The sequence below is a fragment of the Phascolarctos cinereus genome, unplaced genomic scaffold (genome assembly GCF_003287225.1).
Source record: "Phascolarctos cinereus isolate Bilbo 61053 unplaced genomic scaffold, phaCin_HiC Scaffold_9;HRSCAF=440, whole genome shotgun sequence".
NCBI lineage: Eukaryota > Metazoa > Chordata > Mammalia > Diprotodontia > Phascolarctidae > Phascolarctos > Phascolarctos cinereus.
Window position 1 is genome coordinate 207,082,533 of NW_027556402.1, and position 136,142 is coordinate 207,218,674.

Sequence of the window (136,142 nt, forward strand, 5' to 3'; positions counted from 1 at the left end):
CTTCACAACTTAAAACATTAGGCTAAATCTAATGAAGGCCCAAATATGATAGGGATAAATGTAAAATCTTATACAGGTTCAAAAATCAACTTCACAAGTACAAAATAGGGGAGATACAGCTAGATTGTTATTTTTCTGAAAAACATGTGTGAGTTTCAGTGGACTGGAAGTATGATATGAGTTAATAGGATGATACAGCAGCCAAGAAAGCCAACATGGTCTTTGTTGTTTAGTCTATTAGTTGTTTCTAACTCTTTGTGACCCCATGTGGGTTTTCTTGGCAGAGATCCTGGAGTGGTTTACCAATTGCTTCTCCAGCTCATTTTACAGAAGAGGAACTGAGACAAATAGGGTTAAGTGACTTGTCCAGGGTCATATAGTAAGTGTCTGAAATTTCATTTGAACTCAGGTCCTCCTGACCCCAGGTCTAGCACTCTATCCACTGCACCACCTAGTTTCTCAATGCAGCTGCCCAATGTAGTCTTATGATTCATTAAAAGGCATAATGTCTGAGGATGACGACTAAGGTGGTAATAGCCCCACTCTACTCTGCCCTGCAAAAAACAAATCTGGAGTATTGTGTTTAGTTCTAGGAACATTTTTTATTTTAAAAATTTAATATTTTTTCCAATTACATGTAAAAACAATTTTAACTTTTTTTCCCCAGATTTTGAGTTCCAAATTCTCTCCCTCTCTCCCACCTCTCCTCCCCCATTGAGAAAGTAAGCAATTTGACATAGGTTATACATGTGTAGTCATGCAAAACACATTTCCATGTAAGTCATGCTGTGAAAGAAAACAGACCAAAAAAAAAAACAACCCCAAGAAAAATAAAGAAAAAGTATCTTTCAATCTGTATTCTGGCTCCACCAGTTCTTTCTCTGGAGATGGACAGAACTGTTCATCGTAAGTTCTAAGAACATTTTAGGAATGATATTGATAAGCTACCTAGAGCTTCCAGAGAAGAGCCAACCAACAAGCAAGGAATTGGGAACAGTTAGCATAGAAAAGTGAAGATTTAGTGGGGACACTATAGGTGTCTTTAAGCATTTGAAAGGATGTTATATAGAAAAAACTTGTTCTGCTTGGTTGCATAAAGCAGAACTAGCAGCAACGGGTGGCAGATGCAAGAAGTGAAATTTAGGCTTGGTGTAAGGAAAGCCTTTCTGATAATTAGAGCTATACCAAACTGAAATTGTCTGCCATGGAAAATAGTGGTTGCCCCTTCTTGGGAGATTTTTAAGCAAAGGGCAATAGATCTAGTAAGTGGTCATCTGGCCTTTGCTTACTTATTGTAATCCCAGCTGTATTTCTTAGTCTAACTGTCCTAACAGGAAGAGACTTATTAGCACAGGGTTCATTGGTAGCCTCAAAGGGTACCTCAAGGTTTGTGTTTTCTTGTACCCTTCAGGGTACTTATCCACTGACTTAGCCATAGAATGTACTTAATAAATGCTAATTGGATTGACTTTCCAGGTTGAGTCAGGAATTCTCTTTATAAAAACTGTTTGCTTGGGTGGCTAGAGTACCATACTTCAAAACTCAATAATTTCAAAGGTGTAGATGCGCATTCCACCAAAACGAGTTGAGGAGACCTCTCTCTGGGGTGGACCTGATGCTAAAAGCTTCCCAACACTTAAGTGCAGTCTTCCCCAAGTCCATACTTCAATTGTCCTTTAAATTTGTGTGGTAGAACTTCTCAGAGCTTGTGCCACAACTGCAAAGCCACTGATAAACCATGAGGCCACTGAGGGCAGTAGCAGAGGGTGAATATCATGCTTTATCGGATCATCCAATCCAACTCCCTCATTTTGCAGAAAGGGAAACTGAGACACAAAGCAGTGACCTGATTTGTCCAGAGAATAACCAGAGTGTACAACCTGGCTTTTACAGCACATGGGCAATGTGGTAATGGTGTTGCGCGGCTTCCTCTGGCTCTGTCTTCCTGGGCCTTGGAAGTACAGCCTCCATGTGTTTTAGTTTTCTCACTGGGAAAACTGGGCTAACTGATGGGGTATGGGCCCAAACCCAGACCTCTGCCCCTTTCTCCAAAAAGAATTTGGCTCCCATTTGTGTACGGGCCCCAGAAAACCCTCAAACTTTTCTTACTCTGGTCTCAAAGGGTTCCTTATCCACTCCCCTTATCTCCTTTTGAAAAGTCCTAGCCCCACCTTTTGATCTTACTCAGAAGCCTTTCCAACTTTTTCCTTCCAGTTCTCTTCATTATTTATTCAATCTCTCAGACCTTCCAATCGGGAATTCTCCTTACGTCCCCTAGACCCTTTTCCCAGCCCCTTCTCTGGTCACCCAAAAGTACTTGAGTGTATGAAAGATCCCCCTGGCCCCCATTTACACGCTGAGACCTTGCCCGCTCGTACTTACGGGCCTCACCGGGCCTATATGGTTATATACTTTTTCTCTGCCGGAAAGATTTGGGTTGAATTCATTCAGGCAGGGCCCTCGTGTTGCGATCTCGGGGTCCCAGCACCCCTAAACCTCCAGACCTCATCACAACAACGCCTGCACACACCCCCTCCCCCCACCGCCTCCCGCCGCACGAGGTCCAAGGACTGGAAGCGCAGGCTTTGGGGGCCGCTCCCCCGGTGTCCTCCCTGCCCTCCCCGAGAGGCCAGGCTTGTGGCCTATGGTCCGCGGCGTTGGGTGAGCCCGGAAAAGTCAGCTCCGGAACCAGAACAAGTGCCTACTCGAGCCGGTGGCCTCTAACCTCCCAACCCTTGGCCCCGGAAGTGACGTGAAAGAAACGGAAGGGCCCGCCCTGTTCGCCAACTTCCTGTTGATTAAAGGGGAGGCGGAGGCGGAGGAAGGCGAAGGGGGGGTGAGGAAGGCGGGGTGGCCGCGGCCGGGCTCGTCGATTGTGTTGGGCGGCCTGGCGCAGCGCCCGAGCGGCTGAGCTTGTGGGCCCGGGGGCGCGAGGTGGCCGTCATGGCGGTGCCGGAGAGCCAGCTGAAGAAAATGCTGAGCAAGGTGAGCCCTGGGACCGCCTCCCCCGGCCCCCCCACCAAATCCCCGAGGATACCGGGACAACGGCTCCTGACGAGCGCGCGCCTTCCCAGGCCTCCCAGGGTGGGTGCGGGGCCTCGGGCTACTGCCGCCTCCGTGAGCGTCGCGGCGGCCCCAGGCCCCGGCCCCTGCCGCCTCTGCCGTGCCCAAGGCCGGGCTCCTCACAGACTCCCGGTCCCGGGGTCCCTGCGTCCCCCGGCGGCTTTTCCGGGCTCTTGCCCCTGCCTCCGGGTCACGGAGGACGCGCTGTTCCGGGCGGGGGCGCTCTGGTGGCGGTGCCTCAGGACCCCCCGCCCGGAGCCTGCTGAGGTAAATCACCCCACTAATATCGTGGGGCCGAGCCAGGGCAGATTAACCTTTAAACTAAGCTAAGGTAAACCCCTGGTCGGGAACACTTGCTCGAAATTGAATTTTCCTATGGCAAGTACCTTCATTTATAAATCCTTTAATTCATCGCGCCCAGTTAATTCATGTTCAGGTTTTCCTTTTAGGGACATGTGCACAATTTAAAGCAGTTTTTTAGATTTTTTCTAATCAAATCAACTTTGTCGTTGTCAGAACACTGCAGATATACTTAGCAAAATGGAGTGAAGATTCTTGAGGAGGCAATAAGAAGTGAATAATTTCCAATTTGAGATGTTAACCAAGGCTTTTTGGGAATTGGGGAGAGAGAAGGATGCCGTGTATTGGAACAAAGGTCATTATAAAAAAAAACTTAGATTTTTTTTAATTTAAAAAAGAATCCGGTATTCTGGATAGTTTTTTCCCCCCAATAACCCAACCGTTTTTTTTTTTTTACGAAGCACTTAAAAAACCTTTTAAACTATTTTAGGATTAAATGGGAAGAAGGTTTTAAAATTAAGTGATAGTTTAATCAAATTTGGCCTCCAAATGAAGTTATTAAGCCAGTAAGCTATTCAATATACGGTTTAGAAAAGGAAACCAAGGGTCTTTTTTTTTTTTATTGCAATTTGTAGAAACTGGGAGACCCACTATCAGTTCCCACAGCATATGATAATTGTCTTTAATTTTATAAATCTGTAGAGAAGCCTTTGAGGGCTCCATTAGATTGGGACTATTTGTGAACCTCTTGTGACTTATCATAACTTGTTTTAAAAATTAAATGCTGCTTTTTTTGTTGTTTGGTCATATCTGATTCTTCCTGACCCCACTTGGGCTTTTCTGTGCAAAGATGCTGGAGCGGTTTGTCAATTCCTCCGCAGTTAATTTTACAGATGAAGAAACTCAGGCAAACAGAGTTAAATGACTTGCCCAGAGTCGCACAGCTAGGAAGTGCCTGAGGCAAGATCTGAACTTAGGAAGATGAGTCTTCCTGACTACAGGCCCAGGACTCTATCCATTGCATCACCTAGCCGGAAAAAGTTAGATGACTCCAAATCCAGTGCACTTCTTGTGATTCTTCCTGACTCCAGGGCCTCTCCATCCACTGCAACACCTAACTGCTCTAGATGCTTCCAACATTTGAATGCTGTGCAATTAGAACGCCTTATTCCTTGGTGCTATATTTTCATTTTAAGATGCTTTCAGTTATCAATATGTTACATATAGTTTACTAGAAACTGTTTTCCCCACAGAATCTGTTTTAAAGTTTAAAAGCTTGCATTTTTTCCAAAGTAAATATTGTTTTTTATCCTGTTTACTTCCAGTAGTACTGTTAATCTAATGTCTTTAGATACAACATAAATAAGAATTAATCGTTTGAAATTCTGTTACAACGAATATACATTTCTTGGGTTGATTCCATTCACTTGATATGAAACAAGTAGTCTCTGCTTTGAGTTTAGGATCTAGTTATGAGTGCATAACTATGTCCACCTTTACATCTCAAATATAAGGAAGGGGGAAACCCTTGCTTACCTAGTGCCACTTAATAGAGTAGGGAACAAACTGCAATTTAAAAAGTGCTTTTCAAGTTCAGTTGCAGAGTAATTTACTTTCACATTAAGTACTTCCTAGTTTCAAGTTATGCACATGCTTTTACAACTACAAAATTCTGAGTAAGGGAGAGAAAAATAAGCCGTAAGATTATAACTCTAGTGCTGAAAGAGACCTCAGGCCATTTAATTCAGCCTCATTTTATAGATGAGAAATGTCAGGTCAACAGACATTTATTATTAAGTGCCTACTATGTGCAAGCACTGAGGATGCAAAGAAAACCAAAAGACAGTCCCTGCTCTTAAGGAATTCACAGTCTAGTGGAGAAGATGAATTACAAACAACTAAGTGCACACAAGCTATAGATGGGATAAATTGGAGATAATCTTCGGGAAGCCTGTAGTATTAAGGAGGACTGGGGACTTGAATTGATACTTGAAGGAAGTCAGAAGGCTGGAAGCTGAAATGAGGAAGAAGAGAATTCCGGACAGGGGAGGCAGCCAGTAAAAAAGCTTAAAGTCAGAAGATGGAGTATCTTGTCTTAGAAACATCAAGGAAGGCAGTGTTACAATGTCAGATCAAAAAGTACGTGGAAGATCTAAGATAAGAAAGAGCCAGGGTATGAAAAACTTTAAAAGCCAAAGGATTTTATATTTGATCCTGGATGTATTAGGGGTACTCTCATGGTTACATCACATCATTTGATTGTCAGCTGAATCTAGGGTAAAATGCATTGGGAAGAGACTGATGGTTGGGGACCAGTCAGCAGACTGTTATGATAGTCAGGATTTGAGGTGATGAGGGCCTGGACCAGAGTCTTGATAATGCTAAAGGAGAAAAGGTGGTTTTACAAAGATAGGTTGTAAAGGTAGAGAAAACAGAATCAAAATTGATTGGATGGGGGAGGGGAAATGGTCCTGAGTAGTAGAGGATGATAATATGTAGGTTGTGGACCTAGGTTACTGGATGGAGGTGCCCTCAATAAGAAAACTGTGGCCCAGGGAATGTAAATGGATTACCCAAGGTTATACAGCTTGTGTCATGTTTGTACCTAGGTCCTCGTACTCCAGAGGCTGTTCTGTTTTATATGATGGGGAGTGGTAGGGTTATTTTCATTTTTAGCTATGTTGTTGCAATGACAAAAGAAATTAGGTTGGCAGAGCATTTCTACTGTGTAATGTTTACATGACAATTGGACTCGGATGTGGATTGTTTGAGTTGATAAACTTTGGTACCATTTTCTAGTACTTTTTTCTCTTCCTGAATAAAATACCATGATATGTTGCTTGCTGCAGCTTTGTTCTAGAGCTAAAAAGTACCCAGCTGAAGCCCCTTTGTTTGGTTCAGAGTTCCCCAGTAGTTGTTCTTCAAGGATAACCTAGATCAGTAGCTCATTGTTATCTGTTCATTCATTGTTTGTGCTTCAGTCTGGAAGAGGATTGCAACATCAGAAAGGTGATGCCATGACTTGCAAGTGAATTGGATTTAAGTGAGGGAAGGCTTTGCAAAGTCTCCAGCCTCACTCTCCTCCTGAGCAAATCTGGGTCCAGTGCAAGATATATAGATCAGGGCGACTGGAGATGGCCATTGATGCAGTGGGAGACCTTGGCCTTTTTAAGCTAAGGTCTTCCCACTTCTCAGTTTGACTGAGGCAACACCCATTCAGTGACTAAGGCTAGTAACGAGGCAAAGAATGGTCTCTTTTATCTAGTGTCTCCCCCTTATCCCCCCCCAGTCAATCTGGGGAAGACCCTCCCACCTAACCCCCCACCCCCTGGTTTCTGGCCAGAACAGAGACAATTGCTGTTTATACTCACTCTGAGCCATCAGAGCCCAAACAGTGACCAAGTGAGGCTTGGGCTGGGACCTATTTTTGGTCAATCTAGGAGAGCCAGAATGATTTGGTTTAAGGCAGGGTGGTCCTTAAAAGAAAGCTACTGTATTTCACTAAATAGTTGTTGCAGATTTTATGCCTTTTTTTTTTTGCAATAAAGTTGGGTGTTACCATTATGTGAAGTTTCCTTTCAAAATTATGTCAATATTCTTTAAAAATCATTTATTACTAAACTGTATTGCTGGCAGATGAACTGTACAGTTTAGCTGGTGTGGGAAGACTTACTCATGGCAGCTTTGCCTGTGCCCACTCCCCTTGGACCTACAGCTCTTCATTGGGTTGAGTGACAATACTGTTAGTGCTGCATCGCTGTAAACAGACCACTCAAGTCAAGTTTTGTGCATGTGCTGAGAATTCTAGGCTCATGGCTTGCAGTGCACAAGAGATAAATTGTATGCATATACCACTGGTGAATACATTGCTGCTCTGTTTATCTTTTAAGTGGCATGATGAACAGAATTATACCATGTGACAATTACACAATGAAAGGTTATTTTAAACCAATTTTTGGACTGAAAAACAGGGTGCGACAATTATGCGGTGAAATATGGGGTATTTCCATTAGCCTACCTCCAGATCAGGTTCATTTCCACTTAAGAGTTGTAAATTTATATAGCATTCTCATTCACTTTCTATTACCACATTACTTTCAGGCTCTTTTCACTCCAGAGAGTTAAAAGTACAAAATCACCCACAATTTTAAGGTGCTTTCTGTACCATGGGTGTCAACCTCAACAAAAACTGCCATATACCAAAGAGCCATTATGGGCCTTTACAGAGAGGCTGGGCCTCATCTACTGACTTCTTGTTGTTCAGTCCTTTCAGTCATGCTGACTCTTTGTGGACCCATCTGGGATTTTCTTGGCAAAGATTCCAGAGTGGTTTGCTATTTCCTTCTCCAGCTCATTTTACAGATGAGGAAACTGAGGCAAACCAGGGTTAAGTGACTTGCCCAGGGTCACACAGCTAGGAAGTGGCTGAGACCAGATTTGAATTCAGGAAGATTTAAGTCTTCCTGCCTCCAGGGACAGCATTCTGTCCACTGGGCCACTTAGCTACCCTACTCTTGACTCCAAAAACCACACATTAACCTTATGTTGTATTTTAAAAAAATTTTTAACATTTCCCAGTTGCATCTTAATCTGATTCTTGCCACACGGCTGCAAATTTGACCTCTAGTTATACACCCCATGTGTATAGCCAGAAATAAAAATAAATGTTGGTGATATTCCCAAACATTTCATAGTATTTTAAAATTTTTGTAAACTTTGCATATATGAAATAATAAAATCACCAAGGGAATGCTTCCAAAGAAGTGAGAGATGGAAAAGTTATGAATGACCTTGTTTTACATTTGGGGAGAGAGTATTGACAGTGTCAGAGGCGTTTAGGGTTAAGCAGGCACTCCAAAGAGCTAGAGCAGATGCATGAAAATTTAATGAATATTTAAATGACCATAAGAATAATTATGTCTCAAGGTAATACATGATTAATTGTTAAATAAGTAGTTATGGATAAATGTTGTGAGCTCCAGAGGGTGAGTGAGCTCTTTGTAGGCTGTGGAGTCTGATCTTGAAAGGCTTCATGGGAGAGGTAGGATTTGATTGGGCTTTGAAGGGTAGTTAAGAATTTGATTGGAAGAGAGGAGGTGTGGTAAGTGGAGAGCAGCAAAAGCAAAGCACAGGAGAGAGTGGTGAAAATTAGCAAATTAGTTTGATTGGAATGAATGGTTCCTGCTGGGAAGTAGGAGGTAGGGCTGGAAAGGTATATTTGCTGAGAAATTGGGAAAATCATAGGATCCTATTTTTCGAGTTGAAGGGGCTTTGCAGGTCATCTAGTCCAACCTCCTCATCTTACAGGTGAGCAAACTGGAGCCCAGACAGGTTGTATTAAATGACAGTATAATCCAGATTTATGAATTGTCGTGTTCATTTTCCATTTGGCTGCCCTCCTCTGAACTTTGCCATTATGCCCCCAAAACCTTTATCCTTCAAGATGCTAGATAAATGCTAGAATTCGTACCTAGTCAGTCACTGCTGTCCCCAAAGCCCTTCCCTCTCTCTGATTGGAGTGTGGAGAACTTAGAGCACCTTGCAGAACCTCCGGTTAAGGAGGGCTGTCTTTCATTTCCCACCTGACTGTACTCCTGGACTTCATGCTCTTCCCCCTCCCCACTTTACAGCTTCATTTTGTGTGTTGTCTTCCTGTGTTAGATTGTACACTTGTTGAAGGAAGGGATTGTTTTTTGCCTCTCTCTGTATCTGCAGGGCACAGGGCTGGCACATAGTAGTTGATTTTACTCCTGTCTGACCCCTCAGCCTATTAGTTGCTAAGTGTTGATTGTATTTCCTTTCACTTAGGTGGCTAGTTCTTATTCAAACTAAACTACCACCCTCATTCAGACTTTCTTCGCTTCTTATATTTCAGTATATAATTGGTTTCCTTCATAATCTTGGGCATTTTATTTTACACATTTAAAAACATTCTGAGAAGGGACCCAGAGGCTTCACCGGGCTTGCCAAAGGAATCTGACCCCCTAAAAGGTTGAGAACTCCTGCTATAGAATAAAACACAAATTCCTCTGTTTTTTTTATAAAGTACTTTTTTTAAAGGCAATTAGGGTTAAGTGACTTGCCCAGGGTCACACAGATAGTACTGTCAAGTGTTTGGTCTGAGGCTGGATTTGAACTTGGGTCCTCCTGACTTCAGGGTCAGTGCTATATCTACTGTGCCACCTAGCTGCCCTAATTCTTTTTTTTTTTTAAAGCTATTCACTGTCTGTCTTTACCCTACCTTTACAAACTAATTGCATATTATTTTCTTTAATATATTGTACCTTTTAGGTGAATTAGTCTGCTTGCTCTTTCCATGCTCTACAATTTCTCCTTTCTCTGTGCATTTGCACAAACTTATCCCTTATGTGTGAAATGTACTCCCTTTTCACTTCTGCTTTGTCAGTACCGCAATTCCTTTAATACTCGATGTTCAATGTCATCTCTTGAGGCATTCTGTCTGGTCTTATCCCTCATGTCCACCCCTTCTCCTCACCCTGATCCTGTTAGTGCTCTCCCCCTGGCAGTTGCTCCATGTGCATGTACGTGTATTTTGTAAAATTAATTTTCCATGCACATGTTGTTCTCCTTGTTTGTCTTTTTTTTTTTTCCATTGTGTTCCCAGCGGAGTAACTACATATTAGTCAAGCACGTAATATACCTGTGGAACTGAATTGTTGAACTCCTTAGGGTCACCCAGTCTTCTGCTTCCAAATCCAGATTTTACTGCATGGCACTCTTGCAGGCAATGCCAAGGAATTGAATTTTATCAGCATTTTGGATGGAAAAGTGGTGTCTTAAGGAAGACCTACAATAGGTATATATGGGCTACATTTTCACATTAAACTCTTATGTTATTTTTTTGTCTTCTAGTACAAGTATCGAGACCTAACTGTACGGGAAACTGTCAGTGTTATTACACTGTACAAAGATCTCAAACCTGTACTGGATTCTTATGGTGAGTTGTTTTTTTATTTTTTTATTTTTTTAAATTAAAAAATTTGTAATATACTGCAGTGTTACTGTTTGTTTATATGATTTCCTGTTTTCTATTTGTCAGGTTCAGTGTCTAAAATTTATCTTTTTTCCCTTGTAAAAGTAAAGGATGGTGACACAGTGTGCAATTCTTCTACATTCATTGGCTTGTGGTTAAGATTTAAAGGAGCTAATAATTTCACTTTTAAAAGTGAATTTTGAAAAAGTGTTTTCACATGGAACAACATTTTAGAGCTAGAAATGCACTTAAGACACATATCCAATCTAATTTATTTTACGGGTCAGGAAATTTACTTAACTGATCCTCAGGTGGATAGAATCAGAGATGAACGTACTTTCACTTTTGTTTAGTGAAAGTACAAGATACTTATTCTGTAGCAAGCCAGTTCTGATGAAGGTTTGACCCCCAATAATTGTTTGAGTCTACAGGGTATAAGGTTTGTGGGGCTGTGTGTAGTCATGCTATCACCAAATACCAGCGCACATTTATAGAGGGAGCCTAGAATGCTGGATTTGGAGGTAGCCAGCCTAGGTTTGATTCCAGACTCTGATTCTTGGTATTTCTATGAGCTTAAGCAAATCATTTAACTTCTCCCAGTCTTCAGTTTCATCTGCAAAATGTGGGAGTTGGAGTAGATGGCTTGTAAGATCCTTTTAGCTCTGGGTGTGTGATCTGGCTGCCTATCTGTCCTTTTGTACTTTTCTCCTTAAGTGCTATCTCTTGCTTTTGTGCTTTGGGACTTCTTAGTGTCTTAACTGCTTGAGATGGAGAAATCTTGCCCATGATTAGTTTCTTGGTCTTTTTTATACTTACATATAACACATTACCTGCATTGATGTTATAGAACACTTTATCTTTCTGTCTCTCTCACTCATATGTACAAAGGTCTACAGAATGAACTACTTTTCTTCCTTTTTTTTTTTAAAGGCAATTGAGGTTAAGTGACTTGCCTAGGGTCACACAGCTAGGAAGTATTAAGTGTCTGGTCTGAGACCCGATTTGAACTCAGGTCCTCCTGACTTCAGGGCCAGTGCTCTATCCATTGTGCCACCTAGCTGCCCCAACTACTTTTCTTTCATACACATATAACAACAGTACAGCATGGGGCCTCATTGGTAATATCCCTCACAAAATTTAGAAATATAAATATGTGTAAGTTTTGCTTTATAATTCATTTAATGTTATATACATATTTTACCTGGTGTTCTCCAAAACGGAGCTTGCATTTGGAGTCACATCCAAAGGTCTTCCAGTGTCCTGAATTCAACCTAACAGTCTTTTAATTAGGCCTTAATTTGACCATCCTAATATTTGGCTCTTTCTCGGTATCCTTTGTCTGGTTTATCATTTTCCTCTTACAAGAGCCTGGGGGGGGGGGAAGTGTAGTCGAGTAAAGGCAGCGACTCACCTGGGCTGTCCTCCAAAGCCCTCCAAATACCTTTAAAAAATGACTCTAAACAAATTCTAGAGCAGCAAAACCTACAAAAAGAGGAAAACAAATTTCCAGCCCAAGATGACTTAGAAAGTTGGCAGGAAAGGTCTGTCACATGTGGGTGAGAGTGTAGCACAGTCCAGAGCAGGCTGCACCAGCCTAGCCCCGACTTCAGCAAGCCAGGAGCAGGCCTTGGTTAGTGACTGAATTGGCGGTGGCTGTTTCTGGAACTCTCAGCCCATAGATGGTAAGGGTGGGGGAGTGAACAGCTGGTTAGAAGGAGATTACAGGGGTCTTTTTGCTAGTACTGAGGCAAGACTCTGTTGCTTTGCCATACCAGGTTACAGTCCTAGGTGGCAGCCAAGGGCAAGGACGGGCACTAGCACACCAGACCTTGTGGCCACAGTGAGGAGGGGACCCTCCTCAGTTCCAGGGCAGAAAAGAATGCTTGTGGTCACTCACAGACTAGAGCACAGGCCAGAAGAGTAGTAAACACCTCTCTTTAAATCATACCACCTTGGAAGAACTGAAAACTTAAGGTCTCTAGAAGTATATATCAGAACAGCTGCACAAAACTCCTAAAGCTTGGGACAGTGTGCCCTCCGCCCTGGAAGCAGAGCCCTACTTTAACAAAGAGGTAAAAGTCAAGTAATAAGCTGGGGAAATGAGTAAAAAACAAGGAAAAAACTTCTGTCTATAGAAAGTTCCTGTGGTGACAAGGAAAATCAAAACACACACTCAAAAGACAACAAAGTCAAAACTTGGCTTTGGCCTCCAAGAATAATATGAATTGGTCTCAGGCTGTAGAATAGCTCAAAAAGAATTTTAAAATCAAGTAAGAGAGGTAGAGGAAAAATTGTGAAGAGAAATGAGAGTGATGCAAGAAAATCATAGAAAACGAGTCAACAGCTTGCTAAGACGTCCAAAAAAAATGCTGAAGAAAATAACACCTTGAAAAAAAGAGTAGGCCAAATGGCAAAAGAGGTTCAAAAAGCCAATGAAGAGAAGAATGTCTTAGAAAGCAGAATTGACCAAATGGAAAAGGGAGGTCCAAAAGCTCACAGAAGAAAATAATTCCTTAAAAATTAGAGTGGAGCAAATGGAAGCTAATGACTTTCTGAGAAATCAAGAAACAATAAAACAAAATCAAATGGATGAAAAAATACAAGACATATGTGAAATACCTCATTGGAAAAATGACAGACCTGGAAAATAGATTCAGGAGAGATAATTTTAAAAAGCCATGATCATAAAAAAAAAATTAAAAACCTCTAGACATCGTTTTTCAAGAAATTATCAAGGAAAACTGCCCTGATATTTTGGAACCAAAGGGTAAAATAGAAATTTAAAGAATTCACCAATTACCTCCTGAAAGATCCTAAAATTAAAACTGCCAGGAATAGTATAGCCAAATTCCGGAGTTCCCAGGTCAAGGAGAAAATGTTGTAAACAGCCAGAAAGAAAAGTTAAGTATCATGGAGCCACAGTCAGGATAACACAGGATTTAGCAGTTTCCACATTAAAGGATTGGAGGACTTGGAATATGATACTGTGGAGGGCAAAGAATTACCTACCCAGCAAAACAGTCTAATCCATAAGGGGGGAAAATTGACATTCAATGAGAGAGGAATTTAATGCATTCTTGAGAAAAGACCCAGAGCAGAATAGAAAATTTGACTTTCAGATACAAGACTCAAGGAAAGCATGAAAAGGTAAACAGGAAAGGGAAATCACAAGGGACTTAATAAGGTTAAACTGTTTATATTCCTACATAGAAAGATATTTATAACTCATAAGACCTTTCTCATTAATAGCGTAGTTAGAAGAAGCATATGTAGACAGAAGGCACAAATGTGAGTTAAATATGAAGGGATGATACCTAAAAAAATAAAATTATGGGGTTAGAAATATACTGGGGGAAAGAAAGGAAGAGGTAGAATGGGGTATATTATCTCACATAAAAGAGGCAAGAAAAATCTTTTTCAGTGGAGGGGAAGAGGGGGGGGAGTGAGTGAACTTATTCATCAAAATTGGCTCAAAGAGGGGATAACACATACGCAACTGGGTATAGAAATCTATCTTACCCTATAGGAGAGTAGGAAGGGAAGGGGATAAGAGAAGGAGGAGCAGTGATAGAAGGCAAGGCAAATTCGGGGAGGGGGTAGTCAGAAGCAAAACATTTTTGAGAACAGGGTGAAAGGGAGAGAATAGAATAAATGGGATAGGATGGAAGGAAATACAGTTAGCAGTAGTAACTGAAAAAAATGTTGGAGCAAGTTTCTCTGATGAAGGCCTCATTTCTCAAACATAGAGAACAATCAGATTTATAAAAATAAGAGCCATTCCCCAATTGATAAATGATCAAAAGATACAATCAGTTTAGATTAAGTAATCAAAGGCTATCAGTAGCCATATGGAAAAATACTCTAGCTCACTATTGATTGAAGAAATGCAAATTAAAACAATTCTGAGGTACTACCTCATACTTATTAGATTGGCTAATAGGACAGAAAAGGTAAATGACAAATTTTGGAGGGGATGTGGGAAAAAGGAGATGTTAATGCACTGTTGGTGGAGTTGTGAGCTTATTCAACCATTCTTTAGAGCAATTTGGAACTATGCCTAAAGGACTATAAAACTATGCATATCCTTTGACCTGGCAATACCACTACTATGTCTGAATTGCAAAAGAGATTAAAAACACAAAGGAAAAAGACTTACATGTATAAAAATATTGATAGCAACTCTTTTCTGGGAGGCAAAGAACTAGCAGTTGAGGGGATGTCCAGCTATTGGGGAATGACTGAACAAGTTGTGGCGTGTGATTGTAATTGAATACTACTGTACTGTAAGAAATGATGATTAGGGTACTCTCAGAAAAACCTGGAAAGACTTGCATAGGCTGATGCAAAGTGAAACGTGTTGTGTGCAAAGTAACAGCAATACTGCAAGATGATCAGTGGTGAATGGCTTAGCTATTCTCAGCAATACAACAATCCAAGACAACTCTGAAGGACTTGTGATGAAAAATGCTATCTGTCTCCAGAGAAAGAATTGATGGTATCTGAATACAGACTGAAACATACTTTTTTTTGCCTTTATCTTTCTTGACTTTCTTTTGGTTCATGTTTTCTTTCACAACATCACAGTTCTGGATATGTTTTGCATGACTACACATGTATTGAATTGCTTGCCTTCTCAGTGAGGGTGGGTAGGTGGGGAGGGAGGAAAGGAGAGAATTTGTAACTGGAGATTTAAAAAAATGTAAAAAATTGTTTTTACATGTAACTGAGGAAAAATAAAATGCTAAATTAAAAAAAAAAAAAGAGGCTTGTGTGTCCTTGACCTTGGTTTCTCTTGGCTCTTGGTTTCTCTTCATTGTCTGCATTCAGTTCAAATTCTGCCTCATGCAGGAGGCTTTTCCTGGTCTGTCCATTTGGTATCCCTGACCTGTATATCCATATTACCTCCCCTTCCCCTCCCCCCCATCTTGTTCCTTCCCAATGAGATTATCTTCTGTTTACAAGATATGTATCTTGTATATAACTGTTTTTTGCATGTTCATTCTGTACTTTCCCCATTAGAATGTTAGCTGCTTGAGGGCATCCATTTTTTTTTTTACCCTTTCTATCTCCATTGCTCTTTACTAGATTATTACAGTAGCCTCCTAATTGGTCTGCATCCCTCAAGTCTTTTGCTATACTACTTTCAAGGTAATTTTCCTTAAGCTCAGATCTCAATGTGTGATATTCCTGTTCAGTCAATTCAGTGCCTTCTTTCTACATCTGGGATAAAATACAAACTCTAATGTCTAGATCTTAAAGCCATTCACAACCTGGTCTCAACTGTTTTTCCTTTCTCATTGGTTATTATCCCCTCTCCTGCACTCTTCATTCCACCTAAATTGACCTCTGTATATAACTCATATCCCATCTCCAATCTCTGTGCTTTTGCCCCCCCCAAGCTGCTGTTGCCCTCCTTCCTAAACTAACTTTAGTTTAACTACTCTGTACATATGTTGTCATTTGATATGTTTGTATTTTTCTGTCCCCCAGTTAGCGATGACCATTTACCTCGTACGTTAGATAGTATTTTGTTTTGTAACTCTCTAATATCTTATCTCCTTACTAAATTGTAAACTACCCCTTGTCCGGGACATATTCCTTTCTCATTTCTGCCTTTTAAATTCTTTTTCTTCCTTTAATATTCAGTTCAGGTACTCCTGCCCTAAGTTTTAAGCGTTCTCTTCCCCCTTAGATTTTCCTAATGTACTTTGTCTAGTTATTTTCTTATCCTCTTGCAGGGATTTTTAACTTAAAGGCCCTCGTGAGTTTGGATAGATTTTAAGGGATCAGTGGTTGGAAGAATACTTATCTCCATATAATTCCTTTCTAATCCTATTTATTTTGTTTTATGCATTTCGAAGTATTCCAAGGAGTCTATCTGCCTTCCCTTGCCAGTAGAATGTAACTTCTAGCTGGAAGAGTGTAGCAGAAACTAGGCATAGACCAAAATCTTACACCATATACCAAAATAAAGTGAAAATGGGTACATGATTTAGATATAAAGGCTGTTACTATAAGCAGACTGAGAGAGCAAGGAATAGTTTACCTGTCAAATTTATGGATAACAGAAGAATTTATGACCAAACAAAAGATAGAGAATAATTTTGATTACATTAAATTGAAAAGTTTTTGCACAATGCAACCAAGTTTAGGAGGGAAGCAGAAAACTGGGAAAGAATTTTTACAACCAGTGTCTCTGATAAGGTCCTCATTTCTAAAATATGTAGAGAACTAAGTCAAATTGATAAGAGCACAAGTCATTCCCCAATTGATAAATGGTCAAAGGATATGAACAGGCAGTTTTCAGAGGAAGAAATTAAAGATATCTATAGCCATAAGAAACAGTGCTCTAAATCACTATTGATTAGAGAAATGCAAATCAAAACAACTCTGAGGTACCACATCACACCTATCAGATTGACTAACGTGACAAAACAAGAAAATGATAATGTTGGAGAAGATGTGGGAAAATTGGAACGCTAATGCATTGTTGGTGGAGTTGTGAACTGATGTAACCATTCTGGAGAGCAATTTGGAACTATGCCCAAAGAGCTATAAAAATGTGCAAACCTTGACCCAGCAATAGCACTTCTAGGGCTGTATCCCAAAGAGATCATAAAATGGGGAAAGGACCCACATGTACAAAAATATTATAGTGGCTCTTTTTGTGGTGGCGGAGAATTGGAAATTGAGAGGATGCCCATCGACTGGGAAATGGCTGAACAAGTTGTGGTATATGAATGTAATGGAATACTATTGTGCTATGAGAAATGAGCAGGCAGACTTCAGAAAAACCTCAAAAGACTTGTATGAACTGATGCTTAGTGAAATGAGCAGAACCAGGACAACATTGTGCACAGTAATGGCCACATCGTGTGATGACTAACTTTGATAGTCTTAGCTCTTCTCAGCAATGCAAGGATGTAAGACATCTCCAAAAATCTCATGATGGAAAATGCTGTCCACATCTGGAGAAAGAACTGAATGCAGATCGAAGCACGTTCTTTGCTGGTTTTTTTTTCCTTCTGCTTTGTTTCTTCTTTCTTGTGGTTCCTTGTATTGGTTCTAATTCTTCTTTAGAACATGACTAACATGACAATATGTTTAATAGTGAGTATATATGTAGAGCCTATATCAGATTGTACACTGTCTTGGGGACAGAGACGGGGAGAGAGGAGGATAAATTTAAAACTCAAAAGCTTATGGAGGTGAATATTGAAAACTAAAAATAATTTTAAAAGAACGAAATTTTCTTGAAGACAATAATTATTGTTTTAAATTTTTCTGTACCTAGGCTTAGCATACACAGTGTTTTACTAATTATTTACTAATTCTTAATTGAAAGACAGTGAATTAATTTAATCAGTATTAAAATAGGACTTGTGTTTTACAGTAAAAGCAAGAAACATTTTTGTAATTTTCCAATACTTCATTTAGTGGCATGTTAGCAGCTCATTTTTAAAGAACTAGATATTATTGTGAATTGATTGTGAAGTTTATAGTAACAATTAGTCCTTAGACTATGCATATTGAAATGTTAAGTTCAGTGTGGTATTATTTTATTATAGTTATGTATAAGTACGGTATTTGACGAACCATATGTCAATCTTGTGTGACTAATAGATAAGCGTTCAGCATGTAATTCAGAAGCAGTTTTCTTCCGATGCGCATTTTCACAAGCAGATCTTATTGTGTGACTCAACAAATTATACTTTTGTTGGTGTGGCATGCTTTGTGAATAGTATCTTGTACATTTGAAAGATTTGTCAAAGACAGTATCAGTTTTAAACTACATTATCTGGAAGCACCTGTTAAAAAAAGTGCACATGATTAAAACCTTGTTTAATTTCTTTTAGTCTTTAATGATGGCAATTCTAGGGAGCTAATGAGCCTTACTGGAACAATTCCTGTGCCTTATAGAGGTGAGTATCACAAATTATGTTTCAGAATAGGAATGTACGTTGCCATACAACATAAGACTTTTGCTAAAAAATTGTGTGTAAATATACTTATACCTTACCATTAATTGATTGATACTTAATGATTCGTCTTCATTTACTAATGGGATCTCAGGATTTTGCTTGGTTTCTCTGCCTTTGTCAAGTTGTTAGTGATCTGTAAATATGAATTTAGGTGGATTTGGGGGGTCTGATTCCTGTAGTCCTATAACATAAGTGTTGGAAGGAGCCTCCTAGCCCCATGACTGAGCAGTACGCAGTGACATAGTGCTTGCTACTAAGTGGCAACTTATCTCTAAATCCAGTAAACATTTATTTTTAAAAATTGTTTAAATTTTAAATTGTCAAGAAGCATTTATTAAGTACATGCTGTTTGCCAGGCACTCTGCTAAGTGATAGGAATACAAAGATAAGCAAAAAGAAAGACAGTTCCTGCCCTCTTGGAATTTACATTCTTTTTTTTTTTTAAAGTTTATTTTTGGCATTCTTTTTGAATTCCAAATTTTCTCTCTACCTTTAGTCCTTCCCCCTCTCATTGAGAGGGCAAGCAATATGATAATTTATGTATGTGCAAAATGCAAAACATTTCCATATTAGCCATGTTGAAAAAAAAAGACAAGAAGAATGTAGAGAGTGGAAAAAATTATACTTCAGTCTGTACTCAGAGTTCACCTTCTCTCTCTGGAGGTGGATAGCATTTTTTATCATGGGTCCTTTGGAATTGTCTTGGATCATTATAAACATTTATTAAGCACTTAGTAAGTGCCAAGCACTGTGCGAAGTACTTGGGATACAATTAGTCAGAAGAAAGACAGTAATTTCACTCAAGGAGCTTACAGTCTGATGAGGGGAGACAACACAGAAAAGAGGCCAGAAAGTAAGGAGGGGACTGGAGGGACCCAGCGTGGGGACATCTTGTTCTGTGTAGTTGAAACCAAGCAGAGCAGCAGAAGCAAAGTGGAGTGAACTGAGTCCAGTTTCTGCCTTCTCTAGAGGAATGAATTGGGAGGAGTTTGATACTCTGTGTTCTAGTCAGGGCAGAGAGGAGGCTGAGGTGTCAGTTAAGGCTTGGGTTAGGATCTGGTGATTAGAAGTGGTAAGCTTCATACGGGAAGGACATCTTGTCCTGTGGAATTGAACCCAGGCAGAGCAGCAGAGTAAGCTGAACTTTAAATATTACATTTTCCAGTTTAAACATTCCCAGTTCCTATGACAGGCACCCCAGAGAATCTTCTTGAGCTTCAGCCCTTAAATAGCAATTGTCTTTTGGACTTCTGAGACTACATCTCATGTCCCCACTAGACTCATTCCCCTATATCTTCCTCTCAGACCATGTTTTCCTATAACTGTCAAGGACACCTCCCTCCTTCTCATATCACCTAAACTTACCACCTTGGTATCATCCTTATCTTCTCACACCACGTATCACATCTGTTGTTTCTTCCCTTCACAGCATCTCTCTTAGACATCTCTTTTCTTCTCAAATGGTCACTGCCCTAGTACAGCTTCTCATCACCTCTCAACTGGACTATCATGGTAGCCTTCTGGTTGGTCTGTTTATTTGCTCTGCTCATATACAGCTCCCCCATAACCATGCCTTTGCACACTACCTGTCCCCAATACCTGGAATGCTCTGTCAGTTCATCTCTGCCTCTTGGTTTTCCTGGCTACCTTCAGGACTCAGTTTAAATCTCAACTTTACAGCTTTTTCCTGCTCCTTCTTCTTACCTTCTGAGATATCTTCCCGTTTACACTGAACATATCCTATTGGTGCAGAGTTATTTGAATGTATTCTGCCTTTCTTTTATCCACAGTGTTTAGCACAGTATTTGGTACAAAGTAAGTGCTTAATAAATGCTTGAGTGACTGACATTATATTGTAACATCACCAATTTATTTTGTATATTTAATTTTCTTAGAGTACAGCTTACCTGTACTTGTTAATGGATTGTGATTTCCTGTCTGGGAAAGAAACATGAATTATTTAGACCTTAACCTATGAGGGATAGGACATTTAATTATGCATTCATACAGCTGTACTTGGAGTAGAATTTACTTGTTAGCTTATGTTCAATAAATTAATGCCATTGCATGCTTTAAAACATTTCTTTATGATCCACTAGGAGGGTAAGACTAATGATATGAGTAAAGTCAGGAAAACTTTAGTTCTTAATTCTGAATAACTTTAATGCTAGAAATGTCAGCAGCATTAAGATACTATTTATTACATGTCTTTGTAAGCAAGTAAAATATTTAATTGACAATTTCATTGAGATCCCATCTTGCTGTAGATTAGGCATTAGAAACTTACTGGTCATATGACTCAGACTCACTCTTGTGAATTGCTTTTCTTTGTTTTTAGGAGGCAGCATGGCCCAGTGGGAAGAGTGCTGGCTCTGAAGTCAGAGGAGCTGGATTCAAATCCTGCCTCCCATACTAGCTACGTGCCTTTGAGCAAGTCACTTAATATCTTTAGGCTTCAAATTTCTCATCTGTAAAGTGAGGAGGTTGTTCTCGATGGCTTCTGAGGTCCCTTTAAGTAGTAGAGCTGTCATCCCATATTATATTCCCCTCCCAGCTTCTGTACTGTTTTGGGGGGTTTTTTGGTAAGGCAATTGAGGTTAAGTGACTTGCCCAGAGTCACACAGCTAGTCCGTGTTATGTGTCTGAGGTCAGATTTGAACTCAGGTCCTCCTGACTTTAGGGTCTATCCACAGTACTAGCTGCTCCTCTGTACTGTTTTTAAAATCTGAAATGGCAAGAGTTGCATAACCAAGAATGGATTATATAAAAATGCATTCATCTCCCTTTTATCCTGTTGAACTGCTCTGCAAACTAAAAACTTGAGAAATAATTTTTCAGTGTAACTCTGAAACTGAGGAAGTATACTGATAAGAGGCAATATGGAGTAGTGGGAAGTACTCTAGGTTTGGACTCTTGAGTTCAAATCTTAGCTTTCCTACTTATTACCTCTGTGACCTTTTACAAATTACTTATGAGATCTTTAAGCCTTAGTTTCCTCTTTTAATGAAGGGATTGTAGTAGATGATCTGTAAAGATTGTACTATGTTCATATGTTTGTTGTAGTTTAGCTTAGTGCTAATTTATTGCAGTTATTTACCTGTTAGGGTATTGAAAGATCATAAAAGAACTAAAAATAGAATAATTGAAGTCTCACTTTTTCTTTTTAGGTAACATATACAATATCCCAATATGCCTGTGGCTTCTGGACACGTATCCGTATAATCCCCCCATCTGTTTTGTTAAGCCTACTAGTTCAATGACCATTAAAACAGGGAAGCATGTTGATGCAAATGGAAAGATCTATCTTCCTTATTTACATGAATGGAAACATGTAAGTATGTGACCTAAATTCTGATTCTAATTTTTGTTGGGTTCTAATTTTTTCCCTTCAGTAAGCAACACATATTTAATGAGCATCTGCTATGTTAGGGATACTTCAGAATATACGAAGAGGTATATGACAATAAAGAGGTATAAGACAATACTTGACCTTGAGAAGTTTGTAATCTACTTCAGTTAATAGCACACATGTACATTAAAGGACAACCTACAGTAAAAAATCATCTATGATAAACGCCACTGATAAGTGGTATGGATAGACTTTATTTTCTGAAACCCTGGTATTCATTGTAACTTGAGTAGAAGCTTTATGGATCTTTGATCTCATAGATCTGGAAATTTCTTCAGTAGTGCACATCTCAAACCAGGTGTGTTTTTTCAGCTTGTGCAGCTCTTTCCCATGACCTTTCATAATCACTCAGGGATCTACTAGGGGCCATTTTCCCTGTAATATTAATATTAATTTCATATGAAAAATTTATATAACAAGTATTATGTACAAAATATTTTGGAGCATGAAATAGAATTTTCTTAATTTTGCTCCAACTTTCTTTTTTATTCCAGGAGTGTTCCTTATTCCTTAGGTCTTACTCCCTCTACCACCTGCAGCATATTTTATACTTGAGTAGAGAGAAATCACTATGGGTTCAGGTGAATAGGGGAAAGCTTCCTAGAGGAAGTCAGATTTGTTCCAGACTTTTAAAGATGGGTAGTTTTCAGATAGTATAAAAGACTTTTTAGGCAGAAATTGCAAGGGATGAAGGCACAAAGGTGAGAATGTAAAATGTGTTTGGTAGATAGTTTTGCTGAGAGCAGAGAGATTATAGAGCGAAATGGTTGAAGCTAAGAATGATAAAATAGGTTGAGGGCCAGATTAGCAATGAGCCTTGGATGCTAGGTTAAGTAGCTTAGATTTTTGTCATATAGACAGTGAGGAACCATTGAAATTTTTAAGCAAAGGAGTGGGCGTGACGAAAGCAGGAGGATTAATCTGGTAGCTTCTATGTAGAAAGAGGTCAGTGGAAACTAGAGAGTAATTTTTTTTAAGCATTCTCATTTTTGAGTATGTAGGCTCTAAAATGAGAAAATTATGCCAAGTAACTTAAATCTGTTATTTTGTCCTTGAAACATTTTATCAGGTTAGAATCAAACTATCGTAGCATCATTGTATATCTAGCTATATTTGTATTGCAGCAAAACTTAAAAGTCAAATAGACAGATGTGGTCACTATCTAGAGCCATCATCTTGTGACAGCACGACCAGTGAGTAGAGAGCTGACGGTGGGGAAAGGAGCAACAGTCCCTCAGGAGTGAGGAGATATGAATCCAAGGGATAACAAGCAGGCAGTTTTCTTTGGCCAGCATTCCGTATGCTACACTTGGAACTGGAAAGTATATGGATAACTTCTTTAAGAGTGATTCTTGGTGGAAAACCCCCAAAAAGTGAGAATTCTACTGATCTAGATGCTGGAGGGAAAAAACAATTATTTTGTTTAAATTAAAACTGGATGAAGTGATAAATAACTACAATCCTCACTCTGATTTTCACTGCAGAAGCTGTAGGGTACAAAGGAAAAAATTAGCTTAACAGCATGGTGCTGCGGGTAGCCAGGACAATATCTAACCAAATACACGAAGGTTAATTTTTATGGTTAGAGTAATGACAGAACAAATGAATGAAAACAGAAGAATTTATGAGAGAGTTGTCTAAGGATGAGCTTCAGGCTGCTTTCATTGTTGTTTAGTCATGTCTGACTCTTTGTGACCCCATAGACCATAGTGTGCTAGGCCCTCCGATCTTCCACTGTCTGTCGAAGTCTGTCCAGGTTCATGTTCATTTTTTCATGATGCCATCTTTCTATTGCATCTTCTGCCATCCCCTTTTCCTTTTGCCTCTGATCTTTCCTAACACCAGGCTTTTCCAGTGAGTCCTGTCTTCTTATGTGGCTTTGGTATTTGACTTTCCAGTGAATAGCCTGAATTGTATTGACTGATTTGATCCCCTTGCTGTCCAAGGGACTCTCAGAAGTCTTCTCCAGCATCACAATTTGAAAGCGTTGATTCTGGAGCGCTCAGCTTTCCTTAGAGTTCAGCTCACAGCCATAAATGGCTACTGGAAAAACCATAGCTTTGACTAAATGGACCTTTTGGCAAGGTGATGTCCCTTTTTAGTATGCTGTCCAGATTTGCCGTAGCTTTCTTTCCAAGGAGCAAGTGTCTTTTGATTTCAGTGTTGCAGTCACTGTCTGCAGTGATCTTTAGCCCAAGAATATAAAATCTACATGGCTTCCATTTCTTAGTATTTGCTAACAGTTTTGCTTAATAATGCCATGAACACAGCTAAAATTACATATCAACTTAAGTGGCATTCTCTTTGTCATGAAAACTGGTACCCTCAAGCCATCTGTCACATTAGTGGGAATGGGCTCTTGGAAGAACTGGACTGGTTGGTTAGTGCAGCTCCAAATCCAGAAAAAAATAGTAAAGGTTCTTCCTCCTTTTTTCCCCCCCTCTACTTCTTCCTATTAGCCCTTCATTTTACTTTAATAGGACAAACCATAATACTACTTTGCTATTTGAGTGTGGAAGTTTTTTCTTCCCTCTTGTCAGAGTATGCATTGCACAGGGTTGTAAAGCACATATTACCATGCTCAAAAACAGGTTTCTCATTTAATGTAAATAGTTTTTGTTTCCATTAGGGCAACTTCTGTCATTTCTATGCAGGGTTACTCATTGTTCTTTGAAAAAAAAAATCCAACAACGTGCTGTTCAATATTGTGAAAGATACCTTAAGCACATTGATACTTGGGTTGCCAGGGGTTAACATATAGTAAGCATGAATACTATTCCTACTGGCTTGTGAGATCTGTGTTCAGATGCATTTTTTTCTTTCTTTTTCTGTCTTTTTTTTTTTTTTTTTGCAAGGCATTCAGGGTTAAGTGACTTGCCCAGGGTGACACAGCTAGTGAGTATCATGTGTCTGAGACTGGATTTGAACTCAGGTCCTCCTGACTGCAGGGCCAGTGCTCTATCTACTGTGCCACTTAGCTGCCCCTCAGATGCATTTTGGAGGTTGGATTTTAACTAGAACAAGTTTAAAAAATAAAACATTTGACTATCCAGAAAGCAGAAACATTACTTAATATAGGTTTTGTAGTGACAATTTTGCAAACAGAATTTTAAAATTTTTGTTATTTTTTTTGTTTCTGTGCCTGTCTGCAGATACAAAAGAGATAAAATCTCCTTGTATTTTGTAAGCATGATTACTAGTCAGTTAAAACAAATTTCTATATTGGCCATGTCCAAAAATTTTTTTCCATTTATACACATTAGTCCATCTCTTTATTGTGAGATGGATAGCATTCTTCATCATCAGTACTCTTGATCATGGTTGATCATTGTTCAGAGTTCTTAAGTCTTTCAGAATTGTTCATTTTCAAAACACTGATGTTACAGATTGTTCTGGTTCTGTTTACTTAACATCAGTGCATACAAGTCTTCTGAAGTTACTCTGAAACCTCCTGTTCTTTGCTTTTTGTAGTATTGCATTATATTCATGTACCATAACTTCTTTAGCTATTTCTTTTATCAGTTGGCACCCACTTAGTTTCTAGTTCTTTGCCACTGGAAAGAAAATTGTTAGAAATATTTAGGTACATGTAGAACCTTTTCCTTTCTTTAATTTCTTTGTGGTATGGACCTCGAAGTGGTATCATTGGGTCAAAAGGCATGCACAGTTAGAAACTTTTTGTGCGTAATTTCTTTCTCTTTTTTTTGGTGCATAATTTCATATAGCTTTCTAGAACAATTGGACAAATATGCATTAATGTCTCCTTCCATGTTTGTCAGTTTGTTTTCTTTTTTTTTTTGTCATCTTTGCCAATCTCATGGGTATGAAGGGGTACCTCAGAATTGTTTTACTTTGTATCTTTTTCATTTTAAGTGATTTGGAACATTTTTTAATATAACTGGAGATATCCTGGATTTATTCTCTTGAGAACCTTTTGCCTGTTGCATCCTTTTACCAATTACCAATCAATAAATGACTTCATAGAAATTGGAATTAGTTTCTTCTTTATCTTGGAAATGAGACCCTTATCTTTGTAACATAAAAACTTGTTGCAGAGGGTTTTTTCCCCTAGTTTTTCTTCTAATCTGAACTGTGTTCAATTTGTGCAAAAAACTTTTTAATCTTATATAGTCATAATTTTCCATATTATCTTGTGTGATCCTTTCTATACTTTGTTTGGTATGAACTCTTAGCTCCCTATATATCTGAAAGGTAATTTTTTCATCATTCCTCTAATTTGTTTATTATGTGACCTTTCATGTCTCTCTCTCTCTCTCTCTCTTTTTTTTTTTTTTTTTGCTTTTTGGTGGGACAGTCAGGGTTAAGTGACTTGCCCAGAGTCACACAACTAGTACAAGTGTCTGAGGCCAGATTTGAACTCGGGTCTCCTGACTCCAAGGCCAGAGCTCCACTTTGCTGCCTCTACTGTGCCACCTAGCTGCCCCAGACTTTCACATCTTTGACACGTTAATATCTTAAGCTTCTCTTGCCATGTGATATGAAATGTTGTCCAAATTTAATTTTTGCTAGATTGCTGTGCAGTTTTCCCATCCTTTTTTGAGGGAGGGGGGATATCAAACACTAGGTTACTAGGTTCGTTTTCTCCTTTTTGTTTATCTAAATCTGTTCCGCTGATAAAACTCTCAGTTTTTAAACCTGATACGAAATTGTTTTGATAATTACTGCAGTGTAGTGTAGTTTTAGATACAGTACTGTTGGGACTCTTTTAATTCCTTGAGATCCTTGACTTTTTTTTTTTGCCTCTAGATGAATTTTGTTATTTTTTTCCAGGGGTTTTTTTTTTTGGCTTTGTTTTGTTTTTGGTGACAGCAGTTGGGGTTAAGTGACACACAGCTAATGAGTGTTACGTGTCTGAGGCCAGACTCAGGTCCTTCTTACTCCAGGGCTGGTGCTCTATCCACTGCGCCACCTAGCTGCCCCTTTTTTTTAGTTCTATAAAATAATTCTTTAGTGTTTTAATAGGTATGACACTAAGTAAATTAATTTAGATATGGTCATTTTTGTTATATCAGTTTGGTGTGCTGATGAATAATTAATATTCTCAAGTTATTTAGGTCTGTATTTTCTGTCAATAATGTTTTGTAGGTGTATTCATGTAGTTCCTTTTTGTATCTTGGTAGATAGACATCTAAATATTTATACATTCTGTATTCGTTTCAAATAGAATTTTTCTGTCTTACCTGAAATAACAACTTGAATACTAGTCCATTTTAATAGTGTGCAGTTTTACTTTTGAAACTTGAGAAATCACAGTACAAATCAAACAAGTGATCAGTTTTGCATATTTAAAACAGTTCCATGCAATTCTGTCTTTGGATCTTTGTGTGTTTCAGAAAGCTTGTGCACACCTGAATATTTATTAGCCGGGGTAAAGCTTTGAGGTTTTGATTCAGAACAGGCTGCACATTGAAAGTAATAACTTCAATCATAAAGCATTTATAAATCTTGAACTTTTTCCTCTTACAGTTCAGGTCAGGCCATGATCAGTTGTCTGTCACACTTGAATAACTCTTAGGAAAAACATATTGAAGTCTGGTTATAAAATTGAGAAGAGTTTTTAGTCATAAGTTTGGGAAATAAAAATCTCAATTTAAATTTTAGTCAAGTATATAGTACTACTGTTTGAAACCACTCTAGAAATTTTTCAGCAGAGCATGCAGCCTTCATCAGCCTCAAAGCTTGGTTGAAGATATTTCGAAGATATGGGCAAGAACATTAGACATTCCACTGTTGTGTCTTAAGGTTTGAAAGAAAATAATTTAGTACAAAAGGATTAAGAATCATTCCATTCTAGAGGTATTCAGTCTCATTTTAGAATAGTGCCCTTTTGGTACCTGTTTGGAATGTCCTTTAATACCCCTAATACTAGGAAAAAGAAAAGTGAGGGGGAGGAGGAAATGTTACATCAAGTTTCTCTGCTAATGTCCTCATTTCTCAAATATATAGATAACTGAGTCAAATGTGTGAGAATACAAGTCATTCTCCAACTGATAGTCAAAGGAAGTGAACAGTTTTCACACAAAGAAATCAAAGCTATCTGTAGTCATATTAAAAATGCTCTAAATCACTATTGATTAAAGAAATGTGGATTGAAACTACTCTGATGTACCATCTCACACTTATCAGATTGGCTAATATGACACAAAAGGAAAATGACAAATGTTGGTGGAGATGGGGGGAAATTAGGTCACTAATGCACTGTTGGTGGAGTTGTAAACAGATCAAACCATTTTGGAGAGCAATTTGGAACTAAGCCCAAAAGGCTATAAAACTGTGCATATCCTTTATAACTAGGCAAAGAGCTTAAAAAAAAGAAAAGAACCTAAATGTACAAAAATATTTGTAGCGCCTCTTTTTGTGGTGGCGACAAATTGGAAGTTGAAGGGATGCCCATCAATTGGAGAATGTTTAAATAAGTTGTGTTATATGATTGTTATGGAATACTGTTGTGCTATAAGAAATGAGCAACGGGGCAGGTAGGTGGTGTGGTGGATAGAGTACTAGTCCTGGATAGAGTACCAGCCCTGGATTCAGGAGGACCTGAGTTCAAACCTGGCCTCAGACAAAACACTTAATAGCTGTGTGATCCTGAGTGAGTCACTTAACCCCATTGCCTAGCCAAAAAAGAAAGAAAGAAAGAAATGAGTAACAGGATGCTTTCAGAAAAACCTGGAAAGACTTATGTGAACTGATGAAAAGTAAAGTGAGCAGAACCAGGAGAACACTATACATACTAACAACAATATTGTACAGTGATCAACTGACTGATTTAGTTATTCTCAGCAATATAATGATCTAAGACAATTCCAAAGGACTCATGACGAAAAATGCTGTCCATCTCCAGAGAACTAATATAGGCTGAATGCAGAATGAAGCATACTTTAAAAAAACATTTTTTTAAATTAATTTATTTTGATTTATTAACAATCATTTCCATAAGCTTTTGAGTTTTAAATCCCCACACACACACACAATAGCTACAAATCTGATATAGGCTATATGTATACATTCCTATTAAACATATTTTCACATTAGTGATGTTGTACGGAAGAAGTAGAACCAGTAAGAGGACACATCAAAAAGAGAAAACAAAACAGAAGAAAAAACAATAGCAAATAGTGAAGCATGCTTTTTGGAAACTTTATTTTTCTTGGGGTTTTTTTGGTCTGTTTTCTTTTACAACATGACCAATAAGAACTGTAGTATTTCCGTGTTGAACTTTTTTGAATGTTTAAGTTAATTCTTTCCTTCTCTATTGGTACATCAAAATGACACATTAAAAAGAGTGGAATTTACAAGATTGGGGTAACGCAAATGAAACTGACATTTACCAGGAGAGAGGCAGTATGGTAAAAAGAGGGCCTAACTTGGTTTTGATAATTCTTAGCTTTATGACCATGGGTAGAATCTTATCTTCATTTCTTCCATATGTCTTATAGGGTTAACAGTTCTTGTCCTGATTGCCTTCTCTGGCTATCATAAAGAAAACACTTCTTGAACTTTAAAAAACTTCATAAATATGAACTATTTTTATTGTGATTGATGAAAAGCTGCTGAACTTTTGAGTATTAAATAAAGTAACATTTACGCATTTTCTCTTTAGCCACAGTCTGACTTATTGGGTCTGATTCAAGTAATGATTGTGGTGTTTGGAGAGGAGCCTCCAGTGTTTTCACGTCCTACTGTTTCAGCATCCTACCCACCGTACCAAGCAACAGGACCGCCAAATAGTAAGTTGAATCTGGGTTTAATTTTTTAATGTTGTGTTTTAATCTTTTTTCTGAGCTTTCATTTGCTTTAAAGCTTATTAAGTTAGTGAGTCTGTTGAAGCATTCTGAAGCCCCATTTTATATACAAATTCCCTTCCCACCTTCACTCTGAGGATGGGTAAAAATCTAAACATTGGTGTGTTGGCTTCTGAAAGGGAGGAAGCTGCAGCAGAGCTAGAATTTCTTTAATTATGCTTCTCTAGGGTGAGAGTGTGTAGGCTGCTCTTGCATCTGGATCACTAGAGTCCTAAGTAATTTTACAACATCAGGTAAACTATCCACATAGTAAAACACATAAGCTAGAAAAGCTAAATAAATACATTTAGATTATGTAAGTAGATGGAGAAAAAGTTTGTACTTTGCCTTAAATATAATTTTCAAAATTCCATCTAGATTTTGTACTGAGCTGCCAAATTGAAAGTATAGCATTGCAAATAGTATACTTTCATGTTTTAGTTTACTTTTGTAATTTTGTACTCTAAATATTCCCAAAAGGTCTTTGATAGATTAGAATGATAGGATGGATCTAATAAGATGAAATTTTCAATTAAATGATTTTCAGTTCAGTTAAAAAATTCAGTAAAAATGGACTTGGATTACATTTGGATTTTAAAAATTAGTAGTAAGTCCAGAGTAAGGATAAAAGTAGCTAGCCCTCAACTGATGTGGAAAAAAACCCAGGATTTTAGTGGTCAAGGAATTCTAAGTGAGTTAGTATTGTGATAGGACAGATTAAAAACAGCATTCTTAGTTGTATGAATAGAAACATCACGTCCAAAACCAGGAAAGTTCTGATCCAAATGTATTCCACAGTGGATGACAGGCATCATTCAAAGGATGGTGATGAGTTTGGTGGTAGGACTGGAAAGCATGCTATGTCAAGATGAGTCGAAGGCACTAGGAATTTATCTTGGAGACAAGAGGACCTGAGGGTGGAGGTGAAAGAGGGAGGAATTATTATTCCCAATTCTGGTTGAGAATTACAGAGAAAAATGTATATCTTCATGTGAGAGAAATACACTTCAATACTCTAGTAGATCTGTGCTCTCATTAATGTGGGTATAGCCTCTACCAATGTAGGTTGCAACTCTTCTGTGCCTTTTAGTCCTCTCTAATTTTTGTCTAGATTTTTTGTCATTGTCGTTGAATTACTGACCTTCGGGTAATAAACTTTTAAGTTACCTTTGACACTTGTCATCATTGATAACGTGCTATAATTTAGTTAGATCTGTCATACATTTCTGTTACCTTTTGTTTCACCTGCAAGGAGATTGGGTGCATGTCCCATGATTTGCAGCCATAGAACACCACTGAGAGAATAAGTGGATTTTTGTGTTGGGGAGCAACTGCAGCTGTTGAAAAAGCTGTGCAGTTTTCCAAGTGATCTTGTCTGCCCTTGATTTCCTGATCGGTTCTGGGCCCACCTCATCTGAGTACCTGCCCAGGATAGTTATACTGATGGCCTAATTAAATGAATTTAAGGAAATGATTTGGACAATGTCAACATTATTGGAATGAGTATATTTCCTCCCAAAGTAACTTTTTTAAAAGGTGAAAATACTCTGGGTTTATAAGGTTAAAGTAAATTGAGTTTTTTTTATGCTTATCTCTTTGATTTCTATTAGTCTTTTATGTGAAGTGTTCTCTTAATCCTATAGTGGGCATATGGTAATTTGTTGGTAGCACGCTCTGTACATCCTTAATATGTTAACCCAAATGACTTCTGAGATACTCTCTCTCTCTGTCTCTCTCTCTCTGTCTCTCTCTCTCTCTCTTTCTCTCTCTTTCTCTCTCCATGAGATGTAGAAAGTTATATACAAAGAAGATTTTAGGTTCACTTAAGAGTGACAGAAGACAGGGCAGCTAGGTGGTGCAGTGCCCTGAAGTCAGGAGGACCTGAGTTCAAATCCAGCCTCAGACCAAACACTTGACACTAGCTGTGTGACCCTGGGCAAGTCACTTAACCCCAATTGCGGCGCGCGCGTGCCCCCCCCCAAAAAAAAAAGAAAGAAAAAAAGAGTGACAGAAGAAAAAATGTATCCAACAGTCAATGAGAAATCCTTTATAATCTTTCATTGTGAAAGACAGTAGAAAGGAATTATTATGCTCAGTGACCATTTTGAAGCTTTGACTGCTTGGGAGCCTGGTCTTCTGTCAAGGAAGCAGCATGATAAAATGGAAAGAACAGGCCTGGAAGTTTGAGTCTTTCAACTTCCTTTCTAAAATTCAGTGATGCAGTAATTGCAGATTCACCAAGAATAGGCAGGAGATGAGTGGTTAAGAGGATGGACTTCTAATTTGGCATAATCTGCAACTTTGAGCAAAGTTCTTATTCTCTTGTCCTCATTCCTCTGGAGTTAGGTAAGATTGGTCATTGAATTGTTGGTCTGAGTTGTTATGTCTTGATTTTTTTGCCCAGATCAAGTGAGTTAACATTTTTATATACAGTGTTTTGCAACATTTACTAGCAATGTAAATATTAGCTGCTGTTGTTATTGTTTTAGCAAATCATTTAGTGCTCCCTTTCATGTTACTCTTATGGAAAAGATGGAATGCACTAGATAATAGAATAGCTAGATGATTTCAGAATTGATTGAATTGCTGGACCTGATGTCTGCCAGAAAGGAGGTCTTTTGTTTAATGGCATAGTGCCCTGTTCTTGGCCTTTTGTATTTAACATTTTTATAGATGACTTGTATAAATACATGTAGAGGGGCATTTGTATTCATAGAAACCTCTATAGACCAGAACATTAGGCTGAATTTAATAAAATGTAATTTAATGGGAATACATGTAAAATTCTGTAGTTGTATTCTTCAAAAATGCAAGCTGGGGAAGCCATAGTTAAATGGCAGGGTTGTTGTTGTTGTTGTTGTTGTTTTTGGCAGTTGGGGTTAAGTGACTTGCCCAAGGTCACACACCTAGTGTCAGGTGTTTTGTCTGAGACTGAATTTGAACTCAGGTCCTCCTGACTTCAGGGCCAGTGCTCTCTGCACTGCGTCACCTAGCTGCCCCTTAAATGGCAGTTTTGCTGCAAATAAAACAAGTATTTTAGTGAACTTAAAGATCCTAACAACCAGTAGTGTAACATAGCAGCCAGAAAATGGTTTTTTGATCTACGCTGCTGGTCCTTGTGTACTTTTTCAAGAATATTATATTCAGTACTAGGTATGACATTTTAGTGAGTTGGAAGGTAACCAAAGGAGGGTGAACAGTACGAGAAAGTGCCTTGAGTAATGCCATATGAAGACTGGTAGAAGGAGCTAGGAATTTTTAGCCTGAATCACTCAGTCAACAAGTATTTTTTAAGTACCTACTATGTACTACAATTATACTAGACAATAGGAATACAGATAAGAATGAACCGATCCTTACTCTCAAGGAGCTTACACTCTCTGGGGAAACTTCGAACAGATAGAGGCATATACTAGAACAACATACCGAATAAATAAAGGGTAATTAGTGAGGGAAGGCACTTAGTAGTTGAGAGGGGGACTAGGCAGGGTTTTGTGTAGAAGGTAGTAAGCCTTTGGATGGCTGTCCCATGGAAAAGGGCTATTAGACTCATTCTGTTTGACCCTAGAAGAATTAGGGGCAATGGGTAGAATTTGCAAAGAAGCAAATTTGGCCTTGAAGTAAGGATAAATTTGCTACCAATTAGAACTATTCAGAAGTGGAATGAGCTGCTTTAGAAAGGTAGTAGGTTCTCTGAGGTTCCAGCCAATATAGTAGAATAGCAGGAAGAGGCATAATGAGCTACACTCCCAAACTGCTTTCTCAAAACAAACAAAAAACTCCAAACAAATCTAGAAATGTACCCAACCAAGTACTGATGGGGGAATCAAAAAATCAAAGAACTACAAAATAGTCATTCCGTCCTAGATTGGCATAGGAAGTCAGAGAGGTCTGGGAACAGGTCTGGCCAGGAGTGGGTGGCATGGAGTGTTCCGGTGCAGGGAGAAATTGTTTACTGGAGCAAGAATAGATCCCAGACTCATGCTGGGGCACAGAGACCACATGCAAAGTGTGGGAAGCAGGCCCTAGGCAGAGGCAAATTCAGAAGTAAACATCAAGAGTATGTATGGCTCAGGCTTCAGGAGCAGAGTGTGGGGTCTCGGTTTGAGCTCTTACCTCCACAGGATCACCAAACTACCACAGCCCTCAGGTCTTGTCTTGTTTTTGTGTGACCCTAGCTAAGAATGTTTTTTTACTTTTTTTTTTAAGTGAAATTTTATTGTATTTAAAAGGGTACAAGTCATTCTGGAGTCCATGGATTTGGCCCTTAGTCCATGCTTTCCTACCCTTGTTCTAACCCATGTTAGAACATGTAACCCATGTACGTGTTCTGTACATGTGGCCTGCCAAAGGATTTTGAGTGGCCTGCGAAAAATGTAGAGGATGTAAAAGAAAGTAAAGGTGTAATGAGTGCTTTGTCTGTGCCCTGCTTAATTACCTTCCACTAGTCACTATTGTGCCCATCATGTAACTTGGCAGGTGGGTTGCCACTGTGTATTGTCTCTTGTTTGTCTTGTGACCTGCAGCAACCAACCATCATCATTCTGTCTCTAGTATGAGAGAAGTGAGAGTCGTATCTTTTTGCTCTGTTTCCTGTTGTAATTAAATGTAAACAGTAAGAAAACCTGAAAAATGTATTAAAACTTGTACTGCTTAGCAAAGTAATTTTTTTGATTATTGGGATTTCATGATAAGTAGAATCTTAAGTAATAAGTGTAATTAATTGGTGTTAATTGAAATTTCCTTTCTTTTTAATATGGTTTATTTGCAAAACAGTTTAATCATTAATTATACCTTTACTTGGAAAGTGAGCCACTAAAAACTTATCTATGGCCTGGAAAAGTTTAGCCTATTTTAATTTTGGCCCCTACCGACTGCCAAGTTGTGCAGGTCTGTTCTAACCTAATCTGAAACATGTGAAAAAATAACAAGGGGGTGATTTCCAGACCAAAGGGTAGCCTACAGTTCTGCCACTCTTAAACCAAAAGAGCTTTACTGCTGACTAATAATGGATGAATCCAGCAATAGTCTGCTGTTGCTCGCACCCAAACCCAGATCAGGAATTTGCAGAGCTCAGACCAGGGGGCATCAGCCATCAGACTTTGTCCTGCATCATACCATTTTGGGAGCCTAGTCTGAGCTGTCCCTGAGATCCTGAAGTAACATAGCTCTCAATACTCCAAGAATGCAACAGGACAAGGCCAGAAATTCCCTCTGTGCGCAGGCAAAGCCTGATCCTGATATCAAGTCTGAAGAAAGTAGGTTGAAAGAACAATCAAAGAAAGAATCTCACCATAAAAAGCTGTTGTAGTAACAGGGATGCACAAGACAGAAATCCAGAAGATAACAGTTCCAAAACATCTATAGGCAAAGCTTCAGAAAAAAATACAGCTTTGGCATAGATTCACACAGAATTACTAGAAGATATGAAGCAGGAGTTTTAAAATATTTTTATAAAGGAAAAGAAATTAAAGTTGTGAAAGGGAAAATTGGAAAGGCAATTAATAGGTTGGCAGAAGAGGTACAAAACCTTGCCAGAGCAACAAACTCCCTGAAAATTAGAATGGACAAATTAGAAGCAAATGACTCCATGAGACGAGAGATTAAAACAAAATCAAAATACTAGGGGGAAAATAGAAGGAAATGTAAGGTATATCATAGCGAAGACAACTGACCTGGAAAACAGATTGAGGAGGAAAAAAATGAAGAATCATTGGACTCTGTGAACACCATGAACAAAACAAGAGCCCAGACGTTAAATTTCAAAAGAATTTCTTAAAAGAAAACTGCCCAGATCTCTTAGAACCAAAGAGCAAAGTGAAAATAGAAAGAATCTGAAAAGAACCTCAAAATGGGAACTTACAGGAACATTTCATAGCCAAAATCCAAACCTTTCAGGTCAACAAGTGACCAGAAAGAAAAAAATTCAAATACAGAGGTACCATAATCAGGATAACATAAGATTTAGCTGTCACCATCTTAAAGGAGTAGAGAGTTTGGAATACTATGTTTGAGAAGGCAAATGATATTTAATATGGGCTTACAGTCAGAAATAAGTTATCTAGCAAAACTGAATATGATCCTACAAGAAGGAAAAGATATATATATATATATATATATATATATATTTATATTTTCAATTAGGATTAAGTGACTTGCCCAGGGTCACTGCTGGTAAGTGTCAAATGTTTAGTCTGAGGCTGGATTTGAATTCAGGGCCAATACTGTGGTACTGTATCCACTGCACCACCTAGTTGCCTCAGGAAAATAGATTTTTAATGAAATACAGGGTTTCCAAGCATTCCTGAAGGAAAGACCAGATCTCAGACTTTGAAGTTCAAACACAGGAGTTAAGAAAAGCATGAATTGGTAAACACAAACAGTCATGGGACTAAATAAGGGATAAACTGCTTACATTCTGACAGGGAAGTGTTACATGTGTCTCCACTGAACCCCATCATCGTGATCATCAGAGGTGAAAGAGGGGGTCTAGTTAGACACGTCCTGGGAGTGGTTCTGTTATGTCTTTATTAAAAGAATGGAAAGAGGGGGAAAGGAAAGTTAGGGGAAATTATCCCACATAATCTACAAGTTGATACCTGTAAAAAACAAGGAATTAGGGGAAGAATGGCTAAGTCTTAAGCCTCTCTCATACTTGAACTGGTCAAGGGCAGGGAGAGTGCACACATATACTCACAGGCATGGACATATATTTCACTCAACACAGGAAAAGGAAGAAAAGGGAGAATTTAGAGGTTGGGTAGGTTAGGGAGGGATTAGTCCTAAGCAAAACAAAGTTTAACCTAAGGAAATATTTATAGTTTTCTTTGAAGGTAGCAGAGAATGGGAATCTGAGGGAGTGTCTGTTAGTCGGGGAATGACTAAACAAGAATGGTATGTAAATGTCAGTCAGTCAATAAACATTAAACACCTACTGTTTGCTAGACACTGTGCTAAGCACTGGGGATACAAAGAAAGGCCAAAGACAGTCTCTGCTCTTAGGAAGCTCACAGGAAAGACTTTGCAGAAGATGGGACTAGAGGTAGAGACAGAGAGGAAGAATGTTCTGTGCATGGGAGATAGTCAGTGAAAATGCCCAGATTCAAAGAATGGATTGTCTTGTTGGAGGAATAGCAGGGAGAGAAGTGTCACTGGGATTTGGTTTGGTGGTTTGAGCAAAGGCTATGAAAGGCTTAGAAAGTTAGCCAAACTGAGGATTTTATATTTGACCCTTGAGGTGATCAAGAGACACCTGAAATTATTTGTGGCTAGTTGGGGGGGAGGGAGGTGATGACATGGGTAGACCTTCACTTTAAGATCACTTTGGCAACTTTGGAGGATGCACAGGAGTGGGAGATGCTTGTGGTAAAGAGAACAGCCTGAAGGCTTTGGGGGAAATGGTGAAAGAATATGGATTTCAGAGAAACCTGAGAAGACTTGCATTAACTGAGGAGTGAAGAACATGGAGAACTGTTTATATGCCACCAAGATTGTAAGGGCAAATAGCTTTGGAAGACTTAGGATCTCTTGATCAGCGTAATGGCAAGTCATGATAACCAAGGACTAATAATGAAACATGTTGCCTACCTCCTGATAAAGAAGTAAGAGTATGTATGTTCTTTTGGACATGATCAGTGTGGAAATTTGTTTTGTTTGATCAATGTATTTATAACAGGTTTTGTTTTTCTTTTGTTTTCAAATTAGGGGTAGGGAGGAAAGAAGGTAAATTTTTGCTGATGGAAAAAAAAAATAGGTGGATTCTGGGAAGGTGGCTGAATAAGGCAGTAAATTACATGACTCTCCCAAATTCCCTCCCAAAGTAGTTTAAAATAAAGTCTCAAAAATGAGTTAGAGAGGCAGAAATTATTAAAAGTGGAAGTAAAGCAGTTGTCTAGCCTAAGACAACTTGGAAGGATATTAGGAAAGATCTGACTTCCCAGGGTGGTGGTCTGACCTGATTGAAGTGCAGATATTGGAAAATCAACAAACAAGAAGCCCTGGGAGCAAGAGTGTAGGCAGCAGCCTCAGCTTCAGGCACTTTCACCCCATGGACAGTGTGGGGTTGTGATGGTAGATCAAGAGAAGGTTTCAGGACCGTCTGCTGGCACTGGATGCTGACTAGATATGGTCCAGGCTGTGTCTGGGCAGGGAGGGGTGAGTACATGCCCAGTGAGTGTGGTTGCAGAGGGATGAGGGCTCTGCTGGTTGTGATGACTCACAAGAGAATAGTCCCTGGTTTTGGTACATGGGTGAACAGAAGCTTGCAGCCTCTGGAGGGATGGTAGGAAGTAAGAGTGTTTGGGGTTAAAGCTTTATTAGGGGCCCTGGTCAAGGCTTGGGGGCAGAGAAGAGTAAGATGGAAATTGAAAAAATCCACTGATCGCTTCCTAAAAGAGATCCCAAGATGAAAACTCAGAGGAACGTTATAGCCAAATTTCAAAGACTCCCAGGTGAAGGAGAAAATGCTACAAGCAATTAAAAAGTATTTTAAATACTGTGGAGCTACAGTAAGGATAAGATTTAGCAGCTTCTACATTAAAAGACTGAAGAGTATTGAACATGATATTGTGAAGAGCAAAGAAGCTGGGTTTGCAGCCAAGAATAACTTAGCTGAGTGCAATCCTGCATGAAAAAAAAAAAAGAAAATGGATATTTAGTGAATTAAAGGACTTTCAGGTAAAGAAAAGAGGTTTAGCAGTACCAGATCTTAAACTGTGTTATAAGCCTGTAATTGTCAACTTTCTGGTATTTAAGAAATAGTAAGGTGGAGTAGTGGAACAGAGTAGATATACAATACGCAGTAGCAAATGATTATAATAACCTTTTGCTTGACAAATGTAAAAGATTTAAGCTTTTGGGATAAGAATTCACTATTTGGTCAAAATTGTTGGGAAAACCGAAAAAGAATGGTAGAAATTGAATATTGACCAATATCTTACACCATTTACCAAGATAAGGTCAAAGTGGATACAAGACCTAAATATATAGGGAGATACAAGAAAATTAGAACAACATGGAACATTACCTATTAGACTTACTTACGTAGGAGAAGAATTTATGAATAAACAAGAGATAGAGGACATTATAAGTTATCAAATGGAAAATTGTAATTGCATTAAATTAAGAAGGTTTTGGTGGCCAAGATTAGAAAGTAAACAGAAAATTGGGGGAAGGGAAGGGAATTTTATAGATGGTTTCCCAGATAAAGGTCTTATATCTCAAGTATATAAAGAACTTTGTCAAATTTGTAAGAATCACTCCCCAATTGATAAATGGTCAAAAGGTATGAACATGTAGTTTTTGGATGAAGAAATCAAAGCTATATGTAGTCATGTGGAAAAAATGGCTCTAAATCATCATTAATTAGAGAAATGTAAATTTAAACAATTTTAAGATGTCTCACACTTATCAAATTGGCTAAAATGACAAATGGCAGGACTGTGGAAAAATTAGGAAATTATAATACACTATTTGTGGAACTGTGAACCAATCCACCCATTTTGGAGAGCAGTCTGGAATTATGCCCAAAGAGTTATAAAACTACGTATATACCCTTTGACTCAGCAATACCACTATTAGGTCTGTTTCCCAAGGTGATCAGGGAAAAGGGAAAAGAACCTTTATGTTCTCAAATATTTGTAGCAGCTCTTTGTGATGGCCAAGAACTAGAAATTGAGGGGATACCCATCATTTGGGGAATAGCTAAATGAGTTATGGTATATGATTGTGATGGAATACTACTGTGCTGTAAGAAATGATGAGCAAGTTATTTTTAGAAAAACATGGAGGGGCAGCTGGGTGGGACGGTGGATAGAGCACCAGCCCTGAAGTTGGGAGGACCTGAGTTCAAATCCAGCCTCAGACCAAACACTTGATACTTACTAGCTGTGTGACCCTGGGCAAGTCACTTAACCCCAATTGCCTTTTAAAGAAAAAGAAAAACATGGAAAGGCTTGCGTGACGTAATGAAGAGTGAAATGAGTAGAGCCAAGAGAAGGTTGCAACATCGAAATTGTTCAAAGAAAAACTGAATAAATAAGTTATTTTTAGTATTATACTCAACTACAAAGAAACTATGAAGGAAGATGATATCTACTTCCAAAGAAAGAACTATGTATAGTATAGTTTTACATGTGTATCTATGTCAGATGATGGCCTTCTTTTTGTAGGGTAAGAAGGGAGGGAGACAAATTTTGCTGTCTGTGAACTAATAACGGTTTTTGCATTTTTAAATACAATAAAAGTATTTTAAAATGTGAAACAACATTCTGGGTAGTTTCTGTATTTCTGAGACTAGAGAGTTCTACTTTTTTGATGCCTGAAATTGATTTATTAGTGAGAAGAATTTTTAAAGTATAAACGCCTAGTTGGATATAAATAAAGTATAAATGCCTAGTTCAGTATAAATGTTTCAATTAAAGGCTAATCATTGAGTCGGTAAACTAGTATAGTAAACTATATATAGTAAATAGTATAGATTAAATAACTTACCTTTTTTATATGGTTCAGTGTTTTGATATGAAAAGGGAATGAAGAGAGCAAGAAAGTTTTGGACTTAATCTTGGGATGCTTACTTCTGAGCTTACTCTTCCTCATCTCTTGTGATAAGTATGCCTACCCAACCAAGACTGTTGTAAGTTAATGTATCTCAAGAATATATATAATAAGCTTACAGAGCTATAGCTTTTCTATATAGAACTAGTAAACTTACAGGGAGGCAGAGTGTGACTTAAGGTCAGAAAAATGACCTCAAAATCAGGATACCTAAGGTGAATGCTTCTTTTGCCCCTTGCTGACTGTGTGGTCCTGGACAAGTCACTTTATTTCTCAGAGTCGCAGACAGCTTTCTAAGACTATATAAGTTGTAGGGAAGATTGCCTCATCACTGGTAGAGGAAATTTTTCATGCTGATGAAATTACATATCCAGCCAGAAAAAAGGGGAGAATTATGGATATGAAAAGTTGTCAGTAATAATAATCCTGTGTTTCAATAGAGCAATGATCTCACTAATGTGAGAATTGTCCTCCCTTCAGGATCTCTTGTACATGTGTCTTGCCCAAGACAGCAATGGAGCACATGGTGTCGGTCAGTTATCCTTTCTTGTTAACTGTGTGTTCAGTCAGTCTTTTTTTGATCACACATTTTTTTGATAACATTATTTGTACTGTCTTGCATATACAGTATTCTTCTGGTAATTTAGTTCAACAATTATTTCTTAATGAAGGAATGAAAAAGCACTTGTTAAGCATTTACTATGTGCAAAGTACTGTGCTTGAGGATAGTGGTACAAATAGAAAAGTAAGATTTCTTGTTTTAGTGGAGGCAACACATATGGGAGGTTTCATTTGCAAGTCACATGGAAAGACCTTGATCATTAAGGTACTGTAGCAAAGCAGCACATGGTAATGTGTTTTCTTGAATGTTATTTGCACTTGTTATTCAGACATTTCAGTCATGTCTGACGCTTCATGACCCCATTTGGTGTTTTCTTGGCAAAGATACTGCAGTGATTTCCCATTTCTTCCTCCAGCTCCTATTACATATGAGGAAACTGAGGCAAAGTTAAGTGACTTGCCCAGGGCCAGATAGCTAGTAAGTGTCTGAGGCCAGATTTGAACTCAGGAAGATGAATTTTCCTGACTCCAAGCTTGTCATTCTATCCACTGTGCCACCTAGCTGTTTCATTATTTGCACTACTGAAACTTTATTCGTATCTGATGTTGAGGCATTTGACAGTTCTTAGGGTTTTTGGTGGCAAGACTTTTCTGGATTGTTAGTTGCTGAGATGACAGGGGCTATGGCCTCTGCAGAAGTAATTGTCAGGTCACAACTACACAAGGATTGATTGCCTGGATAATGGCTTCAGGGTCTGGGCTGAAAATAGGGCCAGTGGTTGGAAGGGGAGGGTGATGATAGGGTGATAATAACACTGTTTCCTGGATAGTTGCCTTTAGGGTCTGAAGGCGGGTAATGGTGACCCAGGTGGTGGTAGGTGGTCTGATTTGCGTGGCGTTTGCCACCTCTCATCTCTCCTTCATGATGGTGTTTCTTCAGATGGCTGCATCAACTTTTGCCCTTGTGTAGTGGCAGTTGGTGAACAATTGATGAAGATGCCTGCAGAAACTGGGGGTAATGCTAATAACCATGATAATGCTGGGGATATAAATGCAAAAACAAAACTTACCTGCCTTAAAGGAGCTTACAATCTGAATTCAATTGGAAGGGCATTATGTACAGAGATAAGAAATTTGTATTATATGCAGATTATTGGGGGCACTGCTAGTAAGTGGGAGAATCTGGAAAGGCCTCTTAAGGAATTAAAGAAGTTAACCATTGAGCTGAATCTTAAATACAGCAAGGGATTCTGGGGGAGAAGAAGAAAGGGAAGGAGAGAGCATTCTAGGAATGGAGTATAACCTGTTCAAATACTGGGAGGTAGGGGATGGAATGTTGTATACAGAGGATATCAAGTAGTCTAGTTTGCCTGAACAGTCATTTTTTGGGCCTTTTCCTTCAGGTATCCAAAGTGGTTCCCCTTAATTCAGCAAACTTCATAAAGTTTTCTAGGCTCTCATTTCTGTATAGCCCTGTTGCAGTCTGAGAGGTTGTGACTCCTCAAAGACTAAAGTACATGAGGGGGTCGTCTGGAGTGAATTCACAGACTCAAGCATTCTTTAAGTCAAGGTGGCAAAAAGTTTATTGTTACACTTTTCAGCAGGCAAGGATTCCTAAGGAACCTGCAACCTTAGAGGGTTACAGTTAAAAGTTGATATAGGATAAAATATAATTAAACATGTGCCAAATATGCTACCTAGGTGATTCAGGGTGGGATTAGGGAGTGGCTAAGGAGTGGTCAGTTCTTAAAGGAACATGTACTTCTTGTACCTACTACGGTGGGCGTTTTACCCAGGGTTCACTAGGAAAAGCCCACAAGGGGGCCCACATGTTGGTGTGGTTTTAGGCCTGCTCCGTCACTAAATTAACTAGAGTTCAGGGGTAACTGAGAGTTGTCCAGTCTGCCACCAGTCAATGTCTTGTTTGACAAGATGGATGTAGGGAGTACACATATGTCTTAAGTCTAGAATATAGATAATGAAGAGTCCAGGATGTAGATAATGAGGTAGGACGGTAGTATAGATAGTACAGTGAGTAAGAATATCTTTATGGCCCAGTGCAAAGCCAGTTTAAACTAATAATTACTTCAGGTGCTGTAACTGTACCAGGGAAAGGGATAAGGGTCTTGCTGGGGCCCACTCATGAGTAATTGCTAGGCACGGTGTCCTAGGGGAGAAATTGTCAGAGACAGTGTTTCTGAGGCTAGGGAGAAATTGAGGTCCAGGTACAAGGACCCAAATACAAGCATCCAAGCACCCCATCAGCCCCCTCTTGAGAGAGGTCCAAGTGTCCCAACTCTCCAGAATGAAGATTGTAGCTATATTCTTGAAAGTCACCCATTCCTGGATCGTCCTGGCTGTCACAAACACAGGAGCCACCCTGTCTTCACTGTTTTCTTGTTGAAGAGTACAGTCCTCAAAAGGCAAAACTCTTATGTTGTACAGTTCTCATTCTGCCTCAGTCTCAGTTTTTTCTGTTACTGAGAAATTTAAAACTTAACCTTCCTTCACCTCTTCCTTGTCATCTCTTCATTTGTATTTAGTATTCAAATAAAGGTAATATCTAATCTTTATGGACAGTGCTGATCACAACCCCATCGATGCCTCCCCATACATTTTTTCTTTCATAAATTTACTATAGGGGATCCATCCAATGTGGTAGGGGCCTTCTTTACTTTTCCTTTGTGTGTTAAGGCTGCCATTGTAGCATATGGGCATCCCATCAGTTATCCCTTGCCTTTGCCATATGACTAGCCCATCTGTATCATTTATGCATTTCAGTGACAAATTTACTCCTGGATAAGGTCTGTAATTATTCAGTAGAGTTTGGCTTAAACATCCACAGAGGAAAAACCAAGCTGATGAAGAATATCCAGATATGACATTCATTTTTATCAGACAGCCTACAAAGCTTGCTTGTCACCATCTTGGTTAGATATTCCATATGCCTATGTTGAACCCAGAATTAAACAAGAAGAGAGTGGTCTGAACTGGTTTTGAGAAGTTTCAGAGCTCCTTTAATGACAATAAGCTTTTCCCTGAAACAAATTCTCTCTTCTCTTTGTTCCGCTTTCCCTATCCCCCTTCCCTGATTACCCATATTCTACTAAAGTGTTGTGTGGCTGTGAGTAGTAGAAGACTACAGTCTCCAAAAAATTTACAGTGTCTATCCAGGGACACTGAACAAATGAATGGTGACTTTAATCAGGTTGTAAAATGGAACAGGTAGGAAGCTGCAAGGAGGAACCAAAGTCAGGATATATTTAATAGTATTTTTTTCCTCATTATTTATCATTCAACTGATGGCAGATTTAAAACTGACCATTTAAAGCTATAGTGAAAGTTATCTTCAGAACTTTCTTGGAGACTATAAAAATAATTGTTTATCACTAAACTTTTCTCTAAAAACACCATGATAGGCCTTTATCTTGCTTAAGTGAAATCCTCATTATGACATCTGGCTCACTGAATTACCAGTATTTTCTGTAAGCAGGTTTCACAGTATTTTTAGCCTTTACTCTAAGTCAGGAAAATCATCAAAATTATGAAAAGACAGTTGATTGGGGAAAAAAAAATCCAGAAGCTTATGGAAAAAAATTACTCCTTAAAAAGTTAGAATTGGGCAAGGGGAAGCTAATTATGTTATAAGGTACCAAGAAATAAGACAAAATCTAAAGATGAAAAAAATAGAAGAGAACGTGAAACATTCATTAGAAAAACAACTGAACTTACTAGCTGTGTGACCCTGTGTGGGCAAGTCACTTAAAAAAAAAGGAAAAGAAGAACAACTGACCTGGAAAACAGATGGAGGAGAGGTAGTATAAGAATTTGTGGACTACCTGAACGATATGATCAAAAAAAGCGCAGACACTATAATTCAAGAAATTATTAAGGAAAATTGTCCTGAAGTTTTAGAACTAGACAGTAAACTAGAAATTTTTAAAATCCATAGATCACCACCTGAAGGAGATGCCAAGATGAAAATTCACAGGAAGATTATAGCCAAATTTTGAAGCTCCCAGGTCAAAGAAAAAAACACTACAAGCAGCTAAAAACAAACAGTTTAAATACTGTGAAGCTGTAGTCAGGATTACACAAGATTTAGCAGCTTCTGCCTTGAAAGACTTTGAAATAGCACTTCTAGGGCTGTAGCCCCAAAGAGATCATACAAATGGGAAAAGGACCCACGTGTACAAAAATATTTATAGCAGCTTGTTTTGTGGTGGCAAAGAATTGGAAATTGAGAGGATGCCCATCAATTGGGGAATGGCTGAGCAAGTTGTGGTAAATGAATGTAATGGAATACTATTGTGCTATGCTAAATGATGAACAGGCTGACTGCAGAAAAACCTGGAAAGACCTGTATGGTCTGATGCTGAGTGAAGTGAGCAGAACCAGGAGAACGTTGTACACATTAACAGCCACATTGTGCGATGACTAATATTGATAGACTTAGCCCTTCTCAGCAATACAAGGATCTAAGACATCTCTAAAGGCCACATGATGGAAAATGCTAACCGCATCCAATGAAAGAACTGTGGAGTTTAAATGCAGATCGAAGCAAACTATTTGCTATTTTTTTTTCTTCTGTTGTGTTTTGTTTCCTTTCTTTTGGTTCTTCCTGTTGGTTCTAATTCTTACTTACAACATCACTAATGTGAAAATATGTTTAATAGCAATGTATTCGTATGTGATATATATATGTGTGCAGATTGCGCACCATCTTGGGGAGGGAGGGGGAGAAGGAGGGGGAGAAAAATTTAAAACTCCAAAGCTTATGGAAGTGATTGTTGATAAAGCAAAATAAATCAATTTTAAAAAGTGGAAAAAACAAAAAAAATAAAAAGAGAGAACTGAAGGGGAAAACAAAGACTTTGAAGGGCATGGAACATTATATTCTGAAGAGCAGAGGAGCTGCGTTTGCAACCAAGAATAACTTACCCAGCAAAGCTGAATGCATCCTGCAAGGGGTAGGAGTGAGGGGGATATTTAATGAATTTAAAGGACTTTGAAGTATTCGTGAGGAAAAGACCAGAACAGAACAGAAAATTAGACCTACAAGAATCAGGAGAAACATAAGACAGTAAATGTGAAAGACTAATTATAAGGGATTTAATAAGATCAAACTATTTAATAGTTCTTATATGGGAAAACGTTATCTCTAACTTTTAATGTTATCATTACTAGCAGTTTGAAAGAACATTATTGGATAGAAGGCTTGGGGTTGAGTTGAGTATGATGGGATGATCCTAAAAATAAAAACTGGATAGGGAGAGGTAAAATGAAGCAGTTATCTCATATAAATGAAGAGTGAATGGAAGAATGTTAACAGTGAAGAGCAGGATGGAGTGGAGGGCTGGTAGTGCTAAAACCTTGTTCTCTTCAGAACTAGGTTCAAGAGGAAGTAACATATACGGCTAGAAGGGTATAAAAGTCTTAATTTACAAAGAAATAGGGCAAAGGGGTAGGATAAGGGAGGGACTCTTATAAGAGTGTGCAGATTAAGAAATAGAATAAGGGAAGAAAAGAGGGATTTTTCAAAGGGGTGCAGATTAAGGAGGCAGTAGTAAGTAAATTAGAGGTCTGAGGAGGGATAAGGAGGGATAAGGTAAAAAGAGGGAGAGCAATAAACTGAGAAAAAAATAGGATGAAGAGAAATATACAACTAGTAGTTATAATTTTGAATATGAACTCACTCATAAAATGGAAATTGGTAGGAGAATGGACTAAAAACCAGAATCTGATGATATGTTTACAAAAAACACATTTAAAAATGAGAGATACACATTGAGTAAAAGTAAAGAGCTGGAGTATAATTTATTTATGCAGGGATAGTAAACATGATCTCAAAGTTAAAGCTAAAGTAACTATAAGACAAACAGGGCAACTACATTATATGATAAAAGATACCATAGACATTGAAGAAATATCAATATTAAACCTCTATGTACCAAATGCTGTGGCATCTAAGTTTTTTCTTTTGGTTTTTTGGGTTTTGGTTTTTATTTTATTAATTTATTTTGATTTATCAGCAATCACTTCCGTATGCTTTTGAGTTTAAAATTTTTTCTTCCCCTTCTTCCCCACCACCCTCCACACCTTCCCCAAGACGGCACACAATCTGATATAGGCTATACATTTACATTCCTGTTAAACATATTTTCACATTAGTGAAGTTGTAAGTAAAAATTAAAACCAATAGGAGGAACCATCAGAAAGAGGAAACAAAACTCAACAGAAGAGAAAAAAATTGTGATTCAACTTTCACACTATCTATGTCTTTTTCTACATCCTTTTTTCCCCTGTTTATGCTTTTCTTTCTTTCTCCTTTCTCTCCCTCACTAGTGTTTTGCTTTTGACTACTGCCTCCTTCAGTCTCTCTTCCCCTTCTATTGTCCGTTTCCCTTTTCTTCCCCTTTGCCCTTACTGCTTCTTCCCTCCCTTCTGTCCCCCCTCCCTTTTCTTTCTCCTTTTCCCTCCTACTGCCTATTGGGCAAGTTAGATTTCTGTACCTAACTGATTATGTTATTCCCTTCTTGAGCCAAATCTGATGAGAGTAAGGTTCAAACAATGCTCACCCCTCTCCCTTCTTTCCCTCTGCTGTAATAGGATTTTCTGTCTTTTCCTGTAATGTAATTTACTCTTGTCTGCCTCCTCCTTTCTCAGTACATTTTCTAAGATCAGACTAATCCACTTACTTGGATCCATTTAACCCACTTGATTAGATTTTTTTTATCATTACATCAAAGTCAACTAATATCCACCCCCTTTGTGTATACCCTTTAACATGGTATAATAACAGTACATTTCAGGGGCAGCTAGGTGGTGCAGTGGATAGAGCACCGGCCCTGAAGTCAGGAGGACCTGAGTTCAAATCCGGCCTCAGACCAAACACTTGATGCGTACTAGCTGTGTGACCCTGGGCAAGTCACTTAACCCCAAATGCCTAAAAAGTAAAAAACAAAACGAAAAAACCCCCCCAATAACAATACATTTCTCAAGAGTTTGCAAGGGTCATCATCCCTTGTAGGGATGTAAACAGTCTGCCCTTATCAACAACATATTGTATCTTTCTGTCCCATTTACCTTTTATATCTTTCTTGAATCTTGTACTTGAAGCTCAAATGTTTTATTGAACTCTGGTCTTTTTATCAGGAAGGTTTGGAAGCCCCATATTTCATTAAATATCCATCTCCTCCCTTGAAAAATCATGCTCATTTTTGCAGGGTAGTTGATCGTTGGCTGCAGTCCAAGCTTCTTTGCCTTTTGGAATATCGTGTTCTACACCCTGGGGTCTTTTAATGTAGAAGTTGCAAGGCACTGTGTAATCCTGACTTTGGTTCCATGATATTTAAATTGTTTCTTTCTGGCTGTTTGCTGCACCTTCTCTTTCATCTGGTAATTTTGGAATTTTGCTGTTGTTGTTTAGCTATGTTCCTTGGTGTTGTCATTTTGGGATCTCTTTCAGGTGGTGAGTGGCATATTCTTTCTATGGTTATTTTACTTTCTGGTTCTAGGACTTCCAGGCAGTTTTCCTTTATGATTTCCTGAAAGATACTGTCTAGGCTCTTTTTTTCATCATGATTTTCAGGTAGTCCAATGATTTTTAAATTGTCTCCCCTGGATCAATTTTCCAGGTCAGTTGTTTTACTGATGAGGTATTTTATGTTTTCATCTATTTTTTCATTTTTTTGTTTCTGTTTGACTGATTCTTCCTCTCTCATAGAGTCTTTAGTTTCCATTTGTCCAATTCTAGTTTTTAACAGGTTGTTTTCTTTTGTTAGTTTTTGTATTTTCTTCTTCCATTGGCCAATTGTATTTTTAAGGGATTTGTTTTCTTCAGTGTACTTTTTTTCCAGTTGACCAATTGTGTTCTTTAAGGACTCTTCTGCCTCTTTCATTAGACTTTTAAATTCTTCTTGAGCTCTTCTAAGAAGGCTTTTTGGGCTTCAGACCAGTTCATATTCCCTTTTGATGTTGTAGATATGGGTTTGTTGACAGTGTTGTCCTCTTCAGAATTTCTGTCTTGATCTTCGCTCTTCTCATAATATGAATCTATGGTATGTTTCCTTTTACTCATGATTTCTTTATTTCCTGGCCTTTAAAGAGATTGAGCTCTCCTGCTGGGAAACAGAGGGCACTGACCCAAGCTTCTTGTGTTGGGAGCCTAAGTCTTGGTCACTGGCTTTGTGTGCTGGGGCCTTTTATGTTGGCAAATGGAGGCTGTAGGTTTCTGGCAGCTTACCTCGTGTTGAGCTGGAATCAGCAAGGCTGGAACTTTCAGGCAATTCTAGGTTGCCTGCTTTTCCTTTCCTTTAGCTTTATTCACCTCCTTTTAGATGGGTGCTAAAGGGTGTTTATCTGCCTGGGGCCACTTGCGGTGCTGCCTCTCTCTCCTTTCTACTAATGCACTGGGAGATTCCTTTGCAGTAGAGTGCTGAGGCACCTGGTGGTTTTCTGAGCTGGTTTCCACTGGTTCCCCCACCCTCACTGAGGCACTCGAAGGTCTAGGTGTTGGTGTTTACCTGCTCTACCACCTGGGCTTCAGGATCTCTTCCTGGTTGACAGTTAGAGGCTGTAGGGTTCCTGACAGCTTACCTGGTGTTGGGTTGGAATCAGCAAGGCTGGGACTTTAGGAAGACTCTAGGTTGCTTTCTTCAGCTCCTTTCAGATGAATGCTGCAGGGTGCTTATCAGCCTGGGGCCCTTTGTAGTGCTGCTTACTGTATGTATGTATGTATGTATGTATGTATGTATGTATGTATGTATGTTAGGCAATGGGGTTAAGTGACTTGCCCAGGGTCACACAGCTAGTAAGTGTTATGTGTCTGAGGCTGGATTTGAACTCAGGTCCTCCTGAATCCAGGGCCGGTGCTCTATCCACTGCGCTGCCCCGCTTACCTTATTTTTGCTGAGGCACTGGGAGACCTGTTTGCTGGGCTGCTGCACTGCTGTTCCCCATCTTTCTTCTAGTTCAGCTGTTCCAGGGTTGGGTTTTTTTTCCTGGGGTGTTATTTTCTGGGTTTTCAGAGGTTGATAGGGGAGGGTGAGAGCAACTACTTTTTTACTCCTCCATCTTGGCTCCTGGAAGCGGAAGTTATAGCATCTAAATTTTTAAAGGAAAAGCTAAATGAATTACAGGTGGAAATAGTGAAACTACAATGGTGGGGGGCTTCAACCTTCCCCTCTCAGAACTTGATAAATCTAACCAAAAAATAAATAAGAAAGACATCAAGGAGATGAATAGAATCTTAGATATGCTCAGTATGATAGAACTGGAGAGAATTGAGTGGGAATAGAAAGGAATATACCTTATTCTCAGTGGTATATGGTAGCTTTACAAAAATTGACCATATATAAGGACATAAAAACTTTATAGTTAAGTGCAGGAAAGCAGAAATATAAAATGCATTCTTTCCAAAGCATAATGTAATAAAAATTATATTTGATGAGGAATTGTGGAGACAAAAATTAAAAGTTAATTAGAGACTAATCTGTAGAATGAGTGGGTTAAAGAACAAGTCATAGAAACATATAATTAATTTGTTAAAGAGAATGATATTTATGAGACAACATACCAAAACTTATGGCACGTAGCAAAACAGTAATCAGAGAAAAATTTATCTTTAAACATTTAACATCAATAAAGTAGAGAAAGAGTAGAGCAATGAATTAGACATGCAGTTAAAAGAACAAATTAAAAATCCCCATTTAAATAATCAGACTGGAAATCCTGAAAATGAAAGGTGAGAATAATAAAATTAAATATAAGAAAAACATGGAATTGAAAAATAAAACTAGGAGTTGATTTTATGAAAAAGCCAATAAAATAGATAAACCATTGGTTAATATGATTTTTAAAAAGACAGAAGAAAACCAGATCACTAGTATCAAAAATGAAAACGGTAAGCATACCACTAATGAAGATGAACTCAAAGCAGTTATTAGGAGATATTTTGCCCAATTATATGTCAGTAAATTTAACAATTTAAGTGAAATGGAAAAATACAAAAATATAAACTGCCTAGATTAACAGAATGGAAAATAGAATATCTAAATAAACGTTTTTTAGAAAAAGAAATTGAACCGGCTGTAAATAAGCTTCCTAAGAAAAAAGAATTAAGATCACATGGATTTACAAGTGAATTCTACCAAACATTTAAAGATCAACTAATTCAATATTAATTAAATTATTTGGAATAATAAGCAGAGTCCTACCAAACTGCTTTTATGAAGCAAACATGGTACTGATACTAAAACAGGAAAAACAATAACCGAGAAAATTATAGACCAATTTCACTAATGGAAATGGATGTAAGAATCCTAAATAAAAAACTGTCTAGGAAACTTCAACAATATATCACAAAGATTATACATTGTGACCAAGTGTGATTTATACCAGGAATGGTTTAAAATAAGAAAAACTCCATAACAAAAGTAATAAAAACATATTATACCAACAGATGCAGAAAAGGCTTTTTGACAAACTATAACACTCGTTCTTATTAAAAAAAAACACTTGAAAGCATAGGTATAAACAGATTTTTCCTCAAAATAATAAGGTATATCTACCTAAAACCCCATCAGCAAGCATTGTTTGTAATGGGGATAAGCTAGAAGCTTTCCCAGTAAGATTTGGAGTGAAACAAGGATTCCCATTATTACCAATATTATATTAGACCAATGGAGTCTGAATGCAGATCGAAGCATACTATTTTCACTTTTTTTTGTTTTTTGTTTTTTCTTTCACATGATTTTTCCCTTGTATTTTGATTCTTCTTTATCACAGAATGACTAATATGGGAATATATTTAACCTGATCGTCCATGTATAACCTATATCAGATTGATTGCAGTCTTGGGGAGGGGAGGAACGGAGGGAGAAAAATTTGGAACTCAGAATGTTACAAAAATGAATGTTGAAAACTAGCTTTACTTGTAATTGGGGGGAAAATACTATTAAGAAGACAGGAAAAGAAGAGGAAAACAAGCAGGATGCTTTCAGATAAACCTGGGAAGACTTACATGAACTGATGCAAAGTAAAGTGAGCAGAACTAGGAGGAGAACATCGTACACAGCAATACAATGATCTGAGATAACTTTCAGAAGTCTTATGATGGAAAAGGCTATCCATCTTGAGAGAGAGAACTGATGGAATCTGAATGCAGATAAAAGCATACTTTTTAAATTTTGTTTATTTTTCTTTTGTTTTGTGTTACAACGTGACTAATATGGAAATGTTTTGCATGATTGCACATATGTATAATGTATAACAAATTGCTTGACTTCTGGGGGGGAGGGAGGGAGAGAGAGAATTTGGAATTCAAAAATTTTAAAAACATTAAAAATTGTCTTCACATGTAATTGAAGGGGGGAAAATTCTCACATTAACCATGTCCAAAATAAGCGTACATGTATGCCAGTGTGCACTCTGAGTCCATTAACTCTCTCAGGAAATGAATATCATGTTTCATAGTGAGTCTTCTGAAATTGTGGTTGGTCATTTTGTTGATCAAAGTTCTTAAATCTTTCAAAGGTTATTACGATCTTGTTTATAAATTGTTCTTCATACTTCATTTTGTTCATACCAGTCTTCCTACGTTTCTCTGAAACCATTGTGTTCATCCTTTTAAGTAGCATAATAGTGTTCTATCAAATTCATATACTGTAACTTGTTCAGCCATTCCCCAATTGACAGCCTCTCCCCTCCAGTTTCCTGTTCTTTGCAACCACAAACAGAGCTGCTATAAATATTTTTACACACATGGGCCCTTTGTACTTTCTTTGATGCATAAACCTAGTAGTGGTACTTCCGGTCAAAGGGTATGCACAGTTTAATAGCTTTTGGGGTGTAGTTCCAGATTGCCTTCCAGAATTCAGCTCTAGCAACGGTACATTATTTCTACCTGCTTTCCTACGGTTCTTCCAACATCTGTCATTTTCCTTTTCTGTCATGTTAGCCAATGTGAGATGTTGCCTTGGGGTTTTAATTTACATTTTTGTGACTATTAGCAATTTAGAGCATTTTTAAAAGACTTGATAACTTGGGGAGTTTTTTGGCTGTTTTTTGTGGGGGGGCTAGGCATTGGGCTTAAGTGACTTGCCCAGGGTCACACAGCTATTAAGTGTTATGTGTCTGAGGCCACATAACAGATTTGAACTCAGGTCCTTCTGAATCCAGGACCAGTGCTTTATCCACTGCTGCCCCTCATAGCTTGGATTTTTTAATCTGAAAATTGCCTCTTCATATTCTTTCACCATTTATGAATTGGAAATGGCTCTTATTCTTTACATTTTATTCAGTACCCTATATATCTTAGAAATAAAACAGTATTTAGAAAAATTTGCCTCAAACCTCTTCCTCAGTTTCCTGCTTCTCTTCTAATTTTAGGATGCATTGGTTTTATTTATGCATAGACTTTTAAATTTTATGTAATTGTTATTGTCTCATTTTTACTTCCTCTGAATCTTGATATCTTTTGTTTGGTCACGAACTGTTCCCCCATCCATAGATCCAACAGGTGATTTCTTTCATGTTCTTCTAATTTTTTTATGTCATCCTTTATATCTAAATCATGTACCCATTTATTGCTTCTCTTAGTATACCATATGAGATGTTGGTCCACACTTGGTTTATGCCAGACCACCTTCCACTTTTCCCCAGCAGTTTTTGGCAAATAATGAGCTCTTGCCCTAATAGCTGTGATTTGGGGGCTTATCAAACATTAGGCTACTGTGTTCTTTAGCTTCTCTGTATTGTGCATATAATGTATTCTAGTGTGTCTTACTCAGTACCAAATGGTTTTGACAGTTACTGCTTTGTTATATAGTTTGAAATCTGGTACTGCTAAGCTGCCTTTCTTTTCCACTTTTTCCTTTAATTTCTTTTATATTCTTTACCTTTTGTTTCTCTACATTAATTTTTTATTACTATTTTCTAGCTCTATAAAGTAATCCTTTGGTGGTTTAATTGGTTTGGCACTAAATAAGTAAATTAATTTAGGTAGTTTTGTCATTTTTATTACATTAACATAGCCTAGTTAGTTTTTGCATTGATTACTTAGAGTTCCCTAAGTAAACCATCATATCATCTACAAAAAGTAATAATTTTGTTACCCATTTGCCTATGCTTATTAATTTGTTTTTGTTTTATTGCTATAGCTAGTGTTTCTAGCACTGTATTAAGTACTAATGGTGATAATAGTAATGATCACCTAAGCTCCTTTGGATTTAGTTACCGTCTCTATGTCATGGTAGTCCTCAAATCTATATCCTTTCCAAATCTCTTCTCTGCCTCTAGTCTTGCATCTACAACTGTCTTTCAGATATCTCAGACTCCAAAACTGAACCCATTATCTTTCCCCTAACCCCTCTCTCCACCTCCTAACTTACATGTTCCTATCGAGGACAACACCATCCTCCCAGTCCCCATCCTTCCCCTCAGGTGTCATCCTCGACTTTTTACTCTTATTTCATTTTGCCGCATCTCTTGAATATGCCCCATTTCTCGTTTCTGATACTGCCACCACTTTGGTGCAGGTTCTCATGCTTGGATTATTGTAATAGACTGCTGGTGGGTCAGTCTGCTAGCCACCAAAGTGATTTTCCTAAAGTGCAATTCAGTAAACTCCAGTGGCTCCCTGTTTCTTCCAAAATCAAATAAAAAATCCTTAGTTTTTTTAATGTTTTAAAATTTTTTGTTTTCTTTTCCAATTTTTTTTCTCCCTCCTGCCCTTCCCCTATCCATTGACAAGGCAAGATATAATGATATCAGTTATACATATGAAAGCATATAAAACCTATTTCCACATTGACCAAGTTGTAAAAGGGGAAAAAAGCAAGAAAAATTAGGTGAGAGGACATTTATTTCATTCGTTCAGAGTCCCTCCTAATTAGCGCCCTCTCTAGTCTTCTTATGCCTTACTCCCCACCGTGAGCTGTTCAGTCCAGTAACATAAGCCTCTTGGGTGTTCCATGAATGAGATACTCCATCTCTCAAATCCGGGCTTTTTCCTCTGGCTGTCCCCCATGTCTAGAACATTCTACCTCCTAATCTCCTGTAGGCTTCCTTTAAGCCCCCACTAAAACCTCACCTTCTACAGAAAATCTTTTCCTGTCCTTAATTCTAGTGTCTTCCTTTTAATTATTTCCTTTTTAAGCTATATATAACTTGCTTATACATATTTGCTTGTTGTCTCCCCCATGAAATTGCTTCTTAAAGGCAGGGACAGTCTTTTACTTTTTGTATCTCCAGTTCATAGTATACTGCCTGATACATAGTAAATGATTATTGACTAATAATGAACATCTTTGCTTTACGCTTGATTTTATTGTGAAGGCCTTTAGCCTGTCCTCATTACAGATAATACTGGCTCTTGGTTTTAGATAGATAATTACTTATTATAAAGAAAGCTCTCTTTGTTTCTGTGCTTTCTAGTGTTTTTAGCAGGAATGGGTGTTGAATCTTCTTATAAGCTTTTTCTACACCTATTGATATGGTTTCTGTTGTTTTTGTTTCTTAGGTGATGTTATGTTTATAATTTTCACATTATTAAACCAACCCTGCATTCCTGGTATAAATCCAGCCTGGACACTGTGACCCTGAACAAGGCCTCTGACCTTTCTGTGCCTCAGTTTCCTTATCTATAGAATAAGGATAATATTTCTTTGCTTAATTCACATGTTTTATGAAAAAAGCACCAAGGAACACATTTATGTTTGTAAATCTTATAGTACTTTGTAAATTTGAACTATAATCAGTATTAAACAAAATTTTCTCTAAAACAGAATGATAAACCTTTATCTTTCTTAAGTTAAATCCCAATAATAGTGTTTACTTCACCAAATGGCCATGAAAAACCTAACTCTTGGAGGCAGCAAAGTATATTTACTGTAAACTTTGATTAAATACTGTTCTGATAATAAATGATGTATACTGGATTACTGCTCTCAGTCACTGACAGGATAGCCATTAAGTGATGAATTATTTGGCTATGGCAACATAAAAGAATATAAAGTGGCCCTTGGTTCTGTGCAACTCCCATCTGATTCCTTGGAGACAGTGGTAGCAAAGGAGAAGGGAGAAGACTGAGAATCAGTTTTTAGACTATACAAAAGTATTAGTTTCATATTAATTTCGTAAGTATGAAGTCTTAACTATTTAGTGTATACCCCAACCTATGAAGCATATACGTCACATCTATGTTGATATTAACATTATAAATAAAATTGTAGTTCATAAGGAAGTTAACAGTTAAATGGAAAGCCAGTGGATACATTCTCCTAGAAGTGAATAAAGAAGCTGATAATGTTGATTTCCCCCAAAGGCAACAAGAAACTTTTCTTAAGAAACTTAGCCACCTTACTATTCAGGGTCATATATTGCAGTACTCATCTTGGACAGAAGGAAGAAGACCACCATTAAAATAATTACAGCTTATGTACCAATATCTGTTGTGGAAGAAGGAGCAAAAAATTTTCAAAATACTTGACAGGATCTTCTAGTGTAAGGCATTATGACTTCATTGTGAAGGTGTCATCACAGGACATGAATTTATACATTTATACAATATGTTTCAAGATTAAGAAATGAAAGAGGCTAAAAACTTAAATCTTGCTCAGAAGACACGCCTGTATTTCATGTGTACTTAATTCAAGAAGAGGATAGGTACATGGTGGAAACAAGGAACATCACAAAAAATGGAATTTACTATATTTAAACATAGAGGAAATGACTAGTTACCAGTGTAAAATTCCTTTCAGAATCAGTTGTGTACATTCACTGGCTAAAGCAAAGTTCAAAAATCAAATTAGAGAAAGAAATAAGAAGACAGTATTTATTTAAAGCTTCAAAACAAATTGTTGATGCTTAAAAAAAAAAAGGAAAGAAATGGGTGAAAATTAGGATACTGGTGTCTTATCACCATCCTTTAGAGAGAAGTCCAAGCAGCATGAAGCAGTTAAAATGAGGAAATCTAAAGAACCCAGAAATAATAGCTAATGGTTCTTTTGCCTTTTAAGTTTACAATAGCTTTACACACATTATCTCATTTGATCCTTTGGTCTACCAAGAGCTACCTCTTCTTCCTACTTCTGTAACTACCCTCTTCTCAGGAGCTATTCCTCCAACTGTCTCCTCCTTTGTTCTATTATCAGAGAAAGATGGTCTTTCTTTCCAAGGCTGCTTATATCCCTGGACCTTTGATCTATCTTTTCTCCATATAATCTTGATTCTGCTCTGATACTTACAAACATACGCACATCTCCTCCATCTTCTAAAAGCAAATGCAAAAAGATCCTCCTTTGACACTATGATCCATTCCCATCAAGCCATTATTCCTGTATTTTGTTACATCCTACTCACTACTTATTCCCTAGCAGGTCTGACTTCTAGTCCTGTGATAGCTGAAACTGTTCTCCTTGTAGTTACTAGTGATGTTAAATCCAGTGGCTTTTTTCCCCCAGCCATTCTTGACCCTTCTAGCCCTTAACACTTATCTTGCCTTTCTAGATAACTTTCCTTTTTTTTTTCCCCTATTTATTTATTTAGTGAGGCAGTTGAGGTTAATTGACTTGCCCAGAGTCACACAACTAGTGAGTGTTATGTCTCTGAGGTCGGATTTGAACTCAGGTACTCCTGACTTCAGGGCCGGTACTCTATCCACTGTGCCACCTAGCTGCCCCTAGATAACTTTCTTTGAAGTTTTTGTGACCTTATTTTCTTCAAGTTCTGCTACCTGTCTGATCATTACTTCTCCTGTGGTGAATTACATCCTTCTCCCATTTCTTTTGCAAAGGTAGCTTGAAATTTTCTTCTTGCTCATCTCCATCTCCTGGCTTCTTCAAGTCCTAGTTAAAATCCTGCCTTCTACAAGAATTTTTTCCCTATCCTTCTTAATGCTATTGTCTTCCCTCTGTTTGTTATCTCCAATTTCTCTTCTCTATTTCCTATTCATACATGATTGTTTTCATACTTTTCTCACCTATTAAACTGAACTCCTTGTTACCTGACATACTGGTGTGCCTGTTATAAAGGATACTGATGGAAAACTATGAGCAGTATCACCTCACCAAAATTAAAAAGGGTAAATGAGAAAACAGATTTGGAAAATTTTGTGTGAGACTCAGTTAAAGCCAGATTATCCTGGAACCCTTTATAGATAAAACTGGAGGGAAAACAGCAAATAAACACAAAATAGAAAGGATTTTCCAACAGCACCACATTTAGAATCTAACACTTTAGTAAAACTGTGTCTTATGAGGAAAGATAAATGGCACATAAGAAGTTAAAGTTCAGAAGTGTCTGGGCCTGATCAAATTAGGTACCCCTCCCCCCAAAAAAAAACCATGATGGAAGCATTTCCTTTCAAAACAGGGTGAATCCCAAAAAAAGAATTAAAAATGTAAAGGACAATATCGTTATTCCCAAAGATAGCCATGAAGATACTGTCCACATATGATCAATGCTGAGATAAAGAAGACATGATGTCTATCACAGGGACCTTACAATTCTAGTAAGGAGCGTATTTGCTATTCACCTTCAAAACAGGGTGAATCCCAAAAAAAGAATTAAAAATGTAAAGGACAATATCGTTATTCCCAAAGATAGCCATGAAGATACTGTCCACATATGATCAGTGCTGAGATAAATAAGACATGATGTCTATCACAGTGACCTTACAATTCTAGTAAGGAGCGTATTTGCTATTCACCTGTGAATGGTGTGTATTTGCCGTATTTGACATCCTGAGGATAATGATAAAGGTATTAAGAGAGCTCAGTAGGGCTGTTGAAACTGAATTTTAAAAATGTGAAAATTGAACTCCCTGAAGTATAATTTCTAGGCTATACTGAGGCTGATCTGCCCCTTGCTTTAGGCTTATCATGTTCCAGAATTTTGTCAATGTAGATATGTCTTTAGAGCTTATAAAAGTATAATTTCAACTTGCTTTGTTTGTAATAACACACTTTCTTTAGTTGGTATGATAGAAGTAAATGATGGATATCATTTCTCTGTAGCATGATACACAAGTTATGTTAGTAATGAAAAACAGCTGTCTGTTTTACGTATTCCATAATTGTGTATACAAACATATGGTAGTGTATGTGAAAGTACTTTGTAGCTATATAATTTTACTAAAATAAGAGCTGCTATTATAAAATCAGGCCAATTTTTTTAATAGCTAACTGCTAACCAGAGGAGGGCAGTGCAGCTTTCCTTTAAACTGAGCCAGCTCCAGCTTCAGGTTTGGGTAGTCTTGAGAAGGGCAATTAAGAGTCTTTTGGAGTAAAGGCTAACTATAAAGTTGTGTGGCTCAGGACTTTTCTCTTGCATGGACTGGTAATAGTGATCTATAATAATATGAAAATTCATGATATGCTACAAATCACTTTTTAAATGTTTTATGCCATTTTTTTAGATGAGGTGACTATCAGAATTGGTTTCAATTTGTGAGTACTAACAGCTTGAATTCAAAGATTGATTTTTCTTTGTCATTATAGGAGTGTTTTGTTGTTGTTACCATATATGAAATTTTCTTTTGATTGGGGAGTAACATATATGTGTTTTTCAGATACTATTCAGTGTTTATTTTGATATTAAGAAGTGTTTAAATTGTGTTTAGCTTCCTATATGCCAGGTATGCCAAGTGGAATGACTTCATACCCGCCTGGACACCCTCCCAATCCCAGGTAATAAAAGATCAACATTTTGATTGGTGCTATTTGAAATTCCACTTCCATTTAAATTTTGTCAAAGTAATAATTACTAGTTAATGTGGGCTAAGTTAGTAAAGTCTGATATAGGCCTAAACCTAATTGACCAACTTAGATTAATTGTTGTATGATACCTAGCTTTTATTAAAGTGGAGCCTTTTCTCTCCCTGGAGAAATGCTGTGTTTCATAAAGGAAGACAGGCAAGATGGAGTAATGATTGTTGGGAAGAGACTCAGTCTGTTTTCCTATTAATGATGAATGGGAATAGTATACATTTAAACCTAGATCTATTGAACACAAGAATCTTCAGTCCCAGCTTACTCTTTCCACTTTTGTCTAAATTACTGGGCCATTGGCTCATCCTGTTAGGTTTTCTGACTTTTGATTTTTGATCCCATGGGTAATCCAGCTTTTGTTTATTATCCTTATTTGCTGACCCATCTTGCTTTTTTTCCCCTTCTACATTATAACTCTGTTCCATAGGGGTCATAGGATTTAGAGCTGGGAGAGACCAAGATCATCTAGTCCAACTCACTTTAAGCAGATTCCCTATGGTCACATAGGTAGGAAGTAACAGAATAAGGATTTAAACCCAGATCTACTTATAAATCCAGTACTTTTTTGTCTATAGCATGCTACCTGTTCACTTCCTGTCACCTCAACTTTCTGTGAGGTATCTCTTGTCACATGGTCCTGCAGACAGGTTTTGCACATTGTCCTGCGTTACTGTCAGTCACTGTTGATAAGTTGTCTTGGATAAATAAAATCCACAATTGATGCTTAGAATGAGGTTTTAGGATAACTCTCCTCTTGCATCAGTTCTTTACCAAAGATCAGTTTGGATCAGACTCCGACCTTCTCAGACTAATAGACAGCAAAACCATGGTTTGATAGTCCATAAGCAAAATAAACATTTTAAATTTGGTGTTAAAACATCTTAACCTGTATTTCCCAATGTTTTCTTCTCAGTGGAAATCTATAAAGGTCTTTGTGAAGATTATAGATCTGAAGAGAGTTTCCTCATTCTTTTTATTTCTCAGTATCATTACTCACTCTCCCTTCCTTCTTCTGAGGGAGAGGTATCTCTACTTGCTAGGGTGAATTCCTGCTAACTATGTCCTTGATCCTATTTCCGGTAAGACCTTGCTCTGTTATTCTGTTTTCGAACACAACTTTCTTTACTGTGCTTCATGTCTCGTCCCGTCCCCGTCCCCCCCCAAAAAAAAAAATCACGGTCTTCTCAATCCTAAAACATTTGGTGGATTAACCCTTATTCCATCTGGGTAACATGCCTTTTTTCTTTTTTTTTTTTTTTTAATAGCCAAATTTCTTGAACAGTTGTCCAAATGATTCAACAACCCCATTCTTTTTTTTTTTTGGCTAGGTAATGGGGTTAAGTGACTTGCCCAGGGTCACACAGCTGGTATGCGTCAAGTATCTTGAGGCCAGATTTGTACTCAGGACCTCCTGACTCCAGGCCTGGTGCTCTATCCACTGCGCCACCTAGCTGCCCCTGACCCCTTCTTTTTGACTAGTCATTATATAGTTTCTATCCCTACAACGGTAACTGAAATTATCTCTTAAATTCACATATAATTTCTTAATCAGTGATCTAGTGTAGTTTGTTGTCCCTCCTCATCTCCTTTAACCTCCTAACTAGAAAGTGTGCAAAAAACAGTTTTTTCCTGTAAGACCTGGGTTTGAATTTTGGATTTCTGCTGACTCCTTGTGTGATCTTAGGCAAGTTATGTCACTTCTATGAGCCTTGACTTCTCTATAAATTAAGAGGGTTGTACTGCAGGATCTCTCTCAGGGGCCTTTGTAGCTCTAACTCCTATACTTCTATGAGCCTTCCTCTGACTTCACTATTTTGGTCAATGATACCATTGTTTACTCAGTCTTCATTGCTTCTCATATCCTTTTATTACAATTCTTGATGATTCTTCCACAATATATCTTGTATTAGCCTCGTCTTCTATTCTCATTCCCCTCACCTAACAGATTTACCTTCATCTGGGCTGCGGCTGTACCCTCTGTATATATACAGATATTCCTATCTCCATTTCCTTCCCTCTCCTCTTCAGGTTATTTTCTAGTACTGCTTTTAGATGTATCTTTTTTTATTAGCCAACTTGGTCGTGTCATCCCTCTGTTCAGATCCTTTCAATGACTACCTGTGGCCTAGCAAATATAAAGTTCAAACTTCTTTTTCTACAATTCAAGACTTTCTGCAATCTAGAATCACTCTACTTTTCTAGTCTTATGTCATATTCTTCCCTTCCATATAAGCAAGATTAGACTTCTTTTGCTTGACCCTAGAGGTCAAAAGTAGTACCAGGGAATAGAAGTTATGGAGAGGGGAATGAAAGATTTAATAACAGGGATCCAAAGAATAGTTTGGCGTCCTTGAAGTAGTGAGTATCCATCTCTGAGGGGTTTTCAGATAGATGCTCATGACCACTTGTAGGGAATGTGAATGGAAAGGACATATTTCTGTTTCAGTTATGGGTTAGACTTGATAAATACCTGGAAACATTTGCTTCTGTGATTTTAAAGACAGGAGTGTTTTGTTGTTGATAATGATGATGTTATGGTTTTGGTCTTCATGGGCCAATTCATAATATGGCTAATTTTTAAAAATTTTAGTTGTAGTTTACATCAGCCTGTTCCTGGTTAAATGAAGTAGCAGCACTACTATGTACTCTGTGATGGTCAGATCACATCTTAAATAATATAGATTATCAACAGTGGCTAATTTACTGAGGAGTCTATAAACAATGTCATTAAAAGTTAATGACACTGAGGAAGCTGTGGAGATCAGAAATTATATGGAGAGAGGTGTTTTGTTTTTTAATGTATTTTATTATGGGCCTAATAAGAAGACTTAAGTGCAAACCTAGCTAAGTTCATAAAGGGTCTTTGTTAGCCTCTGTAACCATCATTGAAAAGAAAAGGTCCTTATTAGGAGGGGGCCCTACCTTCTCCATCACCACCAGCAACAGCTGCTGACCTGCTGCTACCAACAATCAGGTAGGCACAGCTGGGAGGTGGAAGCACCCAGTAGGCCACCATTGCTACTTCCTGCCCAGCCTTCAGTTATTATTCCAGAGAGGCAATTGTTACAGAGAAGGGCCTACCCATAACCATCATCTGCCCCAACGGAGAGCAGGCCAGCCAGCTTAACTGAAGTAGCAGGGCAGCTGGGGAGATAAAGGAGGGATCATAATCCCCTCAGAACCTGATGGAGACAGGAATCTGAACCCAAGAGCCTTGGAAATAATAATCCACAGCCATCATCCTGGGAAGTAGTCCCTGTGAAATGCAACCTGACAGTGGCTCCTGCAGGTGCTTCAGCCACAGCTGCTGAAGACGAAGAAAAGAAAATTTTTGCCTTCAAGAATTTAGCATTATCAGATGGTTCAGTATCAGAAACTGATACCATTTTATCAACAGAAACAATACTAAAGAGACATTACTGTCTGCTTGGCTGCTGCACCCTAAGAACCATTGGACATTTCCGTCTGACTCGAAGCTGAAATCTTCCATGTGTTTTGTCCTTTCGTTTTGATCGATAGAGAGCTCCTTGAGAGCAAGGACTGTATGGGTTTTCTATTTGTATCACTAACACTTAGCACAATCTGTTACCACATAGCAAACACTTAATAAATGCTTTAGATTCATTCACTCAGTCACAGGTTCCTAAAGAGCAAAAGTATTCATTTAGATACTGTTTGTTAAATGTTGAGATGTGAGAGGCATTGAGGGACACTAAAAGATAGCAAAGACAGCTCTTTCCTTTGTATGTCTTACAGTTGAATAGAAAAATATCTGAACTGTTGTGTTCAAGAGAGGTAGTAGATTTTTGTGTTGCAAAGAATATAACAATAAAGGATTGTTCTATCTCAGTTGTAAAAAGGGGATTTTTAACATTCCAGCAGTGGGATGAACAGCCTCATGAAGTAGTAGTTTCCCTGTCATGGGAAATATGCAAAGTAGAGTGTGGAAAATAATCTCTTAGGGGTGCTAGAGAAATAGGGTTCCTTCTTTGCAAAGGAGATTAGTTTAGATTAGTGTTGTCAAACATAAGGATCCCTGCCTGCTGCATGTTGACTCAGAAAAACACATATTAGCATTATCTTTGTTCTATTGTGTTATTTATTTTGTTAAATATTTCCTATTTATATTTGTTCAGGAGAGCATTGCCTTCTGTCCCTGTTTGAAACTTCTAGTTTAGATTTTTTTCTACCATCCTTTCTGATTGTAAGAGTGAATATATATGTCCACAAGCAATCTATTACTTTGTTCCAAGTGCTAAGCTAACTGCTGGGAATACAAAGGAAAAGGAAACAGTTCCTGCCCTAAAGGAGAGAGATTACATATACAAATAAAGGTGTATGCACGATACATATAAAATATATGCATGGTAACTTTAGAGAAGATTAGACACTAGTATCTGGGGGAACTAAAAAGGCAACCTATAGAAGGCAGAACGTTTAAAAATTTTTGTATGTTCTCAAACATTCTTTGAGAGGAGATAACTCATATATGTGTAATTATATAAAATAAAATGCAAAGTAGTTTAGGGAGGCCATTAGCATTTGGGGAGATTAGAAAAGACTTACTGCAGAATTTGGTGCTTGAACTGAGACTTGAAGGAAGAAAGGGATTCTGTGAGTTAGAAGTATCAACGCAAGTGCCATCCATTGCAGAGCCTAGGGGCATAAGATATATATGCCCCGAGGAGTGTGAGGAACAAAATAAGACCGGTTTGATTAGAGTTCAAGATAAAAAGGATATAATGGGGTTGGAAAGCTAGCTCAGGATTAGGTTGTAAAGGGCATTAAAGCCAAAAAGGCTTCATTCTAGAGGCATTAGGGAGCCACTGGAATTTGAGTAGAGGGATGACGTGGCAACTCTGTGGGAAATGGATCAGAATAGGGAGGGGCTTGAGGCATTTAGATCAGTTAGGAAACCATTGCAAAATGCTGAGGAACAGAAGGTAAGGGCCAGCCAGGAGAAGGGGATAATGAATTTGAGGCGCCTTATGGAAGTAGAATTGACAGTTTGGGACAGTTGTTTGGATATGTGGGTTAAAGGAAAGTTAAGAGTTGATGCTAACTCAGAGTGGAAAGATGAGAAGGGGCCAGGTTATGCAAGGGTTTTAAAAACCCAATATGATTTTATAGTTGATCTTACAGGCATTACACCACTTATGTGCCATAAAGTTCCTGGAGTTTGTTGATTGGGGTTGGGGGGGTGACATGAAGTGGGGAGTGATTTGAGGCAGGAAAACCAACCAGCAGGCTTTTTCAGTAGTCCTCGCACGAGGTAATGAGGCCCTGAAGCACTAGGGTGATGACAGTGTTAGAGGGGAAAAAAAACATGAGAGATATTAGAAAGATAGAGATGATAGATTTGGCAACTGATTGATATGTAGGGTGAGAGGCAGTGAAGATTCTAATGTGACATGTTGTTTGTGAGCCTGTGTGTCTCAGAGGATGGTGGTGCCCTTAATAAGTTCAGTTTTGGAAATGTTGAGTTTGAGATATCTAGTAGGCAGTTGGAAATTCAAGATTGAATCCTGGAGATCAGGAGAGACTTTTAGAGCAGATTAAGATTTTGCTTAAAACTTCTCCAGTGATTTTTTTTAAAGGAATTAAAAAAACAAACCTGGCGGCTCTTACCGGTTTTCTTTGAAAGTGAACCCAAAGTAGCCAGGAGCTAAATCTAATGGTTACTTAATGACCTAACTTAGGAATATAGCCAGCATGGAATTTATTTTCCTTTTTAAAAACATTTTATTGATGTTTTTGGTTTTAAAATCACACTCATTTTAAAATATATCATTCCTCTTTCCTTTATCCAGTAAACCCTCCCTTATAGCAAAGTTTGAAAAAGAGATAACAAAAAAGTAATTCTGCAAAATTAACCAATATATTTAGTCATGTCTATCAATATATGCTATATTCGACACCCATTTTATCCCATCTCTGTATTAAAAGGATTGAAGGCCAACATAGAATTTTCCTAAGATTGTGCAAATAGTGAAATAGAGTTTTACAGCTTTATAAGTTTACTCATTACTGAATTTAAACTGGAAAATTGATGTATGTGTATATAAGTTGCTAAAACTGTATGTTGTCATGATATTTACTTTTAACACTTTTTTCTTTTAAAGTGGTTTCCCAGGTTATCCTTTCCCACCACCAGGTGGACAGTACCCTCCAACCACAAGTTCACAATACCCTTCCCAGCCTCCTGTGACCACTGTTGGTAAGTAGCCTTGATGATCTTTGTTTTTGTTTTCTATTATAAATGGTAATTTCATGTATGGGTATGTCATGAGATAGATAGATAGATAGATAGATAGATAGATAGATAGATAGATAGATAGATAGGTAGATAGATAGATTTTTTTTTAAGCTATAGCTTTTTTAGTAGAAAGTTTCAGTGGTAAATGACATTTTTCCAAAATAATTTAATTCCATGTGGACCAACCCACTTTTAGTGCCTAAAGGAAATGTTACAAACATTCCCATTCTTTTTCATTTTGTATTAGATGTTTTGGGAACTCAGATTCTGATTTTGTTGGTAACAAGTATTACTAGTAAAGAAAGAGTACATTTAAGAATAAATGGTGGCATTGGTTAATGTGGGTGAGTCAGGTAAGAATTACTTAAACAGTAAGAGATTTTAGTGAACTTGTAGATTTTTTGCGTGGTATTTTTTTAAAAATCTATTTTATAAGCCTGCTATAATAAAAATTGCTTGCGACATAACTTTTCTTTCATTCAGAATACTAGTAAATGAGTTGTCATGCCATTGTAGCTTGTGAATGTTAGAACTGGTAAATATATCCGAACCTCTTCTTCTGTACTATTTATAATACAAATATGCTTTAGGCATTAAAACTCTAATGACTTGGTGTCTTTTTTTCCCTTTTAAATATGATCTTGGCCCTGCTTTACCTATTTGTTGTTTTGTAGCACAATTTAAAAGGATTGGTAGGAATTTTACAAGGTAAATGTGAATTCCAATTGTATCTTCACCACTGATTAATTGACCTTAGCAATACTCTTATCCTTTTTTCTGGATTCTCCTTCAGTACATCAAGGGCCTGTAATTTCTCTGTGTGAGTACTCTCTATCCCAACATAAGTCACAACCCTTCTGTAACTTAGTAGATGGTCTCTTGAGAGTTTTGGTGAACAGGCGATTTATCACCATGTAGCTAACCTGAAGATGAGTCTCTGTATACTTAAATGGACTGGTCCTCATAAAGCAGGCATACAGTCTGTCCCTAAGCACTTATTTGGAGCCTTTCTGGTTTATATTCTGATGAAATAGCCTTTGAGAACCCAGGGTTATCTGTGGCGTGATAAGTAATTAAATTTAGGCTGTTGATCAAAGGAATTGATATGAGTAGTAAAATGGTACTAACTAGTAATTAGTAAAATGTTGATAATTGCCATTCCTGTCTATTTTTGAGATATCAGTACAATATTATATTGTAGCCCTTGTCATTTGGGGAAGAAAATTTCTATGTAAACCAGAGGGCTGGTGATTAGGAGGCAAATTTGATTTGAGTGGAGCACTATTTCAGAAAAAGGCAAGAATTTTATTTTCTAAGGGCAGGAGTTAAGTATTTTTAAGGCTAAAACCAATTTAACCATTTTGTGAGAGTCAGGCATGGTGGCATAATATGTCTGTAAGTATGTCATAAATATGTCTGCTACTAGGAAGGATTGCTTCATTCAGGAGTACAGAGATGAAGTGGGGCAAAAGCTAATTGGCGTCTGTACTAAGGGCAGCACTAGTCTGGCCACCCCCAAGGGGCCACCAAGCTGCCTAAAGGAGGGGGAAACCCACCCAGGTCAAAGCTTCCATGCCAGTCAACAGTGGGGTCATGCCCATAAATTGCTGCTTGCACTCACTTTCAGGATGATTGAGATATGGAAACCCAATGTCACAAACAAACAAAACAGCACCTGTTTGGAAAGGAATTTAGGAAGTCTTATAATACATTTATTCTTTCCAGTTTTTTCCAGTGTTTACTTTGGAATTTTAGTAGTGGTATTTTTGTGATATGCTATGTAAAGCAAGTAATTATACTTTAACACTGATTGGAATAAGAAATAGCAGAACTGTGGAAGTATATTTTGAATATTAACATTCACAAATAGCTGATATGTTACTATATGTGCTTGATGCCATGAAAATTATCAGTCATTTTTAGTACTTGTTGAAGCTCAGCACAAGTCGAATTTGATGATATATAGATGGTGTGGTTGAAGATTCCAGAGGGCTTATCTGTTCTGGAAGGACCTTATTCTGAGGTGCCTATAGTTCTGATGAGGCTAGTGGTCTTGTATATATAAATTAGTGTTGCACTAAAGGATCTCTTCTTTTTAATGTGTAAGATCGAGCTGTTAATACGACTGCAGGGAATGCAGTCTGTTATCTGAGATAATGATGAAGTAGGCTTTCGGACTCAATGTTGAAGGTTCATTCTATGACCCTGTTCAGTGAAGTTTTTTAAAAAGCATTCATAGAAAACCAAGTGGTTATTTCGAGCATTTCCTTTAGTAGCTTTTACATTGCCTAAGCAATAATTTCCCACAAGTGAAATTCATACATTTACAGTACCAACTCTTGACTTTGTAGTACAAGTAAAGAGCTGGCTGGGCCATGAATGCAGATGTCTGGTAAAGGAAAGAGTTATCACCCTTGGTGTGATGAGCCTGACTGGGCAGTTGGAATAACACTTTAATAAATTTGTTTTGTTCTTTAGGGGATGGGGAAACTTATCATCTATGAATAATCTTTTGCCCCCAAAGCCATTGTAAGACCAAGTGTGTTTTAGGACATCATCCTTGCAGGTGACTACCAAAAATGTATTCCACTGGAAGATCAGCCATAAAGGATGTGGAACTTGGATTACTTTCCTTAGATTTTCTATCCAGTGCAGGCATTGTTTACCAGCAAAGGCATCTGAAGGAAGGTAAACTTTTCTTGATACCTGTGGATGAAACGTAAATAAAATTTAAGTTTATGCTTCTCCAGATTATGTAATGAATTTTTTTTTAACAAATGGGATTCTTTAAAAATAAAAAGGATTGGGAATACAGCTATGCCAAAATATAGAAGAAAATAAAATTATAAACTTAGTACTACTAGACCACGATCACATTAAAAAGATTTGAATTCAGGAGAAAACATTAATACTTGTTTGTGTTCTCTTAATAGCAGATGCCAGAAGAAAGCAGAAGCAGGTATGGATTTGTGGTCATTCGTATGTTTTCTGGGCAGAAAAACGGGCACTCAAGAGAAGCTTTGGTCCACAGCTGGGCATTCGAGTAGAGGATGCCAAACTCCACTGGCTAGGAAAGAGTGGCATGATGTGGGATCAGTTAATACCCACTTTGATTCATGCACGGCGGCATCTGCCAGATCCTGATGTGCTTGTGATACACCTGGGTGGCAATGATCTGGGAGCAATAAGATTGTTGGATATTATGATCCGAATTAAGAAAGATTTAGGATTTATCAAGCAGATGTTCAAGAACGTCATTTTAGTGTGGTCCAACATTGTACCCCGAAAAGCATGGAACCAAGAAAAACCTCAGAAGGTTATGTATAAATGTATGAAGAGGGTCAATCTAGAAATGAGCAACTTTATGAAGACCATCGGAGGATGCGTTATCAAGCATGACACCCTTGTACCAGCATCTCCAGGTTTATTCCATCTAGATGGTGTCCTTTTATCAGAGAGTGGTACCGATGTCTTCAACCTGGATTTGCTTAGTGTTTTGGAAACTCTGATTTAACTGAGGGAATTTGGGGGGGGGCGGTGAGGGGGAGGGAAAAAAGGCTACAAGGATCACTTCTGGCCTGGGAACCTGACCCAAAGTAGGAAAATGTTTGGACACTTCAGGAGGAATTCCCACTAAAACAAGGGTGACTTTTGCCCTTGGAGAGACTAGTATGCCTACATCATATCTAAAGGGACAGTTTTTTGGACTGATTTAATTCCCTGAAGGGATAGTGGTGCTTCTGGCCAAAATGGCAGAAAGCATTGATTTCTCCTTTGTTACAGTGGAATGCTATACCGAAATGGAAAGTTGTGTTTTCTAACAGGACCTGTTTGATATGATTTTTTAAAATTTTCTTTTCTTTTTGGTGTATGACGTAATGCTTGTAATTTATTTAAAGAGATACTGTCAAATAGGTTAGGCCTCGTATTTTTACATACAGATCTTTTTGGTATGTCCTAAGTTTACAAACAGCTACTGGGTGTTGGAAACCTATTTTGAGTGTCCTGAAACATATTGTCTACTTTTTATAATTTCTCTTTGACACTAAAAAAAAAGGTTTGTTTCTCTACCATTTTGTCCTCTTCCAGTTGCATAATCTCTTCCCACCTGTTTCTGACGTAACTTTAACTACTTTAGAGCTGGGTTTGGTTTGGTTTTGTTATTCACCAGTATAACAGTAATGGCTTTTAAGCTCTGGCAGTAGAGTGTTGAGTAGTCACATTTGTTTGCTGGATCAATCCTGTACCATTTGTGTCTCCCATAGTGATGTTTTTCATGTGTGTTACACACATTACATATGTAATTTCTCTAGTTAATAGGCCCACATTTTTGGTTTATTTTTTCAAGCTGCATTACACTACTGAAGACTTCTTGCATAGTGATCTTAATAACCAGTATTTTAATTTATGCTTTGCAAGAAAAATTTTTAGGGCCCAAATCAAATTTTACTTTCTGACTCTATTAAAATCATTTAATTTAGCCACAAGCGTTTAGTGCTGTGCTAAACAAAATCGTACTTGTGAAATGGATTGTATATTTTTTAATGTACTAAAAGGTTTAAACAAAATAAAACTAATTTTAAAAAGAATTTAGAGTATAGCCCTTGAAAACTCTTTCTATCGTCTAGATTTTATTGTAAAATATTTATTGTACTTTATTTGTTAATTTGCCCCTGTTCAGTGAATGGTGAAAAATGAATAAACTGCCTTCTTGGTTTAAGGAGTTAGAGTAGCATTACAGACAGTGCTGCCCTAATGTAATTGTTGATATGGTCAAACTTTTATGCAGAGTTCCTTCTGTTCCCTTCTTACTAAGGGAGTAAAAGAGGAAATAATTTGAACATAGATGTACATGTCTTTTATTTTTAACCACCTCATCTCTAAAAATGAGAGGCAACATGAGATAATAGAAAGGGCTCTGGATTTGGAGTCAAAAGACCTGGGTTCACGTCCTGGCTCTGCTAAATACTGCTTGTGTGGCCATAGGCAAACTCCTTTATAAGCCTCCCTGAGTTTCCATTTCCTTTTCTGTAAAACAAAGTGGTTGGAATAAATGATCTTTAAAGACACTTCCAGCTCCAGCAGTACGTCTTGTGATCGTATGAAGGGAAATTTTGTCTTGTGTGAAATCTGGTATATGAGAATAGAGGTCAAGTGTCAGAGAGTTTGGGAATTCATTGGTCCCATCTTAGTTGAAAGAATAGAAGTATTCTATCCTTAATCCTGGTCCAATTTCAGAAGGTTGTATAGATGACTACAATTAGTACATATTACTTCTACACTTCTCAGACTGTTGTAATAGCAGGTCTGTAATATGGATACAGTGTGATTTTTGTGGTGATGCTACTTGTTAGTAGTGAGAACATTGCAGTGGTATTTGTGTTTATGCTAAGTTTTTTGAGTACTCTTTTGGAGAATCCTAGGATTAGTAGTCATCTGGGGAAAGAAGTTTTTAGTAACATAATACTCAATTGGTGGCAGCTATGTTTAACACATGACAGGGTACTTTGGACACCCTGTACAAGGCACAGATGTGCCTTGGCAAAGTCCATATATAGTACCACATTTAGACATTTATGTGAAGCAGTGTTTGGATATAATTTGTATAATTGTAATCTCAAATTAAGAGCTGTGGCCTTTACAGTTTGGTTATTGTTTGTTGATACATACATGGCATGGAACAACATGGTGTCTGGACTTCTGCAGTAAGATGTTGTAAATGGGAACTCTAGCCCATTGAGGTGGACACTTGCAAAACTCCATTTTGAAAACATTTTCTAAATAATGTAATTTTCAGAAGTCGCTTATAAAAGCAAGTAAACTAGTAACTGTAGATGGATAATATTTACAAGAATTTGAGAAAGTGGTTTTTTCATGTTAAAACCTTACTTTAAAGTGTCAGAGTATGAAGGACTATAAATGTTATAGTTGAATACTTACTGAAGAGAAAACAAAGAAACTGAACATGTATAGAAATAATTGCTTGTTTTATTACCTTCTCTAGAGGATAACAGCTAGTAAACATTATACAGTTTTCTTGTCTTTGTTTTGTCGAATGGCTGTCCTTCCTTCTCCAACATTCTTGGATGTATGTAATGAGCTTGGCTTACAGAAACTGTCCTTCCGGGATATGCTACCCCACACATGCCGGGGTTACACTAGTGCACACACTCTGTGTGTGTGTGTGTGTGTATGTCTGTGAGCTTCTCTACAATCTTTCAGACTTCCTTTGGGAATACCTGCCTCATCATCAGGGTAAGTAGCACTTTCCTGTAATCTTGGGGAGTCAGTGATTCAAAAGGGAGTGGAGGTATAGATGCTGATAAGTTAGTTTTGTTTTAACAAAAATGCCAATTTTACAAAATGAAAGTGACTGCTGCATACTCAGTGCTTGAAGTGCCTTCCTTACAGTTTTATATTGTTTTCATATTCTTTTTCAGTAATGTAGGAAACATGGGGTATAATGTTGGTTCTGTCATTGAAATTAAGGTAGATGAGGCACCAGTCTCCAAGTATGATCGATTTATTGGTAAGACTAGGAGTTACCAAGAAAAGGGGTCTCTTTGCTCCCCAGCAAGCTGAAAGACCTCAAATGACAACTGGCAGATCATTTTTATAGACAAAAGGAGGAGCATCTAAAAATTAGAAATCAGCCTCATAGATGAGTAGAATGATATGATTGGTTATAAAGCCTGTAGCATCATAGATGGGGGAAAATATGATTGGTTACAGAGTCTGAAGTATCATAGACATAGGGGACAATATAATTGGATAGACATCAGGAATGCAGGGCAGGGCTAGCAACAACCCCTCCTTCCACCCTGTTGCTAGGAAATTGCTGATTGATTGAGCCCACTTGTAGCCTATAAGAATAACATTTCATTTAATTGTGCAAGGGTAATTAAAGGTCATAGAGAGATACCAGATGGTGCTGTAGAGATAACAGGTTTCTTTCCATTAAAATGTGACTTGTTGGTTAGCTAAAGAGTTAAACTTAGGAAAACTGGTTGTTATAGGAAAGCTGAACTTTTAAACTTCTGAACTTAAATTAAAGACAAAGGAATGTGACTTTAGGTAGTTATACAAAATGGTAATGATGATATAGAAGAGAATCAATTACAAAATGAAATCAGAATCAATTTGATTTTCCCAGTTCCTCATCATTATTTAAAATAGAAACACGCAATTGTTTCTGAATCATGAGGTAAATCATTGTTTCTTATTTCGTGGAAAAATTTATTTCTGTGAGAAGAGCCATTCCTAAAGACTGGAACCCTTTTTTAGAGGCACCTTTTCTTCACTAGAGTATATACATCTGCATTTTTCTACTTTGAGTGTTTTTTTTAATGCCACACTTGCCCAGTATCCCTGCACCTGTCTGACATGATCTTTTGTTGTTCCTTGTTTGCAAAGTTGTTAACTTGTTGCTTTAATTTGAATGTCTCAGATTTTGTCCATTATATATGTAGACTAAAATTTTTAATGCTTAAAGAATATAGCTTCAGGAGTATTCACAACTCTAAAAATCAGTACTTTGATTTCTTTGAGGGGATAGTTCATGTATATTCATGGGGTCCAGTAAATACTACTTTTCTTCAATGAAGAATCTGAGAAAATTTACCAGTCTTTAAAGGTTTAATTCTGAGCCCAAAAAAGTCCCTGGACAACTGTTACACTGTTGCCTTTACTTCACTTTTTTATCTTCCTCCCCAACCCCCCCCAATGAATAAAAAGGTGACCTTAATCCTGTTCCTAAGCAGACAGTAATTGCTTGCTCATTTGGGGTTATTTTTGGCTCCATAGATTGCTATTCAGTTTTGACACAAACTTAACAGTTGTGTTTTAAGTACTCACTTATTTTAAGGAAATAAGTAGATTGATTTCAGTTCAGGCGTTTTTATCAGTGCCTCCTTCTACTATGAGCCAGGCACTGGGCTAGGAGTTGGGAGTACAAAAATGAAAATAGTTGCTGTCTTCCAGGAGCTTAAGTAGTACACAGATAAGTTTGGCGTGTGGTTTTTTTTTAAGGTATACAAAATAATTTGATCAAAAAGAACATTAACAACTAGGAAAATAAGAGAAGCTTTTTGTGGCAGGCATATTTGAGGAAAGGTTTTTTTTATTATTTTCTTTTTTTCCCCCAATTATATGCTAAAACAATATTTTTTAACCACTTTTTAAAAAAAGTTTTGAGTTCTATATTCTATCCCTCCCTCTCTCCCTACTCTGATACAGGTAAGCAGTCTTGTAAAATATTTCCATACTAGTCATTTTGTACAGGAAGACTAGAATGAAAGAAAGAAAGTGAAAAATAGCATGCTTCAGTCTGTATTCAAACAATATAAGTTCTTTCTCTGGAAGCGGATAGTATGCTTCATCATTAGTCCTTTGGGATTGTCTTGAATCATTGTATTACTGAGAATAACTAAGTCATTCATAGTTCTTCATCGAGCAATATGGCTATTATTGTGTGCACTTTTATTAATGTGTCCTGTTCTGTTCACTTCATTATGCATCAGTTCATGTTAAGTCTTCCTAGGTTTTTCTGAAATCATCCTGCTTGTCATTTCTTATGCCACAATAATATTCCATTGCAATCATGTACCACAGCTTGTTCAGCCATTCTCCAGTTGATGGGCATCCCTTCAATTTCCAATTCTTAGCCACCGCAGAAAGAGCTGCTATAAGTATTTTTGTATAAATAGGTCCTTTCCCACTCCCCCCCCCTTTTTTTATGTCTTTGGAATATAGATCTAGCAGTGGCATTGCTGGATCAAAGGGTATGAAGTTTTATAGCTCTTTGGGCATAGTTCCAAATTGCTCTCTGGAATGATTGGATCAGTTCACAATGCCACCAAGAGGGCATTAGTGTCCCAGTTTTCCCACATCCACTCCAACATTTATTATCTTCCTTTTTTGCCATATTCGCCAATCTGATAGGTGTGAGATGGTACCTCAGAACTGTTTTAATTTGCATTTCTCTAATGGTGATTTTTTAGAGCATTTTTTCATATGACTGGATAGCTTTAATTTCTTTGTTTGAAACTGCCTGTTCATATCATTTAACCATTTGTCAATTGGAGGATGCTTATATTTTTATAAGTTAAGCTCGGTTATCTATATATTTGAGAAATGGAGGCCTTTATCAGAGATACTTAATGCAAAATGTTTTTCCCAGTTTTCTGCTTTCCTTATAATTTTGGTTGCTTTTGTTTGTTTTGTTTGTGTAAAAATGTCTTAATTTTATATAATCGGTTATCTATTTTATGTTTTGTAATACTGTCTCTTGTTTGGTTATAGATTCTTCCCTTATCCGTAGATCTGACAGATAAACTATTTTATGCTCTCTTAATTTGTTTATGGTATCTTCCTTTATGTGTAAATCCTGTACCCATTTTGACCTTATCTTGGTATGTTGGTCTGTATCTAGTTTTCCAGTTTTTGTAGCAGTTTTGAGGAAAGTCTTGAAGGGATCTAGAGGTTCCAAGAAGCAGAAGGGAAGAGAGAACTTTCTATTCCTGGCATAGGACAGGGTGCAAAGACAGGCAGGAAGAAGAAGGAACAGCATGCATGTAGGGAGACTCTCAATAGGCTGGTTTGGCAATCCATTGATGGATTTAGGGGTGTAAGGGGCAATCAGTCTGGAAAGATAGCTATGAGTCAGGTCTTGAGGGACTTTAAAATACCAAACAGAGGGGTTTGTATTTTATGCAAAAGCCCTTAAAGAACCACTGGATCTTCTTGAGCAGAGATGTGACATGGTGATACTGGGTTTTCAGAATGTCCATTTGGCAGCTGTATAAAAGTTGGGCTGATAAAGTGAGGGGCTCGGGGCAGGGAGACCAGTATGTTAGTCCAAGTGAGATGACCAGGGCTGTAACAGATGAGAGAAATAATGTGGTGAGAGGATAGGTAGGACTTGTCCCTGTTTGAACAAGGAAGGGGCAAGTGGAGGGTTCAGAATCAGTCAATAAGCATTTATTAAGCACCTACTGTATGCCCAGCAGCATGCTAGATACCAAAAAAATTTTTAAACTTCTGCCCTCAAGGAATTTATGTTCTATTGGGGAAGACAGTATATGCCTGTCGAGATACAAGTTGAACATAAGGTAATTTGGTGGGGGGAGGGGATGATGCTGGCAGCTGGGAAGGTCTGGCTGATGACTGTCATGTTGTGGACCCTTGAGTGTCACTGGGAGGAGGGGACAGTAGCCTTTTTACTTTTGTTAGGGAAAAGCAAGGGATTGGGAAGTTGCTGTGCAGTAATTCTGTATTTTCTTTTGGGGGCAATCATTTTGTGGATGCGGAGTTGTCTTTTTGATACAGGATCTTTCATTGTAGGTAATTATTAATTGGTGATTGTTGGTAAAAATGTTTGAGGTGCAGTGTTTCTGAAGTATGGCAGCATGGAGCAGATGCAGATACAGACGCATACATTCAGTCAGTGAGCATTTATTAAGCGCTGGGCGCTAGGGATACAAAGACAAACATGAAATAGTCCCTACCCTTCAGAAGCTCACATTCTACAGCACAAACAACACGTACACATTTGGTGAGAGTAAAAGTGGAGAGGCGATCAGAAACGATTTTGTGTAGGAGGGGTGCATTTGAGTTGAACTTTAAAGGAAACTAGAAATTCTGAGAGGCGGAGATGGGGAAGCAACATATTCCAGCCTGCTGTACAAAGGCAGAAAGATGAGATAATGGAGCATGGTGCATAAGACTGCAAAGGTGGATTGGAGCCAGGTTGCAACGGGCTTGAAGTGCCTGACAGGAGTTTTTATTTGATGCTAGAGGCGATAGGTATTTTTTGGAGTTGTTTGGCCTGGCAAGTGATGTGGTCAGATTTGTCCCTAAGAATATTACCAGGTAGGGGATTGATGAGAAAGTAGAGACTTGAGGCAAGGGGAGGGATTAGGCAACTATTGTCAGAAAAGCTGATTTGGACCTAAAAGAGGATATTGGCCACATGAATAGAGAGATGGTCAGATGCCAGGAATGTTACAGAGTTAGAATATACAGTGCTTGGCGACTAACTGAATGTATGGGCTGAGGGAACAAGAAAAAAATCTGGTGACTGGCAGGATGGTGAGCCCTCAACATTGCTAGACTAGTATCTTTTTTGATGGACATCACGAAAATTCCACATGACCTATCCTGTGGTAGTCAACAAATTTAAGTGGTTGGATCCTAGCTTGACCTTTAAGTGAAGTTTTGGTGCTAGACAAGTTTCTTACGGTCATCTGGCACAGTTTGTCTTTCTGATGGTTACTACTAAGAAGCTCACTTCTGAAACCAAATCCTGCAGGGGAAAAGGTCAGTCATTGCACTATGGCACTGTGCCACAATTCTTCTTAAAGTCAAACTAATTATGTCCATGGTGGTACATTTGAAAGGGTCTTTTCTTAAGTAAGATGAAATGTTTTACTGGATTGTTTTTCTTATCTGTGAATAATTTTTTTTTAATGGCAGGTTCTTATTTTAAACTCTCTGAACTATAGTTTTTCTTTGAGTGTTATTAGGGAGTTTTTCATATACATCTTACATGAATTTTTAATAATAATTTTAATGCCATAATATGAAGCTAACACAATAAAATGTCTGGTTTTGGTTTATCTATCTTTCTTTAATGAACCATGCCCTTGATGGGCTAAATGGCTGCTGCCTCCGCTTGGCTTACTATATTTCCTTCTAGTGGTATGACCATTCTGGTTTTGGATTGTTATGTTAGATATCAGCATGGTGCTAATAAAGTAGAATGTCAGTTACAATAAAAGAAATGGGCAAGTTTCAGGATTTGCATGTGAATTTTTATAAGTTAGTATAGATTATTTAGGAGCAAAAATTTTTGTAGGTCTGAACCAGGGGTTAGCCAACTACCAGGAGGGCCAAACCTGACCTGCCCACCTGTTTTTGCACAGTTGCAAACCAAAACTGATTTTTACATTTCAAATTCAATAAAAAATTATTTAAAAATGTAAATTCTTAGTTGCCTCACCCTAGTCTATAGTGTAGACTAACAGTGCTGCAGAGATCAGGTCAGAAACTAAAACCTTTATCTCTTATTTAGTAGTATAAGACTGTCAAGTGACTTTCTGAACGGGGGTTGGGGGGTCAGTCCTGTTGTGGGAGCATGATGGAGAGAGGTCAGAGAAGTCCCAAAGTAGTATAGCCAAGTAAGAAATGCAGAGATGTCCAAGCTGGGCTCTCTGCTTAAGTGGAGTTTTGGAGTTCATGGCTCCACCCTCTAATCAGAAAGGCAGAGGGGAATGATGAGGTGGAATTCCAAGGCTGGTGTGATCTTGTAGGCTGATGAGGTTATCCCAGTAATGAGCCTCCTGGGGCATGGTGACGGCTGAAAAGTCCCAAAGTGTAGTGTATCCAGGTAATCTGCATTTTACATTACTTCACTTTTTCCTAGGTAGAAAGAGCCAAATTAAAAATTCTTAGTTATGGAATCAGGAAATCTCCAGGTGGGGCAGTGGTAGGACCTTCATCTAGTCTAACCCATACTTGAAGCAGGAAGCTACCACACACCTGTCAAATACTCATATACTTCCTCCATCTCATTATATCCAGTAATGGAAGAACTTATCCATCCCACTGTTTTAGATAAGAAGTTACTCTTTTTATATTAAGTTGAAGTCTTCCTCTGTGAAACTTACACCCACTGCTTCTGTTTCTACCCTCTGGAGCCAAGTAAAAGAAATCTAAATCCCTCTTCATGTTGATTTGGTCTTTCATATAAGCAAAGACCAGAATCGTGTGTCATCTCAAGTTTTCGGGTAGCACAGTGTGGTGTAGAGAGAGTATAGGACAAGGAGTCAGGAGACCTGTATTCAAATCCTGACACCATTTGTGTGAACTTGTACAAACTCAGTTGGTTTCTTTGAGACTTAGTTCTCTCATTTGTAAAGTGGAGGTAATAATGTACTACCTATTTCTCTGAGTTGTGAGAAATAACTTTGTAAATGTGCTTTATAAATGTGGATGGTTATTATAACCAGTTCCCATTCCATCAGCCTATCTTACTACAGCATGATTTAACTATATTCAGTTACCTATCATATGAAGTATATGCTTCCTTAGGCATTCCAGGTTCTGTTGCTATTAAAAGGTACTCAGGATTAGACGCAGCCCTCCAGATGTGGGTTGACCAGGGCAGAATACGGCAGCACTGTTGCTTCCTACTGCCACCTTCTTCTTCTGTACGCTTTGTTTAGTGCAGCCTAAGACTGCATTTGCTGTTTTTAGCTGCTGTGATCCACTACAAGCACCAGATCAAAGAAGCACAGAATTTTGTTGGGATGAGACCTCAAGGCCATCTGAGTTCAACGTATCCCTTCTAAAACATCCCTGAGCCTTTTCTTAAACACTGCTAGTAAGGGGGACCCTACTCCCTAAGGAGGTCCAGGCCTTTTCCAATTAATTGTTGTCTAGCTGTGTCTCTCCCGTCATTTGTAAAATCTTTTTTTAAAAATTTTTTCATTTTTAGTTTCAGCATTCACTTCCATAAGATTTTGAGCTTTAAATTTTCTCCCCCTCCTTCCCCTCCCCCCGATGGCATGCAATCTGATATAGGCTCTACTTACACATTCATATTAAGCATATTTTCCCATTAGTCTTGTTGTAAAGAGCAATTAGAACTAATGGGAGGAACCACGAGAATCATAAAACAACAAAGGAAAACGAGAGCAAATAGTGTGCTTCCATCTGTATTCAGACTCCATAGTTTTTTCTGTGGATGTGGATAGCATTTTCCATCATGAGTCTTTTGGAGTTGTCTTTAAAGAGTCTTAAATATAGGACTTTACATGCATCGCTTTTAAGTTACATCTTATATTTGGACCTTTGCTCTTGGTTTTTAATATCTTTTTTCATTGCTGATTTTTTTCTAAGATGCTGTTGCTATCTCAAAATGTCACCTGCAGATTTCATTTTCATGCCATGTGTGTCATCTCACATCATTAGTGAAAATTTCATCGATGAAAAACTAGAGGCAGTGTAATACAAAGAAAAGTATACCAGATTTGAAAACAGTATCTGGGTTGAAATCTTAGCTCTGCCATTTACTATCTCACTTGAGTGACTTTGGGAAAATTTTTTTTTATCATTCTAGACCTCAGTTTTCTTAGCTATAAAAATAAGGGGGTTGGGCTGGATGACCCTTAAGATCCTTTCCAGCTTATAATCTACAGTGCTATTATGCTGTGGTCATTTATTGAATAGAATGTGGCCAAGAACAGATTCCTGGAGCATCTTGCCAAAGATTGCCCTCCAAGATGTCATCTATCTTCTTCCTTTGTGTATGGTCTTTAAATTATTTCACAATCCACCTGACTGTACCAGGTTGTCACCAGATCTTTCCGTAGAATCCACACGATAGAGTTTGTTGTTGTTGTTGTTGATGATGAGGTCTTAGATTTAGAGCTGGAAGGGGCCTTAGAGGTCATCAATTCCACTGGTCCCAAACTCAAGTAGAAAGGATCCCAGACATACATTGACTTAAAAAACCACAAATTTACATCATCTATGTTGTACTCTGTTTTTTCCCTATTTTGTTAAACATTTCCAAGTTACATTTTAATCCGATTGGGCAGTTTTGTTGGAAGAGGGTTTGGCACTTCTGGTCTTAGCTACCTCAGTTTATAGAGAAGAAAACTGAAATTGAGAACTATTAAGGTCACACAGGCAAGTGTCAGAGATACTAAGAACCCAGATTCTCTGATTCTAAATCTAGCATTTTCCCCACTGTTTGCAGAAGATCCTATCATTGACGCTTCTGGGATACATAAATTGATAAAGTGTCAGAGTGTATATCTTTTCTCATAAGCAGGAGTCCTACTCTTACGACTTTGATTTGTCTCATTGAATTCTATGATGAATATTGTGATGATAATAACTTACTTTCATAAATCACTTTAGATTTTATGAAGCACTTTTTGTGTGGAAAATGTTTCATTAAGTCTGTTAGTATCTGAATTTATGATAATATAACAGTCTTTGACTTCCTTGTTGACTTCCTTGGATTCCATAGAAACATTTTAATGAAATGAAAATCATGTGGCATATTTGAATGTGAAAAATATTTCCTTTTGAGGATTTTAGAAAGATTATGTGCTTTGATATTTTAAGTATTTTTCTTGCATATATTCTGTGGAAGAACTGAATTTTGATGAACCACTGACCAAGATAAAATGTTCTTCAGGTGAATTCTGAAGAATATTGTTATTATACCTTAAGGCCCTAAAAATGAAATTATAACGGAAGTCAATAAGGAAACGACAATACAAAATGTTCACTTTAAGCTTTCTTGAGAGTTATATAGAGTGAGTTCAGGCTATAATAGTAAATAAAATACGGAGCTACTTTTGTTGTATAGCTACTATTTATGGAACAGACATCCTAATGACAATTTCTTTTTTTTTTTTCCATCATTGGTCAGAATACTTTCCCATTATTAGAAATCTTCCTTTGAAGAAGAGCTGTTTGGGATCTCTTTGAATTACTAGATTATACCTGTGGTTCATAGAAAAATGTCTTCAATTAATGTAAGTTGTTTTAAAAGAGAGATTAGAGGCTTTAGAATCAGAAGAAGTGAAAGAGAAAGACTCTGTCTTGACTGTAAATAGGTTGGCATATTTATCCTACTTTAATGGTTGTGTGTAATACACTTTAATTTTTAACTTAACTCCTAAACCTGATTCCAGCCTTCCAACAAAATAACATTTCACACCTGATAGGAAATTCAAACAGAATAAAAGTGGGCAGGCATAAGCTGCTCGAGGTCAGGGACATTGTCTTTTTTTTTAAAGGCAATTGGGGTCAAATGACTTGGCCACACAGGTCCTCCTGGCTCCAGGACCAGTGCTTGCTGCCCCAAGGACATTATCTTTTGTCTCACTGTGGCCCCCACAGCCTCTAAACTGTGAACCTTATGTATATTAGGTGCTCAGAAAAAAAGTTTGTTGAATGGTAGAGGGGAAAAAAATGAGTAACTTCACTGGAAACCTCGTCCCTCTTCCCCAAGGTCCCTGTCAATTTAGATGTTTAGGTACTTTATAGCAGTTATTTAGGACCCATCCTACATTTGGTGAAAGCCCTCTATTGTTTGTCTTGAAGCTGTATACAAGGGAAGAAGCAAGTGTCATGAAAAGAACAGTTGCCTTAGAAAAAACCTGAGTTAAAATCCTGACAGTGACACTTAATAGTTTTGTGACCTTAGACAGGTATTTAATCTCTGAAACAGGTAAAAGAGATATAATATTTAAAATAGCTATCCCATGGAGTTATTGTGAAGAAAATGCTTTCAGATATAAATGTTGGTGGATTTTAAGTACACAGTTTTCAGCTGAAACTTATTTCAAAATGACGATCCTTCAGAATATAACTTTGAGGAAGAACCAGCTTTCTGCTCATGTACAAAATTCACCTTTCAACTCTACTGAATTCATTTATTAAAGGCCTAGAGTATGCAGAGAGCACTCTGTGAAGCACTGGGGAGAAGAAAATACAGAGCCCCTGCCCTTGAAGAGCTTACAGCCTAATTAGGGGACTATGATGTGTACAAATAAGTATGTTGCAAAGTAATATATGCTGCATGTAAGAGAAGTTCAGACAAAGTACTGTCCGATATCTCAGGAGGTAAAGGTCATTACTTTGTTGGGAGAGGGGGGAGACATAAGAAAATAGGAGTTCAGTAAACACTTACTAAGCACCTTCTATGTGCTAGGTGCTGGGAATGCAAAGACAAAAGTGAAACTGCTTCAACCCCCAAGGAACTTACTATCTTCTTCGAGAATACAACATGTAACCAGATAGTAAAAACAAGGGAATTTGAGAAAGGAGTAATAACAACTGGGGGAGAGATCAGGAAAGTCTGCAAGTGGGAGATGACACCTGAACTGAGTCTTGAAGGCAGCTAAAGATTCTGAGAGGCAACGATGAGGAGGGAGGACGTTCCAAGCATGGGGGAAGCCTGTTGTGCAAAGGCCCGGAGATGGGAGATGGCATGCTGAGTTTGAGGAACAGCTTATTGGATATGAAAGGTGAGAGGAGGGGGTAGTATAAAATAACACCAAGGTTCAAGGAGCATGACAAGATTGGGTAAGTGGTGGTACTACTGATAGAAATAGTAAAGTCAGTTAATGGTATTTATTAAGTGTTACTATGTGCCTAGTAAAGTCAGTTAATGGTATTTATTAAGTGTTACTATGTGCCTGGTGTTATGCTAAGTGCTGGTGATGCAACAAAAGGCAAAGTCAGAAAGCACATTTTGGCAGGGGAGGGGTCAGGGGAAGGCAGTGACATTCTCAGTTTCATACATGATAAATGTAAAGTATGAAATGGTCAGGTGATATTAGAACAATTTTGTTAGGGTTATGGGGATAAAAACCCAACTGTTTGGGGAAAGGAGGGGAGGGTTCAGGAAGTGAAGCATTGGAAGTAGACAGTTTTATTAAGTTTAGTGCAGATAATGAGAGATCAAGCAATAGCTAGGAGATATAAGAAAATCAAGGATAGATTAGGGAGACCTGAATCTTATTTACTAATAATTATTTTGTCTCACTATTATGTCTTGAAGCAGGGACTAAAACCATATTTTCCCATTTAGGACCACAGCCTCATTTTTAAAAATTAAAAAGCAATATGGAAATAGTAATGAACTAATATTTTCTTTTAGAGAGAGAGCACTTTTTTTTTTGGTAGAATTAAGCAGAGTGGGCTTTTTTTTTTTCATAGAATAACAAATGAAAGGTTTAGCTCAGTGGGATTTTTAAGAAGAGTAAAACTACTGAAGTAAAACAATCACTTTAAATCTACTCCAGTTCTCTTTTGGTGTTAAAGGATAAAGGTGGAAACAGAAGATAATGGGGTGGGACAGGAAGCACTAGAATGATGCAGTAGATTCTGAAGATTATTAAACTACTTGTCACACCCAGCAATTCTCTTGGTCACCCAAGTGAATGAAGGTGCTGTTGCTCCTTATTTAACTCATTTAGGCCTACTATAGTAATTTAGAGTCCTTATCATTGTCTTTTGACAAATTAATAGCTCTTCAATTAAAAGTATTCTTTACTTTCAGACTTTGGAAGTGGGAGACTTCCAGTCAAAAAATTAATAGAAGTTATTCTCTGAGTTATATTGAGTAATTTTATTCTTGACCAGACCTACCATACTTTTTCTAGATATAGTTAGGCCTTTTACTAGTATTATGTCCTTCAGTGTTTCAGCTGGTTCAACTAATATATGGTATAATATTGTGTAATTTATTTCCCTTCCCTCTGTTCATAGATATTCCACATTTATGTGCTTTTTGTGATTGATATATTTATATACTGTGGGCATTTTTATATATGTTTTATTTGTATGTAATCAAAAGAAAAGAAACTCATTATGGTCTAGATGACAGGCATTTCTTAAAGGTCATGGCTATTCAATTCAGCCCATATTTATTAAGTACCTACTCTTTTCGAAGAATTGGACTCTTGGCCCTATGGATACAACAAACAAAACTTTCTCTGAGTTAAAGGAGCTGATTCTGCTAGGGAGAGGAAGAGAGGGAATAGTGGATATGACAAAGTATAATAAATAGAAGAGGGAAAGGGAACATTTTAAGCTGAAATGAGCCTGAAGGAAGATTAGGAATCTGAAATACAGACTCTAAGGTGATAAAGGGGAGTGGGTAGAATGCTGCTGCCCTCAACAAGTAGGGGATTTTAGAAGGTCAAGTTTAATGAGGAAAATGATGAGTTCTGTCTTGGACCTGTTGAGGTGCATGCATGCAGGAATTCATCCAGATGGAAATATTCAGCAAGCAGTTGAAGATGTAGGAGAGATGAGGGCTAGATATACACTGGAAGTCATTTTCATAGTAGTCGTAATTGACTGTCTAGGATCTTTCCAGAATTCATTTAGTAACTAGTAGTTATAGATGGAATAGAAAAGTTGATGGCCCAGGCAGAAGACTAGAGAAAAAATAAAGTGAGATGATTCTGAGAGTAGGAGTTTTTTGCAGGTATGTTAGGTAATTTTCAAGGTGGTTGTCACATCTTTCCCCTCTACCCCCTGGTCTTTTTCAGCCTGGAGAAGAAGAGATTTGGCTGGGGAGCCTGGGGGGAGTAGGGGGAAGGTGTGAGGATGGGAGACTTGATAATATTTTGAAGTATTCAAAAGTTGCATGTAGAATTGGGTATCAGACCTGTTCTGATAATCTCTTCAACACCAGAAGAAGGAACAGTGGATAAGAGTTGAGGAAAAGGCAGATTGGCTTGATAAAAGGAAAACTTTACTAAAAATTAGAGTGGATTATACTGCCTTGGGAGATAGTGGATTCCCTTTAACTTGAGGTCTTAAAGCAAAGGCTGGTTGACCACTTGTCCATTGCAGAAGGAAGGATTTTTATTCTGGTATAGGTTGTACTAGGCCTTTGAGAGGCCTTCCAGCCCTGAGATTTCTCTTGTTTTATATATGGTTAATCAAAAAGCTTCCTGGAGGTGGTTAAGGTAAGGGGATTGGGATTTTCCTGGCAGGTAGAATTGGTCTTGGTCAAAGACTTGCTGATAGAAAAGTGAGATTGGATATAAAAAGAAGTAAACAGGTGACAAGACAAGGCTGGCTGGAGAGCCATTCAGCACCCATAGTCAGAAGAGTTGGATTTTAAAAGGGCTATGAGTTGCACACAGAATGTAAGAGATGTAATATCATATTTGGAATAAAATTTTAGTAGAAAGATGTAAACAGGGATAAAGAGCCACTTGAGAGTATTAAGTTGTAAATAGAAGCAGCTAGGTTTGAAGAGAAGGGGTGTGTGTGTGTGTAATGAATAAAGTACCAGATTTAGTGTCAGCACTACTCATAGGGTTTGAATCCTACCTATGACACTGACAGGTCTATATGACCTTGGACAAGTGCCTTAACTTCTCTGAGCCTCAATTTCTTTATCTGTAAAATGAAAGAGAAGTATAGTAGATGACCTCTTCGGTCTCACGTCTTAGTATGATGCATATTGTTTTAAAGAATGCCTAGAAATTTTGAAAGAGAAGTGGGTCTTGCCATGACATCACAAAAGGGGGAAAAATGGAGACAGAAGATTAAAAAGCATATTGTATGATGTATAATGATAAGAAATTAGATAAGGAAGGGACTGGGCCTTAATTATGACTGGGAATGAACTAGAAAAGCCTGTGGGTTCTAGTGGGAGAATTAAGGCATATGTGCCTGTTTGAAGAATTGGGCATGAGTCAGGCCAGAAGTTCAGTATGGTTCTGTAGGGGGATGGGTAGCTCTTGATTTGAGAGAAGATAATTTCATGGTAGAAGGAAAAGTAGCTCATGCTAATAGGCCTTTTTCAGAAATGTTAAAGATGTTTGATGGATGAATAGTTTGAAGAAATTTAAGGAAAGAATTGATGGTGCTAAAGAATATGTGTATTATGGACAGAAGAACCAATTAGAAATGTAATGGCATTGAAGCTGTTGTGGGAAATTCTTTTTCGTCTATAGCAAAGAATTGTGCATACTTGGGATAACTAGGTGGCTAAATTAGGTGTTTGATGGTAAACACAGAGAGAGTGTCAGAAAGGGTATCGACATGAAGTGGGTATTCAGCAAGAGAAAATAAATTAAGAATACAGTAGAGTTCCAGCAATATTTTTCAGAGAATAACTGAATGACTAAGTTGTTCTGACGCAAATCAACTACAGAGGTCCTATGAAAGAAGATGCTACCCACCTCCAGAGAAAGAACTGGTAAATAGAAGTATGCATAATGTTTTTCTGTGTGTGTGTGTGTGTGTGTGTATAAATAAAATTTTTTTTAGAGTCATATATGATATGGACCAGTGACTGGTGACAAAATCAGATAACTTTGGAAATTGAGGTAGTAAGAGAGATCTATTGAACTAAGAACAACAAGGCTGTAGTACTTAACCATAATTGTGGAGATTTAGATGCCCTCTATTAATTTTTTTTTATTTCTAGGCACAAGATGTCTAGCAAATTAAAAGTTGTAAAAAATTTATTAAGATGCTTTGGAAATACCTAAAATTAATCTACTTATATGTGTGTGTGTGATAATTAGATTCTGTAAACCTTCATACAGGATGATCATCAACAACAGGTATTAATTAACCAGCTGTGTGAGCCTCACAGGATGGATACAGTTCTGGCTTTCCCGAACACTGACATTTTTAGTGCTGGCACTGTTGGTTTTGCTATTTGCAAACAGGAATATGGTTGAAATAAGAACAAACTACAGGAAAAGTTGGACCACGTGTAAAACACTTTCTGCTCTTAGGGAGATTTTAGCAGCTAGAGCAGGAAGGTGAAAATCCAGAGCTCAGATGCCAAGAAACAAATGTACCATAAGAAATAATTCTTATTGTGGAGAAAATGTGAAACAAGGAGCCAGCATCTGCAGAGAATGAGCAAGACTGTAAATGCTTCTTTCTGCCCATGGTACATGTGAACCAAAAATCCTCCCATCATCATTTTTACAAAGTGCAGGAGAACCTGGCAGCCTGGGTAAGAACCAGCTTCTATGTGACAGTGACTTGGCTGATCCACAGACCTGAGAGAATGATGACAAAACCGGGATCTTATGATCAAAGTGGGGGCAATAAGGAACATGGATGGAGTTGGCTGAAATTACTTTGGATGACTTTAATCTCTCCTTAGAGAAGACATAAACTGATCCTTGGAAAATTTATACTTACAGGGGAAGTGTATAGTGAGAGTTTGGGTAATTTTTTCAGTTTGCACCAAAGTAGTCTTCCAGTTACGTAAAACTGAACATTATATATAGGTGATAAGAATTTTTTAATCAAAGTGAATATATTACATGTTAGTCTTCTGATGAATGTTCATGTCAATGTATTCATGTGTGGGCAGTAGCCTTTTTTCCATATGTAATCTATCAAACTTGATAAAATGCCATTTAGAAGCCAAGTTTTATATTACTGGCTTGTCTCAGTGAAGACAGTTGAAGAACATTGATGCTTATGAAAAGCTTTTGGTTCAGAGGAGGGAGGTGAAAATATTCTGGGAATTTTAAATGTTTTATTGCTCCAAAATACGCAACGAAATCTATTAAACATAACTCAATTTAAAAGAAGGGCTTATATGGACAGAGAACTCTGAAGACTCAGATTGGAAATAAACATAAATTTACCAGCTTTTCTTGGTTTCTTGGATGTCATTCTCTTTTGTTTAGCTATTCATTTCTTGTATTTATGTGTTGTTCAGCAAAGATCACCGCAGCTTAAGAGAAAAGAAGGTGGGGTCCTTGGTAGCCACAGAAACTACACTAAGCATATTGGGCCCTTGGAAATTTTATGTATTTTTGACATTCTAGCTTCTGTATCAGGTAGATTTGACCTCAAGTTTAGAATTAAGCATGCAAGTATGTCTAACTTGGTTTATTCAGTTTCGAAGTTTCTTGGAATGAAATCTGACTTTTACCAAAGATTGAAATGCATGAAATTAGTGAAATAGCTGTGTATCTTCTTTTATATTAAACGTTAACATATTATTATTGTTGTCAGCAATAAATCATAGTGTTTAGTGTAGGTATTTTGGAGTTACTGATGTTTATCATTTAAGATTTTTCATTGTTTCTGAAGAAGTTTAATACTTGCCTTGAATTATTTTATTCTTTTCCTCTCTTCAGAGTGCTGAGGTTCATATTCTGTCCTGAAAGGTTCCTAAGAAAAGAGTAGCTGGTGTGAGGAAATAAGCCAATAGTGTTCTCATTTTATCCTACAGGTCCCAGCAGGGACGGCACAATCAGTGAGGACACTATCCGAGCATCTCTCATTTCAGCAGTTAGTGACAAGCTGAGATGGCGAATGAAAGAGGAAATAGATCGTGCCCATGCAGAGCTCAATGCCTTAAAGCGCACAGAGGAGGATCTGAAGAAAGGTCACCAGAAACTGGAAGAGATGGTAACCCGCTTGGATCAGGAAGTGGTGAGCAGCTCTTGGCAGTAAAATGTTCTCTGGAAACCATGAAGGATGTCATTTCATGCCATATTTATGTACAGGTACTCTTGGGAATATAGGCAGAGGAGGAAACTGAGGCCCAGAGAGCTTATGTGACTTGCCCAAGGTCAGTCACATAGTGTTTTCAGTGAGATTGGATCTTTTTAAAGATCACAGGGAGGTTTTTGAGAATTGTTGCCTGGTTACTTACTTTCATGGTTCATCTTAGCATGATATGGTGAAAATGATACTCCCTTCAAAGTCAGTAGACTTAGTTTGTATGCTGCCACCTAATACCTTGAGCATACTCTACCCCTGAGGCTGAACCCCTAAAGATGCTTTTAATAACGTAGCTGAACTCGTTCTTCAGTAATTACCAAACTCTCATTCCAGTGGTTTTGAAATCTGTTGCTCTTCTGCTTCCAGTGCCTTCATCCTTATTCCCATCCCCCTCAACCCAATCCCTGCCAAGTTCCCACCTTTAAAACCACCTGCCTGTTTCATTGTGCTTTTTGGAAGACCTACTTCATCCTTAAATAATAAAGTTGTTTTCATCTTAAAACAGATTTTCCTTTCCCATTTCCTTCATCATCTTGCACTTGTTAAGACCTTTCTCCCTACTGATGGTGAGGCTTTCTTGGCTACCCTTTCTCACACTGTTTGTGCTTTTACTCATGCTCTATCTCACTGGTTGAAGTGGGGGAGTTAGAATATCCTTTGCTCCCCACTGCCTCTTTGAGGATTTCCCTCTGTATCACTCAGTAATTCCTTTGAGATTCATTCAGTCCATATTTGCAACTCAAACAAGGTTCTGGTAATTTACCTACTAACCTTTAGAACATTTTCTTCTTTGTTCAATGAGTTCAGTTCCTGGATCACAGTCTTTCCTCCCCTACTCTCTAATCTCCCAAATCACAAAACTTTCCTTTGTGGGTCCACTATAGATTTATGTTATATAATCTCAACTGGACCTTCATTGTGGCAAGACAGTCCTTTTACACCTCCCTAATCTATTTTCTTTTTCATTCACCACAGTAGCTTTTCTAAACCTTTTCATCCCTGGTCACACCTCAAGACCCCCTCCTCCCTTTTCAGCAAGGACCTTCCCTCATATTTCAGTGAAAAAATTGAGGCTATTCACTGAGAGTTCCTCCTCCTCCTCCCCCCTTATCTTCCTTTACTATCTCATCCTAGGCCCCCTTCTTTTTTTCCCTTTATATACTCCCCTTGGTTTAATGACCATCTCTATACGGATGAATCTCAGTTCTACTTATTACCTTATTACCATTACCTTTTTGTTGACCTTCAGTCTCACATGTGCAGATATCTCTTGAACATCCTGAATTGGATATGCTGTAATCAGCTTAATCTCACTTAACAAGTCTAAAATGGGAGTAACTCTCCCTCCCCTCCCCCCCAAAAAATCTCTCTTCCTAATGGAATTCCTTATGGTACCATCATTGTCCCAGTGTTACCCAAGCTTCCAGACTGTGTATCATCTTTAACTTCTAACGCATTCTTCTTCCACCTCCATGATCCAGTCATTTGCCAAGTCCTGTCATTTCAGAAAAGAGTCACCATAGGGACACACTGAAGAATCAATTCAGTCAGAGGAACATAGTTGCACAGCAACCTGATAAGCCCAGTAGGGTGAAGAACAGTGTGCATCTGGAGAAGAAAAGCACACTTGACAGGAAGCCCCTACAAGAAGGGCAGGCAAGATTCCATGCTTTTAGTATCCCAAGTGTTACAGATCACACTGCAGTCTTTTCAGCCAACAGAAAGGTGTAAAATCAGTGATGTTCTTGGAAGTAGAAATGCATTTACAGTTTCCTTCTTTAAAGTACTGTTTTAAAATCTGTCAAACATTTCACATACATAAAGACTGTCAATATTTTAAAAACCTGTTATATTGGCATAGGTCAGTGGGCTAGAAGCTCAGGAAGCAGCTGTCCCGTCCCCCCCCCACCTCGGGCCACGCTCTTGGGGAATGGAGCTGAAACCCCACCTTCCTGTCTAAGCACTGACAGAAACAGACTTTTCCCACTGACCTTCTAAGTTGTCTTTGGCATTCATGGATTGAGGAGTCTGGAAACCTCCACAGCTGCCCACGATTCAGTCCTCTGAGGCCTGCTCCAGGTTCGCTGCAGCCTGCGCGTCCACGCTGCGCTGCGCTCCCAGCCCGGTGCAATACACCTTTCTGATCAATCATCCAGGTTGTCTTGGGCTGCAAATTTGTTTCACTCTGTCTTTTTGTGGGTTCTGCTGCTTCAGAATTTGTTTAGAGCCATTTTCTATGAGTATTTGGAGGGGTTTGGAGGAGAGTTCAAGCAAGTCACTGCTTTCACTCTGCCATCTTGGCTCCGCCCCCCTACAACTCTCCCTTCTACGGGATTATGATACCTCTCTGAATTATTTTTATTATAGATAGATAGATAGCTTGCATTGCATATATTTCATGTCATCTCCCCCATTAGATTGTAAGCTCCTTGAGGGCAAGAACTGTCTTTTGCCTTTTTTTGTATCCTATGGGATTCGTACAGTGCCTAGCATTTAGCAGGCACTTAATGATTATTGATTGCTAGATTGACTGCCTCAAGAAAGTTTTTTTGAACCTGAGAAGACTTAAATGAACTGAATGAATCAGGAGAACATTGTAAACAGTAATAGCAACATTGTTCAATGACCACCTTTGATAGACAGCTCTTCTCAGCATGATCTAAGACAATTCTAAAAGACTCATGATGGAAAGTGCTTTTACCTACATTCAGAGAAAACTGTGGAGACTGAATGCAGATTGAAACATACTACTTCCACTTTTTTTGTTTTGATTTCTCATGGTCTATGTCTTGGTTCAGATTCTTTTTTCACAACATGACTTATGTGGAAATTTGTTTAACACGATTGTATGTGTATATCAGATTGCTTGTCTTCTTGGAGGGAAGGAAGAAAAAAATTGGAACTCAAAATCTTACAAAAGTAAATGTTGAAAACTTATCTTTACATGTAATTGGAAAAAATAAAATACTATTGGGGGGTGGGGGAGAAGGTTTTTTTGTCCTAGACCTGTTCCCCTACCTTCTTGAGAGGGCAAGTCTTAAAAGGGTTTTTTATTACTTAATATTTCTAGATACATAAATGTTAAAAGTTTTTAATATGCTTCCACAGTTGGAAAGGGGTAGAGTTATGAAGGCTTCAAATACCAGAGCATTTTATATTTGATCCTGGAAATATTGGGGAACCTCTATTGGAGAGGGAAATATTGTTTCAGATCTTTCCTTTAAGAAAACCTTTGGTAGCTGATCAGAAGATAAATTGAAGTGAGGAAAGACTTAAGGTCATGGCAGTAATCCAGGTGAGAGGTGATGAGAGCCTGTACTAATATTGCAGCTTCGTGACTACAGAAGGGAGATACGGGGAAGGTTAAAAAATCTTGGCAACAGGTTGGCTATGTGGAGTGAGTGAGAGAGTAGTGGAGAGAATAACACTAAGGTTGCAGCCCTGGGAGGTTCCTGGGAGGATGGTACCTTGGACGTTAATGGAGGAGTTTAGTAGAACCCAGGAGGGTTTTGGGGGAAAGATAAGGGGCTCTGTTTTGGACTTACTGAGTCTGAGATACCAGCTGGCCTTCTTGCAGTTCCTCAAACAAGATCTCTGGCTCCAGAATTGTCACTGGCTGTCTCTCATGTGTGAAATGCTCTCCCTCCTAACTTCACTGGCTTGTTTCAAGTCCCAGTTAAAATCTTACCTTCTACAGGAAATCTTTTCCAACTCCTCTGTTGAGTATTTCCTTTTTTTCCTGTATATACCTTATTTGTACGTAGTTGCTTAAATGTCTGCCGTGTTCGATGATGAACTCTTGGTGGGCAGGGACTGTCTCACCTTTCTTTGTATTCTCAGCCTTAGCACAGTACCTGGAACATAGTGGGAACTTAATAAATGCTTATTGACTGTTCCTGGCACTCAGGTTCCAGTTGAATAAGTAGATCATCAGCATAGAGATAATTGACTCCTTGGAAGCATATCAGATAACCAAGTGAGATAGATTCGTGGTACCCAATGGTTTGGGTTTTTGTTTCTTCCATGAACCCTTTCAACAAAAAAGAAGTATTACAAAACCACTGGAGTAATTTAATACACTAATAATATTCTTTTAGATTTATTAAGTTGAAATAACTGTAGTGATAATTTTTACCCAAAAAAAATCCATATTGAAATTTACCAATTACAAGTGTAAAACATAAAATTTCATTCTACCCATATTATGAAATTATGAAAACTCTAAATATAAAATTATAAAACTGGTTATAAAATAATTGGGTATATTTTGTTTGGGATATTCTAGAAGAATTTAAAGTTAATCCATCAAAACTTCATGCCTCAAATGCTACTTCAGCCACATACCAGCTTTCTGACCTGGACAAATCACTTAATGCCTCAGCCTCAGTTTCCTATCTGTAAAAACGGTGTTTGTAATACCACCTATACCTGTTAGGGTTGTGAGGATCAAATAAGATAACACGTAAAGTGCTTGACAAACCTTAAAATGTTATATAAATGTGATCACAGCCAAAGGCAATGATTTAATCTTTTACTGCATTGAGGGGTGTGTCCAGCATTTAGGTGGTGACGGTGCTCTGTTATCTTCTACCCTGTTTAGATTACATCTAGAATGTTGTGGTCTATTTTGGTCATCATGTTTTAGGAATTACACGGATAAGCTAGAGACTTTGTAGAGGGGGACCAGTGAAGGGCCTAGGGATGCTTTGTCTGGAAAAGAGACGGTGTAGTGGGTGATTTGATAGACGAATTCAAGTATTTGAAGAGATGTTGGAAAGGATTTTGTTCTGTTTTACTTCTTACAGTGGAATTGGGAGCAATTGGTAGAATTAAAGTAAGGGTAAAGGTTAGGGTAAGAGTTAGAGCTGTCCAAAAGTGAAAAGGGCTGCTTGAGGAGGTAATGAGGCTTCCCATTCACTTGAGGTCTTGCATCAAAGGTCATTTATTGAGTAAGTCATAGAGTAAATTCTTGTTCAGGTTTAGGTTGAAATAAGTGGCCTTTGGAAATCTCTTCTAAGATTCTGGGAGCTCAGCCTTCCAAGTTGCTGCCACTGCACCTTCTTCCAATGTATGCAGTGAGTTTATTTAAACAGTCTTCAGCTATTTTAAAAGTTCTTGTCATTTGCAGGCTCAGAATTATACTGAGATTGTAGTCAGAGCTGGAAAAATTAAAAGAAAATCAAGTCCAGCCACCAAAGAGGAATTCATACAGCTGAGTGTTCACTGTTACTTGCCACATTTGGGGACACTAGGCATTTAATCTTTTTAGAGTTGGAAAAGTTCTATATGTAGTCTGCATGGAAAGATCTCATTTTAGTGAAGAATTTTCCCATTTGTCACTTCCCAGTGGGAAAGTAGCTGCCAGTTACATAACCCTAAAATGATACACAGATGACTGTGTTATATCTCTGCTGTGATATAGAGCTAATAATTCTCACAGCCAGCCTTCCTATGTGAGACCATAAGTACTAGCTAAACTATTCACTGCACTTTTGGTTTACTCCTCTTACTTTGGCCGAGTTTATTCTAATGTTCATTTAACTCCTCATATTTGTTGTTTCACTGGGGTACTTTTCTTTTTTCTAATAAAATGCTATAATGTGTCCTCACATATTACACATTAGTACTGAGGGAATGTAATGACAGAGCCCCAGGAAAGGTTTCCCTAGCCAGATTCTTTGTTTGAGGGAGGGGACTCTTAAGTTGTTAACACCTAATTCTTCATAAAATGTTAAATACATTGGTACATAATTGTCATTGGTACATAATTGTCACATTTGGACTCATCTTGTTTACAGGCTGAAGTTGATAAAAACATTGAATTACTGAAAAAGAAGGATGAAGAGCTCAGTTCTGCTTTGGAGAAAATGGAAAATCAGTCTGAAAACAATGACATTGATGAAGTTATCATTCCCACAGCCCCACTCTACAGACAGATCCTGAACTTGTATGCAGAGGAAAATGCAATTGAAGACACCATCTTTTATCTGGGGGAAGCTTTAAGAAGGGGAGTGATAGACCTAGATGTCTTTCTGAAGGTAAGCTTTTTGAATGTTCTATGCCTAGATCTTGAATTGTCTTGACTAACAAGCACTAAAACTGAAGATTTTGACCCCTGGCAATTTTAGGATTTAACACTGAAAAGGGAAAAGATCCAGCCCAATTTTGGATAAACTGAGGTCTAGAGGGTTGTTTAATAATAATAGTTGACAGAACTTTAAGGTTTGCAGGTATACTGGATAGAGAGTTCAGGCTCCACCTCTTGACACATGTCTGTTAGTGTGACATGTCCAAGGTCCAGGGTCCTTTGTCCCAGTTCATAGGCCAATAAAATCACAGGTTCAAATAAAAATAATTTTTGCAAAGTATTTGGCACATGTCAACATTATTAAGTGCCCATAGGGTCATGTACACACATGGTAACTGTATGAGGCAGTATTTGATCCCAGGTTTTCATTATTCTAAAGGCAAGCATTGTGCCAACTGTCATACTAGCTCAGAGTAAGTGACTTGCCCTAGGTTGGAGCCTCAGACCCATCCTTTGAAGTTGGAGGGCTCAGTTCTCCAGCTGGTGACTGGGAAAATACTTAAATCTCCCTGGACTAATACTTAATCTCTTTCATCTGTAAAATCGTGGATAGAACTAGATCACCATGATCTTCAGTGGATCATTTCAGAGTTGTGTCTTCTGTCGTGGCTTCCAGAGCTGATGGAGAGCACAGACCATCAACTCTCCACTGCCCTGTGCATCTCCCCATCCATTCTTCGCTCCCTGGTCTTCCCAAACGCACAGGCGGCCTCCCATTCTGTGCTGTGCCTGATGTGTGATAAGGACCTTCCACCTCCCATATACACATCCCTGGTCCCTAAGGGTCAATCACATGACATAGTAAAAATCAGAGAGCTTCCACAACAAAAGTGCTGCTCTTGATGATGAAAAAATAGTTGTAGTGGACTGGTGAAAAGCTAAAGACAGTGCTGTTTGTTGCTAGGCTTTCTGTACAAATTTCCTCTGGGTCTTGGTTGCTTCAGATTTCACCACAGAGCCATCCATGACGTTTATGCCAGGCCACTAGTGAAAAGATTGCTGGGATCAGTAGAGATGCCTTCAAGATGGTCCCATTTCTGTAGAAAGGTTGTAACTGGACAGCATCTCGCTGCGCTCAGCCAGAGAGCGTCTTCACTTGGTGCTTGATGACTGAGTAACAGTATTGTTACCACATGTATTGCTTTTAGATCTTACCACAGAAACTTTTTTTTTCCCCCCACAGCATGTTCGACTTCTATCCCGGAAACAGTTTCAGCTAAGGGCATTAATGCAGAAAGCAAGAAAGACTGCAGGTCTCAGTGATCTCTACTGAATTCCTAGATATCAACTGGGGAATAATGAGCTTTCCCTATGACAAGTCTTGTCTTCTCTTCTCTTCTTGTCAGTAGGTGCCCAGAATAAGTTATTGCAGTATCACTCAAGTGTAAGATATTTTGAATCAATAATATATTTTCTGTTTTCTTTTAGTAAAAAGACTGGCTTTTATTAATAATGCACTTTCTATTCTCTGTAAACTTTTTGTGCTGAGTGTTGGGACTGATTATGCTGAATAAAATTTGTTGCATAATTTTTTTCTTCCTTCTTCTGGCATCAAGGAAAAGTGTGTCTTAATCCAGGAAAACTCATTAATATGGTCCAGCTTCCAGCCAATAAAACAACTACACCACCCACTGTGAGTTACTCTTAAGTTAGAGTTGTGCACAGGAATTTCCATTACAGCAGTTGATATTTCATGATGATAAACTACATAGTAATTGTAATTTAGCCAATTGTACCTTACTGCTTGTACAAAGGCTGCTGCCACTGCCTGTCTCTATACTGCTGAAAGCACCAGGCTAGTGACCCCTGAGACCATGCCCCTTGTAATCTAATACTATTCTAGTACAGCAGTGAGAATGGACCAAGTAGGGCCCCCATGATTATTTTATGCTATGTAGCGTCTCACAGATTCTAATACATGTTGGAGAAGTCTTCAGAGCTCAGGCAACTCATAGAATCACAAACAGTTAAGAGTTGGAAGGCACCTTAGATCAGATAATCTATTCCAAAACCATTTTAGAGATCAAAGGGGCTGTGTTCATTTCGGTCTGCGTATCCTCATTCAAAATGGCTAAAAGCTCTTTAGAAGCCTGCTTGGGTTCCTCATTCAAAATGCCACAGCATACTTGAAGACATTTAATGTCTTCATGCACTACCAAACTAGGATTAACAGTACAAACCTTATCAATTCTGGAAAGAAAACATGTCACAATTGTATTCTCAACACTCCTCCTCTCTTCCCCTAGCTCCACTCCAGCCTCATTCACCTATTACCAATCTCATTCTGCTGTGCCTTTTGGAAACTTTTTACATGATCAAAGTTTTCAACTCGTGTTCCTTCTTCCCCTCTCACTTTAATGGAAAATGAAGGACAAGATGTCCCTTGCATCTCCCTTCACTGGTGACTGAAATTTTCTTCTGCCTCGCAGTTAAGAGGAGGCATGAGCATGTGTTCGTCATGCTCCAACACAGCAGCTTCTACACCATTTAGGTAAACCTTTACTTTGATATTCCTTGCAATACCCTTATATGAGCTTCTCTCCAGCCTTGCTGCTGTGATCTATCTCGTTCTGTCTTCCTCTTTACCCTGTTCTCACCTGTCATCCTTAGGGAGTGTTAGGTATTCATAATGAATCTCAGTAACAACTTGCCTTCAGTTTACTTTTTCCCCTTTTTGGCCACTGAGTCACAAATCAGAATCTCGTCATCTCTTTAGAATTCCAGGAACTGGGACCTTGAAGTTATACTCTTCTTCTCTGCGCCCCCCACCCCCAGCTCCATGGAAGAATGTGGTTTCATTTATTTATTTTTAGTCTACAAGACTAAATTTTTTGCCATCTAATCTATTTTTAATCTACAAGATTTAGAGTTCCAAATTTTCTCCCCACCCCAAGACAGCATGCATTCTCTGCCCTCCCTTCTATCACCTCCCCTGCTTCTTTTATCTCCTTCCCCTTCTATTTTCCTGTAGGGCAGGATAGATTTGAAGTTATATTCTAAAATTCTAATGTCTTTTCCTGCTGCCTCTCCCACGCTCTACTCTCTGTGGTTATTGTAGCATTTGATCCCTTAATCCATTCCAGGTCTCACTTTGAGGCTCCTCGGCCCCTGGTTAACCACTTAAATACTTCATCACACTAGTGCTGTGTGATGTAAACTGCTCAGTTATTCTGAAAAGCAGTGTGGTGGAACTATGATCAAGTGACCTAACTATGCATGTCCTCTGACCCACTACTAGGCCTCTGACTCAAACAGAACAAAGAAAGAAGAAAAGGACCTATATGTACAAAAATATTTATAGCAACTCTTTCCACAGTAGCAAAAAACTGGAATATAATTTAAGCAAATCATGGTATATAAATGTAATGGAGTATTGCTAGGACATAAGAAATGACAAAATGCACAGTTTTAAGAGCAAACAAGAAGACCTTTGTGGACTAATAAAGAGTAGAATGAACAAATCAAGGAGAAAAAAGTGTTCAGTGACAACACTGTAGAGAAAAACACATTTAAAGACCTGAAGACTGAAGATGAAGTGCACCACATACCTCCTGCCAGAGCGATGATGAACTTTAAATAGAGAGAGACATCGTTTTGGACACAGCAAGATTAAGCATGAATTCTTTTAAGAGTTTTGCTTTTTTGTTCAGTGATGAGAGAACAGTGGAAGGGACAGATGATATCAATGCATATAAAAATGTATATTTTATCTCATAAGAGTCCCTTGACCATCAGTCTTTCTGCTGTTCCCTAGCAGCTCATAATCTTCCTTCCTGAGGAACTCCAGCCATTTGATTTACTGAACATTGCCAGAGGAGTCATAATGTCAGCCAGATTTTATGCCCTGTAAATCATGATTCATAATCTGAGTTCCCTTACTGACTTTCAACAGTTCTACTCTATCCTTCCTAATTCATCATTTCCCACAATGACTATTTAAGATCATTTATTCTCTCTTTTCTTAAACTACCCATTTTCCCATACTTAGAGCCCCTGATTTATTTAGTGGCTTGTTTCACTTTAGAAGATGGTTTCCCTCAAAATTTCATAACAACATGATAGTACCACACCTAATTTGGGAATTAGAAGGGATTCCCATTACCATCTGTCATCTAGCCTCTGCTTGAAACCTCCGTGGTCTGGGAGCTCACCATCTACAGAGGCAATCAATTCCACTTTTGGCTAGCTCTGATAGGAGACTGATCTTGATTATATAGCTTAAATTTGTAAAACTCTGTGCAATCTTCATTCATTTTTCTTGGTTCTGCTCTCTAAAGCCTAATCAAGCAAGTTTAATTGGGACAATTATGCCTCAATGTGTGTCTTTTTTATGCTAAACATCCCCAGTTCCTTCAGCTGATTTTTATATGTCATGAACTTGAGGCCCTTCACCATCCTGGTTTCCCTACTGGAACCAGGGATTCCCTTAAAAACTATTGTACTGATAATTACACAATAGTCCAGAAGAGGTCTAGTAAGAACAGAGTATAAATACACATACATGTCAAATCCTTATCACTAGAACTTATTCCATATGGACTACATTTAACTCTGGCTACAGTTGTACCTTGAATAATAAAATAACTGACATCTATATAGCACTTTAAAGTTTAGAAAGAGCTTTACATACATTTTCATTGGATTCTTGTGAAAATCATAAATAAGACTGTTTACAGGTGGGGAAACAGACTTCATTAGGTTGAAGTGATTTCCCTAAGATCACAGTGTCTGCCAGTGTTAAAGAAGGGATTAGAATTTAGCTTTCTTTTGACTCTTTAAGCCCAGTACCCTTTCTACTACATGATGCTGTACTCACTCCATCTCCAGCAAATCTTCCTTTGTCCTTCTAGTTGTTAATGGCCTTCCTTCTTAGAGCTCATTGTAACACTTTCTTAAAAAACTCATTTGTGTAATACTGTGTATTAATATCTGTATTTGTTTAAACCTCAACAAGACTATAAGCACCTTAACAACAGGGACTATATTTTATCTAAACTCCCAGTACTTCTGTACTCAACTGGCATTTAAGACATGTTTGCATTTTATTTTTTTAAAGCCACACTGAGAGTAAATTTGGTCCCAGGCACTTTCTACCAGTCATACTACTATATCCACATATCTACAAGGGGTGTATAACAAAGCGTTAACAATATTAGCATTAGGAAAATGGCTTTTTTCATTACAGTGATAATATTTATTGTCCCTTTTGGCTCCATGTAAGTGCTGAGGCTTTTTTTTTCCCGTGAGAATGCCATCTCCATTTTTTTCAACGGCAATCAATAGATAGCTTTTCAAGAAAACATTCTATAAATTAAAACACATTTGTTTCCCATAATGTGTAACATTGGTTTAAATAAGCTGTTGAGAAACCAGCATGAAGTAGAGGCAAGGCTTTTTTAAAATGTAAATTCAGATTAAAATATCCTCTATTGTACTTTGTGCACAATTCCCCAGGCTACTTTACTTTTTCTACTCTTAGTGAAGTAAGAAACAGCTACCATCAAGGTTCATAATCTTTACACTGAGGGTGCTTACTGGTACAGACAGAGAACAGAGGAGTACTTGATGGCTATCATTTATGTTTTCAAATCATCTTTCCATCGTTAGCTCTAACTTTTTATAGGTATTACAAATGGACACCATTTCCAGATGTGCTGAACCAAACTGGGTCAAAGTAGGAATAGTCGGGCCCTTCTTCACAGTTGTGTGTCTCTTCTGTTAGTATCTATAAAAGTCTACCTGTCTCTTTAAAGAGCTTAAGGGGTTTTGGTAACTCCTTATTCTACTAACTACAACAACTCTTAACTTTAAAGTTTAGTGTTTCATAAATTGAGCTATGTGAACCAACTGATTAACATTGGAAGAAGTTAAGGAACCTGTATTCAGGCTTTGTCTCTTAGAATTTGTATAAACATGCACTTAAAACTCAGTTGTAGGATGAACAGGACAGGTGACATGCTCTTAAAAATCTAAATGAGGCTAATGTGAATAAAACGTAGCATGGTCTATTGGACCAAGTCAAGAGGACTATACAGTGATGTACAAAATTGGCATTTTATTCTTCAATTTATGGAACACTAACATAACTCTTTGGGCAGCATAATTACATCTAAGAATATGATCTAGTCTTCACTGTGATATGGAAGGGACCTCTGGTTCTTAATGACTATGCCCTTGGGCAAACAGTTCTAGAGTATCCTAAGAGGTTGAAAAGTCTGTGAGCACAAGTTCCTGATGTCTAGGACCTCCCTAGTAGCTAAATTTGAAGAGGTTCTTTGCCAGGCAGACCATAAAATATTAATTTTCTGGGCAAGACAACTTGAGCTACCTTGGGGTTGTGATCTGTTCCAGTGAAAGGAGAGCTCATACCTCTCCCTCTTAAAAAAAAAACCAAAGAACTGAAGGAATAATAACCAAGATGATTAAGGAAAAGTGAGTTTTAAGAACTAATTCAACCCAGACTGATTACTCCTTCAGTTCTTCAGATAAATGAAACATATGATAAACCCCTCCCAATGGAAAGGATTAAGAAGATATGATACAAGTTAATTATTCCCCCAATCTAGTAAGGGAGTATGTTTTTCACCTTAAAGACAATTCACAAAATGTTAGCATACTGGAAAGGATCCTTAAAATTCATCTAATTCAGCCTTCCCATTTTACAGATGAAATCCAATTTGCCGCAGGTCATATGGCTAACAATTGGCAGCGGCTGGAATATCTGAACTCTAATAATTTGTCAGAGCTCCAGAGCTATTCATCGTTTATTTGGTATTGGTACTGGTTTCACATTTAGAAAAAGTGTTTGCATAAATTTAAGCATAAAAAACCCCACATGGTTCATGTATGTGAATAACCTCACTTGGATATACAGAACATTAAATCCTACAGACCAGAGGCAGAGGCAGTATAAGGGGGGGGGGGTGCGTGCACGCTAACACTTTAAACATAAAACATAAGGTTATCAATAGAGCTGATGGTTTGTGTCAAGGAACTAACCAGGAATTCTCTAACAAAAATAACAAATTCAGAGATCCTGGACCAAAGAGCAAATGCAGCACATACAAGGCAGGGAGTTGATTGAACCTCAAGTGCTTGATCTACTTGACTATACAATGATTATACAAGATAGCATCCAACATTAGTATGCAAACAACTGGGAGACTGGAGTTTCTTCATAGTTTTTATATTGCTGCTTTCTATTTGGTGCTTCCTCACAGATCAAGTAAAAGATTTAACTGCTACATATTAAAGGAGGTACAAGTCCTTTTCTCTAGTGAGAGGACATTAAACGACTTTACAACTTCAGTTCTTGCTGAGTCTCCCAGAGAGGATCTGCACTCTTTCTTAAAAGAGCCACCCCCTCAGTATTCAGAGTTACCTTCAAAACATCTAAGATACCATCCTTTCCCAAAACACAAGGAACACTAAGGAAGACCTTTTATTCTATACAAGCCCTGAAAAGGAAAAAGATTATTCTTTCTGCACATTAGAACCTGGGATCTTTAATAATCAGGAACTTGTCTGACATAAGCAGAAAAAGGTCACTTTAAAATACTGACAGTAGGGACTTTCAGCAAAGATAACAACACAAAAACTTCTAGCCAAACCACGCTCCTCTCAAAAAAGCCCCAGGCAAAGAGTATAAAAGGTGCCAGAAGAAGCAGTAATCCAACAGAACCAAAGAGAAAAACCAATAAACCTCCAACTAATCCAGTATTAGAAAAGAAGACCAGAAAAGTCCTGAGGAAACTGTGATCAGGAGTGCTTTGGGAAGCCTAATGCTAGTGAGATAGCAGATATCTGGTCAGGGATAGTGCAAGACACAAAGCAAACTTCCAGGTGACTACAAGGAGAAAGATGAGGTAAAGGTGCCCCATATAACCCAGGCAGAGCCCTCCTGTAAGCCTGAATCCTGCAGGATGGCAGATCTCTTTTTGGGGTCTGACAGGGCTGCAACAGGGAGTTCGCCACATCTAAGTATAGACGGGTTAAGGCCAGCACCCGTATTGGCCCAACAGGATATGGATACAGAAGCTAGGAAATAAGGCAGAAAGAGGACCTGGTCCAAGTCCCTGTCCCAAAGCAAAGTTGAAGAGTAAGGAAAGGAGGGAGACTAGGGTGATCCAGCCACCCCACTCAGAATTCCAGTAAAAGATGAATATCCAGATAAGAGAAGGGATAGATGGGGCAGCTTGGCTCTGGTCTTAAGTGTTGAACGAATGAAACAAAGCTTGACCTGGCACAAAATCCCAACATAGAAACTAAGGCTGCAGTAAGAAGAAGAAAACTTCTTACACGATGAAGAAATACTATAGGTCAAGAAAAGCCCTAAAGGTAACACCCTTTAGAAAAGAACAAGATAAGCATAAATACAGCCTTGGAAGAGGTAGGATTCCAAACATGGATAGAAGAAATGAAATGAAGCCTCTTACCAGGTAAATACACACATATATTGTACTGCTTTTAAAAAAAAAATCAGAAAAAAAATTTCTTAGAATAGGAGGTGGAAAATAGTAGACTTCTGAAAAACAGAATGGAACAACTAGAATTCAGTGAGGCAATAAAAAGACTGAAAAATTAGAAAGGCATGTGAGGTATCCATTATCAAGATCAATGACCTCAAAAATAGATACAAGAGACAGAACTTAAGAATCACAGGACTCCCTGAAAACCATGACCAAGCGAAAAAGCTGATACAAGGAATTGTATTCAAAGAAATTGCAAAAGGAAACCAGAGGGCAAAACAAAAATGGAAAGAAAACTAGTCACTATCCGGAATGTCTTAAGCCAAAATCCAAAGCTTCTAGGGCAAAGAAAAAATACTGCAAGTAGCCAGGAAAAAAATTCAAAATACTAGGGAATCACAAGATCACACAAGACCACGTTGCAACTACAATAAAGGAATAGAAATACTGGAATATGAAATAATAAGGTGCAAAAAAAAAATTTACAATCAACAATAATTTTTAACTGTGAATAAAAATGAGGAGGGGGTGGGAAGAATGGTGGACATTTTCCAGAATATAGGACTTAATATTTCTCTTAATAGAGATGTGCTAGAAGAGTATATAAGCATGGGGCAGCTAGGTGGCATGGTAGATAGAGTACCGGCCCTGAATTCAGGAGGACTCGAGTTCAAATCCAGCCTCAAACACATAACACTAGCTGTGTGACCCTAGGCAAGTCACTTAACCCCACTGCCTACCCCCCCCAAAAAAGTATATAAACATGGAAGGTTAGGATAAAAGGATAGACCATCTTATGAACTTCATATCTGAACCAATTAAAGAAGGTCTGAACACAAAGTTTGATGTACAAAATATATTAGATGCAACAGGAAAATAAGGACAGGCAGAAATGAGATTTAAGGAGGATAGAGTTAACAATTGTAAATAAATTATTTAAATAATAATAAAACCAATTTCAACTACAGAGGGCAAATTATAAAAGGAAAATTAAAATGAGGGAGAAAAGTATAAGAATCAGCCATTTGGATCTGAAATGAAAGGAGAATGAGAAAAGGAGGAAAATCAGATCATAGCTGAAAGAAGCTAAACAATGACATAATAAGCATTTATATAACACTACGGTTTGCAATGTGCTTTACAAATAATCTCATTTCTCACAAATAACTTGTAAGTAGGTACCCATTTCACAAATGAGGAAACTAATGCAGACAGGTTACATGACTGGCCCTAGGTCACACAGCTAGTCTGAGATGTGATTTGAACTCAGGTTCAGCATTCTCCATCATGTGCTAATCACGGAACTTAATGCTGGAGATACAAACTTGTTTGAATTGTGTCCAACTCCTTGTGACCCCTTTCTGGAGCTTTTTTTTTTCTGTGAGGCAATCGGGGTTAAGTGACTTGCCCAGAGTCACACAGCCATTAAATTTCAAAAAAAACATGCAAACAGCTGTGGTACAAATCCAGACTATAAAAACATGGAGGAAAAAGTGGAAATGGATTCACTCATGAGCCACACAAAGGAAGACTTATCACACAAACATAAACATGCACACGCATGCACCAATGTTGGTGTCAAAATACATTAATATCAGCAAGGATTCAAAAAGAAAAAGGGAAACTGGTTTAAGAAGGCAGAAAAAATACAGGGAAATTACAAGCAAAACAAACTTCAACTTTGGAAGATATGTCATGATTAAAAAGAGAAAAAAAGTACAAAAACCAAAGATCAGTCAGGGTTTTGTGAAAAGAGGAATGGCAGAAGAATATAGGAGACCACTCTAATTATACATTGCTAACATCCTTTTATTTTTCTCCACCACCTTCTTTGCAAAGAGAGGAAGTGGGGGCAAAGGGAAAAAAGGTATTACAGCACATGGAGGTCTCAAGAGAGGCAACACAGCACACTGGTTAGAGAATGGACCTCAGAACAGAAAACCAAGTTACATGACCCTGGACAAGTCATCCTATCTCAGCACTCCAAACAACTCAGAAAGAAAGACAGGTTGTAGAGAAGGTACCAATCTGAACTGATAAAGGGAGTTTCTTTATCCGGAGTGCCTTCAACCAGTGAAATCACATTTCATCTCTCTATCCCTTACAAGTAACACCCTTGATATATAGATACATAAAACTTCAATGAGTTAAACTGAGAGACTAGCACAAAACTTATTATGTTTCAAGCAAATTAAAAGCAGGGGGAACAAATAGCATCTCAAGGCAACAGTAAAAATAAATAATAGTTAAAGGAGTCATAAGCAGTGCTATCAAGCTGTGCACACCTCTTTACCCAGCAAGACTATAGGTCTGTGCCCCCAAAGGGATGAAAGAGAAAGTTCCCATATGTACAAAAATTTAGCACCTCTTTTGTGGTGGGAAAGAATTGGAAATTGAGGGGATGCCCCACTGAATGGGGAATATCTGAACAAGTTATAATTATGATGGAATAATATACTATAAAAAATAATGCAGGTGGAATGGTTTCAGAAAAACCTGGGAAGACATATCACCTGATGCAAAGTGAAGTCAGCAGAACCAAGAGACCACTGTACACAGTAAGAACACTATTATAATGATCAACTGTGAAAGGATTAGCTACTCTAATTAATATAATGATCCCTGCCAGTTCCAAAAAACTCTTGGTGAAAAATGCTCTCCACCTCCATAGAAAACTGATGAACTCTTGAGTACAGACTGAAACATTTTTTCTATCATTTTCTTGATTTTTTCTTGGTTTTTGGGGTCTTTTTGCAACAAAGCTAATGTGGAAATATATTTTACATTACTTCATATATGTGATGGGTATCATATTTTTTGCCTTCTCAAAACGGGGAGAGGGGTAAAGGAAGAGAGAAAATTCAAAACTAAAAATTAAAAAAAAAAGACTAAGCAAGGAAATGTTATACGCTTGAAAGCACCACAGAAAATAAAACAGTATCAATACTTACACACATATCCCCCCAAAAAGTATAGTGCTGAAGTACTCAGAGGAAAAATTAACCTAATTAGTGGAAAAATAGCAAAACTATAATTATTGGCCCAACATGCCCTTTTACAACTAGACAAACCTAACAATAAAGATAAAAGAATAAAAGTTAAGGACCTGGGTGGCATTTTAGTAAAGTTAGATATGATAAATGCCTATGATAAATGGCAATTACTGAGAAGACAAAAGAAAATACATATTATTCAGCTGAGCATGGCGCCAGAACAAAAAACGGACCAATCACAGAGCAAAAGAAAATGTATTCAAACCTATTCTTTACTAATCATAACACATTATGTGATTATGAGCATTTGAATGAAAGATTCCATTTAAAAAAGAAATTAATCTTAATATTAAGACTGGTAGATAAAAGAAATTATTCAAAAAATGGGTAATTTAATTTAAAAAAATCAACACCCAAATTTTAGAGAATAAGGCAAAGCAGTTCTTAGGACACACAGGAAAGAAAGATCAGATACACTGGACATGCAAATTTAAAAAATGATGAAAGAAATAATTTTTTAAAATTAAAAACAAAAGAAATTTGGAAAATCAGTTATTTTTAAAAATTTAATTAGTTGAAAAAGCTACTGGGGAAAGGGGCACAGAACCAAGGTGGTGGAGTAGAGAAAGCACTACAGCTGAATTTTCCCAACATTCCCCTCCAAACACTTTTAAAAAACACCTCAAAACAAATTCTGGAGTGACAGCGCCAACAAAAGATCAGGGTAAGACATTCTTCCAGCCCAGGACAACTTAGGTCATTGGAAGGAGATGTCTGTGATGCTGGCCTGGAGTGTACATGATGGCAACATCAGCTGTGGTGTTTTTTATTTTATGAGACTTTATGAGACACTGTAAAACAAATTCAAAAGAAAGAAACAATAGAAGACAATGTGAAATATCTCAATGGAAAAACAAATGACTTGGAAAACAGATCCAGGAGAGATAATTTTAAAACTATTGGACTGTCTGAAAGCCATGATCAAAAAAAGAGCCTAGACATCATCTTTCAAGAAATTATCAAGGAAAACTGCCCTGACATTTTAGAACCAGAGGGCAAAATAGAAATTGAAAGAATCCACCAATCACCTCCTGAAAGAGATCCCCAAAGGAAAACTCCTAGGAATATTGTAGTCAAATTCTAGAGTTCCCAGCCAAGGAGAAAATACTGCAAGCAGCCAGAAAGAAACAATTCAAATACTGTGGATAACACAAGATTTAACAGCTTCTACATTAAGGGACCAGAGGAATGTAATATTCCAGAGGGCAAAGAAGATAGGATTACAACCAAGAATCACCTACCCAGCAAAACTGAGCATAATCCTTCAGGGGAAAAATATGAATATTCAGTGAAATAGAAGACTTTCAAGCATTCTTGATGAAAAGACCAGAGCTGAATAGAAAATCTGACTTTCAAATACAAGACTCAAGCGGAACATGAAGAGGTAAACAGGAAAGACAAATCATAAGACACTTATTAAGGCTGAACTGTTTACATTCCTGCATGAAAAGATGATATTTATAACTCATGAGACCTTTGTCAGTATTAGGGTAGTTGGAGGAAAAAAATTATATGTATTTATATGCAGATAGATAGATAGAGGGCACAGGGTGAGTTGAAGATGAAGGGGTGATATCTGCACAATAAAATTAAGGGGGGAGAGAGGATTATACTAGAAGAAGGAGAAAAGGAGAGAAGTAGAACGGGGTAAATTATCTCACATAAAACAGACAAGAAAAGATTTTTACAGTGGAGGGGAAATGCGGGAAGGTGAGAGAATGAGTGAATCTTATTTTCATAGGATTTGGCTTAAGGAGGGAATAACATACACACTCAATTGGATATGGAAATCTATCTTACCCTACTGAAAATAGGGGGAAGCAGACAAGAAAGCAGGGGGATGATAGAGGGGAGGGCAAATTGGGGGAGGGAGTAATCAGAAGCAAACACTTCTGAGGAGAGACAGGGTCAAAAGAGAGAACAGAATAAATAGGGGGAGGGATAGGATTAAGGGAAATATAGTTAGTTTTTCACAACATGACTACTATGGAAGTGTTTTGCATGGACTACCCATGTATAACTTGTATCGAGTTGCCTGCCTTTTCAATAAAGGTGGGTGGAGAGGGAGGAATGGAGAAAATTTGAAACCAAAAATTTTTTAAAACACATGTTAAAAAATTGTTTTCATATGCAATTGGGAAATAAGAAATACAGGAAATGAGGTATAGTAATCTATCCTGCCCTACAGGAAAATTGAAGGGGAAGGGGATAAGAGGAGGGGAGAGACAGAAGGGAGGGCAGATTAGGGGTATTCAGAATGCATGCCATTTTGGGGGGGGGCCGAGATGGGGAGAAAATTTGGAACTCAAAATCTTGTGGAAGTGAATGTTGAAAACTAAAAATAAACTAAAAAAAACCAAAGGAATGAAAACTAGAAGACAATGTGAAATATCTCAATGGAAAAACAATTGACCGGGAAAATAGATCCAGGAGAAAGAATTTAAAAATGACTGGAGTAACTAGCTGTGTGAACCTAGGCAAGTCACTTAACCCCAACTGCCTCACCCAAAAAAAAAAAAGATTTAACTGAAAGCCATGATCAAAAAAAGAACCTAAACATTATCTTTCAAGAAATTATCACTTTTTCAGTTCCTGGCTTTCAAAATGACCAAGAAGGGGAGGAACAACAGGCGCGCCAAGAAGGGCTACAGCCACATGCAGCCCATCCACTGCACCAACTGCACCCGCTACATGCCCAAGGACAAGGCCCTCAAGAAGTTCGTCATCCACAACATCGTGGAAGCCGCAGCCATCAGGGACATCTCCAAGGCCTGTGTCTTCAACTCCTATGTGCTGCCCAAACTGCATGTGAAACTGCATTACTGTGTGAGCTGCACGATCCACAGCAAGGTAGTGAGGAATCAGTCCCGTGAGGCACGAAAGATCAGACATCCACCCCACTTCAGACCTCTGGTGCTGCCTCCAGACCAAAGCTTATGTAAAGAGCCATCTGTCCATCAACATGCCTGAACTGATCAGAGGAAAATAAAATGGTTGGTCAACCTTTAAAAAAAAAAAAAGAAAGAAAGAAATTATCACAGAAAACCACCCTGATATTCTTGAACCAGAGGATAAAATAGAAATTGGAAGAATCCACCGATCACCTCCTGAAAGAGATCCTAAAACAGAAACTGCCAGAAATATTATAGCCAAACTCCAGAGCTCCTAGGTCAAAGAGAAAATATTGCAAGCACCCAGAAAGAAACAATTCAAATATCATGAAGCCACAGTCAGGATAACACAAGATTTAGCAGCTTCTACATTAAAGGATCAGAGGGCCTGGAATATGATATTCTGAAGGGCAAAAGGGGCTGGGATTACAACCAAGAATTACCTACCCAGCAAAACAGTCTAATCCATAAGAGGAAAAAATTGACATTCAATAAGACAGAGGAATTTAATGTATTCTTGAGAAAAGACAAGAGCTGAATAAAAAAATCTGACTTTCAGATATACTCAAGGAAAGCACGAAAAGGTAAACAGGAAAGGGAAATCATAAGGGACTTAATAAGGTTAAACTGTTTACATTCCCACACAGAAAGATGATATTTATAACTCTTAAAATCCTTCTCATTAGTAGGGTAGTTAGAAGGAGTATATATAGACAGAGGGCACAGGTGTGAGTTGAATAAGACGGGATGATATCTAAAAAAAATAAGGGGTAAGAGAGGAATGTACTGGGGGGAAAGAGAAAGGGAGAGGTAGAATGGGGTAAATTATCTCACATAAAAGAGATAAGGAAAAGCTTTTACAGTGGAGGAGAAGAGTGGGGAGGTGACAGGGAATAAGCGAACCTTACTCTCATAAGAACTGTCTCAAAGAGGGAATAACATATATACTCAATTGGATATAGAAATCTATTGTACCATATGTAAAGGAGGAGGGAAAGGGGATAAGAGAGGGAGGGGTGATAGGAGGGCAGATTAGGGAAGGGGATAGTCAGAAGCAAAACATTTTTGAGGAGAGACAGTGTAAAAGGAGAGAGAGAACAGAATAAACACGGTGAGGGGAAAAGGATGGAGGGAAATACAGTTAGCAATAGCAACTGTGAAAAAAATTCTGAAGCAAGTTTCTCTGATAAAGGTCTCAATTCTCAAACACATAGAGAACTGAGTCACATTTATAAAAATAAGAGCTATTCCCCCATTGATAAATGATCAAAAGATATGATCAGTTTTCAGATTAAGTAATCAAAGCTATCTACAGCCATATGAAAAAATACTCTAACTCACTATTGACCAAGGAAAGTCACATTAAAACAATTCTGAGGTACTAATTCATACCTATTAGATTGGCTAATAGGATAAACAAGGTAAATGACATGTTGGAAAGATGTGGGAAAAAGAAGACACTGATGCACTGTTGGTGGAGTGGTGAATTGATGCAACCATTCTGTAGAGCAATTTGGAACTATGCCCAAAGGGCTATAAAACCATGCATACCCTTTGATCCAGCACTACTAAGTCTGTATCCCAAAATCATATATATAAAAAAAAGGAAAAGGACCTATACGTACAAAAATATTTATACTGGCTCTTTTCTGGGGGCAGAGAATTAAAAATTGAGGGAATGCCCATCAATTGTGGAATGGCCGAAAAGTTGTGGTATGTGATTATGATGGAATACTATTGTACTATAAAAAATGATGAGCAGGATTCTCTCAGAAAAACCTGGAAATACTTTCATGGGCTGATGCAAAGTGAAATGTGCTATGTACAAAGTAACAGCAATATTGTAAGATGATCAGCTGTGAATGACTTAGCTATTCTCAGCAATACAACAATCCAAAACAACTCTGAAGGACTTAGGACGAAAAATGCTATCCATACCCAGAGAAAGAATGATGGTATCTGAATGCAGATTGAAGAATACTTTTTAAACTTTATTTTTCTTGAGTTTTTTTGTCTTTTTTTTTTCAAAATATGACTATTGTGGAAATGTTTTGCATGACTATACATGTATAACCTATACTGAATTCTTCCCTTCTCAATGGGGGTAGGAGATGCGGAGGGAGGAAGAGAGAGAACTTGGAACTCAAAGTTTTAAAGGCGAATGTTAAAAATTGTTTTTACGTGTACCTGGGGAAAAAATACTAAACTAAAAGAAAAAAATTTAATAAATGTTGAAAAAAAAAAGATTTTATATTTGATCCCAGATGTAACAGGGAGCAACTGGATTTTACTGAATAGAAAGGTTACAGTCAGATCTGCATGTTTAGTAGGAAGATCATTTTGGTAGCTATGTGAAGGCTGGAACTGAATGGGAAGAGACAAGTCAGGGAGACCAGAAGCCAGAAGGCTATTGCAATAGATCAAGTGTGAGGTAATGAAAACCTGCACAAGAGTAATGGCAGTGTGAGAGAAGGGAGGTAGGTATGAGAGATGTGAAGGTGGAATTGACAGATTTTGACAAGTTGGATACGGGAAGTAAGAGATAGAGGAGTCAAAGACGGCACCTGGGTTATAAGCCTGTATGTTTAATAAGGATGATAAGGATGGTGGTGCTTTTGACAGCAACAGTGTAGTTGGGAAGAAAGATGAGTTTGAGGGGGGAAAAACAGGGAATCTGTTTCAGATCTGCTGAGTTTAAATCATCTACATAATAAGAGTTTCACAGTGTCATACACAATCCTCTAGTTTTGTACTTCTTTGAATAAGGACATGTTTTTATTTACTGATGTTTGTCAAATTCATAATAAAAAAGAATTTTTTAAAGAAGAATCCAATACTGTATACTTCAAGCAAGTCAGAGATGGAAGGAAAGGTCCTGTATACACCAAAAATATTTATAGCAGCAGTTTTTATAACAGCAAAGAACTGAAACAAAATAAATACCCATTAACTGGGGAAGGGCTAAATAAATTGTGGTGGCCCTCCCTCCTTTCCTACCTCCTCCCTGCTCGCCCCATTCACCGCTGTGTCTCCGGCCAGAGACAATGTCAGCCTTACCGCTCCCCAGTGCATTGGCCCTCTCCCTGCTCTTGGGGCCTGGCGCTGCTCAAGAACGTGAGAGTATAGTCTGGACGGGATCAGAAGTAGAGAGTGTAGTTTTTAAGAGAAAGGGAGAGACAGGAGAAAACATGCAGTAATTCAAGGAGAAAAGCAGAATTCAAGAATGAGGAGTGAATCTTCATTTTAAGAGCATCTGAAAGACTAGAATCTGTCAGGAAGAATAAAATAGACCAAGAACCACCTTAAAGTAAATTAAAACCTTTTAATTTAGAATTAAAATAATGATGGAGAAGTACCTACTGTAAATGACTTGGTGACTGAAGTTTTTAAAGAAACACTATTATCACGTATTTATCACTTTTCACAAAATATTAATAAAGTTTATTATATGGAGTTGTTTAGCTGAAAATACTTCTAAGAATTTGGTACATGACAAGTATGGATATTTTTGTATTTTTCTTAATTGGATTCTTTATCTATCTAAACCTTAGTCTAGACTGACATTCTTAGACAAGGGTTAGGTTTCCATAATTTATTATTTTTTTATTTGAAGAGCATTTCATCTGATTGAGGCAAACAAAATCTGAATTTCTCATAACTATTATAAGGACTTATTTTAGGAAGGCAAGAAACAAGCCTTCCAAAATTAGGTGTGTGGGGGACAAGTGAAAGTTTTTCACATGAAATGGAAGCTATGCCCCAAAATTTAGTTAAGGCTTAAAGCATTAGCTGGGCCCAAGTTTCATTTTCCTGTAAATCATGTGATCGGGTCATACACCTGTTACCCACCCCCTGCCTTGTTTTGTAACCACCACCCTAGCCTTATCTTTGCCAAATTAGGCAATCTTCTAGCTCCCAAGCTTGTTTTGGGTAAAATGTATCTCTTAGTTTCTGGGTAGAATGTAAGGTCTCTTACCTCAACCAAAGAGGATAAAGAGATTGAGGTAAAAGGGTGTGTGTGTGTGGGGGGGGTGTCTTAGAATTGTTTGTCTAAGAGTATATAACTGCTTGCTTGCTGCTTGTATCCTGCCTCCCTACTCCAGTCCACCCTGGGTAGGTGATGCCCAATTCTCGCTCAAGACTTGCTAGAATAAAACTTCTGTTTCTACTGAGAGAAACCTCTGAATTTTTATTTGGGCAGGTGGTCTCAATCCCACTCAGGTGGACTACTGACTAAGATATTTATGCTTCATATATCCTCAAGTGTAATACTTTTACTATTTCAAAGCTATGGATTTTTACATCAAAAGGAGCTATCTAATAAACAGGTAAAATGTCAAAATAAATAAATTGTGATACATGAATGTAATAAAAATATTATTGTGTTAATGATTAATGTAAACAAAGAAGCAGAAGACAAATGAATTGATGCAAAACGAAGTAAGCAGAACCAAAAGAAAAAACCCAATAATCTACAAGGATAACAATGTAAGGGTCTTCTGAAGAAAAAACCCTCTATGTCCTTATAATTATAATGAACAAGCCTAACCCTGAAAAGATAGACCATTCCCCTCTCCCTTCTTGTAGAAGAGGACTATGGGTGCATCAAATGGCACAAAATCACTTCATACACTGGTTTGTTTTGAACTTTCTTTCCTCTTTCTTTTTTTATTCATTGTAATAAGAAATGGCTCTCTGGATGGAGAAGGGGTGAGGAATATATCTGGAAATGTAAAGCAAAAGATAATATTAAATTTTTTAAAGGTTATTGCTGACCTTTAACAGGTCAGCAATAATTAGCAGCATTCTGACTTTAAAAAAAGAGGGAGGGGGCAGCTAGGTGGCTCAGTGGATAGAGCACCGGCCCTGGATTCAGGAGGTCCTGAGTTCAAATCCGGCCTCAGACACATAACACTTACTAGCTGTGTGACCCTGGGCAAGTCACTTAACCCCACTGCCTATCCTAAAAAAAAAAAAAGAGGGAGAATGCTGACCAAACTACAGCACCTTCTCTTTCTAAGCACAATCTCCTACACTTCAACGTCTCTTCCCTAAGTCTATTCTTCATCTGCTCCCTCTACACCTCCTTTTTTTCCATTACATCATTCCTGCTCTACTTTCCTTCCTTCCCTTCATAGTCTTGACCTTATGGCTAACCATTCAACCCTTGAATATCTTGCCCCTTTTCCAACTGCTAGTCATGCCTTGCTAAACTACCCCTGGGTTACCTCCCATCTTGCCCATCCTTTTCTACTCATGTGCTGCTAAATATTCTTAGAGAAAGTCACAAGATCATGCTTACTGTGTTCACTACAAATTTATGACTTCACAAATGAGACCCCTCATAGCTACACTGCAATCCTTTTATTCTTTTGTTAATCTATCATCTATATTCCACAATGCAATTCCAAATTGTCTCCTCTCTCCTATAAACTCTTACATGACTTCTTTATCCTCAACAGAGGATCTCACTTTTACTTTACAGAGAAAATTGAGGCCCTCTGTCACGAGTTCCCTCTCTTCTCACATTGCAAAACTCAAAACCCCTCTTTATCATACTCTATTCTCTCCCTTTTTGTGCCAATCTTTAATGAATAGGTGGGCTTTCACTTTGCTAAAAATAATCTCTCTTACTTGTGCTCTTGATTCCATCCCCTTTTATTTCTTCTTTGAGCTGACCCCCTTGAGAACTGAAGTCTTTCCTGATCCCTACTGCTGTTGGGGCTTTCTCTTCCTAAATTACCTTGTATTTATTTTATTGTTCCCCAGCCTCCCACAATAGAATGTAAGCTCCTAGATGACAGACTTTCATATCTATCCCTGTATCTCCAGGACAGTGCCTTGCATGTACTAGGTGCTTAATAAATGTTTGCTGAATTGAATGGCAATCCCTTTATCACAGTCATTACATTATCTGTAGTGTTTCCCATGGTAAATGAGTTTTAGGGTGATAGACTCTGCTCATTTGGTGATATGGAATCACATAGAGAATACAGGAGACCTGGCTCTATCACTTAAACCAGTCACTTCTCTTCTTTGGGGATTAATTTCCATATCTGTAGAATGCTGGGTTTATGCTAGATGATCACTGCTGTCCCATCCAGCCCTCTTTCTCAGGATCTACAGTTCAAAGGACCATCCAAACAAAAATCTGTCTCTGACAACACCAACTATTGTTTTGGGGGGACAGCATGGTATTTGCCTGGTGACACTGATCCCAAAAGATTAGCCGTATTTACTCCCAACATTCTGAATTTGCCCAAATGGAGACATACACTGAATGTGCAGTAAAGGTTCATTAAAAGAATCAAGTATAATGTTTTACCTTAATCATGGTAGAAACCGAACAAACTTTCTTAAGATTCTTCATAATAGTGCCTGTCAGGTCTGCCACAGACAAGCCAACAGCCCAGGAGGTATAGCCCTTCAGTCTGATCACATCAGAAGCACTATAATTGGGAGAAATTTTTTTAAAAATCAAGCTTCTATGCAGTCAGGTTAGAAAAGCAGCTATTATTATACTCAAATTTAACAGAGCAACTGACCAGGAACATGGATCAAAACCACCATGACTACTAAAACTAGGAGAGACCGTAACACTTGAATATCAAGGCCAGGACTTTCCCAGTTGCTTCCACATCAGCTGCAGCCATGACTAGTAGGTGTCAGTATGCTAGCTAACCCTTAACAGTAGCAACTGAGGAAGAAGCAAAAACAAAAACAAAAACCTAAGTGTCTAAGCAGAGTCAAAAGAGAAGCCCTCCAAAAGAAGTAGAAAAAAGGCAGATAACTCTTTTCTATCTGGGTCATCACCAGTCATCTTAACTTACGTCTTGCCACTGGATTCCGATGACTCTGGAGGAACGAGGCTGATGATTTTGTACAGCTCTGCCTCACTTAAATCCAAGTCACTCACAAGTCAAGACATCATCCTTATGATGTCATTGGTCCTCTTCGAGAACAAAGGACAAACAACTTTCCTATAGAGCCCTTCATTCTCTGTGATGTATGAAGATATCGTCTCCTTTATCCCATCCTCAAGTCCCCTCGTAGATTTCTTCTCATAACATGAGGAGAGGCCCCCTTTCCACACATGCACATCAATCCCTAAGAGTGCACTGTGCAGATACTCTCTGCCCTCTGGAGGTCAATTTCCTGTTACCTCAAAGCAGTGGCTGTAATTGTTCTTGTTATCATTCTTTTCCACTCTTTTCTCCCTCTCTTTTTCATGCCAAACTTACTATTAAGTCCTCAATATCTAATAACCAATCCTAGCCTGCTACTGCATCTCCTGCCAAGCAAGGGTTATGGAAGGGATCAAAGAACAGTCATTACAGCTTGCCTTAAGCTACCAGATGTGTGATCAGACTTTGTATCCTTGCACCTAGACCTCTCTCACTGCCCTACACCTCAAGTCAGTCTAACCCTTGTCCACAGTAACAAATGATTTGATGTCACCAAAATGAAATCATCACCCAAAATTTCATCCTAGAAATTCCTTGCCAGTTTTGGTTACATTCCTTTTCTTTATTTCACTAATAACTTTAATGCCCAACTTAACAAGAAAATGATCTTGCCTCTAGTTTATGAATTTTGAAGACAGAAAAACTATACATGTATGTGTCGTTGGAAGCAGAATTCATTTTTAAAGCCAACTGCCAAGTATTAAAGCCAACTGACCTGGTAACCACCTTTTTATGCAGATATCCCCACTGTTCCATGTCTTTACTGGTTCCTATGTCCAGGTTAAAATTCTTCAGAGAAGCACCAGCAATATTCACCTCAGTCCATACAGGCACTAAAATAAAAGTATATAAGAATATACTTATTCTCTAGCATCCAATTAGTTACTTCTTCCCAAATACTGTAATAATTGTCTTAAGAGTCCTTTTTCCTACTAGTAGTACTATCTCGTCCTTCCAGGAACCCCTCTGTAGTCAAAGGAGAAAAATAACTCTAGGACTGCTAAAAGCCACCTAGGTATTTTATCCCTAATGTGAAAACCTGAAGGACTGAAAAACATCATACAGTTCCAAGGTATAAACTGAGTTGCTAACAACAAGATCTGATTATTTTCAAGTCATAACCATAAATTATTTGCATCCTCTTTTGCCTTCACATACTTTTCTATTGCCATGACTAAGAAGTCAGGCCACATCCTATGGGCTCTTTTGCCCAGGAACATTTTTCTGGAGCTCTAGTTGAAGAGACTAGACTAGGAAAACATAGTTGACTGTCAATGTGGTAAGAGGTTATTAACACACTTTCCTTTATTCTGGAGTTTTAATTTATATGACACCCCCACCCTATGCCTGATTAGGGCTTGTATCCAGTAGGTTCTTAGCATTTGTAGAGTTATCACTGATCTCCCTTCCTGTTAATTCTCTATGTATGTCTCTGATCATAATTTGATCCCTTGGCTTTGCCTTAATTGAATTGCTGACCTTTAGGAACCACACTGTTCAAGTTAAATATAAACCATATAGTATTACTTCAACCAGTGGTTTAAGAAAAAACACAAAAACATACATTCTTAGCCATACCCCTGGTGTACCCAATGTATCCAAGCCTTAATTTTCTCAAAGTTTAAAAATGTCTTCAGAGAATCACTGATATGGCTTATTTATGATGATATCTGATATCACAAAATAAATTTCAGAAAGCCTGAAGGAACAGTGCTTTAGACTTACCAGAACTGTCTCCATGCTCTCCAAGGACCCACCCATGGCAACTACTGCCATGGATACCCATCCTCTCCCCAATTAGGAGACGAACACGAGTAGTGTCCAGATCGCAGCCACTCCCAATGATGCAGTATGTGTTAAAGCCACTTAGCTTCCAGGCAACGTAAGTCAGAACATCCACTGGGAAGAAAAAAATTCAAGTCTGAAAAAGACATCAAGCAATCAAGAAAGAAGAATTTCAGTGCTTACTAGTCTTTGCCCTCAAGAAGCTTACAATCTAATGAGGGAGACACACGTACATATATAGGCATATACAAGATACAATAAGGCAGACACAAGGTAACCTTGCATGAGAATGCACTAGCACCAGGAAAGGCCTCCTGATGGAAGTGGTACTCTATTTAATTGATAATTTTTTTGCTTATCTAAACCAAGATTAATAAATCAGTTATGTGAAAGAGACTTGAACACAGAATGTTCATTCAACTAGGTGTTACTCATTTAAAGAAAATTAACATCTCCAAAAATAACAGATAGAAATAATACATGATACCTTCCCTTCCCCCCCCACCCCCCCAAAGCCCGCTGGTACAATAAGACAGACCCAGATTATCCACAAAGAGCTAAAAACAATTAGGGAAAAAAAAGACATTTGTTAACAGAGTCACTAATAATCTCATCCAGGCTTGTTAAATAAAGCCAACTACACAAAGTAAACTCAGAATAGACAATTTTGAGTTCTTAAGGTAAATATCTAAAATTTTAATTTTTTTTAAATAATTAACTTATTTTTAGTTTTCAACATTCACTCCCACAAGATTTTGAGTTTTAAATTTTCTCCCCCTCCCCAAGATGGCATGCAATCTGATATTGGCTCTACTCATACATTCATATTAAACATATTTTTACATTAGTTATGATGCAAAGAAGAATTATAGCTAAGGGAAGGAACCATGAGAAAGAAGAAAAAAAATAAAACAACAAAAGAAAAGGAGAGCAAATAGTGTGCTTCCATCTGTATTCAGACTCCATAGTTCTTTCTCTGGATATGGATAGCATTTTCCATCGTGAGTCTTTTGGAGATGTTAGATGCTTGCATTGCTGAGAAGAGCTAAGTCTATCAGTCATCCCACAATGTGGCTGTTATCGTGTACAATGTTTTCCTGATTCTTTTCATTTCATTCTGCATCAGTTTATATAAGTCTTTCCAAGTTTTTCTGAAGTCTACCTGCTCATCATTTCTTATAGTACAATAAAAAAATGGCATATAATGTCACTAAGAAAACCTTTGTACAGGTAGTCCTTTGATTATTGTTTTAAGAATAATATTTTCAAGAATGTAATTTCTGGGTCAAAGGGTTTGATTATTTTTGGAACTTTTACAACTCACAGCCAGATTGCTCTCCAGAAAGATTACAAAGGATCTTGATAAAGAAGACTAAGAAGTTACTATGTCTTATGCAGTGAACTGCATCAATTTAAATATAAATACTTGTTAAATGGGGCCATTTGTACTGATGTTTAATGCTAGATTTTTTTAAAAAGCATTTAATTTTTAAAAAGACACAGTTCTTAGAAAACTTACACCTGTGGCTGACTTCAAAGACAACATTATATATGAAAGGAGGAGATAGATATAGTACTTCCACTGAAAATTTGTAAGGTAACTTTCTTCCAGTTACCTAAAAATATCTATATTCTTTCTTGCCTATTATCCTTAAGACATCATAAGGAGCAAGCTATGATTAATCCTAATTGAGAGATGTATAAACAAAGAGAATAAAATGACTTGGATGAGATCACACAATGTGATTCTCAATCTAGTCCTCTTCCCATTATTCTATGTCACTTTGCCAAGACTTGCAGTAGTCAACTATTCTAAAGATTTTAAAGGTCTTTCTTGAAGGCCTTACACTACACACCCAGTGAGAACCAAAGACATTTTCGAGGATGACTCAGTCGTATCTGTATTAAACTGAGGTCTTATCTTATTTAAAAAGAGTCAGATTCAACAAATATTCATTAAAACATTAATATGTGCAATTGACTGTGCTAGTTATTTGGGATATAAAGATATGTGGGGGGGAAATCACAGAACTTCAGAGTTAGTAGTGACCTCAATGGTCAGCCAGTGCAACTAGACTTCAATTGCTTAAAACTGCACAAATACTTTTGGGGCACCCTCTACATGGACAAAAATAAGTTCTCCAACATATTTAGCAGGTGCTTACTGATCCTTTGCTTGAAGACCTCCAACAAAAGGGAAACCCACAGCTTCCCAAAGTAGACCATTCTACTTTGGATTAGCTCTGTTAGAAATTTTTTCTTTGTTCAGTTGTTTTTCAGTCATGTCTAACTCTTCATGACCCCATTTGAAGTTTTCTTATCTTTTTTTTTAATATAAATTTATTTTTAGTTTTCAACATTTACTTCTACAAGATTTTGAATTCCAAATTTTCACCCTATCTTGCCCTTCCCCCACCCCAAGATGGCATGCATTCTGAATACCCCTTCCCCTAGTCTGCCCTCCCTTCTATCTCTCCCCCCTCTTCTCTTATCCTCTTCCCCTTCTATTTTCCTGTAGGGCAGGATAGATTTCTGTACCTCATTTCCTGTATTTCTTATTTCCCAGTTGTATGTGGAAACATTTTTTTTTAAACATGTGTTTTTAAAACTTTGGGTTCCAAATTTTCTCCCTTCCTCCCACCCCACCCATCCTCATTGAAAAGGCAAGCAACTCAATACAGGCCATACATGTGCAGTTATGCAAAACACTTCCATAGTAGACATGTTGTGAAAAACTAATTCTTATTTCCCTTAATCCTATCCTGCTCCCCCCCATTTATTCTATTCTTTCTTTTGACCCTGTCCCTCCTCATAAGTATTTACTTCTGATTACCCTCTTTCCCAATCTGCCCTCCTCTCTATCATCCCCCTGCTGCTCTCTTGTCCCCTTCCTCCCCTATTTTCCTGTAGGATAAGACAGATTTCAATACCTAATTGAGTGTGTGTGTTATTCCCTCCGTAAGCCAAATCCTATGAGAAGAGGATTCCCTCATTTCCTCTCACCTTCCCCTGTTTCCCCTCCACTGTAAGAACCTTTTCTTGTCTGTTTTGTGCGAGATAATGTACCCCATTCTACCTCTCCCTTTCTCCTTCTCCTAGTATAATCCTCTCTCACCCCTTAATTTTATTCTCCAGATATCACCCCTTCATCTTCAACTCACCCTGTGCCCTCTATCTATCTATCTATCTATCTATCTATACATACATATAATTTTCTCCCCTCCCACTACCCTAATACTGACAAAGGTCTCATGAGTTATAAATATCATCTTTCCATGCAGGAATGTGAACAGTTCAGCCTTAATAAGTCTCTTATGATTTCTCCTTCTTTGTTTACCTCTTCATGTTCCACTTGAGTCTTGTATTTGAAAGTCAAATTTTCTATTCAACCCTGGTCTTTTCATCAAGAATGCTTGAAAGTCCTCTATTTCACTGAATGACCATAAAATTTTAATTTTTTAAAGCAGATTTCAAGATCTGTTCTGGTAACTTAGATGAAGACAATACAGTAAAACCCAGTAATTTGTAATTTGCAATAACATGAATGAGGTTGGATTAAGTTTTACCTTTACATTTATACAAAGAAGGTTTGCTAAATAAATAGTGTGAACTCAGAATCATAAGTAGCAGTTCTATAGGCTAAAATAAGCACTACAAAATGCATCTGAGGCCAACAGCTGGAAAGATAACTGAGACAATTCTCTGTGGAAGGAATGATGCGGGGCAGTTCCCGTGGTAAGGGACAGGTTCTAGTATGCCACAAAATGGAGAGAGACCAGGATAAGACAGACTAGGATAAGTTTGCCTGGGATGCAGATAATGGGAAGGGGAAGAAAAGAAGAATCTAAGAATAATTTAAACAATTATTCTTACCAACTAGTTGCACTTCAACCAACCAAAGGAATGCAAGTGCTATCACTGCCCTCTAAACTGGGAAAAGCTAGGTGGCACAGTGAATAGAGCACTGGACCTGAAGTCAGGAAGAATCACCTTTCTGAGTTCAGATCCGATCTCTGATACTTACTAGCTATGTGACCCTAAGCAAGTCATTTAACCCTGTTTGCTTCGGTTTTCTCCTCTGTAAAATAAGATGGAAAAGGAAATGGCAAACCATTCCAGTATCTTTGCCAAGAAAACTTCAAATAGAATCACCAAGAGTCAAACATGACTGAAAAATAACTGAACAACAAACTAGATTTTGGTAGGAATATTTAAATTACTAAACAGAACAAAAACTATTTTCAAACACCATCACCAAGAGTTTTGGAAATGGCATTACTGAGAACTGATACACTAAGAAAAAGTCTTGGGGATAACAGATTTAGAACTGGAAGGTGTAGAAAAATTTCCTACCGCCGGCAGGCTCCCCCCACACCCCCACCCCCGTTTTATAGCTGAGGAAATTCACTTTATATCTATTTTAAAACATTGTTTCTCAAAATTTATTTAAATCCAATTTAAGATTGTTAATGCCACACTTACAGGCAGTGTGGCATAGTTAGAAAAATCCGGTACTGAAAATCTGCCCCTGACATTTACAAGTTCTGTAAAACCCTGAGCAAGCCATTTAAACCTCTCTGAGCCTCAGTCTGCTCATTTATAAAATGAGAATAATACTCATACTGCCTGCCTCACAGAGTCATGATGAAGTTCAAATAAGAATCTACCATATATAGAGTACTTTTAAAATTTTTTAAAGGTACAGTCATTTTAAAAGCACCCAATATAAAAAAACTTACAAGAGACCTATAGGACTTAGAAAGTAAATAATTTTTTTTTTGGCAGAGGGCAGAAGAATGCTAAATCAAGATGGCAGAAAAGAAGCATTAGAGCATATCTCTCCCCCCACACCTCCTTAACAAAGATCTAGAGAATGCACTACATTGGAAAAGCCAGTAAGTCATAGTGAGTCATTTTTCCAACTTAGGATGGGCTGATGGACAGAGAAATCTGTGGGCACTGGGAAAGAAGTCTGAAAGAAGCATTCCAGTGTCCAGGCATTAAGAGGGTCAAGAGAGGACCACCAGAAAGAGATCCCAGGGGATCACTGAGCAGTCCCCTGCTGGGTACACGAATGGGTGCCATATGGCACAGAGCCTCCAAGCAAGCCCACAGTAGCTAAATCAAGCAGCAGTCCACTGAAATTCCCAAAAAACAACAAGCCAACACACCCAAATCTGGGTCAGCAACTTGCAGAACTCAGACCAAGATGGTAGTTAACAGATCTCCTGACCAGACTACACACCCCTATAGGAGCACTGAAAGCGTGTGGCCCTCAACCATAGCTGTGAAATTATCAGAAGGATACAAGTAGACAGATGCTTAGGATAGTTCATATAGTCAAACCCATAACTGAGAGATCCCCTTCATAACATCTCAGACAAATAATCAACAAACTCCCATTTAAAAACCTTCAACATGCAGAAATCATCAACCTCACAAGACCGGTAGGGGAGAAACAATTTTTAGATAAGAGGATTTCTGCCCCCACAAAACTTGTAAGGAGAAAGGCACATACTCAGTACTCAAAGATTTATAATAAATGCATTATAAAAGTGCAAAAAACACCATGTAAGATCACAGAGGTGATAGACAAAAGGTACACTGACATATATTTTTAGATATGACTGCTGGTGGAATTCATTTTTTTTCAAAATTATGGAGGGTTTTACTCTTGCCCCCAAAATTTATAATTTATTTTAACCTTTTATTCTTTTTAAATTTTTAGTTCCAAATTCTCTCCCTCCCTCCCACCCCTTTTCTACCTACTGTGAAGACAAGCAAAACTCAATTATACATGTGAAATTATGCAAAACATTTCCTTCTTAGCCATACCACTGAGAAAAAAGCAAAAAATAAAAAAGCAAGAAAATGTCAGTCTAAAATCAGAAAGTTAGATGCAAGAATGAGCAAGCAAAAAAAGAATCCCTCCATTAAAAGCTATTGTGGTGGCAGGAACATTCAAGACATTCAAAAAGAGAGTAAATCTAAAATATCTATAAGCAAAACCTTAAAGGAAAAACACACCACAGAAACACATTCAACTAGGATTCCTGTAAGAGATGGAGTAAGAGCTTAATAAAATGAGATAGGTAGAGAAAAACTTTGGAAGAAAAAAAAGAGAGAAAACTATTTAGGAAAGAATCAGAAAGGGAATTAAACAGTTTGGAACAAGAGGTACAAAACCATGCCCAAGCAACAAACTATATGAAAATTAAAATTGCAACTAAACAGAAGATAATGAGTCTATGAGACAACAGGAAATACTATAACATACTATGTTACTATGTTACAATACTATAAGTCAAAAGACAAAAAAAAAGTAAAAAAATGTAAGGAGCCTCACAGGAAAAACAAATGACCTGGAAAACAGATTAAGGAGAAAAAAATTAACAATCATTGGACTATCTGAATGCTATGCCAGAGAGACGGAGTGGGAAGGAGTAATAGCTGGAGAGAGCGAGAGAGGGAGAGGGGGAGAACGAAAGAGAGAACCTAAATAGCATATTTCAAGAAACCTGAAAACTACCTTAGAACCTACCCTTAGAACTTAAAACTACCCTTAGAACTTAACTACCCTTAGAACTGGAGGGCAAAGTGGAAATGTTATAATACTGAGAAATCAGCGAGCGAGACCCAGACGTAATTTAGGATGTGGATTTATTAGCGTGCGGCTGCCAGGGGTATGCACATCCAAATCGAGCAGCCGCCATCAGGGGTCAAGCTAGGGTTTATATGGAAAAGAGCATGGGAAAGAAATGTGAGGAACACTGATGAGGTAATCCAAAGATGCAGGTGTCTTTGGGGGCTATGGATGGGAAAGTACAGGGAGTATACCGGACAGGGAGGGGGATGGATCTTTGGAGTCTGGCAGGAGGAAGAGTCCTTTGGCTGGCCAAGGACACCCCTCTCCCTCTGTCTTGATGAGAGAATGCTCTGCAACAAGGGAAAGCTTTCTCACAACACAGGAACTTACTAAGGAATTGGGAGGCTTCCAGAGACATGATCTGAGGGCTGGGGCCTGAGCAGCCCAGCTCTGTGTAGCTAAACCAGGGAGACAGATAAGGGTCATGCTGAGGCCCATGCAGGAATAACTGCTAGGCACAGTGTCCTGGGGCTGGGGAATGGTTGTTAAGAGACAGTGTTTCTGAGACTAGGGAGAAACTGGGGCACAAGTACAAGCACAAGCACCCGAGCACCCCATTATTACGGGTCAGAGATCACACAAACCAGACCAGGTGTCCTGCTCTGCTATAAACCTAATTATCTAAAGCAATTATATTGCAAGCTTTCTTATCCATTTGCGTTGGAGGTACGGGCTATGCTGAGCTACGCAAGAGTACATTTCACTATTGTTTAGATTTAGGAGGAAAGAGGTCTGGGGCAAGATTAAGCACCAACTTTTGCTTTCCATGGCTTAAAGGGCCCTACTACCTAAATGGCAAAATAATGTTCTGTATTACAGAAACAGAATCCATTAGTCACCTCCTGAAATAAACCCCTGAACAAATACTTCTAGGAATATTACAGCCAAAATCCAGAGCTTCCAAATCAAAGAAAAACAGAATTCAAGTACCTAGGACATACAGTCAGGGTCACATTCGATTTAGCAGCCACAACTACCAAGGAGTGGAGAGTTTGGAATTCAGTATTCCAAAAGACAAATGACACAAGCTTACAACCAAAGAATAACTTGCCCAACGAAACTAAGTCTTTTCCTACAGGGAAAAATAAATGGATTTTTAATGAAACAGAATGCTGCCAAGCAGTCCTGATGAAACCTCCAGAGTTCTGTAGAAAGTCTGAAATGCAAACACAAGAGGTAAGAGAAACAAAAAGGTAAACATGAACAATGACATAGGACTAAATAAGGATAAACTCTACATTCTAATATGGGGAGATGACACACGTTTCCTTTCTGAACTCTATCATCAGGGGTCATAGAATCTAATTAAACAAGACTGGAAATGGTTCTCTTATCTTGATTTTCTTAAGAGAAGGACAGAAAAGGAAAAAAGAATCTACTGAGCAGAGTTGGGGCAGATGGAGGAAAAAGCAAGTTGGGGTAAATTATCTCACACAATCAAGATGCACAAGCAGAAGTCTAAACAAACAAGAAGAAAGGGAGGAGTAGCTGACACTTGAACTCTCATATGAATAAAAGGAAGGAAGAATACATACACACACACACACAGAGAGCTGGGTACAGGTACACTTTTCACTCATGAAGAAAATATGAAGGAAAGTACAGAAGGGAGAAAGGGGAAGTGGAATTAGTGGGGAGGGTAAATTAAGAGAGAAATTAGTCCTAAGCAAAATAAACTAGATGTACAAAAATATTTATAGCTATTTTTGAGGTGGCAAAGAACAGTTATCTGAGAGGATGCTTGGGAAATGGCTAAACAAGTTTTTGGTACATGAATGTGATGTAATAATATTATGCTGTAAGAAATGATGAAGAGGTTGGTTTCAATAAAACCTGGGGAGACTTATAAAAACCAGGGGGAGAAAATTTAACAATATTGTAAAGATAAACAATTTTGAAAAACTTAGGATTTCTGATCAGTGTCATCACCAACCAGAGTACTAATGATAAGATATCTGAAGGAGAGGAAAAAACTCAGAGTACAAAAAAAGGCAGTTTCTCATTTGTCAACTGAAGAGCTTGGGCTCTTCCAGACCTAAATATTGATCCTATGAACTATTTTTACCAAAGTTCTCTACTATTTTTATTTTACCTCCTTTATAACAAATTTGCCCTGTCTGTGGGCTGGTCAGAAGGCTGAACTCTCCCCTCATCCTGTATTCAGTGTGTCTTTTTTTTTTTTATTTGGGAGGCAATCAGGGTTAAGTGACTTGTCTAGGATCACACAGTTATTAGTAAGTGTCTGAGGCAAGATGTGAAATCAGATCCTCCTGATTTCAGGGTCACTGCTCTATCTCTTGTGCCACCTAGATGCTCCTATCCACCGAACCACCTACCTGCCCCCACTGTGTCTTTAAAGTCATGTCATAAAGTCATGTCATAGTGTTGGGCCTGGAGTCAGTATAGTGCCTGGCACATAGTAGATGCTTAATAAATGCTTGTTCCTTGTTATTATACAGCCTATTATACAGAGTGCCATTCACTCCTTCAAAGTAGCTACCTGGAGTTTGTGGGATGGGAAAGGACCTTATTCTATCTCAGCATACATCACTCCCAGCATTTTGGAATTCCTCCTTTGGAGTGATCTCCAAAAACTGACATATTCTTCTTAATTTAACCAAAATGATCTCCCTTTAAAGAAGGTTCAAATCACTCTTTTGCTGAAATATCTGCAGGGGCTCTACTGAGTAATGTTCAAACTCCTCATCTGGTATTCAAATTCCTCCATCATCTAGTGCTAATAGCCATTCAATCTTATCTCACGATACACCCTTATAACATAAGCTAAATTCTCATGCCCATTCTCATTTCCTTTTGTGGCAAAATAACTAGTCAATCAGAGAAAAGCAGAATCAATAACAGTACAATTGGGTAGGTTCAAGAACTGGTTAAATAACCAGACCCAATGAGAAAGTAACTGTAACCTAGGAAAAAGTCTCTGGTAGAGCCCCCAAAGAGCTGTCCTCCTAATGTGTTCTGATTTAACAGTGAGACATGTAACATACGAGTTCCAATAATAATCCCAGACATTTATACAGGACTTTCAACTTTGTAAAGTTGTTTTACTGACATTATCTCTGAGCCTTACAATAACTCCATATGGTAGGCAGCACAGGTATTACTGGCACTTTTTTTTCCCAGCTTTAAATAAAAACCTTTATTTACATTGACATTAACATCCAAAATAACAATCAGAAAAGTGGTCACAGCTTACAACCCAACCATCTTATAAATCATCCCATGGGGTTTGGATTTTTTGCAGTGTAAAGAAAGATACAGATATTTCAAGCGATATTTAATGTAAACTACATTTAAATTTAATTCATTCTCAATACTGTAAACCTTCTCCTGAGAATTTTTAAATATTGCTCTCAGAATTACACAATTTTATGATTGCTGTATCGTTTCCACCATCTTTAAAATTCTACATATTAACCCAAAAAAGAAAAGAAAAGGAAAAAAAACCCCTACACATTATAAAATGTAACATTCGAAAGGTTTGCCTTACAGCAGGGGGAAAAAAAAGCTCTCCCTTGCTGTTCAACGCAAATATCTGAGATACTCTAAGTTTTTTAACTAGCTCACACGTGTGCAGCTTCTGTGGCTAAAAGGAGACCAGATGGACAGATAATAAAAGTGACTTCCCTGCAGCAAGTTAAAGTGGCCCCTGCTAGCATTCAAATAGCCTCACTTTCCAAATCAAAGAATTTTCCTAACAAGTGTTTTCCTGTGGGCACGATTTTGTAAATGAGGAAACTGATATTCTGTGACAAGCTGTGACTTGCCCACAGTCACACAGCTACCAAGTTTCTTTTTTTCTTTTAGGTTTTCACATAAATGTAAGAGTTTATTAGCCAAGTTCAATTGTCCCACTATTTCAAATAGCATGTAAAATCAGTACACAGAACATAAGATGTCCTAATCCCTGCAAGTCATAATATGCAAATCTTTATAAGACTTATACTCTATCATGTCCATGGGATGAATTTACACCTCACAAATTACATTAAAATGTAGTTTATCTTGTAGCTAGCAAGCTTCAAAGGTGGAATTTGAACTCAGGTCTTCCTGACTCCAAAACCAGCACTGTTAGGCTCTCAGACTGAATAAACAGAATCACAATATCCAAAACAAGGCAAGTGAAAGGGCCCCTGTATTCTGCCACTATCTGACTACAAGGGAAGTAGTATGTTCAGTCCTAAGTGCCATGCTTTAGGAAAAATACTGACAAAAATGGAGCAGCTCCATAAGAAAGCAAATAGGATAATGAGAATGAAAAAAATGACAAATAAAGATGAAAAAACTAGGGCCATCAGGTCTGGTCATGAGAGATTTATGGAGAAAATCATAGCTATTTTCAATGTTAACAGCTAAAATGGACTTGCAATGAGTGGCAGATTTTGAGAGCCAGATTCTGACTTGATGTAAAAAAATAACTCTTTAATAATTAAAGCTAACCCTCTTTTGTTGTTGTTGTTGTTTCTTCTTTCTCTTGCTTCCTCCCACTGGTTCTAATTCTTCTTTGCAACATGACTAATGTGAAAATGTTTAATATGAATGTATAAGCAGAGCCTATATCAGACTGCACAGTCTTGGGAAAAGGGGAAGGGAAGGAAATTTAGAAATCAAAATCTTATAGAAGTGAATGTTGAAAACTAAAAATTATTTAATTTTTAAAATAATTAGAACCAACCTCAAGTAGAAAGGGCTGTCCCAGAAAGTGATTTGTCTCTCCTCACTGAAGACCTTCAAGCAGAGGCAGGAGGACAACTTGGTAAGAGTCCTTCTCTATCAATGGTAGCTACTATTATTCTAGAGAGTACTCTTGTAAAGATATCAGTTGAATAAAATGACTTTCAAATCTCTTCCTATTCTGAGACTTATTCAATAATTCCATCACCTCACCTCTTTAAGCCTTACTTTCTTCATCTGTAAAATGGGTAAATAGTATTTGCACTACCTACCTCAATATTGTTCTGAAAAAAGTGTTTTGAAACACTTACAAGTGCTATATAAACGTTATTATTAATCTATGAGTATTTCCTTCCCTTCACCCTCTTACACTGCATCAGTTTCTAAATCCTGTGATTTTTCTGCTTTCAGATCTCTCTTCTCCTTCTGTTCCCAATGCACTCACCCTAGTTTAGGCCCTCATCTCATCATGTAATACAATTCTGTTCTTCCTGTCTCCAGTTTATCCCTTCTTCAATCCATCTTTCATAATGGTTGTCAAATGATTTCCTAATTAATTAGTATGATCACACTATTTCTTTACTCAAGAACCTTCAGTGGCTCCCTATTACCTACAAAATAAATTGCTGACATTGACATGACCTTCCATCATCTGTCTACAACTTACCTTTCCAAACTGGCTTCATCATACATGTACTGCAAATTGGACTATTTTCTCAGTCCACTGTTCTAGTTCAATTCTCTCCTTCTCTATCTCTTGTTCATGTTCATATCCTTGACTATCCAACTGTCTTCCTCCTTTAAGGCTCTTTTTTGGAGCCTCCCTTCCTTTAAGGCTCAACTCTAACTTTCCTGTGATCCCAAGCCCTAGTTTTCTCATCACTAAAATTAGGATGGGGAATGGCTGAACCAATGGTATATGAGTGTGATGGAACACTATTTTGCTATAAAAAACGATGAAGGCGGGGCAGCGAGGTGGCACAGTGGATAAAGCGCGGGCCCTGCTGGAGGACCTGAGTTCAAATCCAGCCTCAGACACATAACACTTCCTAGCTGTGTGACCATGGGCAAGTCACTTAACCCCACTGCCTAGACAAAAAAAAAAAAAAGATGAAGGGGATGGTTTCAGAAAAACCTGGGAAGACATACAACTTATGCATAATGAAACAAGCAGAACCAGGAGAACAATTTACATAGTGATAGCAGTATTATAAAGATAATCAACTGTGAAAGACTTAGTAACTCTGATCAATATAATAATCCTCCACCACTATTCCAAAGGACTCATGATAAAAAACGCTATCCAACCCCATATAGAGAACTAAGGGACCAGAGTGCAGACTGAAGCATTTTTTTCCCCTTTCTTTTTCTTGTTCCCTCCCCACCCCAAACACGGCTAATGCAGGACTTCATATATATATATATATATATATATATATATATATATATATATATATATATATATATATAATGAACACTGTATTCTTGCCTTCTCAATGAGTGGAGTAGGGGCAGGAGGGAAGGAAAGAATTTAGAATTGAAAACAAAACTGAATTTAAAAAAAACAGAATAAAACTAGTATGTAGAACTATATGGCCTCTAAAATTCCTTTCACCCCATAAGAAATGATGTGCCTGCTCTTCTGTCAACTTTTCTACTCTGACCTCTCCAGCTGAATGTGATCTCACCTCTTCATAATCCTTACGTCACTTTTCCTGACCCTTTCTTCCCGTATCACCTTCTCCCTCTATTTGAGCTGGTTAATAGATTCCAGGATCAAAGTTTCAGATCTGGAAGGGTCTTCTACTCCAATTACCTCATTTTAAAGATGAGGAAAATAAGACCCGGAAAATTTAAGCAGCTTGTCTGAGGTCACACAGGTAGTGGAAACCAGGTCCTGTCTCCAAATACAATGCTCTTCCTTGCATGTACAACACGCAGCCTTCAGCCCCATCATTCAATTAGAAGTTCCTTATATCTAAGCATGTTGTAGTTATCTCTGCATTCTAACTGTCCAGCACAGTGCCCTACAGACAGCAGGCACCTAATGTGTATCAAACTGAATTAAATTAAAATGAACTGAATACCAGATTACTGATTTGCATGCCTTGCTTATCAGCCTGATCACTTTGTAATCACCCCTCAGGCCATATTGTTTCCACAAAAAATGTCTCCTTTCAGTCACTTCTTTAACATCTGAACACAATAAGGACAGCGTGCTTTCATTTCCTTGGTTCTATGGTTTAGCTGGTTCAAGTGCCTGAATAGTGGGCCCACTGGCCCATGTTCCGAGTCACCACCAGTAACAACCACTAGCCAAATGAAACCAAAAGTCAGGTAACTCTTAAGAGTCCTGGAATGTCAGCGGCCCCCAGTTCCTGCTTCCAGGACAGTCCCCACTGCCATCAACCTGAGAAACAACTGCTGTGGAGATGAGCCCCATCAATTGCTTAGGCAGGTGCTAAGGCCTTCACTTTCTAGGGAACCAGATGTACTGAAGTCCCAGATAAAAGTTATCAACACCAAAGTTCTTGATACTATCTAACAGTTCAACATCAGAAATAGTATAATTTTATTGGCGGAAATTACACTAAAGAAGATGTTTTGCCATTGCATCCACAGGCCTTTCCACTAACTCGTAGCTGAAAACTCCTCTATATGTTGTCTCCTCCATTAGAAGGCCCTGTCTCCACTCTTCTATTTGTATCCCCAGTACTTAGCACAGGGCTTTGCTTCTAGCAAGTGCTTTAAAATGCCTTTTCATTCATTTATTTAAGTTCCAGATGGGCCTTTCTTTTGAGAGAAAAAGTGTAGCATGGTGGATGGAAAGTCAGACTTGAAGCCAGGAAGGCCTGAGTTCAAGTCCCACATTTAATATATGCTGACTGTGACCCTGTACAAGACACTTAAGCTTCTCAATGCTTTAGGAAACTAAAACCAGATTACAGAGAAGGTTTCAGCTTGTACTCACAGAAGGACTTTCCTCCCTGGAGAGTTCCCTGGACTGATGAAATCACAGGTCCAGTTCCTATCCATTTTCATTTCCCTCACAATTTAGAAAGCAGTTAACTTGGAAATACCTGACTTTAGAATATATACCTGAAGACACAGAGTTCAAATTATCTTTTTTTAGGAAGAGTAGTGTTGAAAAAGAGCTTCCATAAACAATCCAAATAAGTCTGACCTGGGTTGCTAACAATAACCATTATGCAGTTGGGGCTGTACTGGACAATACTCGGGACTTGGAGTCAAAAAGACCTGGTATTCAAGTTCTTCCTCTGAAGCATACTATGTGACCATAAGCAAGTCATTCAACATCCAAACCAAAATTAACTTTTTTTTTTTTTGCCATGGACCTCCTTTGGCAGTTTGGTAAAACCTTCACAGAATAATATTTTTAAATGCATAAAATACATGGGATTTCAAGGGAAACTAATTCTATTGAAATACAAACATACATAAAAAGTTCATATACATACACATAAGCATACACATACACACAAGCATACACTTGTGTATGTGTGTACTGTGTACATGGGTGCTCGAGTACAAAAAGTCTGTAGACTCCAGGTTAAGAGCCCTCTCAAGCTCCAGGAAATTCTCCAACACTACATATTACAAGTGAGCTGCTATTATGCATCACTGGAAGAAGTTTCCTACATTAATAAAACACAGATCCAGACCCCAACATACCCTCATCTGCAACCAATGTCTTATGTTGCAGATCCAAAGAAGAGACTTCTTATTAGTGAGAGGTTAATAGATCACCTCTAAGGTTGCTTCCAAGAGTCTATGATTCTATAATCAGGATGTTGCTGACTTTAATAAGAAAAAGACAATAACCCCTAGTTAATCATAAGCTGTAATATATAAGCCTTCAATTACAAACCTCCAATTTATTTCATTTTTATTCTAAAATAAAGCCTCTTTAAACTTAAAAGGAGAATTCAGTCTAGCAGCTATAAGAGATTTATACACGACTTGAGTGCTTTGTTGGGATATTTCACTGCTCAAAAAACTATATAAAGCTTGAGTTATACAACAATAAAGGAACTATTCTCAAAACCTTGAGAAAAACTTATATAAGATAGCTAAATACTGGAAATGAGCTTTGACTCCTGCATACAGAGACTTACAGACCACTGAACTAGAAGTGACCACCTAGTCCAACCCCCCAATTTTACAGATAAGGAAACTGAGGCCCAGAATGGTTAGTGATTTGCTCAAAATCACAGAGACCGCAAATTGCAAAATTGTAATTTATACTCACTTTCCCCTTTTATGTGTTGTCTTAATTAGCAACGAAAATATTAATGATATTACATATTATCGATTAGTAAGCTTGTGAACAAAAAACAGGAAATAACTGATGCTCTAACCCTCATTCATATACCAACTGAGTAGATGCATGAGGGGATGTGGGAGGGTAGAATGAGAGAGATGAAGAGCAGGCTTTAACATATGGAGAAGAAAAAACTGTTAGCAGTTGATAGCAGCTGCTGTCAGAGACCACCTACAGTTAGTTTCTGTTTGGGTTTTACAACATAGTTTAAACCAGACATGACATTTACACGCTTTTAGTCCTGACTAATTTCTGGAACGGAATCCACTATATGAAGAGCTTGAAGAATTACATGTAAATATTCTATTCCTATGAACAGAAGTCTATAGCCCAAGAAGTTTCAAGTTTAATACTGATTTACTGGCTTAAAAGAGGATTATATTCTAACTTGAGGTGAGCAACCAATACAGTCCCAAGTTTCTCCAGTGGATATACGCAATTCTGGCAGGTACAACCAGGTACAATTTAGAAACCTGAAGTCTGCCAAAGACTTTTAGGAAAAGAGAAGAAAAGACCAGGAAACAAAAAGCTTGCAGAAGTAAAAAGGAAAAACACAAAGAAACAAAGTTCAAAGTGGTCAAGTACTACTTAACTAGTACCCATGTAATACGCTGTATAACAGTTCTAATAGTCAGTTGCCAGTTTCTTGAGTTTTCATTTGTGAATAAATTCTAATTCACAGGCTAAACAGACTTGTATTAGAGCTTTACAACTCTGGCTTCCTTATTCTAGGATCTCACTTACTCTTATTAAAATACTGATGGCACATGCCATGCCAACTGCATCAGCTCCTATAATGGAGACCTTATTGCCGGGAGGAGACTCCTCCTTAATAAGATTCTCCATCAGCTGATCCTTAACAGACACCATCTTGGAAACCTGGCAAAGTGGAAAAAATAACACATCACTCTGTTTAGTATGATTAATTTCACAATTATCAAGATATACACAAAGCATCAGATTCTCTATGAGCTATAAGTAGCAATTCACAGATGACAAATTTCATAGCTGGCTCGTTTTACATGCAACCCAAAATGAGAGAGTTGATCTCTATGACTAGTAAGATCTTCTCTAGCTCCAAATCTGGAATTCTGTGATATCTACCCATAAAATGCTGCCCACCTGGTAGGGGGCAGCAGAAGAAAAACTTGCATTCATATTGTGCTTTGAAAGTCTGCAAAACACTTTACAGAGATTATCTCACTTTCGCAAAATAATGTAAGTATTGTTATCCTCATTTTACAGGTAAGAAAACTGGGGCTCAGAGAGAGAAAGTGATTCACTCATAGTCACCCAGGATCAGAAGCAGCATTTAACCTCACGTCTTCCTGATCCAAGTCGGGTGCCCCATGCACTATATTCTTAAGTTCAACCCCTTTCACTTTACAAACGAGGATATTGTGCACCCAGAGGCTAAGTAACTCTTCAGTGTGGGACCAGAACTCAAATCCGGAGTTCCTCCCTCTACACTGGGGGCTGGGCAGGTAGAAGGAGGCTTCGAGGACAGTCTCAGGCCCGGGAAGCGCCCTCCCGCACACCCACTGCGCATGCGCGAAGCTCGGGCCCGCCTCCCCATTCGAGGCCGCGAGGCCTCGTCGCTCTGGGGCACCCCCATTCATCTCCCTACTCACAGGGGCCCGAGGCCAGGCAACTCTCATGGCAGAGCTCTCCACCCTGCGAGGGCTCAGAGCTGTGCCTGGGCGAGTGAGGGCGACGCTCCCGCGGCCCACGCCTCTGCTCGCACAGAGGGCCTCCCCAAACCGTCGCATAGTTCTCCTCTCCGGAAGGCACCGCGAGAGAAGGCGGGAACAGCCCAGGAACCACAGCGGTCTGCTAACAGGCGTTGACCCCGCCCTTAGCTCCTGCGCCTGCGCAGCTCCGCTTGTTCAGGTGTCCTGGGTAGGGGGCGGAGCCAAAGGAGGGACATGTGGGGGCTACAAGTAGGCCTAGTGAGTCAGCCGTATTTGAGGGCAAGTTTTGAATCCAAAAAATGACTGCGAGTAGCGGGTCCTCACACTGGGCCTTACTCAGGAAACCACCGGACCAGGATTGGTGAAGACTCCAGGAGGCCATTATATGATTATAAAATTATAATTATGTATTAATTATATGTTTAGACATAAGTATTCTTACATACTTATATATTATCTATCATGTTTAATTATGTAAGTTATGTAATCATAGAAGTCTTATGATTCAATAAGCTTTTATTCAACATCTCTTCAGTGCCAGAAATGTATTATAATTTTTAGGGGTGGACCTTTGATTTCATTGGTGTAGGGAGCTCTTGGTGACAAAGCTCATTCTGCCAATCCAAAACATCAACTCTTCTCCCATGTAGTCTTTTTTTTTTTTTTTGCTGGAGGCAGTGGGGTGAAGTGACTTGCCCAGGGTCACACTGCTAGTAAGTGTCAAATGTCTGAGAGTCCAGGGCTGGTGTTCTATCTACTATGCCATCTAGTGGCTCCCTCCAATTTAGTC

The 136,142-nt window shown here is 38.1% G+C and overlaps 2 protein-coding genes and 1 pseudogene across 5 annotated transcripts; 2 read left to right on the forward strand and 1 right to left on the reverse strand.

The window, feature by feature from the left end:
- Positions 1-2,804: 2,804 nt before the first annotated feature.
- On the forward strand, positions 2,805-96,347 carry TSG101 (tumor susceptibility 101). Of its 4 annotated transcripts, XM_021005306.2 has the most exons (10): positions 2,820-2,985; positions 10,237-10,321; positions 18,214-18,279; positions 21,507-21,670; positions 29,373-29,499; positions 59,291-59,357; positions 65,561-65,655; positions 88,457-88,659; positions 94,530-94,769; positions 96,003-96,347. In XM_021005306.2, exons 1-10 carry the CDS (start codon positions 2,944-2,946, stop codon positions 96,090-96,092), a joined length of 1,179 nt encoding a protein of 392 aa, XP_020860965.1. In that variant the 5' UTR covers positions 2,820-2,943; the 3' UTR covers positions 96,093-96,347. The 4 variants fall into 4 exon arrangements, with proteins under 4 accessions (XP_078004508.1, XP_078004506.1, XP_078004507.1 ...); XM_078148380.1 differs by lacking the exons at positions 88,457-88,659; positions 94,530-94,769; positions 96,003-96,347 and adding an exon at positions 68,628-70,283 and having other exon boundaries at positions 2,812-2,985; XM_078148381.1 differs by lacking the exons at positions 88,457-88,659; positions 94,530-94,769; positions 96,003-96,347 and adding an exon at positions 68,631-70,283 and having other exon boundaries at positions 2,812-2,985.
- A 12,597-nt stretch (positions 96,348-108,944) lies between these two features.
- Positions 108,945-109,310, forward strand: LOC110221125 (small ribosomal subunit protein eS26 pseudogene; annotated as a pseudogene).
- Positions 109,311-115,538: 6,228 nt separating this feature from the next.
- Positions 115,539-135,430, reverse strand: LOC110221021 (L-lactate dehydrogenase A chain-like). Its single transcript, XM_078148867.1, has 6 exons — positions 134,984-135,430; positions 134,420-134,540; positions 132,504-132,560; positions 117,922-118,095; positions 116,912-117,029; positions 115,539-115,680 (listed from the first exon to the last, which is right to left on the reverse strand). The coding sequence occupies exons 1-6, from the start codon at positions 135,428-135,430 to the stop codon at positions 115,539-115,541; spliced, it is 1,059 nt and encodes a 352-aa protein (XP_078004993.1).
- Positions 135,431-136,142: the final 712 nt, after the last annotated feature.

Coding starts and splice junctions, on each gene's coding strand:
- LOC110221021 (XM_078148867.1), bottom strand. CDS start 135,430: ATGCGACGGTTTGGGGAGGCCCTCTGTGCGAGCAGAGGCGTGGGCCGC. Junction 132,561..134,419: donor TGGCATGGCATGTGCCATCA/GTATTTTAATAA, acceptor TTTGACTCCAAG/TCCCGAGTATTGTCCAGTAC. Junction 118,096..132,503: donor GGTTATTGTTAGCAACCCAG/GTCAGACTTATT, acceptor TTTTCTTCCCAG/TGGATGTTCTGACTTACGTT.
- TSG101 (XM_078148380.1), top strand. CDS start 2,944: ATGGCGGTGCCGGAGAGCCAGCTGAAGAAAATGCTGAGCAAG. Junction 2,986..10,236: donor TGAAGAAAATGCTGAGCAAG/GTGAGCCCTGGG, acceptor TTTGTCTTCTAG/TACAAGTATCGAGACCTAAC. Junction 10,322..18,213: donor ACCTGTACTGGATTCTTATG/GTGAGTTGTTTT, acceptor AATTTCTTTTAG/TCTTTAATGATGGCAATTCT.